Source organism: Vulpes vulpes, chromosome X, assembly GCF_048418805.1.
Source record: "Vulpes vulpes isolate BD-2025 chromosome X, VulVul3, whole genome shotgun sequence".
NCBI classification, from domain to species: domain Eukaryota; kingdom Metazoa; phylum Chordata; class Mammalia; order Carnivora; family Canidae; genus Vulpes; species Vulpes vulpes.
Window position 1 is genome coordinate 48,071,097 of NC_132796.1, and position 144,179 is coordinate 48,215,275.

Sequence of the window (144,179 nt, forward strand, 5' to 3'; positions counted from 1 at the left end):
TTCTTGGCTCCATGTTCTTCTCATTTAGGACCCTGAATATATCCTGCCAGCCTTTTCTGGACTGCCAGGTTTCTGTGGAGAGGTCTGCTGTTAATCTAATATTTCTCCCCATAAAAGTTAGAGATTTCTTGTCTCTTGCTGCTTTAAGGATCTTCTCTTTACCTTTGGAATTTGCAAGTTTCACTATTAAATGTCGAGGTGTTGAGTGGTTTTTATTGATTTTAGGGAGGAATCTCTCTATTTCCTGGATCTGAATGCCTGTTTCCCTCCCCAAATTAGGGAAGTTCTCAGCTATGTTTTGTCAAATACAGTTTCTGGACCTCTGTCCCTTTCGACGCCTCAAGAACCCCAAATAAATGTAGATTTTTTCCTTCTGAGGCTGTTCTTTATTCCCTTAACCTATACTTATGATCTTTTAATTGTTTTTCTCTTTTTTCCACAGCTTCTCTCCTTGCCATCAACTTGTCGTCTATGTCACTCGCTCCTTCTTCTACCTAGTTAACCCTCATCGTTAGGACCTCTAATTTGGATTGCATCTCATTTAATTTATTTTTAATTTCTGCCTGATTAGATCTAAATTCTACAGTCATAAAGTTTCTTGAGTCCTTTATATTTTTTTCTATAGCCACCAGTAGCTTTATAATAGTACTTCTGCATTGGCTTTCTGACAATGAATTGTAATCCAAATTTTGTAGCTCTGTGGGAGAGAGGACTGATTCTGATTCTTTCTTTTGTGGTGAGTTTTTCCTTCTACTCATTTTGCTCAGTGCAGAGTGGTCAAAAACAGGTTGTACTGGGAAAAGGAGAAAAAAAAGAGAAAAGAAAAAAGGGGGGAGCAAAAAAAGGGGGGGAGCATCCTCTGATTCTATGTACTGTATTTTTGTTTTTTTTATGATAGTCACAGAGAGAGAGAGAGAGGCAGAGTCATAGGTAGAGGGAGAAGCAGGCTCCACGCACTGGGAGCCCAATGTGGGATTTGATCCCAGGTCTCCAGGATCGCGTGCTGGGCCAAAGGCAGGCGCCAAACCACTGCGCCACCCAGGGATCCCTCTATGTACTGTAAATCCCTCGGCTTCCCCTGGAGCTTTCCAGGGCTGCTTGGTCAAACTCTGGGGAAGGGGCCTGCTGTGCTGATTCTCAGGTGTGGGCACCTGGGGGAGCTGCTCAGGCTCCTGCCTGGTGCAGGGCTCAGTGGGAGTTGTTTATCCTGTTTATCCTGAGGCCACTGTGAGGCTCAGTGTGGGTTGCTTTTCCTGTGAGGCCCCAGGAGGAACAACAACTGTGGCATCTGCCAGCTCTTCAGCTCTGGAGTCACCCCCCGCAGTAACTACCCCAGCTCCCAGACCGCAGGGGCCTGGATGCTTCAGGGGTGGGGGCGTTGATCTGCACAGCTTGGGGCCGCCCAGCGGGAGGAGTGTCCTTGCTGTCCTGTGCCCTCCCAGCCTCTGCCTTCCTGGGGGAACCCTGGATCCTGGGCTGTGTCCCTTGGCACCCTGGGCTCCAGGGCATGCACTGCTGCTGAATCGCGCTCCCAGGGCTGCTCAGCTCCCTCCGTGCGGAGCCGCCTCTGAGCTGCTCCCGGGCCCAGCTTGGTGCATGCTGTAGCCCTTTAGGGTGCTTGGCTACGGTGTGTGGCGGGCTCTCCCCGGGCGCAGGTCCTTTGTTAGTGCCCCTGGGAGCCTGAGGGCATCCTCCTGGGATCCTGCTCCAAATCCCTGGGAGCACCTTTCCGTCTGGGAAGATTGGTGAAGCTCCTGCTTCTCCAGGACGGGGCTTTTCTATCCTGGGGGCACTCACTGCGCAGCCTTAGCCCGGCTCATCGTGGGGCCCCTCCCCTTTGGATGCTTTTTATTTCTTTATTTTTTTTCTGTCTTCCTACCTTGATATAAGCGCGAACTCTTCTCACTGTAGCATTCCAGCTGTTCTCTCTCTCTTTTTAAAAATTTTTATTTATTTATGATAGTCATACACACAGAGAGAGAGAGAGAGAGAGAGAGAGGCAGAGACACAGGCAGAGGGAGAAGCAGGCTCCATGCACCGGGAGCCCGACGTGGGATTCGATTCCAGGTCTCCAGGATCGCGCCCTGGGCCAAAGGCAGGCGCCAAACCGCTGCGCCACCCAGGGATCCCTCCAGCTGTTCTCTCTTAAAATCTCAGGCCGAATTCGTAGGTTTTCAGGATGATTTGAAAATTATCTAGGTAAGTTGGTGGGGATAGGTGACGTGGGGACCCTACTCTTCAGCCATCTTGCTCCCTCATTTGCCTCCTTTTGAATACTTTCCCTCTTCAGATAAAAATTATTTCCCTGAAGTTTACATTTCAAAGAGATAGCTCAGGGTTCTTTTTTTTTTTATATATATATATATATAGGAGGTTTTTTTTTTTTTTTTTAGGACTTACTGTTAACATTTTTTTTTTTAAAGATTTTATTTATTCATTCATGAGAGACAGACAGAGAGAGAGAGAGAGAGGCAGAGACATAGGCAGAGGGAGAAACAGGCTCCATGCAAGGAGCCCAATGTGGGACTCGATCCGGGGAATCCAGGATCACCTGGAAGCAAAGGCAGGCGTTCAACCGCTGTGGCTCAGGGTTCTTAAAGAAGACAGGGTAGAACACCTCAAAGGCACAGAAAAATGATATATTTTTTCTCCAAGAAGGAGTTTTGTTTTCTATGTCCAGATGTTTTACAAAATCTGCAAGCATTTTGAAATAAATAGGGGAGGTTTCGGGATTGGTTAAAAGGATTGGAGGGCTTTGATTACCTTCTAGAGCTGCATTTCTGTTTTTGTAAATACCCGATTTGTAGGAGAAAGATAGTTTTTTTTTCAATTTATCAAAGAATTGGGTTGCAATCTGAATTGTAGTCAAGAGACTGACCCACCAATCCAATTATCCATCTTTCATTTCCTACTTTATATCAAGGAAAATAATTTTCAACCAAGATGGAAATCAAAAGATTCTTATGTTCTAGATTGAGAGCTGTGTGTTTTTGGAATGTTTTAGTAAATTATTTCGCAGTGGATTTGGGATATTCTCTTTCCCTCTGGGTACATAGTTCCTTTTAGTTGAGGGGAGAAGGCCCCCCAAAAGTTCCTTGTATTCTTGTATTCTCTGATTATCAGCTCCCTATTTGATCATAAAGCTTGAAAATACTTTCAAGTATCTTATCATCATATTTTATCCAGGACAAATGTAAATATTCCTGACAATATTGAACTTTTAAATATATATATTATTTACAATTCAGGTAGTAATGTCTCTGACATTGACCATAGCAAAATTTTTCTAGATATGTCTCCTGAGACAGGCAGATAAAAACAAAAATAAACTGTTGGGACTTCATCAAAATAAAAAGCTTCTGCACAGAGAAGGAAACAATCACAAAACTAAAAAGCAACCTATGGAATAGGAGAGTATATTTGTAAATGACATATCTGATAATAAGTTACTATTCAAGATATATAAAGAACATGTACAACTGAACACTCAAAAAAAACAATCCAATTTAGGCAGAAGACATGAAAAGACATTTCTCCAAAGAAGACATACAGATGGCCAACAGACATGAAAAGATGCTCAAATCACTTACCATTAGGGAAATGCAAATCAAAACTACAGTGATATATCACCTCACATCTGTGAGAATGGCAAAAATCAACGACACAAGAAACAACAGGTGTTGGTAAGGATGTGGAGAAAAATAAACCCCTTTTACACTATTCATAGAATTGCAGCCATTGTGGAAAACATTATGAAGATTCCTCAAAAAGTTAAAATTAGGAATATCCTATGATCCAGTAATTGCACTGCTGGATATTTATCCAAAATATGCAAGGACAAAGAATATGCAAGGACATTGATTCAAAGGGGTACATGTACCCCTATATTTATTGCAGCATTATTAACAATAGCCAAATTATGTTAAAAGCCCAAATGTCCATCAGCTGATGAATGGATAAATGTGATACATATTCACATTTTTTTTGGCAAACATAGAAGGAACTAGAGAGTATAATGTGGTTTTTTAAGATTTAATTTATTTATTCATGAGACACACACACACAGAGAGAGAGAGAGAGAGAGAGAGACAGGCAGAGGGAGAAGCAGGCTCCACACAGGGAGCCTGATGTGGGACTCGATCCCAGGACTCCAGGATCACGTCCTGGGCCAAAAGCAGGCGCTAAAACACTGGGCCACCCAGGCTGCCCAAGAGTATAATGTTAAGTGAAATACACCAGTCAGAGGAAGACAAATCCCATATGATTTCATTCATATGTGGAATTTAAGAAACAAAACAAAGAGGGAGAGGAAAAGGCAGACTCCCCACTGATCTGGGAGCCTGCTATGGGACTTGATCCCAGAACTCTGGGATCATGACCTGAGCTGAAGGCAAATGCTTAACCCACTGAGCCACTCAGAGAGCCTCCATTTTTTATTGCATCTTGTTAATCGTCTTTTTTATTTCAACTTGCTTAGATTTTAGTTCTTTTATTTCTCCAGAAAGCGATTCTCTAGTGTCTTCTATGCTTTTTAAAAGCCCCACAAACGGGACGCCTGGGTGGCTCAGTGATTGAGCCTCTATCTTTGGCTCAGCTCATGATCATGGGATCCAGGATCGAGTCCCATGTTGGGCTCTCGGCCAGAAACCTACTGCTCCCTCTGCCTGTGTCTCTGCCTCTCTGTATCTCTCATGAATAAAGAAATAAAATCTTTTAAAAATTAAATAAAAGACCCATTAGTATCTTTATAATCATTATTCAGAACTCTAATTCTGACTTCTTACTTATATCCATATTGATTATGTCCCTGGCAGTCACTACAGCATCTTGTTCTCTTTTTGGGGGTGAGTTTTTCTGTCTTGTCATTCTATCCGAAGAAGAATAGATGGATGAGGGAGTGAAATACTAAAATGGCAAGAACCCCAGAGACATATACACTAAACAAATCAGAAGATACTCGAATCTGAAAAAAAGGAAAAAACAATATAATTTGGCAGGTGAACATAATAGAGCAATATACTGGATCCTGTATATATTTTGGTACTTTTGTTAGAAAACTAGGTTCCAAAATTGTAATGAAAGAAAAACTTATATGTACAAAAAAACTACAATAAAAGGATAGAATGTAAGTGTAACAATGAAAATTAAAATACAAAAAAAAAGGATTGTAAACAGACAGGTGAACAGAATGGAGCAATACACTATATCCTGGGTGTATTTTGGCTGGTTTGTTAAAGAAACTACATCTCGAAATTGTAAATATACACATATATAGCCAAAATTAAATACATTGAAAGGATAGAATGTAAATGTAAAGATGAAAATTTAAAGACTTTAACAAAACAGAAAAAACCCAAAAGAACAAAAAAAGAAAAAAGTGAATATGATCAGACAGGTGAAGAGAATAGAGCCATACACTAGATTCTGGGTGTATTTTGGTCTGTTAGAAGAAACTGTATCCCAAAATTTTAAAGAAAAAAATATATGAGATAAAATTAAATATAATGAAAGGGTATAATATAACAGTAAAAATGAAAATTAATAAAGATTTTTCAAAACATTGATAAAATAAGAAATTGGTTGAAAACGGAAAGAAAAAAAATAAATTGAGACTAAAGAATTGTGGGGGAAAAAAACCCCATGAATTCTATATGCTATATTCCCCTAAGTGCTGGAGTTTTGCATTTCTCAGTGTTCAGTAAACTTGGTCCTGGCTGGATGTTCGTGCTGATCTTCTGGGGGAGGGGACTGCTGCATTGATTCTCAAGCATCTTTTTCCCTGGAAATTGTACCGCACTTGCCAGGGGGCCAGCCTAAGTAATCTTCTCTGGATTGCTTATGTGGCTCCTGTTCCCTGAAGTCTTTCCATTCACAAATTTAGAGGATGAAAGTGAAAATGGTGGCCTCCCAAATCTCCAGCCTCAGTGCCAAAAGCTTAGGGAAAAGCAGTAAGTAACTCCTGTTTCCCTGGTCTTTGTCTACACTTCAGTCACCTAGCCTTTAACTGAGTGTTTCTGTCTCAGGCATGCAACCCTGTTTTGAGTTCTCAAACCCTACAGATCCCTGAGGTGTGCTCCCATGCCACTCCTCCCTGGGGGAAAAAGGGATAGCTTACCTGTTCTGCCATTTGCTGGGCCCCTACTTGGAGAGCAGTCCATTAACTGTGCCATGGTTCGTGGTTTATGTCAACTCTGAGGTGAGAGCCCACTTCTGGGCTCGCTGATTCAGTTGGTTGCCCCAAATCTGATGCCTGGGAACACTGCTGTACTCAGGGTCCCGGGTCCTCCTGTGATCCTGAAGATCCTGAGACCAAGGATTCTTCCCCCACTTCACAGCCTGAGCACTTTTCAGGTAGGGGCGTCGTCACCAGAATAGACTTCCGGAAGTTCTTCTTTTGCGCTCTGCTGCTACATCACTTTCTAGTAGCCAGTTGATGGAGGCTCCCTATCCCTGTGGTTTATCTTCCCACATATCTCCTCAAATTCACTTCTCTGCACCTCCTACCTTGCAGAAAGTGGTTGCTTTTCTATTTGTAGAGTTACAGCTTTTTCTTTTCTTTTCTTTCTTTCTTTCTTTCTTTCTTTCTTTCTTTCTTTCTTTTCTTTCTTCTTTCTTTCTTCTTCTTTTTTTTTTTTAGAGCTGGTTGAGTTCACAGGTATTCAGAATGCTTTAATACCTATCTAGCTAAAATTCTGGCACCAGAAGAAATTAAAGTCTCTTACCCCTTGCCATCTTGGACTCTCCCAAGAATCTTTTTATCATGATGAAATCCCAATAGTTCATTTTTGCTTTTATTTCCCTTGCCTCAGGAGACATATCTAGTAAGAAGTTGGCACAACTGCTGTCAAAGAGGTTATTGCCTGTGTTCTCCTCTAGGATTTTGATGGTTTCCTGTCCTTTCTCACATTTATATCTCTCATCCTTTTGATTTATTATGTATTTTTTTATTGGAGTTCTATTTGCCAACATATAGAATTTATTTTTGTGTCTGGTGTAAGAAAGTGGTCTAGTTTCATTATTTTGCATGTTGCTGTCCAGTTTTTCTAACACCATTTGTTGAGGAGACTTTTTTTCCACTGGATATTCTTTCCTGCTTTGTCAAAGATTAATTGGCCACAGAGTTGTGGGTCCATTTCTGGGTTTTCTATTCTGTTCCATTGATCTATGTGCCTGTTTTTGTGTTAATACCATACTGTTTTGATCACTACAGCTTTGTAATATAACTTGAAGTCCAGAATTGTCATGCCTCCAGCTTTGGTTTTCTTTTTCAACATTCCTTTGTCTATTCAGGGTCTTTTGTGGTTCTATAGAAATTTTAATATGGTTTATTCTAGTTCTGTGAAATGTATTTTGATAGGATTGTGTTAAATGTGTAAATTACTTTGGGTAGTATGTGCATTTTAACAATATTTGTTCTAAAAATCCATGAGCATAGAATGCCTTTCCATTTTTTTGTGTCCTCTTCAAATTCTTTCATCAGAATTTTATAGCTTGAGAGTACAGAACTTTTGCCTCTTTGGTTAAGTTTATTCCTAGATATCTTATGGTTTTTGGTGCAATTGTAAATGGGATTGATTCTTTATTTCTATTTTTACTACTTCATTACTGGTGTATAGAAATTCAATAGATTTATGTACATTGATTTTGTATTCCTCAAATGTATTTAATTCTTATCAGTTCTAGAAATTTTTTGGTGGAGTCTTTTGGGTTTTTTATAGAGTGTATCATATCACCTGAAAATAGTGAACATTCTACTTCTTCCTTGCTTTTTGGGCAAGGACGTCTTTTCTTTCTTTCTTTCTTTCTTTCTTTCTTTCTTTCTTTCTTTCTTTCTTTCTTCTTTCCTTTCTTTCCTTTCTTTCTTTCTTATTTTTTCTGATTGCTGAAGCTAGGACTTTCAGTAACTATGTTGAACAACAATGATAAGAGTGGACATCCCTGTCGTGTTCCTGACTTTAGGGGGAAAGCTCTCAGTTTTTCCCCATTGAAGATTATATTAGCCATACGTTTTTCATCTATGGCATTTATTATATTGAGATATGTTCCTTCTATCCTTACTTTGTTGAGGGTTTTTATCAAGAATGGATGTTTTACTTTGCCAAATGCTTTTTCTGCATCTATTGAGAGGATCACATGGTTTTAATTATTTCTTTTCTTAATGTGGTGTATCCCATTGATTGACTTGTGAATATTGAACCACCCCTGAAGACCAGGAGTTACTCCCACTTGATCATGGTGAATGATTCTTTTAATGTAGTTTTGTATTGAGATTGTGAATTTTTGCATCCATATTCATTGGGGGTGTTGCCTATGTTGTCTTTTTTAGTGGAGTCTTTGTTTGGTTTTGGAATCAGGTGAATTCTGCCCTCATAGAATGAGTTTGGAAGTTCTCCTTCCATTTCTATTTTTTTAAAAATAGTTTGAGAAGAATAGGTATTAACTCTTTAAATGTTTTGTAGAGTTCCCCTGTGAAGTCATCTGGCCCTGGGCTTTTGTTTTTTGGGAGATATTTTTATTATTGATTCAATTTCTTTGCTGGTTATTAGTCTGTTCAAGTTTTTTATTTCTTCCTGTTTCAGTTTGGTACTTTTACATGTTTCTAGAAATTTGACCATTTCCTCCAGATTGTTCAATTTGTTGTCATGTAATTTATAATTGTTTGCATTTCTGTGGTGTTGGTTGTCATTTCTCCTCTCTCATTGTGATTTTATCTCAGTTTTTCCCTTTTTCTTTTTGAGAAGTCTGACTAGGGGTTTATCAATTTTGTCAAAGAACCAGCTCCTGGTTTCATTGATCTATTCTACTGGGTGTTTGTTTGTTTGTTTGTTTGTTTGTTTCAATGTCATTTATTTATGCTGTAATCTTTATTATTTCTTTTCCTCTACTGGCTTTGGGCTTCATTGTTCTTTTTCTAATTCCTTTAGGAATTAGTTTAGGTTGTTTATTGGAGTTTTATTTATTTTTTGAGGTAGGCCTCTATTGCTATATACTTCCCTCTTATGACCACTTTTGCTGCATCCCACTGGTTTTGAACCATTTTGTTTTCATTTTCATTTATTTTCAATGTACTTTTAAAAATCTTATTTAATTTCCTGATTGACCCATTCACTCATTAGCAGGCTATTCTTTAACCTCCATGTACTTGTGGTCTTTCCAAATTTTTTCTTGTAGTTGACTTCAGATTTCATAGCATTTTGGTCAGAAAATATGTATGGTATGATCTCAATCTTTCTGTAGTTGCTGAGGCCTGATTTGTGACCCAGTATGTCATATGGAGAATGTTCTGTGTGCACTTGAAAAGAATGTGTATTCTGCTGCTTCAGGATGAAATGTTCTGAATATATGTGTTAAGTCCATCTAGTCCAGTGTGTTATTCAAATCCATTGTTTTCTTGTTGATTTTCTGTTTAGATAATCTGTCCATTGCTGTGAGTGGGGTTTTTAAAGTCCTCTACTGTTATTGTAGTATTGTCAATGAGTTCTTTATATTTGTTATTAATTGTTTTATTTATTTGGGTGCTCCCAAATTATGAGCATAAATATTTACTGTTGTTAGGCTTTCTTGTTATATAGTCCCCTTTATTATGACATAGTGCCCTTCTTTATCTCTTCTTTCAGTTTTTGGCTTAAAAGTTTGTTTGATAGAATTATTGCTACACAGGCTTTGTTTTGACATCCATTTTCATGGTAAATATTTCTCCATTCCTTCCCTTTCAGTCTGCAGGTGTCTTTAGGTCTAAAGTGAGTCTCTTGTGGACAGCATATAGATAGATCTTGTTGTTGTTGTTTTAATCCATTCTGACAGCCTATGTCTTTTGATTGTAGTGTTTAGTTCATTTACATTCAGAATGCTTCTTGATAGATATGTTTTTAGTGCCATTTTATTACTTGATTTGTTGTTTCTGGAGAGACTCTCTGTTCCTTTTTAGTCTTTGTTGTTTTTGGCTTTTCCTCCCTACTCAAAGAGTCTCTCTTTCCCTACTATACTGAGTAGAGCTGAAAGGCATAGACACTACTTAATAGTATACTGTGGTAGGAAAAATGTAGCTTTTGGTGTTGGCTGGGCCTAGAGATGGATCCTATCTTTGCCACTCTTATGTAGCCTTTCAGAATCCTTGTCTATAAAAGCAAGATAGTAATAATACCTCCTTCAGAGAATTGCTGGGTGAGTAAATTTATAAATAATGTAATTAGCATAATACTTAGAATAAATGACCCATATTTGATTTTTCTCCTCCTCTCCTTTTCTTGTGCCTCTCTGATGCATTGCTTAAACTGACCCAGACCTGGGCACCCAGTAGGCACTCCAACAACACTGGCTTATTCACAATTTAATTTGAAGTCTGAAACTACTGTCAGGACTAGGAAGGAACCTAAACTGTTTTAAAATGGTAAGTTGGTATGTGAGTGGTTCAGAGTGTAAGTGTTCTTCCAGTACCAATACATCAATTTATCAAATTAATCAATTCATTGTGTAAACAAAGCATCTGCTGCTCATGGTTTAGAAGGGACTGAAGTCCTTGTTGATGGGGGAGGCATACTATCATAAAAACAATTAATTGAAATTCATTGAATCTGGAACTGAAAATATGATCCTTTCTTTCTTTTCTTTGTTTTTTGTTTTTTATAAATTTATTTTTTATTGGTGTTCAATTTGACAACATATAGAATAATACCCAGTGCTCATCCCGTCAAGTGCCCACCTCAGTGCCCGTCATCCAGTCACCCCCACCCCTGCCCATCTCCCCTTCCACCACCCCTAGTTCGTTTCCCAGAGTTAGGAGTCTTTCATGTTCTGTTTCCCTTTCTGATATTTCCCACTCATTTTTTCTCCTTTCCCCTTTATTCTCTTTCACTATTTTTTTTTAATTTATTTATGATAGTCACAGAGAGAGAGAGAGGCAGAGACACAGGCAGAGGGAGAAGCAGGCTCCATGCACCGGGAGCCTGATGTGGGATTCGATCCCGGGTCTCCAGGATCGCGCCCTGGGCCAAAGGCAGGCGCCAAACCGCTGCGCCACCCAGGGATCCCCTCTTTCACTATTTTTTTATATTCCCCAAATGAATGAGACCATATAATGTTTGTCCTTCTCCGATTGACTTATTTCACTCAGCATAATACCCCCCAGTTCCATCCATGTCAAAGCAAATGGTGGGTATTTGTCGTTTCTAATGGCCGAGTAATATTCCATTGTATACATAAACCACATCTTCTTTATCCATTCATCTTTCGATGGACACCAAGGGTCCTTCCACAGTTTAGCTATTGTGGACATTGTTGCAGGGTGCAGGTGTCCCAGCGTTTCATTGCATCTGTATCTTTGGGGTAAATCCCCAGCAGTACAATTGCTGGGTCATAGGGCAGATCTATTTTCTTAAATAATAGTAATCAGGGATCCCTGGGTGGCGCAGTGGTTTGGCGCCTGCCTTTGGCCCAGGGCGCGATCCTGGAGATCCGGGATCGAATCCCACGTCGGGCTTCCGGTGCATGGAGCCTGCTTCTCCCTCTGCCTGTGTCTCTGCCTCTCTCTCTCTGTGTGTGACTATCATAAATAAAAGGAAAAAATTAAAAAAAAACATAACTTAAATAATAGTAATCATTTCACACAATCAACATCACATTGAGAAGGAGGTCTCACCCCATGGCCATGTTTAGCTCCCTGAACTGCAACATTAACAAGAAAGTTGTGCTGAAAGAACAAATAGAAGGCAATAGTTCTTCTCTTTGAATGTAAATAGCTGGAAGGCTGAATTCATATGGCAGGCTGAAGAACTCGAGACATAGGTGAAGTGGATGGTGGGAGAGAATCCTGTGTAACAGAGATACTTATACTCACCCACATATATGCTTAATCCCATTCTCTACCCTAGCAGAGAAACATGTATGCATGTACATATGTACTGCTCCATGTTCAAAGGATCAAATGTGTACACAGATGTTGATGACAGAAAGTAGGGGCTTTGCCACTGCATAAGAAAGGGAAGCTGATAATCTTAAAGGTCCCTATCTTGTCACCAATGTGTACTGATGTTCCACTTGTTTCTGTTCATTATCTCTGACCCAGAATACAAGGCAGACTCAAAAGGGAAGGGTACCCAAAATGTTCACTCCATGTCTGTCATTGTACAAATGGAGCAACTGGGCCCCACAGAGGGGAAAGGACTTGGCCAAGGACACACAGAGAATTGGCAACAGGGCCAGAACAAGAATACAACTCTTAGCTTCAATATGCAGCCAGACAAATATTTCCCAAATTGCACAAGCACCACTGGTCTGTGGTATGCAAGACGATTTTAAATGGTACATATATGACTGGTTTTTTTTTTTTTATTTTAACAGTTATGTGTACATATCTATGTGTATTAGGGAAAAAGTACTTGCAGATCAGAACAATAATTTCATGGATAGTTATTCCTTAAGATATAGCAGAAATTGTGAAGGTGGTATAAAAATGGCTGATGCTTAAAAATTTTGGTATGAAAGATCTTGGAGCCAGCAAGTCCTGGGTTTGAATCCTGACTTGATGCTTTCTACTACCCTGGGGCCTTGGTCAAATTACCTTCCCTCCCTAAATTTCTGATTCCTTATCTATATGATAAGGATAGTGATAGCTACCTCCAAAGTAATTGTGAGCATTGACAATAAGCATGTATAAATATCTACTAGATCTAAAAATATGTGTGCTCTATGATCTAGGGATTCTCATCCTGGGGATGCACTCAGTAGAAATGAGTCTTTATAGCTTATTGTAATATGTTTCCAACATCTTTCAAGAAACTGGGACCTTCATTCCAGCAGCCTGCAAGTAACCAAATGCTGCCAATAACCATGTGTTTGGAAGTAAATATCTCCCCAATCAATCCCCAATTGAGACTATAAGCCCTAGCCAATATCTTGATTTCAGCTTTGTGAGATCTTGAATCAGAGGACCCAGTTAAGCCATACACAGACTCCTGGCCCATAGAAATTATGAGATAATAAATGTGTGTTATTTTAATTTGCTAACTGTAAGGTAATATAGTTACAGAGAAATATATGACTAATACAATGGGACAGTATAAAATAATTTCAAAAACACACTTAGTGAAAGAAGCCAGACACAAAAGTGTACATACTATGTGATTACATTTACAAAAAGTTCAGGCATTATATGTTTATATGTTATATAAATAATAGGCAAGATTAATCTATGGTGCTAGAACTCCGAATAAGATTTGCCCCTAGGGAGTTATATTGAATAGAAGAAACACCAAAGGAACATGTTCGGTATGTTGGACATGTTCTATAGCTTGATCTTAGTCACCCAGGTATGTATTTTTGTCAAAACCCACCAAATGTACACTGGAAATGAGTGCACATTACTACATATGTATTTTACTCAAGTACAAAATAATAAAATAAAATAAACAAAATACCCCTTTTTAGGGTTAGAATTCAAACAAAAATGGAAGCATGCATTGAAAGTGGCTATCAAACTATGGGCTTTTGACATTTGTCCTGATCCTTCCCTACCCAGGGCTCATTCCACTACAAGTGGTTTTCTACCTCTGCATGGAAGTAACCTCTGGAGGAGTAGGCTGGAGAGACCCTGCTATTTAGGTTTGGAGTTCCAGGATACTAGATATGTTCCAAACACCCTACCACTTCCTTTCCAGCTTAGAGGACTACCTGCAAACTCACTGTAGACAAATGGCTGAAGGATATTTTGAGCTTGGCAAAATAGATCCTCAGGCCACTGGAGCCAAATCCATCAACTTTTTCAAATCATCCATTGTATCTAGAACCACACTCAGTATAGAGGCAGAAACTTGTCACACTAGTGCCACACACATACACATATTCACCCAGTCAATACAGTATTCCTTTATAGCTGCATAAATCAACCAATTAGCAAATCTTTACTTTTAGGCCCTCCTGTGTTCAACTCTGCATAAGGATCAATGGACAACCTTAAGTTTCAGTTTTGTCACACTGAACTTTAAGTATAGTTGGGAAGATCCAGTGGTTTAATAAGTGAGAAAAATGGGAAAATTGTGATACCATACGGGAAAAAAAAAAACATGTGTAGCAACTCCTTGTGCATATTAATTGCTTAAGTAGTGTTTTTTCCAAATAAAAAATAACTGAGAAATAGTTAATAGGCCAACTTCTTTTTGAAGAATTTCTGTTAATTACGCCTTTTTTCTGTTCTGCCACTGCTATTCCAGGTATAGCCACAGCTGAGATCCCAGCCATCATTTAAGTTGAAGATGGTTTCATATTGATAGCTTCCACCTGTCATATTACTCCCAGTCCTAGTCTTCCCAATTCTCAAGATATTGTGAAGCAGTGACAAGTTATCTTCATGGTGCCCTATCTCAACTATGAACATAATAAGATGATTTCTTTATAAGTTTTGGGATGATTTGTTAAGGAGTAGCAAATACTAAAACATCTACCTTCCCCATTAAACTGAATGCTCTTTGAATTAAGTGACTGTCATATCTATAACTTCAGAGCCTAGCACAGAGCCTGACATGCATTCATGGTCAGTAAATATTTGATCAACTGCTTTTAGTTGAAGTGGTGGTTGAATGGATAAATAGAGGTAAGTAGCAGAATTTAGACAAAGCTGGAGATAGGCAGACACAAGAAGCATGAAAAGTGATGTGGGAAACAAAGGCATAAGGGAATGTAGATAAAATTAAATGTCCTTATAACCTGCAACCTATTGACAAATACTTGAGGCAGGCAGAGTATAATCTTCCTCTAGAAAGTTTCCAAGTGTCTTAATGTTAATGCCTTGTTCTAGGGAAAAATAACCTTGGTCTGACAATATCCTGTCCTAGTATCCTGTGAGTCTTTTTTAGCATATGAAAATCCTTTTGGAACTTCCCTTATCTTTTCTTCCCCCCACCGCAAAGTATATAATCAGTTGCCCCTCACAATCCTGGGGCAGCAGGGACCAGCAGGTAACAGCAGCTCTTTCTGCCAATGAGTCCTGTCCCTGTGCTTTTTTTCTTTAAAGATTTTATTTATTTATTCATGACACACACAGAGAGAGAAGCAGAGACACAGGCAGAGGGAGAAGCAGACTTCATGCAGGAAGCCCAATGTGGGCCTCGATTCCGGGACTCCAGGATCACGCCCGGGGCAAACACAGGCGCTAAACCGCTGAGCCACCCGGGCTGCCCCTGTCCCTGTGATTTTAATAAAACTACCACTTTGCACCTAAGACATCTCAAGGATTCCTTCTTGGTCATCAGCTCTGGACCCCACCAAATGTCACCTATATTCTAAAACTACATCAAAAAGAACTTGGAAGATCCCAGTTTTCTAGAGAAAGACTGAGAAAGGAAGGAGGGGTCAGACTGCCACCATCATTAAGAAGAGATGGGTTATATCTGAATGGGAACTTATGATGGGTTAGAATAATAGAGTGGCATTGTACATCCTGCTAGAACTGAAGTAAACTTCAGGCCAGAAAATTTCAGAAAGGCTGAGATGTGTGTGTGTGTGTGTGTGTGTGTGTGTGTGTGTGTGTGTGATTGAGGTGTTGGAACAGAAGGCTGGTCCTATTACTGAGACCTACGCTGAGACTCAGATGAAAACTACCACTGTTTGGAAAGAATTATATACATTTTTCCCCTTTCTTTTTCCCTTTCGCAGTAGTAGGGAAGGAGGAGAAAGGCCAAGCAGGGGAGTGAGGAAAATTTTCTCTAGGTAGTTACAAATTGCTTAGAGATCTCAGAGAAACTTATTATTATGCTTGTTGCTTAAAGAAAATGTTCCATGATATGGAAGATTATTGTAAAAGCATACATATTTGAGATTAAAACTAAATGATGAATTATGGCAATTAGTGATCTGTTTATTCTCTAAAGCAAGCATAATTACTTGTTACCTGATGCAAGGCATGATACCTTGATTATAGGGAATGTATTCAATTCCACTTGACAGATATCTCAAGAGTTATGGCTCCAGATCTGTTAATCCAGTTACTTCTCCTCTTTAGGTCTCAGTCTCCCCATGTATACTGTGAGATCCAGATCTTAGTTACCATTCCCTCTGAAATAAACATGCTGGAGATATATGTCAGAACTTTGCAGCCAGGGGTCTGAGCCACACTGAGGACTGTTGAAGGCTTTGAAATATGAGATGTAGAGGAGTTACAGGAGCACTGAATTTTGAGTTCTCAGTCTTAAATTACAGTAACAAGTTGGATGATTCTGAGCAAATCATTTGTTAGAGTTTCCTTTTCCTCATTTGTGGAACAAGGACTAGATAATACCTAAGGTGTCTTCCAACTTAGGAACCTTACACATGCCTAAGCTTTCAATCACAAAGTCCTTACTTCAGGTGCTATGGGGGAATAATTAGATAAGAAATTCTTGCTCCCAATAAACTTTTATCTAGGAGAAAAAATGAAGATTTTTGTAATTATCCCTTACCTCAGCTACAATCCTTGGCCCAATTCACAAATCCCTCTCTCCAATTAAAAAATCTCTTCAAATGACCCATTTTATACTGGACTGAGTGATTCACCAAACATGAATTGACATGATAAGTATATGAATAGCATTTATCCAAAGATGTACTCTCTGCCTTCATATTTATCTGGCATTCCAGCTGGCTCTAACTTAGCTTTCTCAGCCCTTTTCAGTCCTTTTGTGTATTTGTGTATCTCTATTATCATACAATACATACACAACCAATACGGTGTGATATATGCCATTCTCCAGATGCACACAGCTCTCAGAGGGCCACAACTAAGTGTTGTTCATTTCTGTGCTCTTTACATGGTACCTGGCATATAAGAAATGTTCAGTCAATATATGCTAAACTAAAGAATAAATGAGTAAGTGAATGAATGACACAAATCTAATTTAAGTGAAAAACATATAAATTCCAGAGAAGTCTCTGGCTTCTGGCAGTTTTTGTGACTAGTAGAATAAGGGGAGGTTCTATGGGAAAAAGTGTTATGCAACAGTGTCATTAAAGACTATTAGAGTTTCATCTTATGGAAGATTCCAATAGAGTGATCCAAGTTAAGCCAATAGAACTATGCAAGGAGCAGATATGTTCAGAGACTGGACAGCAGTCCAGCTTGGTTGTTCCATGGAAGTTGATAAAAAGGTGAGGAGGGAGGCAGACAAAGGTTCTTCATAAGCAGGTTATAGTAAACCATGAGTACCAGACTAAAAGGTTTTAACTTTGTTCTGTAGGCAAGGAAGAGCTACTGGTAGCTTCTGAGCAGGTAAGTACTGTAATTCAAGGTGTGATTAATAGAAATGATAGTGGGAATGGGGCCAAGGAGGGACTAAGTGTTTGGTCAGTGAAATGAGACAGCCCCAGAGACAGGAAGACAGACCTTGTACCCTGCTGTGAGATGGCAGAAGAGTAGCATTTTAGCATGCTTGTGAGAACTCAAACACATCATAATTTGGTGATACATACCAACAATCTCAACAAATGAATAGTGAATCATTCTTTCCAGCTATGAATACCAGTAAGCTGTGGCCCATTTATGTAGTGTCAATCGCCTGGTATGTAACATATCAAACTTAAGAGGGAACTCTAAGTTCTGACTGAGCCTGCAGCAGTCTGTGTTCCTATATGACTTCGTCCATTTTGCTGGACCTTTTCCGCATGCTATTAGGGAAATTTTCCTTGCCATAATATTGCCCTCTAGTGGTCTTTGTTCTTCCAACAACCAGGGTTACCTTTAACTCTGACCTTAAACTGTTTCTCTTCCTCACAAATTGCAGTTTTCCTTTATATCTCTCTCTGTTTCCTCTTTCATCTTTACCTTCTCTTTCTTTTCCCTCACTTATTCCATGTTGGAGTAAACTGAGTGAAGCAGAAAGGACTAGAGAGTATTAACTCAATATAAGAGATAAACTGAAGCTTAGAAAGGTGAAGTAATTTGTTCTACATCATTCAGTTACAAGTTGGCTGGATTGGAATTCAAACCTAACCAAGTGATTTTGAATTCTGGGTTCTTTCCTGGCAGCTTTCCTCCTCCCCTCCCCACCCTCTTTTCTTCCCTGTTCTTTTCTTCCACAAATGTCAAGTGACTACTGTGTGTAAGGGAAAATGTTAAGACCTGGGGATGAATAGATTCTGTTTTAGAGAAAGCTCCTAGTGTCTCTCTAAGTAAAGACAGACATATGATGATAAAACCCAGTGTAATTAGAGTACTAATAGAGTCATGTTGAATGTGCTGGGTCACCAAGGATGTAGGGTAATTTACCTATCAGTGAAGGAGGAAAAGGGGAGATGATTTCAGGCCAAGAGACAAGCAGGCATTAAAGTTCAGATTTGTGTGAGTTGGTATCTCATTGTGGTTTTGATTTGTATTTCCCTGATGGCCAGTGATGCAGAGCATTTTCTCATGTGCTTGTTGGCCATGTCTATGTCTTCCTCTGTGAGATTTCTCTTCATGTCTTTTGCCCATTTCATGATTGGATTGTTTGTTTCTTTGCTGTTGAGTTTAATAAGTTCTTTATACATCTTGGAAACTAGCCCTTTGTCTGATACGTCATTTGCACAGATCTTCTCCCATTCTGTAGGTTGTCCTTTAGTTTTGTTGACTGTATCCTTTGCTGTGCAAAAGCTTCTTATCTTGATGAAGTCCCAATAGGTCATTTTTGCTTTTGTTTCTCTTGTCTTCATGGATGTATCTTGCAAGAAGTTACTGTGGCCGAGTTCAAAAAGGGTGTTGCCTGTGTTATCCTCTAGGATTTTGATGGAATCTTGTCTCACATTTAGATCTTTCATCCATTTTGAGTTTATCTTTGTGTATGGTGCAAGAGAGTGGTCTAGTTTCATTCTTCTGCATGTGGATGTCCAATTTTCCTAGCACCATTTATTGAAGAGACTGTCTAAAGGATATCGCATTTTCAGAGAAAATGGTAAGGAATAGAAGAGACACTGGGACCTTGTGCCAGATTGTAAAAGCCTTTATATGCCAGGCAGAGTACTTTGGACTTTAACTTCTCGATTTATGTAATTCCTGAAACTTCTAAGCAACTACACTTTCTAGTCTATTATTACCACCACCACCACCCCACACACACCAAGCTGTGTAGTTAATTTGTCAGGCAGGCCAGAAGAATAACAAATTATTTTTAAGTTTGCTCAGAGATACAATGTAAGTCCAGGGATGATGGGGCCCAAACTCTGGTCTCCTGCCTTCTAGGTCTTCTGATATTGATCAAAATGGAGGATAGGAGGCAGATATGGAGAGAGTAATTCAAAAATAATAGGCAGATTCCAGACATCTGGACAAGCTTCAGGTTAACCAATATGCAGACTATGTCCTGTTTACTCTGGCTTTTACATTGTTTTAATGCCTAGGAATTGAATGGGAAGCAAATATTAGTTTGCCAAAGTATATTATATACCAAAGTATGTTATCCATTGACCTCCAGAATATTTTCAAGAATGGTTGCAACTCCATTGAAAACATGCAGGCCACACACATTAGCCTCAAACTACACAAGAATCCTCATGTAGTACTTCCTCTGTTTTCATGTTTTATCTGAGTGCACGTATTGATAATTATTAGCCTACTAATTTCACTTCTTAACATTTATGAAACTTCTTATGAATAAAGTCCTCTCACAACCAATGGAATCTTCAACAATTTCAGGAGAGATGTTAAGAGGTGAATTCAGCTCCTTATTTTGCAGAAGAAAAACTAAAGTTTCAGAGATGGAGTTGACCACACTAAGGGAAGGGGGCAGAGAGAGAAAAACTTCAAGTTCAGTACTGTTGTTACTCATCCAGTTCCTGTCAGGAAATGTAATCAAAGGAACACTAAAGCCTGAATCTATTTGAATACACTTTAATAATACTTTCATTAAAAATACCTCACAGTTAATTTTTATTTGCTGCACATTTTCTTCAGACTCAGGGTCCAAAAACCCAGAGGAGACACACTGAGCTTTTCGTCTGACCAATGTGATGCATTGATGCATTTACATTAAGAGCCAAAAACATCAATTAAGGTCCTTCTTACCTTTCAAAATAGGGCTCTTCAAGGGGAGAAAGGCCCCTAAGGAGAGCATGACCACTTGAACAGCATTTATGCTTATCACTCCAAGAATTAGAAATGTACCAGAGAATTGACTTATTTTTTCCCACCAGATAAAATAGCCCTGGAAAGCCTGAGTTGTTCAGTGACATTAAAGCATTTTCACCTTTAGCTGCTTTTCTTTGGTAACTGACTTTCTCTTCCTTTGCACATCCTGACCTCAGGGGATGGGCCTCAAGCGATCTTTCTCTAAACATTGTCTTTAAACATTCTTTCTCTCTGTGTCTTGTATCTTTATCACTCTGTGTGTGTGCTTCTAAGAGACCTCATCTCTTCTGTGCTGAGACTCTCACATGTCTTTATGTGGTACTAAGCCATATATACAATAACAAAGGTTAAGATATTTGTCCAAAGTCAACCAGTTTAAAAGTGCAAGATTTAAACCCAAGTAGTCTGGTTCTAAAGCCTGTATATTAAAGTATCATCCATTTTGTCTTTTTTTTCAATAAATTTATTTTTATTGGTCTTCAATTTGTCAACATACAGAATAACATCCAGTGCTCATCCCGTCAAGTGCCCACCTCAGTGCCTGTCACCCAGTCACCCCCACACCCTCCCACCTCCCCTTCCACCACCCCTAGTTCGTTTCCCAGAGTTAGGAGTCTTTCATGTTCTGTCTCCCTTTCTGATATTTCCCACTTATTTTTTCTCCTTTATTCCTTTTCATTATTTTTTATATTCCCCAAATGAATGAGACCATATAATGTTTGTCCTTCTCCGATTGACTTATTTCACTCAGCATAATACCCTCCAGTTCCATCCACGTCGAAGCAAATGGTGGGTTTTGTCATTTCTAGTGGCTGAGTAATATTCCATTGTATACATAGACCACATCTTCTTTATCCATTCATCTTTCGATGGACACCGAGGCTCCTTCCACAGTTTGGCTATTGTGGCCATTGCTGCTATAAACATCGAGGTGCAGGTGTCCCGGCGTTTCATTGCATCTGTATCTGGGGTAAATCCCCAGCAGTGCAATTGCTGGGTCGTAGGGCAGATCTATTTTTAACTCTTTGAGTGTCTTGATTTTAATTTCAGTATTCAGGGCCTCACATCCTTTGCCCCTTGTCCCAGTTGTATTAGGTTTATTCCAAACATTATATCTTTTTTTAAGATTTATTTGAGAGACAGAGTGAGAATGAGAGGGGAAGGGAGAAAGGGAATGGAAAAGGGAAAGGGAGAAAAAGAAAAAGAGAGAGAGAGACAGACAGAAGAGAGAAGAGAGAGAATCTCCAGCAGACTCCCCACTGAGCACAGAGTCCAACTTGGGCCTGAATTCCACAACCATGAGATTATAACCTGAGTTGAAATCAAGAGTAAGATGCTTAGCCCGCTGAGCCCCTCAGGTGCTCCTTCAAACCTTTTATCTTGAGTTTAAGCTGTTCTCCTGCCTCCCATTCTCTTTCCCTTTCTTTGTACCTGTTACAGGCATTTGGAGGCTTAATTCGAAGCCTCCTTTCTCTACAAAAAGAATCCTTTCCTAAATATGCCATCGTTAGGATATCTATCAATTTGATTGTAATTAGCATGGTATCTCAGAATCATCTCAGAATCTTTTCACTGATTTCTTATTATTCAAGGATAAATATCTTTTCGATTTTATTTTAACTTTTTTAAAGAGCAGAGACACTTCTTTGCTTGTACACACATAGCTTTAGCACAATACCTATGTACATACTTCTACTGAACCCATTTTCCAAATCTAAATAAATACTGATTTGACAAGAATTCAAATTACTCAAATCTAGAATGAATTATTCCAATCCACTGAAACCATGTTAAATAATCAATTACCTTATCAATTAATCACTTCATGCTCGGAATGTTATCAGACTAAGCTGAAATATTGAGAGCCAAGCCCTGTACTGGGTAATAATCATTTACTCTTTTCCATAACTCTCACAGTAGTCCTGAGAATGACTTCCCACTTACTAAATGAGCTAATCATTATGACTTGCATGAAAAATATTTTTATATGTCAGGGTACTTTTCATGAAGGATATTCTCACCAAAATCGATCTTTGATGATAGCAATTTAAAGCAGGGCAGAGTTGGATTCTCTCAGTGTAGAAGTGTAAGAGTTTTGTGTCCATCTCTTCTCAAAGGTTACAGACTAAGCCAGTGCTTTATTATAAATTAGAATAAAGATTTAAAAAAAGTTCCTTAGGATAATTCCTTTAATATGAAACCAGCAAAAGGGCTTAAGATTTTTTTAAGTGTTTTGTAGCAAGGTAACTAGCTGTATAGTTGCATATAAGGATATATGCTGTCTATCTCTCTGTCTACCTACTTGAATAAGAATCCTTAAGTAAGTCCACATCCTTTGACTCAACATTTCCATTTACTTCTAGAAATCTATTCTAAGGAAATAAAGATTCTGACAAAGACTTCTGCACAAAGGTATCCAGGACTTCAGAGGTTACATTTTTGTCATTATAGCAGGCTGGACACTGGAAAAAGAAATTAAATTGAGGGACGCCTGGGTGGCTCAGTGGTTGAGAGTCAGCCTTCACCTCTGGCAGTGATCCCAGAGTCCTGGGATCAAGTCCTACATCAGGCTCCCCAAGAGAAGCCTCCCTCACACTCTGCCTATGTCTCTGCTTCTCTCTCTCTCTTTCTCTCTCTCTCTGTGTCTCTCATGAATAAATAAATAAAATCTTTTTAAAAAGAGAAATTAAATTGAGTTATAAAAGACAAAATTATTTTGAATATATATATATATATATATATATATATATATATATATATATATACTAATTCTGGGATACGAACTAGGGGTGGTGGAAGGGGAGGTGGGTGGGGGGTGGGGGTGACTGGGTGGCGGGCACTGAGGTGGGCACTTGACGGGATGAGCACTGGGTGTTATTCTGTATGTTGACAAATTGAACACCAAAAAACTATAAATAACCCAGAAATAAATTTTGTTAAGATACCTTTAAAATATATATATATATATATATATATATATATATATATATATATATATATAACATAAAAAAAGAAATGGAGCCAGAGCAAAAAAAGAGATATATATACATATACATACACATTCACGTATACATATAGATTTATGGTGGACTGCATTAAATGTTCCAGGGAATGGCTAAATAAATGTGGTATAACTGTAAGAGATAATATAGAACCATTTCAAAGAATATTTACCAACAGGAGGAAATGTCAATTTTATGACATTAAGTGAGTAAAAGAGGACACAACAGAGTATAATGTCAAGGAAAACAAGTAATACACACACACATACACACACATTCAGAAAAAGGACTGGAAAGAAATGAACCAACAAAGTTAACTATAGTTACCTCTTGGTTGTAGAATGGAATTTTTGTTCCATTACGTGTATTTTGTTCTCTCTACATTTTTTTAATTTTCCTCATTGATCACTATTTTTTATTAATTGATTTCATTTGAGTTTAGCTGGCACACAATGTTATATTAGCTTCAGGTGTACAACATAGTGATTCAACAAGTTTATACATTATGCTTTACTCACCATGAGCATAGCTACTATCTGTCACCATATAATGCTATTACAATGCTGTCACCTACATTCTTTATTGGTAAAGAAGTTAAACTGTCACTATTTGCAACTGACATGATACTATACATAGAAAACCCTAAATACTGCACCAAAAATCTTCTAGAAGTAACAAATGAAATCAGTAAAGCTGTAGAATACAAAATTATTATCCTATACTCTATTAATGAAGTGGCAGAAGGATAAATTAAGAAAACAATTCCATTTATAATTGCACCAAGAAAGGGATCCCTGGGTGGCTCAGTGGTTTAGCACCTGCCTTTGGCCCAGGGCATGATCCTGGAGTCCTGGGATCGAGTCCCATGTCGGGGTCCCTGCATGGAGCCTGCTTCTCCCTCTGCCTGTGTCTTTGTCTCTCTGTCTCTGTCTCTTTCTCATGAATAATAGATAAAATCTTAAAAAAAATAATTGCACCAAAAATAATAAAATACCTCGGAATAAACTTAACCAAGGAGATTAAAGATCTGTACTCTGAAAACCATAAAACACTGATGAAAAAAATTGAAGATGACACAAACAAATGGAAAGATATTTCATTCTCATGGATTGGAAGAATTAACATTGTGAAAACCTCCATATTACCCATAGCAATCAACAGATTCAAAGCAATCCCTATACTACACGTTGTATGAAACTGCTAAAGACCCTGAATAGCCAAAACAATCTTGAAAGAAACAAAGCAAGAGGTATTACAATCCCAGATTTCAAGACATACTACAAAGCTCTAGTAATCAAAACAGTGTAGTATTGGCATGAAAATAGACACATAGATCAATGAAACAGAATAGAGTGCAGAAACAAACCCACATTTATATGGTCAATTAATGTATGACAGAGGGGACAAAAAATACAGTGGGGGGAAGGCTATCTTTTCAGTAACTGGTCTAAGGAAAACTGGATAACTATAATAAAAGAATGAAACTGAATCACTTTCTAACATCATACACAAAAACAAACTGAAAATAAATTAAAAACCTAAATGTGAGGCCTCATACCATAAAAATTCTAGAAGAGAACACAGGCAGCAATTTCTCTGATGTTGGCTATAGCAACATTTTTCTAGGTACGTCTCCTGAGGCAAGGAAAACAAAGCAAAAGTGTACTATTGGCATTAAATCAAAATAAAGAGCTTTTGTACAGTGAAGGAAACCATCAACAAAGCAAAAAGGCAAACCTACTGAAATATTTGCAAATGATATATCGAATAAGGGGTTATAACCCAAAATATATAAAAACAAACTTATACAACTCAACACCAAAAACAAACAACCTGTTCTCTGTACACTTAAAGTTTTCTATTTTTAGCATCTTTACTTCTATAATAGCAAGAGAAAAGAAAAAATACATAAAGGAAGGTGTGTGTGTGTGTGTGTGTGTGTGTGTGTGTTTGCGTGTGTGTGTGTTTGCTTGGGAATATGGGTGGAAAAACACCAATGAGATAAGGATATTATATGAGGATAATAAAATGGTTCTTAACATTAAGGGACTGGAAGAGAAGGAGTGCAAACAAGGTTAGAGCAGCTTATGGAAAGCTGAAGGTAGCTATTTAAAAGAATTGGAGGGCTTGGTTGCTTTTCAGAATGAATTCGGAACCTGAAATGAATATATTGAGAGTAAATTTTCTATGTTTGTATTCTCTGTAATGGTAGGGGTTGGAAAAGAGAGGGTTGGTGTCTGGACAAGGTGGTAGCAGTGGTAAGTATAGTGACAGAGCCTCAAGGTCAAGTTCAGCCTTAGGATAAAAATTTGGTTTTCATCCTACCACTCCCTCCATCCCACCACCTCACCCTCCATACTCTAAACAGGGCCTGACTGAATAAACTGCTCAGTGTTTCAGTGTTTGTTGATGGAACATTCAGTGGCAAGGAGATAGAGGCCCTTCTACCTAGAGGTTTCCTTCTAGGTTTTTCCTCTCCCTCATTGGCATTTTTTTCTTTTTTCTTTTTAAAATGGAGGCTGTTTTTAAATATAAACTCAATAACTATTACAGTTTATTTTTATCTTGCTTTTTTCTAGAAATATTACATACTTATAATAAAATGCAAAAATACAGGTTCACAAATACAACATAAACAAACAAAGAAATAAACAAAACTACCTGCAATTTCACCAACATTACTGCCTAAAGATAATCCTGTAAACATTTTGGTGTACATCCATTCAGACATCTTTATTTATTTTTGAAATATGATTATGTTGTTTTGTAACCTATTTCCTTTCACTTGGCAATTTAACATAAACATTTTTCCAGGTTATTAATTTTTAATTTTGGATCTTTTTGTTAAAGAAGGTACTTCTTTTTGTTAAGGTACTCAACATTTTTAATGTAAAAGTTAAAATACATAAAATGTACAGATAAGATCAATGCTGTCTTTATCCATTCATCTTTCAATGGACACCGAGGCTCCTTCCAGAGTTTGGCTATTGTGGACATTGCTGCTAGAAACATCGGGGTGCAGGTGATAAAGAAGATGTGGTTTATGTATACAATGGAATATTACTCAGCCATTAGAAACGACAAATACCCACCATTTGCTTCAACATGGATGGAACTGGAGGGTATTATGCTGAGTGAAGTAAGTCAATCGGAGAAGGACAGTGTATGTTCTCATTCATTTGGGGAATATAGATAATAGTGAAAGGGAATATAAGGGAAGGGAGAATAAATGTGTGGGAAATATCAGGAAGGGAGACAGAACATAAAGACTCCTAACTCTGGGAAATGAACTAGGGTGGTGGAAGGGGAGGAGGGCGGGGGGTGGGGGGGAATGGGTGACGGGCACTGAGGGGGACACTTGACGGGATGAGCACTGGGTGTTTTTCTGTATGTTGGTAAATTGATCACCAATAAAAATTAATTTATTAAAAAAAAATAAAAAGATCAATGCTGTCTTTAACCACCAGTTTTCCCTCTACACTAGTCCTGGTCCCTTTCCGCATCCCTTAGAAATAACACTATAATCATTAGTATGTATTCTTACAGGAGATTCTCTAAAGATTTCCATCTATCATCTACGTACCTATTTATCTATCATCTCTCTCTGTATCTCTCTCTGTGTGTGTATGTGTGTGTAATACACATGGCATTATTTTGAATGGTCTGCATGGTGTTTATTTTCTATAGAAATGGTATCTTGTTGAACATATTAGTCTACAACTTACTTTTCTCACTCAAAAGCATGACTTGGGTATCTAGATGCATTTCATTCTATTTAATTGATATGTGGTATTGTATGGTATATATGTACGATCATTTATCTGACTACATCATTACTGATGTAGGTTTAAATTATTTCTAATTTTTTACTATTTCCAACAGCACTGAGATAAATATCCTTGACATGCTTCCTTGTGCATATGTGTAGGAATATTTTTTTTAGGATAGATACCAGAAGAGAAATTAGTAGGTCATGGGATGCATAACACTTAGCTTCAACATTTATCAACACATGGCCAGCCTTGTTTCATCTATATTCCACCTCCATACACACAGAATTATTTAAAAGCAGGGCAGCCCTGGTGGCTCAGCGGTTTAGCACTGACATCAGCCCAGGGCATGATCCTGGAGACCTGGGATCTGGTCCCATGTCAGGCTCTCTGCATGGAGCCTGCTTCTCCCTCTGCCTGTGTCTCTGCCTCTCTCTCTCTTTCTCTCTCCCTCTCTCTTTCTCTCTCTCTGTATCTCTCATGAATAAATAAATAAAATCTTTAAAAATAATTATTTTAAAGCAAGAATATCACATGGATACTTATTTTAACATTTAGTTTATGCTGAAAAATTGCCTCTAAGATGTCTATACCAATTCAAATTCCCATTATTAATGTTTGAGGTTACCTATTTTCAGTATCTTTGCCAAATTTGAAATTATCAAACTTTAAAACTCTAATGAGAGATAATATTTTATTATTTTTTAATTTGCAATTACCTGATTAGTAGTGAAATTGTGCATCTTTTTATATATTTAACAACTATTTGTTTTTCCTCTTTTGTGAAATTCCTGTTCAAATCCTTTGCTTATTTTTCCATTTGGTTTTTTTATGAAACAAATTAGATGATTATGAATGATGAAACAAATTAGATGATTATGAATGATGACATAATAAATGTATACAATGTTAGCTTATGTTTAGCATTTTGAATCTTGAGAGACAAGTGGACTTTTCCTAGCATCCATTGATTCTTTTATTTATCTAATTGTTGGACACCTGCTATCTTCCACATTTTAGAAAATTCTTGCCCATGTGAAAATTATGATCAGCTAAGTGGGAGAGATTGACATAAATAGGTGATGGGCACTGAGGTGGGCACTTGACGGAATGAGCACTGGGTGTTATACTATATGTTAGCAAATCGAACTCCAATAAAATATATACATATAAAAATAGCCACGCATATAAATATATAGTTACAAATAATTATAATTACAAATAATTATGTAAAATAAAAGTACCTTGACTGATAGGTTTGAGGTAGCCAGGCTGGTGGACCATTGGATAGGCTGGAATAGAGAAAGGGTGAGTAGAAGTTGCTCCCATTCAAATGGCCAGAAGCAATAGGAAAGTGTATCTAATCTCCTGAATACATTCACCCCCTAAGGCTGTTTCTCACTAGCTTTAGTGTCACTATCTGCTTGGAAGTAGGGCCTTATGAAATAGGTATTGTGTGCAAGATATTAGCTGTAAAAACACTGGTTAAATGTGTGATCTAGTGCTTCAGTGTTAATCTTTGGCCAAAAATGAATCAGAAACTATCCTCTGTATCCCCAGGACTGGTCTACTGCTAGAAGTGGACTGCTAGTCATTGACTTGCCACTTTCTAGGGAAGCCAACAAAAACATGTGATGAATAACCTACATACCTTCTGAAAAAACTGGGGAAACTGTGACTTGGGGAAATCCAGTAGGACTATGGACTACTGAATTTATAGCACTATTGTTACCAGCAGAAGCAACAATATTAGCAACATGAGAATTCAGAGCAAGGATGCCTGGGTGGCTCAATGATTGAGGGTCTGCCTTCAGCTCAGGGAGTGGTCCCAGAGTCCTGGGGTCAAGTCCTGCATCAGGCTCCCTGCAGGGAGCCTGCTTCTCCCTCTGCCTATGTCTCTGCCTCTCTCTCTGTGTCTGTCATAAATAAAATCTTTAAAAAAGAAAGAAAATTCAGAGTAATAGGAACATTAATATCTTTAAGAACAAGAGCAACAAAATCAACTAGAGCAAGAACATCAACTACATCAACAGGCAGTGTAAGGACAGAGGATGATAAGGGCACCTCAGACATTTTTCTACCTACTCTTTCAAGAGTAACACCATGCTCAAAAATGCTTGTAACTGCACCATACTCTGCAGTGAGAAACCACCTCCAGTCAAGAGCCATGAAATGCAGAGTGATCCATCAAACTTCCGCAATCCATTGGATAGACACCATCTATAATGAGGAAAACCACTAAGCAAGAACTGCTCCAAACTGTTTATATGTGTGAAAGTTCAAAGAATTTGGGGAAAGTGGTCCATTTCATTTGTTCTGTACCCCCCACATTTCTACTTTTTTCATGCTTGGCTGTGAGATATCTACATAGGCTTGGGATCTAAGAAAGTCTTCCTAAAGCAGAAAATAGTTTGGCCAATAATGGGTGGTAGTGGCCTGAATGGCTATTATTTATGATGCTTTATAGCAAAATAGAATGCCTCTAACTTGAGTTGACTCATGATTTTAAGCCCCTAATGCTTGAGAGGCAGAAAAATATAAGACCTCAAATTCTTCAGGACTCATGGCTTTCTGGCTGATGGGAGTTTCCTGATATGCTTTGAGGCTAGGCTGCAAGCAGGGGTGTGTTGTGGTGAGCTTGCAGGATAAGGTTGCTCTGGTGGAAGTAAGAACCCACAACAATATTTAGGGAAATGTGGGGCCTGAGGCTGTCCCATTTGTGAATGTTCCTCTCAGAGTATGGTGTCCATAAGGGAAAATATTCTGTGGTCTGACTAGTGTTAAGTTGAATAAGACTGTCACTTTCCTGGTTTTAGACAATACAGCTGCATTTTTGTCAATGCAAAGATAACATTAACTTTTGGCCACCACATCTCACAACCAACACATATTGAGCTCACTACCAAAATCCTTAAATTGGATTACACATGTTAATTTTAGGCCATATCTCCTCCATTTGTGTGTGTGTGTGTGTGTGTGTGTGTGTGTGTGTGTGTTTTAAGGAAGTTTGGGGAGATGAGACAAAGAAGACAAAAGAATTAAGAACTGAGTAATAACTTCTGATCCAAAGAAGGCCCCTCCAATTAGTTATATGTTATTACAAAGAAATGACCCCTGGTAGAGAGTGGGACTCAGAAAGGGATCATCATAGTTTCAAGGTCTGGATTTAGCTTGGTGAGACCAGAAACCTCACCCACAGTTGATCAGACACAGAAGCACTAATTCCTATTATCCATAATCAAAGCTGAGTTACCCAGATCTGCCATTCATCCAAGATATGACCTAGGAGGAGTCCACTCATTAGAGTAGACTTTAGTGCAAAAGAGAGTTTGAAGAATAGAGGAATAAGGCAAAAGGGCTTAGACTTGCTTCTGGGATATTAACCCAGAGTCAGGGTAGCTGTATGAATTGGTCTCTCAAACTTTTGGGAGACTTCTGCTTCTGTGGCACAGGTTGAGCCATAGACTCAGTGGCCTCTCTTCTTGGATAGTGTCAGTGCCACACTGACACATTCTATTTTTGTTTCCCTTTCCTCTAACCTCTATAGATACCCTTCCCCCACCAACCTCCCCTCTGTTATGAAAACACAACAGTAACTTCTGCTAAGTTACAACATAATTGAGTAGGTTACTGTTTTCTTTATATATATATATATATACACACACACACACACATTATTGGAGTTTGATTTGCCAACATTTTCTTTATATATATATATAAATATAAATATATATATATATTATTGGAGTTTGATTTGCCAACATATGGTATAACACCCAGTGCTCATCCCATCAAGTGCCCCTCTCAGTGCCCATCACCCAGTCAAATTGTCAAATTCCATTCCTGTTATGTCTTCCTAAAGATTAGACTTAGGTACCTTGATGGAGACTTGGTTTACATTCAATTCCCATTAAATCAGTACAGATTCTTTTTTCAGGTTCAACTCTTTCTACAAAGAGTCCAGCTCATATGCTTCTTGTTGATTCTGTTTGGGACAGTTTCCAAACAAGATCAACTGTGGTCTAACTTGGCCTTTTCATGAACAAGTAGAAGAGCTAGGATTGGATGGAATGTATGCCCCTTGTGGGATTTGGCACGCCTTCATAGTGACTGTCCAAGTTCTAACTCCTCCAGAATTTATAATAATCAACTCTTACATTCATTTAGCCACTATAAGAGACCAGAGAGATACATATTATCACTAGTTTATTTATGAGAAAGCCAAGGTTTAGAGACACTAAGGGCTTACAGTTACACAACTAGTTAAGAGCAGAGCTGAACACAGAAGGTTTCTTGATCCATATCCAGGGATTTTCTGCTTTTCCATTTGACTTTACCCAAAAGTTGGTGGGATCTCCCACGTATGTTACTCCTAACAAATCTTTCCTGTCTCTGACCACTTCTGGGGACCTCACAGAGGGAACAAAATATTCCAATGACAAAATCACTTGGTACCTTGTCAAGACTTGATATAAAAGCTGCAAGAAACTGGACTTAGTGCCTAGGTTCTGTTGCTCATGAGGTACCCTAGTCATAATGGTTAAAGAGAAGGAGAGAGACCTTACCAGACTATTAATAAGGCTGCCCCTGACCCAGGGGCTCTTGATGCTTTGAGAGAGACATCAGTGGAAAGTAGACTAAAAAAAGGTCCCTGCCTGCATTAGTTTTCTAAGGCGACCATAACAAAATATTACAGACTGAATTGCTTTAAAAAAACCCAGAAATTTATTCTCTCATAGTTTTGGAAGCTAGAACTCCAAGATTAAGGTGTTGCCATGTTTGGTTTCTCCTGCAGCTTCTTTTCTGGCAACCTTCTCACTGTATCCTCACATGGTCTTTTCTCTGTATACACATATCCAAGGTGTCTTTTTTGTGCCCAGATTTCCTCTTCTTAGAAGGACACTAGTCAGATCGGATTATGGCCCATCCTAATGGCCATATATTGAGTTAATCAACTCTTTAAAGGCCCTATCTCCTAATACAATTACATTCTGAGATTCTGGAGACTTCAGTATAGGAATTTTGGTGGGAAGACACAATTCAGCCAATAACATTTTACTCTGTTCTTTAGAGGCTGGGCTTAAACTAGTCCACCTCACAGGTTTAAATAAATAGAGAATAGATGCGTTAAAATGCATGAATAAGATATTATGAGATAAAGGATATGGAGTGCGAAGGATCAAGGATATTTATTGCAATTACTAATTACAACTCTTCCCCTAGAATTTCACGGTTGCCTGGCAACCACCCATTGTTCTCTTGCTAGCATAATCTTGTTTTTCTTTCCTGAGGAACATTCATTTTCCATTTTGGTCAGTACTTGATCACTTGCGAAACCTTTGGGCTCTTGACTTCCTTTCTAGGAATAAGCAAAATGAGAATTTGGTTTATATTTATAGATCTTTAAAGACTTTTATTTTTTATTTTATTTGTGAGAGAGAAAGAAGGACCAAGGGGGAAGAGCAGAAGAGAGGGAGAATCAGACTCCCTAATGAGCAGGGAGCCCATGCAGGGCTTGATGCCAGGACCCTGAGATCATGACCTGAGCTGAAGGCATATGCCTTACTGATTGAGCTACCCAAGCCCCTCAGTATAGATCTTTAATTCAGAAATAGAAATGAACAGTTCTATCTTTAGGCAATATTAATCATAAATATTGTAGACATAGATTTCAGATTTCCCAGGATAACTTCAGGTCGAAAAATTTGATCCTATTGCTCCCATAACAACATGCACATTTTTCAGACTGGTTGTTGAAATCTAGGTTCATAAGATATACTTTGGGGAGGTGCTAAATGGATTTTAGCATTCTCTTAAATTACTTTCCATTGTTTTGGAGATGAATTCTAAACTCAGCATGACATTCAAGGTCTTCAGCAATGTGGACCTATACATCTATTCAGTTTTATCTCCTGTCACTCCTCAACCTAAATCTTGCATTCAAATCATATAGAATTTTAATCATCCAAATGTACCTGTTTTATATATCCACATATTTGCACATGCTGGCATAGGATACTCTTTTAGAGTGCATATGATGCCTTTTTCTTCAGCCCTACGTGTAAACTGCTTTCTATCCTCTTATTTGTCTTTCACATCTCAGTTAAAATCTTCTTTGTGAAACTATTCCTACTCTCCTCAGTAAGTTAATAACTCCTGTTTTGCCACTGTAGCTTAAACATAACATATTACATATTACCCTTGAACATATCATAGTAATGAGTACATTGGGCTAGTTGGAAGTTGGTTTATTTGGCTATCTTCCCCATTAGACAGGGTCTTAGCTCAAAGTAAATACTCATATGTCTGTTAAATGAATAAATTAAAGAATTGGAAAAGGACTTGCTAAGTATGAGTGTCTTCCCCTTCCCATCCAAAATGATTCCTGTGATTAAGATGACAAGAGAGGAGTGAGGTAGAGCTAAGTACAACTCAGCCTAAACTTCTAGCCTGTTTTACCAGTTATGGGATTCTGAACTGATCTAAGCCACATTTCCAACACGGAGCCCTAAAAAGACCAATGCAGGTTGTCAAATTAACCTAACCCCCCCCAAAATGTTAGTAGTTGAAGGGAACATAGGATGGCCTCATAGACATGTTCCCAGTTAGATCAGGTCTAATGTTGAGGAGTACAAAAAACCTGGTTCCTCTCACCCCCATAACCACTCTAGGGTTCCTGAGACTTTGGAAGATCAGAACATTGCCACAGTGGTGGGGAAATGCCAGGCTGTAAATTGCCACACAGATTTTGGGGAGGTAGTATGGAGGGGGGTGAGGTTGGGGGCAGAATGGTACAGAGGGACTGATGCAAAAGCCAACTGTCATTCTTGAGCAACTGCAGAGGTATGGGCTACAAGTCCAGACTGTTGCTGCTGGGACTTCCCTTTTACAATGACTCTGCAATTTAAAGGCTGGGGACATGGTTACATAAGCTACATTAGGCCAAGCCTGGGCTAGGGGTGGTGGCAGATAAGCCACCCACTCATGGGTTCCCTCCCCATCCTACTTTCTTCCTTCACATCTATTACATCAGATCTGACAATAGTTCAGTAATTTAGGCAGGTCAAAGATTATGACTTCTGTTTTACACTTGAGGATGTCAAAGGCCTAGAGATATGGGCCATGAGCCATCTTCTTTCCCTACTCTACTGATCAATTGCCCTTACCTAATGGTCCTTCCATGGCCAGAACCTGAGCACTGCTATTACTAGAGCTTGATGTCCATTCAACTTAACCTTATTATTATTTGGCCTTTCCATGTCTTCAGATTCTGTTTCAGCATAATCATAAAATTGAAGCCAGTAACATCATCTCTTCTCATCCTGATTTATTTTGTATCAGGGCACTAGTCATTTACTCACTAAAATTATTTAATATCTCCTATCATGTGCCAGGTACTATGCTAGGCTAATATATCTATGAATGAAACACAGTACTTGTTTATCTTACAGAGCTCTCAATCACAAAATGTAGTGTCCAGAACTAGGGAGATGACCAGCAATAAGCATGTAAATTGACCAAAACATAAATTACTCCAAATGGTAGGAAGTATTATGAAGGAAATCAGTAGGGTTCTAACTGTGTAAGGGAAAATAGGTAAGGAGAGATACTTTAGCTGGGATTGAAAGGGAAGCCATTCCACAAAGAGGATATTTTAAGCTAAGTTCTGAGTGATAAGAAGGGGTCAGTCATAAGTTGTAGGGAAGTTCACAGGCTTGGAGGTAGGGTGGGGGGATGGGTGAAATAGGTGATGTGGATTAAGGAGGGCACCTGTAGTGATGAGTACTGGGTGATGCATGGAATTGTTGAATCACTATGTTGTATACCTGAAATTAATATAACACTGTATGTTAACTATGCTAGAATTTAAAACAAAATTCTTTTAAAAAGGCTTGGAAGTAAAAAAAAAATCAGAAGGAGTGTGAACAGTTCAGTCATCTGGAAGGTTGATAGTCATCTAGAGGTAGTGTAGTATGCAGGAAGGGCACTTGTTGCAACCTTAGAAATCTCCTGCTAAAAGTTCACTTTTTTGTTATTTTCTTTTAATTCCAGTATACTTAACATACAGAATTATTAGTTTCAGGTGGACAACATGGTGATTCAACAATTCCATAATCACCCAGTGCTCATCACAAGTGCCCTCCTTAAAAACAAAAACAAAAACAAGTGCCCTCCTTAATCCCCTCCTCCTGTTTCACCCATCCCCTCACCACTTCCCCTCTGATAACCATCAGTTTGTTTTCTATAGTTAAGAGTCTGTTTCTTGCCTTGTATTTCTATTCTTTCTCTCTTTTTCTTTGCTTGTTTTGTTTCTTAAAGTCCACATGTGAGTGAAATTATATGATATTTGTCATTCTATGACTTCTCACTTAGCATTATACTCTGTAGCTCCATCCATGTTTTTGTAAATAAAATTTCTTATTTATCCTGAGTGATATTCATATATATATATATATAAATATATATATGTGATATATATATATCACATACTCTTTATCTATTCATCAATCAATGGACACCTCACTGCTTCCCTATCTTGGCTAATGTAAATAATGCTGCTATAGATATATGGATGCATGTGTCCCTTTGAATTAATATTCTTGTATTCATTATTTATTTATTTATTTATTTACTTTTTTAATTTCCATTTTTTTGGATTTATTTATTTATTTATATATTTATTTTTATTGGTGTTCAATTTGCCCACATATAGAATAACACCTAGTGCTCATGCCATCAAGTGCTGCCCTCAGTGCCCATCACCCAGTCACTCCCACCCCCCGCCCACCTCCCTTTCTACAACCCCTTGTTTGGTTTCCAGGGTTAGGAGTCTCTCATGTTCTGTCTCCCTTTCTGATATTTCCCACTCATTTTTTCTCTTTTCCCCTTTATTCCATTGCACTATTGTTTATATGCCCCAAATGAATGAGACCACTTAATGTTTGTCCTTCGACTGACTTATTTCACTCAGCATAATTCCCTCCAGTTCCATCCACGTCGAAGCAAATGGTGGGTATTTGTTGTTTCTAATGGCTGAGGAATATTCCATTGTATACATAAACCACATCTTCTTTATCCATTCATCTTTCAGTGGACACCGAGGCTCCTTCCAGAGTTTGGCTATTGTGGACTTTGCTGCTATGAACATCGGGGTGCAGGTGTCCCGGCATTTCATTGCATCTGTATCTTTGGGGTAAATCCCCAGCAGTGCAATTGCTCGGTGGTAGGGCGGGTCTATTTTTAACTCTTTGAGGAACCTCCACACAGTTTTCCAGAGTGGCTGCACCAGTTCACATTCCCACCAACAGTGCAAGAGGGTTCCCCTTTCTCCACATCCTCTCCAACATTTGTTGTTTCCTGCCTTGTTAATTTTCCCCATTCTCACGGGGGGGGGGGTAGTATCTCATTGTGGTTTTAATTTGTATTTCCCTGTTGGCCAGTAATGTGGAGCATTTTCTCATGTGCTTGTTGGCCATGTCTCTGTCTTCCTCCATGAGATTTCTGTTCATGTCTTTTGCCCATTTCAGGATTGGATTGTTTGTTTCTTTGCTGTTGAGTTTAATAAGTTCTTTATAGATCTTGGATACTAGCCCTTTATCTGATAGGTCATTTGCAAATATCTTCTCCCATTCTGTAGGTTGTCTTTTAGTTTTGTTGACTGTTTCTTTTACTGTGCAGAAGCTTTTGTTCTTGATGAAGTCCCAATAGTTCATTTTTACTTTTGTTTCTCTTGTCTTCATGGATGTATCTTGCAAGAAGTTACTGTGGCCGAGTTCAAAAAGGGTGTTGCCTGTGTTCTCCTCTAGGATTTTGATGGAATCTTGTCTCACATTTAGATCTCTCATCCATTTTGAGTTTCTCTTTGTGTATGGTGCAAGAGAGTGGTCTAGTTTCATTCTTCTGCATGGGGATGTCCAATTTTCCCAGCACCATTTATTGAAGAGACTGTCTTTCTTCCAGTGGATAGTCTTTCCTCCTTTATCAAATATTAGTTGACCAAAAAGTTGAGGGTCCACTTCTGGATTCTCTATTCTGTTCCGTTGATCCATGTGTCTGTTTTTGTGCCAGTACCACACTGTATTGATGACCACAGCTTTGTAGTGCAACCTGAAATCTCGCATTGTGATGCCCCCAGCTATGGTTTTCTTTTGTAAATTTCCCTGGCTATTCGGGGTCTTTTCTGATTCCACACAAATCTTAAAATAATTTGTTCTAACTCTCTGAAGAAAGTCCATGGTATTTTGATAGGGATTGCATTAAACGTGTAAATTGCCCTGCGTAACATTGACATTTTCACAATACTAATTCTGCCAATCCATAAGCATGGAATATTTCTCCTTCTCTTTGTGTCTTCCTCAATGTCTTTCAGAAGGGTTCTATAGTTTTTAGGGTATAGATCCTTTACCTCTTTGGTTAGGTTTATTCCTAGGTATCTTATGCTTTTGGATGCCATTGTAAATGGGATTGACTCCTTAATTTCTCTTTCTTCAGTCTCATTGTTAGTGTATAGAAATGCCACTGACTTCTGGGCATTGATTTTGTATCCTGCCACACTGCCAAATTGCTGTATGAGTTCTAGCAATCTTGGGGTGGAGGCTTTTGGGTTTTCTATGTAGAGTATCATGTCATCGGCGAAGAGGGAGAGTTTGACTTCTTCTTTGCCAATTTGAATGCCTTTAATGTCTTTTTGTTGTCTGATTGTGAGGCTAGGACTTCCAGAACTATGTTGAACAGCAGTGGTGAGAGTGGACATCCCTGTCTTGTTCCTGATCTTAGGGGAAAGGCTCCCAGTGCTTCCCCATTGAGAATGATATTTGCTGTGGGCTTTTCTTAAATGGCTTTTAACATGTTGAGGAATGTTCCCCCTATCCCTACACTCTGAAGTGTTTTGATCAGGAATGGATGCTGTATTTTGTCAAATGCTTTCTCTGCATCTAATGAGAGGATCATATGGTTCTTGGTTATTCTCTTGCTGATATGATGAATCACATTGATGGTTTTACAAGTGTTGAACCAGCCTTGTGTCCCGGGGATAAATCCTACTTGGTCATGGTGAATAATTTTCTTATTGTACTGTTGGATCCTATTGGCTAGTATCTTGTTGAGAATTTTTACATCTGTCTTCATCAGGGATTTTGGTCTGCAGTTCTTCTTTTTGGTGGAGTCTTTTTCAGTGGTTGAGCATCTGTCTTTGGCTCAGGGTGTGATCCTGGAGTCCCGGGATCGAGTCCCATATTGGGCTCCCTGCATGCAGCCTCCCTTTCCCTCTGCCTATGTCTCTGCTTCTCTCTGTGTGTGTCTCATGAATAAATAAATAAAATCTTTAAAAAAATAAATACCATCTAGAGCAAAGAAGGGACTTTCCCAATGCCATACAACAAGGCATGGCACAGCTGGGCCTGAAACTCAGGTCTCCTGATACTCTTTGTTAGGTCTTTTTTCAATGAGTCTTTAATTCTAGTTCATTTCAGGTTCCAGGTCATCAGGAACCAGGGTGAAAGGAGGACTATGGCATTCAGTATTTAGTTGTCACCTCATTTTCAGGCCTGTGCAACAGGAGGAATTATATTTCATCAATAAAGTTTTATTGAGTACCTACTATAAACAAGGCATATTTCTAGTCATTAGGAATATTGCAAATAAATTAAAATCGCTGCCCTTAAAGAGCTTGGTAGAAGACACTGGCAATAAACAAAAATATAATATTCTAGAAGCAAAGTCAAAAGGCAAATGAACTAGTGGAAATATTTGCAATTCTTATAATATACAAAGGGAAATTGCACTGTTGGGGATTTACCCCAAAGATACAGATGCAGTGAGAAGCCGGAACACCTGCACCCCGATGTTTATAGCAGCAATGTTCAGAATAGCCAAACTCTGGAAGGAGCCTCGGTGTCCATCAAAAGATGAATGGATAAAGAAGATGTGGTTTATGTATACAATGGAATATTACTTAGCCATTAGAAATGACAAATACCCACCATTTGCTTCGACGTGGATGGAACTGGAGGGTATTATGCTGAGTGAAATAAGTCAATCAGAGAAGGACAGACATTATATGGTCTCATTCATTTGGGGAATATGAAAGGGAAAGGGAATAGTGAAAGGGAATAGAGGGGAAGGTAGAAGAAATGGGTAGGAAATATCAGAAAGTGAGCAGAACATGGAAGACTCCTAACTCTGGGAAAGGAACTAGTGGTGGTGGAAGGGGAGGAGGGCCGGGGTTGGGGGTGAATGGGTAATGGGCACTGAGGGGGTCATTTGACGGGATGAGCACTAGGTGTTATTCTGTGTGTTGACAAATTGAACACCAATAAAAAATAAATTTATTATTAAAAAAATAAATAAAAATTTCTCTAATATGTAAAGAACTCCCAAAATCAAGTTAGAAAAAAATAGCAACTTAATAAAAAATTGGGCATAACAGACATTGTTGTTGCTCTCATAGAGCTTGTAATCTCATGGAATGACTCCTTTTTCTATAAGGCTGAGGGAGTGGCTGGCCTGTAAGTTTTTAAGGAGCCAAAGGAAATGTTGAGTTCTTGAGTAGCCCCTCTCATGCCTTTTAGGGGTATAGCCAATAAAAGTCTGAATCTCAGTAAATATGGGACTTTGGGGGAAATTACTTAATGTCTTTGAATTTCTGTGCCCTAATTTTTGACATGGGAATGATTCCTATTCTATAGGGTTATTGAGAAGAATAAGTGATATAATGGATATGAGAATATTTAGTATAATAAACACTAAAAAAAACCCTTTTCACTTCCATTTTTTTTTTGCTTCTTATTCTTCCTAGAACTGAGAATAGAGGAGCAGTGTCCCTTATTGTGAAATCTGTAGTCTTTGGGGTTCTTAACTTGTATTATTTAGTTTTGACAAAAGTTCTCAGGTATATCCCTTTCCTAAAATCCCATGAGGTACCTATTTCTTGCCTCAATTTTGAAATAGGGAAATGGATAGTCAAAAATATTAGTAATTTACCTAAGCCCCTACAGCTGGAAAGTGGTAAATTGTAAAGTCAGGTCTTTGAATTGCAAGCTCAATCCTTTGTCACAAGGTCTCACAGGATGACCTGAAATACTTGTAACCAGGCAAGAGCCCATTTTGAGCATTTTTGATATTTTTATTTCCCACTTAACATAGTTGTGACATTCTTTAACAGTAAGAGATATTTAACCATCTACATCATAGTATCTGCTTTTCGGTTAGAGAAGTTCAGGTTATAAATTGGGGATTCTAAACTACTTATTGCCATACAAATTATGGTGGTTGACACTCTTTAGATGAGCCTATAGAAACAGATATATGCAAATATAGGACAAGAACATTAAGGAAAAGTGTCATGGTAACTAACCCTAGAGAGAAGTATGTAGGAATTAACTGTCTTCTAAATCAATGCTAAACCAAGTTCTAGCATTCTAGTTCTAGTTTCTATTTTCTTATCTTAGAGATGAAAGAACACTGCATCATCTGTACCTTCTCTGGCTATCCATGACTCATTGGATACATTTCAAACCCTCAACGTAGTTTATAAGATGTTTCCCACTTTGGCCCCCTGCTTACCTCTCTACTACTGTTCTTTTGAGTTATTCTTTCCTTTGCTCACTTAATTCTAGGCCACTTGAGTCTCCTTGTATTCCTGGAATATAACACATTCTTTGCCATCACAGAGTCTTTACATATTCTGCTTCTTCTGCTTGGAATGATAGTTCACCAATTATTCACGTGGTTCACTTCTTCTCATTCTGCAGACAGCCATCAAAGATTACTTCTTTTGAGAGGTTTACTTGACCTATCCAAGCCTGGTGGATTATGTTTTTCTTGTCACATGTTTTCCCAGCTCTCTGTTCTTCTCATTTTCTTGTCATATTTACTCACAACTGTTTGTTTAATAACTACTTTCAACTACATTGCAAATATCAAGAAAGCAAGCATTGTTATGTGCCTTGTTCATCTCTGTATCCTGAGTGCCTTGTGCCATGCCTTGATACTTAGAAAACATTCAACATATATTTGTTCAATGAAAAAAATCTAGTCCAGTCTCATTGGATAGATGGAAATATGGAGGCCCATAGAAAGAGGGGGATTTACTCAACATAACACAAAGAACCAGTGACAGAGGAAAGACTGTAGCCCAGACTCTTAACTTCCGGTGAAGTTCTTTTTTCCATACGTGCACCTTCACTATAGTAGCTGTTACTTGTACATACTTATTTATTATTCTGGCTCCTAGACTAGGCTGTAAATTCCTTGAGGGAAGGGACCATATTTTATACATGTGCTGTCCAATTAGCTACTAGCTACATGTGGCAATTGGACTGGAAACATGGCTAGTCCAAATTGTGATGTACTGTAAGTATAAAATGCACATTACATTTCAAAGAATGTAAAATATCTCTTTAATACATTTTTACATTGCTTATAGGTTAAGATAATATTTTGGATGCATTGGGTTAAATAAAATCTATTATCAAAATTACTTTCACCTATTTATTTTTCAAATTTTAATGTAGCTATTAGAAAATTTATAGCTCACATCATATTCTATTAGTTGTATATTACTGGCCTTTTGTATATTTATTTTCCCCTTGGTGCCAAGCACAGAGCTTTGCAGCCAGTAAGTGCTCCACACATCCTTGTTGAATAAAGTTGAACTGTAGTTGGTAGGTCAATTGCTGTCACTTTTCTTGTCAATGTCACTGGACTTGTGGGGAACATCACGGTAAATATCCTGTCTCCAGGCCCAAGTATATATGAAGTTTTTCCATCCTGGCAGGTGGTTCCCTATAGATTGCATCAACCTTTGATTTCTTTTCAGAGGAAGCTCCAGTGCAATCATATGTACAAGGAACCACCGGGGTTAAGGTGGAGTGTGTATATACTGGCCTCTTGCACAAGAAGTGGCTTCAGCTTTGCAATTGTTCTTGGAGCCTTTCTTGACAGGCTTCCAATAAGAGGTGGGATTAAATGAGCAGGGAAATAAACTTGAAGTTAAAGGGAGGCCTTCATGGAGATAAGGTAAGCTAAGGAATGTGGGTAACTTGGGCTATAAGGATTCTTTCTTTGCTAAATGCACTTTCACATTCATTTATTCAACTTGCAGTTCTGGGGTAACTATCTCATGTCTGGCACTGTAAAGAAAGGAAGGGGTCAGACATGATTCCTACTTTTGGCAGCTTTGGTCTCCTGGGAGATATAGACACATAAGTTATGGTATGAACAGGTTTTGAACACTAGAGACAAGCACTGCAGGGAGCAATTATTTTCACTGGGAGAAGGGTCGTCAGAGAAAGCTTTTCAGAGACAATGAGAATAATTATTTTCTCTATCTTTTAAAATCTAGCTAAAATCCTACTTTTCCAAGAACTACCTCCTTACCCCCTGCCCTGGAACAGTCACACTCTTTTGACATCACTTTGTACTTCTGTCAAATTACTTATCTCACACTGAAGAAAAACACAATTCCTTGGGTACGTGCCTGCCCAGGAATACCTAAATATGATGTAGTGACTGAGGTTCCAGAAGGCTGTGCATGATTTTTCAAAGACATATAATTAATGATTTATAGAGGTCGGTCTATAACTCACAGACTAAAACCTACAGTCCAAGACACAATGACTCTGACTCAAAATTCCGTTGTTCTTTCTATTCCAGTACTGAGTAAATAAATGAATGTGTCTATAGTGTGAGACTCCAGTACTGACTAACAGATCTCCTCACCCAACTCTCTTCTTCCTCTTCCCCCTTAATAGGTTTAGCCAAGTCAAAAAACATCCAAAATGAGAGAATTGTGTGTCTTTTGGTTGGACAACAGACTTAGAAGAAAGTTCCCTGTGTGCTGTTGCTGTACAGTGGGCCCTTCCCAGCATGCTTTGTGCTTGTGAGGTGAAGAGTAATTTGGAGGATCCTAATGTTTTTACTCTAATTCAGGTCTTCTGCATAGATGGCATGATTTTCAGGTCCTCCTGGGTCCTAATGCTCTCTTTCATGGACATACTATATGGTTCAAAGCGACCACTATCAATTAGTACTTTAGGTAAAAACATTGTCTCCAGAAGGCCTCTGTTAAAAAGCCAGTAGATTACTGATAGGTGAGGGGAAGAAAAGAGTGGGCAGATGAATTTATTCAATCTCTGTGGAGTTAGTAGAAAGAAGGGAGTCCCTCCCTAGGAAAATGCCCACAGGGCAATCCTGGCTCCACCCCAAGCTTTAGTCAGAAACCAAATATAAAAAGGAACTGAATCTTTCTAGAAGCCATATCTGGGGAAACCGGTCTTAAGGACTAAACCAATAAATTATTCTGGTAGAAGAAAGTTTCTGCAGAGTAGTGTGACTGCAATTGAATCTCTATCCCAATCTGTCCCTACAGTCTCTGGACCCTGTGACCACAAGGAAGCCCACAGTGAGGGAGAAGCAGGGATAGAGAGGTTTATAAAGAAGCCACCAGGGAATATTTAAGTTGGAGAGGCCACTAAGATCATCTAGTCCAGTTTCTGTTGATTAAATGGAAAACCAAAGCTAAGGGAGGAAACAGAGCTAACGTATTAGGACTGGAGCACAAGACTCCTGGCTCCCTGCACATAGTCTTTTCTCTTAAACTTGAATTTGTAAGACTGTATGTAGCTTGGATAGATTATTCACCAGGGCTTGAGCACTGCCCAGGGTCTTACTTATGCTATGTAGAATAAGGACTGGAACTTGAAAACTGCAATCTTTGAAAGCAATCACAAGTATATCCTAAAAGCACTGAAAAATTGCCACTCCTTTCTGCCATGTCATCAGGATTCATGATGTAGAACACTGCATAATGGTAATCCAATGTCTCCCAGGCTGCAAATGGGAACTTCCCAAGGATTGCAAACACATGGTGCTAGGAAGTCACTCATTTTCTTCTTACACTTTTAATGAAGTCTGAAAGTCACAATTGCATTTAAGGGTCTGGCATCATATTTTCCTTTCAAGGTCAACTACTTTCTTCTCTCCTTGTAGCCAGTATGGGAGGGTGGAAAATGCTTAACATTTGGAGTAAAAAAGACTTGAGTGCAAATTCTGTTTTCTCCATTTTTTTTCTTAGTTTTGTGTTTATAGGCAAGTCATTTTACTTCTGTGAGCCTCAGTTTCTTCATCCTCTCATAGGGATGGGAATATGCCAGAGAGTTGATGATTAAATGAGATAACACATGTAAAGCATGTAATCTTATTAATAGATGTGACTTTCCTCCTTTCTTTCTTTTTGTAAGCTGCTGGATGCCAAAATATGATCTGTGGTCAGAGCTGTGCCAGTAGAGCCAGCTTTGTAGCCATGTGATCTATAAAATTTCCCAGGTCTCCATGCTTAGGAAGACCCCACACAGGATGTCTGAGTGGCTAGCAGCTGAGCATCTGCCTTCGGCCCACAGCGTGATCCTGGAGTCCCAGGATTGAGTCTCACGTCAGGCTTCCTGCGTGGAGACTGCTACTCTCTCTGCCTATGTCTCTGCCTCTCTCTCTGTGTCTCTCATGAATAAATAAATAAAATCTTAAAAAAAGACCCCACACAAGGAGGGGTTAAAGTTCTGCTGTCACCATTCTTAAATTCTATATTTTTTAATAGGAGGCCCCTCACTTTCATTTTTCACTAGGCCTTGCAAATTATGTAGCTGTCCCAGGTGAGAAGATGTGTCAAGGGGGAAGTACAAAGGATATTTCAGGACCGGGGGTATACTGACAGAGAATCCATGCTTTGGAGTTGATAGAAGTGGATTTAAATTTCATCTATGCCACTAATTCACTTTTTGATATCAGCCTTTTTCTTTCATCTCTCAGAGGATCTGTTTCTCAATTTTGACAATGTGGCATTTCATTTGATAATGTCTCAACAGCGACATATCAGGATTCCATCATTAACATCAGAGACATCTCCCTGGCCCATAGGTAGAACCTGAGACAGTGAGAGGCTTTCTATTTCAACTCTTTGCAGCTTGGAGAACCAGAAGGTTAGCTACAAGTTGGCAGGGTTGGAGGGAACATGACCGTGAGGACTGTTGCTGCAGTAGTGGACCCTTTCACAACACTGTTTTGTCATTTTGTACCCAGATTTCCGTTGGCTAACCTCAGCCTTATCTTCCTCATTTCTGTTTCCTCTTGAAGACACTAAAAGCCCTTTAAAACACACAGCCTTCCTGTTCCAGGCAAAAAGCCCAGTCACCTCTGGCCTCTGCAGTTTGGCTTATCACCATGGAACCTTTGCCTCCTCTGAGACCAAGGCATCACTCCAGTAACAGGTATACTATCCATTTGTCCTCTCTATTTGGATTTACAAACTTCGACAGTGTCTCTGGCTACCAAAGGTGGCTTAGACCTGCCTTCCCCATTCTTCTTGTACTTTCCTCAGGGATCCTGGGTCAAGGGTGGGTGGGAAGAAGGTTCCCATTGGTTTTTTATCTCAATATTTCTAAAAGTAAGCAGGGAGGATGACATGTCTTCCTCAAACAGGCTATTTAGGAGATAGTCACATGGAAGTGGCATGTGCTCTGGACTCAGGGGTCAGGAAGTTTGAGTAGCAGTCCTGATTTTGCCATTTACCCACTATGTATCTTTGAGCAAGTCATCTTTCCATACTAAGTCTCACTTTTTGGCCTCTTCTGCAAAGAAGAGGAGGGGAAATATTGGATGGATAGCACATAGAGACTCTTTTAGTTTTTATATCCCTTATTTTGATAGTTGTCACACACACCCCCTGTTGAGACAGGACATAAGAGTGATGCTGAGTAAATATCTCTGGGTGGGGATGAATGCAGGCATGAACCATGCCTACAAACAATTCCAGACTTCCTCCTGTATGTATGAGGAGGCCCAACTGGATCAGATGCAGGGCAAGTCCTGCCGCTTGCTGTGTTAACCCTGCCAGGATAGATCAGGGGACAAATAATGTTTTGTGTAGTATGACAGACCAAGAGAAGAGCTTTCAGAATTCCTTAATATCTCTCTGTAGATATTTACATCTTCTTCCTATGGGGTCTGACCAGTCTTTTTCAGCTGAACCTATTTTTCTTATATACACTCTTTAAAGACACATGGACTAGAACATCAAGAGTGGAAATAAAACCTATCTGGTTTCATCTCAGCACTAACTTCCTTCTATTAATATTGAGGTGACACGGTCTATAAGGCTCTTCAACTTTGAGTGTACTAAGAAGGAATCTTAAGCTACTTCATATTTTTCTCTCTTTTTAATTAAGTTAGAAAGGGCTTTCAGGAGGCTGCGGACATCTCCAGTTTATCCAGGTCTTCTCACTGGAGCTGGTAGCCAATGAAGATGATGAAATAAAAGGCATCAGTCCAGTTCTCTCTGTCTTGCCTTCCTGAACTCAAACTCTATTAATCAGCTTTCTTGGCTGGCCTCCACCCATAGCTCCAGGGACTGAGCCATATGGGAAGCTCTGGAGAGCTCACTGAACACTTGCCTAACAATTCTGCCAGGTAAGTCTTTTTTGTCCCCATTTCCAGAGAAGACAACTGAAGCTCAAAGAAAGGCTTACCCAAAGCTACGATTGGGTAGTTGGTACTCAAGGCATCATTAGAATCCAAGTTTGTCTGATTTTTCCCACTATACCATATATGGTGACTAAGATTGTTGCTTTGGCCAAAAGAACCACACATATAGTTGACTTGAGGTGGACTGAATAGGTAAGGGAAATGAGGGGATGGGAAAAACTGTTTGCAACCTTATAGTCAAAGTCACTCCTACATATCAAATTGGAGAAGCATGTCACTCCCTCATCAGCTAAAAGAGTTAAGTTTTTTAAATTCTTTTTTTCCTAAAAGACAAGTCTCTCTGCCTTGTCTTAGCTGAGACAGGGCATTCTGGCCTCATGGTGTGGTTTTCTATTCCTGACAATCTTATAATGTTTGACACTTGTCATGCCAGAATTTAATATAGGTCACCTACTTTGTCACAGATCAGTTGCCACAGTAGGGAGGGTGAAGCATTTGCACAGATAACCTGGAATTTTTATCAGCAGGATATGGGTGTTACCAAGGGAACTCCTCTAGAAATTCAAGATGTAACCATGCTGCTGGCAGCTTCCTTATTTCCCTAATGGCTGTGGGTGGAAAGATCCCAGTGCCTCACTGTCAAGTCTACCATTTGTCTTTTTCCATCCTTATAGATGTGTCTCCCTTTTATCAGAGAGATATATAGGATAGAGAGGTAAAAGAACCAATGAGGAAAGCTGAAAGGCACAATGGGGTGATATAGACCACAGCCCAAACTGTGAACAACTTGTATAACTGTTAGCAACTCTCTTCCTCAATATGAACCTTCATTTTCTCATTTATGATATGAGTGGGTAAGAATAGATGATAGTCATTTTATAGCTGTCATTCTTTAGTCCTTATAGTACAAGGGAGACCAAGTTAGGCAGGGCTGAGGCCATGAAGTATTACTGTTTCATCAGTTCTGACTCTGTTAAATCAATTGTCAATGGCCCTTGCTTTCCTTTTTGTAGCACAACTTAAATTTTTTGAACATTTGTTATGTATCAAATACTGAACTAAAGGCTTTACATATATTACCTCATGCTATTTTCACAATAACTTATTAGGTAGGTACTCATACCCATTTTGTGGATGTGGAAAACTGGAGCTCAGAGACATGAAATAATTTACTGAGGTTTCCTAGCTACTTAATGGTAGAATCAAAGTCAAGTCCATGTTTAACCTCAAAGTCTATGTTTATAGCCACAAGACTGTGGGAGGGTTGGGAAGGGGGGCCATGGACACTGACTCTGGGGCCTGGTGCTTTCCTGAGGTCAGAGAGGCAGGACAATAACCAAATTCTCTCCCTACTGCATATAGGAACACACTGAAGCTTGGAACCCCAAGAAATGCCACAGCTATCAGGCCTGAGGACCCCTGTCTGGGCACTGGGGCCTCATATACAGTCCCAACTGGGCCTTCTCTTAGGATTCATCTTCTGGTTGGGAGCCTTATGCTTATTTTGCTCACTTCCCTATTATATTTAGGCTAGTCCCTTGCCTCTGCAGTTTCTCTGGGGCTCAAGGTGTGACTCCTTTTTCTTTCTTTCCCTCCAGGGCCACATCTCCCAGGAAGATCTTGCATTCCTACTGAAACCCCTGGCCTGGCCTCCTGCAGTGCCACACTCCGTGTATTTGACAAGCTGAGTTAGACACTCCATGTGGAAGAGTGTCAGTTTGTCAAATACCCTAAGTGCGGCACATGCCTAACAGCTCCAGGCCAGAAGAGTTGGGATACAACAAATAAACTGCCAGCTGGATAAAAGATCACTCGCCAAACATGAACTAAGCTCTCATAAGTTATTTTAAGTGACTTTGAGGAAACTGAAGTACCCTGATGTTGCCAGGGGAAAAATAAGGCAACTCTTGAAGCTATAGCCCTGGACTGTTTCTACATTGTCAGAGCCTGAGGGGGATATAATGGTCTTGAAAAGGTATATAGGGCCCAGGGATGGAAGTACTCTTTGATATATATATATTTTCTTTATTCACATTCCTCTTACAGAGTCTCCCAATAAGAACACCAAAATTTTTACACAAGCTTCATGACAGAGCTTAGAAACCCACTTTCCTGAAACTCAGCCTGGGCTTTTTTTTTTTAATTTTAAAAAATTATTTATGAGAGAGAGAGAGAGAGAGAGAGAGAGATATTGATGCAGAGACACAGGCAGAGGGAGAAGCAGGCTCCATGCAGGGAGCCCGACGTGGGACTCAATCCCGGGACTCCAGGATCATGCCTGGGCTGAACACAGGCGCTAAACCGATGAGCCACCCAGGGATCCCCCTCAGCCTGGGCTTCTAAACACATTTTGAACTTATCTATCTTTTACCTTGTCCTCATGTCTTTTTTTCCTTCTGGTAATACTTTCTCCATTGTTTTCTGCCTATTCAATTATTTCTCATTATTCTGGCCTAGCCAAAGTCCAGCCTCCCCAAGGACCTTTATTAATCTATATTTTAACCTATATTTTCTTCTTTTTCATTCAAACACTCCTTGCCTTGGTCCTTTTCTTTTCTTTTCTTTTCTTTTCTTTTCTTCTTTTCGTTTCTTTTCTTTTCTTTTCTTTTTTATTGGAGTTCAATTTGCCAACATATAACATAACACCCAGTGCTCATCCCATCAAGTGCCCCCCTCAGTGCCCATTACCCAGTCACCCCAACCCCCTTTCCACCACACCTTGTTCTTTTTCCAGAGTTAGGTGTCTCTCATGTTCTGTCACCCTCACTGATATTTCCCACTCATTTTCTCTCCTTTCCCCTTTATTCCATTTCACTATTTTTTATATTCCCAAATAAATGAGACAGACCATATAATGTTTGTCCTTCACTGATTGACTTGCTTCACTCAGCACAATACTTACCAGTTCCATCCATGTTGAAGCAAATGGTGGGTATTTGTCATTTCTAATGGCTGAGTAATATTCCATTGTATACATATACCACATCTTCCTTATCCATTCATCTTTTGATGGACACCGAGGCTCCTTCAACAGTTTGGCTATTGTGGACATTGCTGCTATAAACATTGGGGTGCAGGTGTCCTGGTGTTTCACTGCATCTGTATCTTTGGGGTAAATCCCCAGCAGTCCAATTGCTGGGTTGTAGGGCAGTTCTATTTTTAACTATTTGAGGAACCTTCTCCTATTGCCCAATAGCACCTCTTGAAATGTTAGCAGACTTTTCCAGGGGTTATTTTTGAAGTTCCCACTAAATTGTGAAGACAACACTATGTTTCCTTGATTGCTATCTTCCCTTTCAATCTCCACTCCAGCATGTAGCTCAATATTCTGGGTACAGAAAATAATAAATGTTTACTGATTGATTGACTTCATACTAGATCATTATTCTTGGTTTTGGGTCAAAATGCTGTCCAGGAATTTTGTGAAGAAAATTAAACTGTAGTCATCATAATTCTGTAGGATATGTGAGGTAAGAATCAAGATTGAGGGGTTTCCTCCTGAGAAATAGGGTCAAGGGCTGGAGAAGAAGGGCAAAAAAAAAGTAGACACAGAGGGCAAATATGTTTTGGAATTATTTGATAACTCAAAGTAATACAGGTGCTTTATTGCAGGATTTTCAGAGCTTTTAATATTCTATATTGTATTAGAAATATCCAATAGAAATCTGTAGAAGGTAGCATTTCTCATGCCTATCTCATCATGGAATTTTTTTTCCCTATAGGCCATCTCTTTTTTATGGTCTTAATGTTTATTTTATTAGGTTTCATTTCAGTGCAAAGCAACTATGTTGAATATTTAAAAAATTAACAATTACAAACATCTTGGAAAGGATTCTTCTTCCCCTATATCCTAGATTAAATTGTATCTTCCAAAAGAAAATACCTTATACTTGTAGAACTCAGAACTTAAGAAAGTGACCTTATTTGGGAATGGGGTGCTAAGATGTAATTAGTAAAGATGAGATGATGACAGTGTGGGGTGGCCTCCTAATTCAATTGACTAGTGTGTTTGTAATAAGACACTCAGATGGAGACATGGAGGGCTTCGTGAGAGGGTGGAGGCAGAGACGGTGGTTCTGCAGCTGCAACCAAGGAACCTCAAATTTTGTCCTCAAATTTCTCACAGTTATGGAGAAGCAAGGATTCCTCTGCAGGTTCCAGACAGAACGTGGCAAGGCCCTAGAAATGTTGGAAATGTGTATGAACAGGAGAAATTCATTTCTATTGTTTTAAGCCACCTAATTTGTGGTGCTTTGTATGGCAGCCCTAGAAAAATAATATACCCAAAAATCAATAAATAGATTCAGGAAAAGTCACTAATAAGTGGAATGTGGCTGAACAATGAAATTATTTCTCAATTATAAAATTGTTAGATATGAAGTTTGATTTTACCCACTGTACTATGTCTGCTGAAAGAGGAAATCTCCTACATTGCTGGTGAGAATATAAATTGTTAAACAAATTTTGGAACATCAATTTTAAATTCTATCAATATATATATATATATATATATATATATATATATATATATATATATATATAATTTGCATCAGCATTACAAATTTTTGAAATCAGTTCTACTGAAAATTATCTAGCTAATACACTCCAAGATAAATACACAGGTGCATCTAGTTAAGACATGTTACATAACAAATAATTGAAAGCAACATGAATATTTCTCTGTGGAAAAGTGGTGAAATCTCTTGGCCAATACTTGGGAAACTGCCACACAGGGACATCATATCTTCTCTCTCTTTTGAGGATCTCCTATTCCAGCTTTCACTCACTAGCCATCTGCTGTTTTCCTCTCATGTTTGTTTAGCCAACACTGTAGCTTTTGGCTAGTCCTATACCTAGGACTCTCTTCCTGGCTTGTCTTATATGGAAAAGAGTATTCGTTTTTGGTCAAAGATGATACCCAGAAGTTTTCTGCTGCAATGAATATGCTCCTAGGAATTCACAGACCTGTTTTCTGGTCTCTGTTCTACCACTGACTTGATGTGTGTGATGTTTGACTGTTACTGCTCCTCTCTAGGCTTTATTTCCTCAAGTGTAATATGGAAGGATTAAAATCAATAATCTCTAAGCCTTTGGAGACAAGAGAATCCATGGAGGTCCATAGGTTCTATGGGGTTGTCAAGGGAATATCCCTGGGATTAGGGCTCCTTTTACCAGTGGACATGTAATTAGGATTCTCTTTCTAACCCCAGTCATTCCTTTCTTTAAGGGTAGTGGGAAGAGATAATTTTTTTCCCTGAGGGTGTGGGGTCTGGACACAGCTGTTTCATGAAGGAAGCTGAAGTTTCCACTCGGTGGGTCCCTGTTTCAGAGGCTTGTAAGCATGATGGGTGGGGAAAAACAAGTTGCTCCTTTCACCAACAATGTGAATCTGGCATATGGGCATGAGAAAAACATTGAGGTTTAGACCATGGACTTGGCAGGTTGGTGGTGTTGAATTAGAGGATTCCTTCTTGTTCATTTCTTTGTACTGTTTTGATTTCTGTAATCATACCAAAGGAGAGAAGTTCCTGGTGAAACTGAGCTGACATGGGGACCGCACTGGAACCCAAAGTGGCAAAAACAGCTTCCGTGAAGAGCAAAGAGGTTGATTTGACATGAATTATATGAGGGAAAGGAAGTAGTCATGAGCCACCCTAAATAAGGTTTTTATAGAAGAGACTGAAATAAAGCTGTATGCATGCATGCACACACACAAGTGGACACACACACACACACACACACCCCTACACTCCTATTTCCCATTTACGCTTGAGGAAAAAGACTTCCTTGCTTTGACCTCCTACTCAAAATTGTAATAAGAGGCCAGGGCATAGAGATAAATTATGATGAATACAACTACTGCAAAGATTTTACAATTCTAGGAGGTAGAAATTTTGAGGGTGATATATTCATGCTTTGGAAGGAAAGGGAGCCCTTTATCTCTTCATCCACAGTCTCCTGAAACATAAGAATGGTTCCTTCATTTTCAGCTTCATAACTGATTTAAGAGAGTCATCCAGGTGTAGTTGGCTGGGTAACAAGGGAGGGAATGGAAGGCAGCTGGGTACTAATTTGCCAAACATTCATTATGTCCCAGATGAGCCCATCTCTGAAGTAACTTAAAGTGGCATGGGTGGGAAAGAAAAAGACCAAGAATGAAAAGGTTTTATTTATAATTCCAAACATCTCAACTAGTCTCACTTTAATCACTTAGTAGGTACTTGAGAGAAGACCAATACAATCAAGAATGATATGATTAGATATTTATTGAGCACTAAAAGAATATCAGAGCACTAGACTAACAGTTCAGGAGCAAAACTGAACCCTGGCCTGTTACATAAAAATCTTAAAAGCTATCTGGCCTTGAAAAAAGGGAAGTGATGTTGGACACAACTAGTCCCTTGAGCTGGCAAAGTTGTTTCCTTATGGTCTTCTGGTGGCAAGAGGCCAAAGTTGAGTGACATCTGGAGGCATGGTGACTATGTCTTAGTGCTATGGGAACTTCCTGCTGGTGTTTAAAGAGAAGCAGCAGAAGAAGAGATAGCAGAAGGGCCTAAGGCCTGACCCAGAAGGCTTGTTTAAAAGTGCATATGGTAACTTTTTAAGCAAAGCCAGCCACTCTTAGAAACCTCAGTGTTGGCAGGGAAGACACAATAGGTTATCCAGGGAGAGATGCAGCAGGGAAGGCAGCTATGCAGAAGACAGGGACTGAATAGGCAATTATGGCAGCAGACCCTGGCTTAGTAGGGCATTTTTAGCAGACACTCTTATCCTTGGTTGCCAAAAGCTCATAATCTGGAGAAACTGTGTGCAGCAGATGAGTGTAGTCACTGTTGATCTGGGTGATGATCTGGTACTCTTGGCCCAGGCAGGAATCGTCAGAGTAGTCATTCCCTGGAGTTTGGGAAGATGGCTCTTCGCTGGAGCAGCCACTTGTGAAAATGGCCACTCTCCAGTTTTCACCAGAATTTCTGGCCTGCCTGGTATGTATCCTGTGGTTCAAGATCCCACAACCCATAAAAAGAGACTTCAGGCTGGGACTTTAGTTTCCCACACTTCTGTCCCAATTCTTGCCAACTGACCCTTAGGCTCTTGTTATCAAGGGATTCTGGGAAAAGGAGGCTGATGGACATGCATTATCCTGTGTGATCAGGGAGCCAAGAAAGAATCTCAGAGGTGCTTCAGAGAGGGAAGAAAGCAGTGCCCCAGCCCTGAAGGCCTCTGGGCTTAGAAATGGGTTTGAACCACCTCTTCTTCCTCCGTGCCAGTGACAAACAGAATGAGGGCAGGGAAATGTTCAGAAAATGGAAGAGACAGAACATGAGAGATGAATAACTCTGGGAAACAAACAAGGTGTGGTGGAAGGGGAGGTGCGTGGGGGGTTGGGGTGACTGGGTGACAGGCACTGAGGGGGATACTTGATGGGTTGAGCACTGGGTGTTATACTATATGTTGGCAAATCAAACTCCAATAAAAATACAAAAAATTAATTAAAAACATCAAAATAAAACAAAAAAGAAAATGGAAGAGCAGAGGGAGTCTTACCTGGCCACTTCATAGACATGCTCTAAAAAAGAAGGAGGAATCAAGTCAGAATTCTCCATGGGGAGTGGACAAGGGCCAAATGTGGACAAATGAGGGAATGGGAGACAGAGAAGAGGGCCACAATTGGAAGGTATTGGGAAGGTAAATTAAAGCACAGGAATACAGATTTCTCAGAGTAAAGAAGAGGAAGCACACTTGGTTACTACCCTCTCTGACATACTTTGACTCAGAACATTGGGCTGAAACAGTTGCTTCATGTGGTAGGGTAAAGGACACTGGAACTGGACTCACTCCCCCAACCAGGAGTCTCTTGCCAAAGGTTCTTCAGGAGTTTTTGTCTAAACTTGGTGGCCAGGCCAGAGCCCAGGCAGAATGGGCTGAGATAATCTGTCAGGGACCATGACCAAAGCCATTTCCTTTATTTATTTATTTATTTATTTATTTATTTATTTATTTATTTTTTAATTAATTTTTATTGGTGTTCAATTTACCAACATACAGAAAAACACCCAGTGCTCATCCCGTCAAGTGTCCACCTCAGTGCCCATCACCCATTCCCCTCCAACACCCGCCCTCCTCCCCCCTTCCACCACCCCTAGTTCGTTTCCCCGAGTTAGGAGTCTTTATGTTCTGTCTCCCTTCCTGATATTTCCCAACATTTCTTCTCCCTTCCTTTATATTCCCTTTCACTATTATTTATATTCCCCAAATGAATGAGAACATACACTGCCAAAGCCATTTCCAAATGCACTCATCCACCATGCGCCCAGGAAAGGTCCTGGAGTAGATCACCATTGCTCCCTAGTGTCTGTGAAGGAGAACTATCTACATTCCGTGAAGGTTTAAAGGCTCTATAACCTGGTACTAGATGGATGTCTCTTGGTACTGCCCTCCAATAGTTTATAATTTTACACGAATACAACTGGTAATGTGTGCATTAAACCAGAACAAAGCAAACAGAGCATGTTACACATCCTCTACTTTGTGATACTGCCCTGTGTTTCCATGTCTTACCTCCCCTATTGGCCTGGTAGCTCTTCATAATACACGTGTTGTCTTTTTCATTTTTATATGCCCAATGCCTGGCACATAGTAAGCAATTAGTAACTACATGTTAAACTGAATTGATGGCTCAAGGCTATCTCTTATAGATAGGTAAATAATAGAAATACTGGAAAGGCAATCCAGAAGGGAAAAAGCATAAAGTCATGAGGTGTATAGCCTATTTGCCTGTTTGACTCCAGTAACTGAAAATGAAAGTAAGGAGTGGTGAGGGTCAAGAAGATAGGGTACATAAGAGAGGACCTTTAATGGAATGCAACACTTTGACTTCTATAATCTGGGCCCAGAGCAACCTTGGAAGGTTTTTGAGAGAAAAACAATTAAATATGGTAACAGTTTATACCTAGTCTCACTGAGACTATGAAGAAGGTTTTCCTTTAGTATTCATTGGATTTGTGGCTACTTGAGATATCTCTACTTTCAAGTTCAGCCTCATGGGTCATAGCCATGCTTACTGGCCAAAACCAGAGCTTATACTTAAGACCAAGGAGAAAGAAATATTCATGGCTCCCTTCTTGCCTTTGGCTGGAGAAAGCCAGGATGTAAACCAGGTTATTTGGGAATAGGAGCTTCTGCAGAGAAAAAGACACTACTGTTAGGCAAAATGGCCAGTGCAGAAGGCATTGAGGTGTAGCTAGGTTTTACGTAGAAATCAACATCCAAACTCTTTTTCCTCCTCTGTTGGCTCACAGGTGTTAAATGGCCCTGATAACTGTACCTTCATAATGCCACTCATTTGCTTAAAAAAAACCAAACTGGTGACTTTTAGTTCTTTGCAATGCCTAGAGAAAATTTTCCAAGTTACTTAGCCTGTTATTTAAGACACTCTATAATCAGGAGTAAACTTTCCTTTTCCTCTGCATTTACCCATGAATTTTCTACATTGATGACCCCACTCACAGTCATCTTTTAAGCCTTTGCACTTTTACTCATGTAGTTCCTCCTTCCTGATATTGCCTTCTAATTTGTTTTCATCCTCCAAGACCTGGTCTAACTCCCATCTCCTCATAAAAGCCCTTGTTAATCACTTCAGCCCTAAGTAGCTCTCTTCTCCTCTGGAAACCTTTGACATTGATTGTTTTCTCAAGGTTTTGAGTCTATAGAATTTATTGTTATGTGTGGATATTGAAAAGCTTCATGTTTCTACTTGAATTTTCTAAATAAATTATAGGCAAATTGAGGCCAAGGATTGTGACTTTTGTTTCTCTTGCATCCTTGTTAGACAACCCATTACAGGGATGGTTTTGTACTGAGCTGGATACCAAAAATTTGTGAGTTAACTTCCATATTTGCAAATGGCATATCAGATAAAGGGCTAGTATGCAAGATCTATAAAGAACGTATTAAACTCAACAGCAAAGAAACAAACAATCCAATCATGAAATGGGAAAAGACATGAACAGAAATTTCACCCAAGAAGACATAGACATGGCCAACAAGCACATGAGAAAATGCTCCGCATCACTTGCCATCAGGGAAATACAAATCAAAACTATAATGAAATACCACCTCACACCAGTGAGAATGGTGAAAATTAACAAGTCAGGAAACAAATGTTGGAGAGGATGTGGAGAAAGGGGAACCCTCTTGCACTGTTGGTGGGAATGTGAACTGGGGCAGCCACTCTGGAAAACTGTGTGGAGGTTCCTTAGAGAGTTAAAAATAGAACTACCCTATGACCCAGCAATTGCACTGCTGGGATTTACTCCAAAGATACAGATGCAGTGAAGCAACAGGACACCTGCACCCCAATGTTTGTAGCAGCAATGTCTACAATAGCCAAACTGTGGAAGGAGCCCCAGTATCCACCAAAAGATGAATCGATAAAGAAGATGTGGTATATATATATATATATATATATATATATATATATATATATGAATATTACTCAGCCATTAGAAATGATGAATACCCACCATTTGCTTCAACGTGGATGGAACTGAAGGGTACTATGGTGAGTGAAGTAAATTAATCAGAGAAGGACAATCATTATATGGTTTCACTCATACAAGGAATATAAAACATAGTGAAAGGGATTACAAGGGGAAAGGAGAGACAATGAGTGGGAAAAATCAGAGAGGGTGACAAAACATGAGAGACTCCTAACATGGGAAACAAAAAAGGGGTAGTGGAAGGAGAGGTGGGCAGGAGGAATGAGGTGACTGGGTGACAGGCACTGAGTGAGGCACTTGATGGGATGAGGCCTGGGTGTTATGTTATATGTTGGCAAATTGAACTCCAATAAAAAAAATATACAAAAAAACTTCCATAAATCATATTGTCATTGTTGGCTTGCATGTCTGTCTCCATGCACACCTACCCTCAATCCCAAACTAGGCTGGGAGCCCTTTGAAATTATGCCTTACTATATTGTCAGAATGAATTAATAAGCAAAAGCCACTCAATAGTACTCATCACTCACCTTGTTGAGATGTCTTCCGGCAGACCATGACATAAGCCATGATGAAGACCACAATACAGCATAGGGAAATGATGAGAACAATAGAAAACACAGGCAGGCCCTTTCCTAGGAGGTAAAACAAGACCAAGAGGTATATGGTTGAAAATGAATTCAGAAACAGAGATTCCAAGGACCAGCCCAGACCAGCCCATAACTCTTTCTTTTCTACTTTTAACTTTCTCCTACCTTTATTAGCTAACCAGAGAGACAAACAAGACCCTAAACCTATGAGAAAGACTTCCAGAGGCTACAGACTCCATGTATAAACATATTCTTCCAAATCCTCTAATTGATGGCTAATTGGCCTGGGCATTTGAACTAGTCCTCCATGCTTTCCTTGGGGCCATGAATAGAGCTTTTCACCTACTCTTAAGAGAAAGTAGTCCCTTGACTTCCCGCTTCACAAAAATGCTACCTTATTGATATTCTGGTCAATTGCTTCTAGGAAAAACATTTATTTCCCCTTGGGGAAGCATCTTACACTGGTGTTGAGAATGGAAACTGGTGCAACCACTCTGGAAAACATGGAGGTTCCTCAAAGGTTAAAGATAAAATACCCTTGACCCAGCAATTGCACTTCTAGGTATTTATCCAAAGGATACAAACATAGTGATTCAAAGGGGCACATTCTCCCTAATGTTTATAGTAGCAATGTCCACAATAGCCAAAATGTGGAAATATCTCAGATGTTCATTGACAGATGAATGGATATATATATATATATATATATATATATATATATATCACTCCTTTTTTTAAATTTTTATTTATTTATGATAGGCACACAGGGAGAGAGAGAGAGAGGCAGAGACACAGGCAGAGGGAGAAGCAGGCTCCATGCACCGGGAGCCCGATGTGGGATTCGATCCCGGGTCTCCAGGATCACGCCCTGGGCCAAAGGCAGGCACTAAACCGCCGCACCACCCAGGGATCCCTTTTTTTCTTTTTTTTAATGCAAAACCAATTTATTTCCATGTTCAACAATGAAGATTGGGATACTATTAAAAGTAAAGCAGTCTTCTGTCAAATAGAGATCCAGATTTTTAAGTAGCTGCTTTTGGGAACTACTACGATGGAAGACTTGCTGTGTTGCCTTCAGATGTTAAGCCTGTCTGCCTGATGCTTCACCAAACTGTTCCGAGATGCCTTCCTTCGAAGTCAGCCTTTCTAATTCCTTCTGATAGCTATGCTGGTATTCCAGATATTTTATGTTCCTCTTCTGTTTACCCACGAACTTTTTCAGGAATTATATATATATAATATCTCATAATATTAGTCATCCAAAAGAATGAAATATTACCATCTGCAATGACATGGATGGAACTAGAAGGTATTATGCTAGGCGAAATAAGTCAGAGAAAGAAATACCATATGATTTCACTCATGTGGAATTTAAGAAACAAAAAAGATGAGCATAGGGGAAGGGAAGGAAAAATAAGATAAAAACAGAGGGAGGCAAACCATAAGAGACTCTTTTTTTTTCTTTAAGATTTTATTTATTTATTCATGAGAGGAGAGAGAGAGAGAGAGAGAGAGAGAGAGAGAGAGAGAGGCAAAGACACAGTTAGAGGGAGAAGCAGGCTCCATGCAGGGAGCCCAACGTGGGACTCAATCCCATGTTGGAGTCCAGGGACTCTAGGATCATGCCCGGGGCTGAACACAGGACCTAAACCACTAAGCCACCCAGGCTGCTCCCCCATAAGACTCTTAACTCTAGAAAACAAACTGAAGGTTGCTGAAGGGGAGGTGGGTGGGGAATTGCATAATTGGGTGGTGATCATTAAGAAGGACACTTGATGTAATGAGCACTGGGTGTTATATGCAACTGATGAATCACTAAACTCTACCCTGACACTAATAACACACTATATGCTAACTAAATTGAATTTAAAATTAACAATTAAAAAAAATAATTCTTTTCTTCACACTCTCTGGACAAGTGCTCAGTTTTCTTTTTCCTCAAAACATATTTCCACTGGGTCCCATGAGTTAACTATCCCAACTATGCCTGCAATCTGAAGGAAACCATTGGACTAGGCTTCCAGTCCTAGATCTGTTATTTACTTGTATTACTGTGGTAGGCAGAACAATGGTTATCCAAAGATGTTCACATACAAATCCCCATAACCCATGAGTATTTTAGTTTAAATTATAAGGAGGAATTAAGGTTTCAGATATTCTTAAGGTTGCTAATTAGCTGACCATGAGATGGGGAGATTATCTTGATTACCTGAGCAGGCTCAATGTAATCACAAGGGTCATTTAAAAGTGGAAAAGGGAAACAAAGGAGATCAAAGTTAGACAGAGATTTGAGGATGTTACATTGCTAGCTTTGAAAATGATGGAAGGGGGCCAAGAACCAAGAAAGATTAGTAGCTTCTAGAAGCCAGAAAAAACAAAGAAACTGATTCTTCCCCCAAAGTCTCCAGCAAAAAACACTGCCCTGCTAATACCTTGATCTTAGCCCAGTGTGTCAGATGATCTCTAGGAGTATATGATAATACATTTGTGTTATTTTAAGGCACTAAGTTTGATGTACTAATTTTTACAGCCATCAGAGAAAAATAAATACAGTGGCTTTACTCAAATTATTGAGTAGGCCTTAGTTTTCCCACAAGTTCAATGAAAAGATTACATAATATCACAGGGAATCTGGGAGGTTCAGTCAGTTTGGCATCTGCCTTGAGCTCAGGTCATGATCCCAGGGTCCTGGGATCAAACCCCACGTCAGGCACCCTTCTTAGCAGGGAGTCTGCTTCTCCCTCTCCCCTGCCGTCACTCATGCTCTTTCTCAAATAAAGAAATAAAATCTTAAATGAAGAGAAAAGATTATATAATGTCTAATATACTTGTAGCTACAGTATTCTGAATTTAGGGGGTGAGACCAGGGGATAGAGATAGGGAAAGGAATTTCACTGTCCTTAGGATTTGTTGTTGCAACTGGCTTTATTTTCACCAGACCCTAAAATATTTTGTCTTAGAAATCTGGAATATTACTTAATCATAAAAAAGAATAATACTTTGTGGTTTGCAAAATCATGGATGGATCTAGAAGGTATCATGCTAAATGAAATAAGTCAGTCAAAGAAAAACAAATACCATATGACTTTACTCATATGTAGAATTTAAGAAATAAAACAAATGTACAAAGAAAATAAGCAACAAGACTCTTAAATATAGAGAAAAACTGATGACTATCATTGGGGATGTGGGTGGGGGAATGGGTGAAATAAGTGAAGGGGATTAAGAGTACACTTATGATGAGTGCTGAGCATGTATAGAATTGTTGAATCATTACATTGTACACCTGAAACTAATATAGCACTGTGTATTACTTATACTTGAATTTAAAAAATAAATTTAAAACACCTGGTATTTGTGGTCCTCAGAACTGTGGTTGGAGATAACCCAAACTACATCTCTTCTTTGATTTCCTCTTTGACCCATTCATTGTTTAGTATCATGTTACTTAATATCAAATTATTTGTGTTTTTTCCACATTTTTTTGTGTGTGGTTGATTTCAAATTTCATAGTGTTGTGGTTAGAAAATATGCCTGGTATGATTTCATTCTTTTTGTACTTGCTAAGTTCTGATTTGTGACCTAGTATGTGATCTATTCTGGAGAGTGTCCTATGTGCACTTGAAAATCATGTGTATTCTGCTTCTTTAGGATGGAATGAGAGAATGCAAGCTATAAACTGATAAAGATTGAAGAAAAAATTCTTTGTACATGGATCCAAGTAGTAAAAACAAACAAACAAAAAAACAAATAAACAAACAAACAAAAAACACTGATGGGGGATATAGGGCACACAGCCAAGATTCTGAGAATTTTTATTCCCCCAGGTTATTTTCTCATTTTATCAAACCAACTTTCCAAAAATTATCTTCTAATCTCCCTTGTCTCATTGGATGCTGCCCTGCAAGAGGTATGGAATTATAGAAGATGGCAATATAAAGGTAGCCCACAAAACAAATTTGGGCTATGCCTAAAGATAGACAAAAAGCTGTGCAATAAGAAGGGGAGAAGTACATGGACATTAAGAAATCCACCATTATTGATACACAATCAGAGGATGAAACCATTAGTGATAGTCATCATTATTTAGCATCAAAAAATTAAAACAGATACTGACTGTAAACATAGAGTCTCAGAGACCCCCTGCTATACCAGGCATCAACACTTTTGTTGCAGGACCATGTGTAGTCTGGAGAGTTCTAAGAAATAAGGCAGAGCAGATCAGGTGATAGTAGGTTGCTCAGTGATTAATGAAAGCATATAATTATCAACTACCATAAAAGTTTTTCATTATTTTAACAATCAATGTTGCCCTAGATTGTGCATACAAGCTGACTATAAGTTCCAGATAAGACACAAAAAAAGCTTTTCTTTGAGGTTTGGATCTTAGAGATCATGACTTAAGAATCCATGAAACCTTGGAGAAATAAAAAATCAGCTGCAAGGTGCTTGGTGAACCCTGGTTAAGAGCTTACATAATAATGAGGCCCTGAAATTACCCTTACATGGTCCAATGCCCATCTTCCCAGGAGAGTTGGCTGAGGTCATGGTCCCATTCCTATTATTGTTCAGAGTGTTTGGGAGGTGAGGTGTATTACTGTGGCAATAGAGAACCAGCTAAGAACACATCTAACACTTAAATCCACTCTGGCTTTGCTCATTAATTAATTTGTATCTCTCCCTCTCAATCCCATGCACTATGCTCATCTCCAGGGCTTTTGACAATTGTGTCAAAAAGCCACAGAATAGTGTTTATTGTGCAAAGTTTCAATTGCAAAGTTCGGAGCCAAGAGGGAAGGATAGAAATCCTGGCTTTCCCTTACCTGGCTCTGCACTGGCCTCCCCAAGGTAGACATCCACTTCAGTGGTCCACTTCCAAATCAATTTCACTGTAGATGTTTCTATGAAAACAAAGTATTAGGATCCGAGTCCTCTGTTCTAGCCAAGAACTATAAGGTATAAGGTGACTGCAAAGTTTGAGTACTTTCATTGGGCATCTATGCTGAGCTTTCCAGAAATCCTGGGCATCTATTTACCATTAGTACTATGAGATGAGGTATCTTGGTTTCTTACTGTTAGTGGTGGGAAGAGGCCATGGAGGAGGCAGTGCAACATATCCAAAGTCCCATAGCAAATCAGATTAAGAGCTAAATAGAAGTCAGAATTTTCTCTTTTCCAACATGAGTATTCTAACTTTCTTACTTTTGGTTCAGAAATTTTCACAAAGAAGAGTATACATATTTATTATTTCATTTTTCACAACTTTTTAATCATTGCTACCTTTCTTTTATTTCCATTCTGTTATTGCCGTGTTTTCTCCGAGGAACTCAGTGACCTCTTACTACCTATATAATGGCATAGAATCTCCTCCTTTGCCTTCCATGGCATCATTTCAGGACTCTATTGCATCCACAGAGCCACAATAAAACTCACCTTCCAAGGGAGATTGCATGGTTGTTGGTGCTTCAGTCTTAGTCTTGAGTGGCTTTGAGGAGTCTGCAAGGAAAAGCGAGGTTAGTCAAGGGCTGTGGCAGCCTTGAGTGAACAGTTGAATGCTCTGCAGAAGTTAGCAAGTAAGAAAGCCAACTAAAAATAAGTAAGTTAATGCCAGTCAAGTCCACACCTGGACCTCTCTCAACACTTTTCTCATGATGCCGTAAAGTTAGGCATCCTTCACATCATTATAAAGTAGGATTCTTAAACCAGAGTTCATAGACTCCCAAGGAATGTGTAACTAGAGTCCAGAGGGTCTTTCAATATGGATTAGAAAGACATATTTTGTTTTTACTAACTTTTGAAATTTAGCTATTAATTTTCTTGAGAGAGACTTAGAAAATACTACAAAGATGGTGGCTGTGGGTAATGTCAATGGAAATGGTAGAGTTATGACCTCTGGATATTTGTTTCCTCACAAAAGCAATACAATAACTGGCAAAATTTTTCAAATCAACTTTTTCCCCCAAATTAAAACAATAGCCAAGGGTTTGCATCAATTCATGGAACATTTTTAGAAGAAAAATACCTTAATGTTAATAATGGCAATTTTGTGCCATTTTAAGTTTCCCTAACCCCATTACTCCTCCCCAGGCCAAGAGTAACCTTGAATGAGTAGAGCAATTTAATTCCCAAACAACTCTCATTATTTGACCTGTGCAGTGATTTTCTGACTCAAAAGACTTGTCTTTACTGGTTACTCGGTGCTAAGACTCTCCCTTGGGGAGAGATATATGTGTCACACAGCTGTCTGAGACAATGGATAACAGTTGAGGGAAACAAGATACTGATCAAAAAACTTAAAAAGAAAAACTGAAGAATGAAATGTCAATGGGAGCTTTGAAAATCTTTGACACATTCCTAAGAATCTAGAAGATCACTGACAAGCATAGCACTGTGTGCATGTTCAGTTAAGACATGAGAAGGTCATAGGCTTTTACCTCTGGCTAGCCTTGAGACTCTGTGTAAGTAGGGAGTGAAAGTTATGACACAAAGTCTGCCTGTGTAAAGATATATTTCAACAGGCAACAGAGCCCTGTAGGAAAGACTGGGAAATTTATTGGTTTCAGGTATTTAAGGAAATCTCTATTCAATCATTAGCTGACCACCAAGCTAATATAGTAGAGACTTCAGTGGCCATCTATGACAAAGAATATAAAAAACTATACTGGTTTAATTCAGAAAAGTCACTAAACAAATAAACAGAAACTAGCACACAAGCAATGCCAACAATAAGCCCTGGAGAAAGAGTGAGAATCAGACTTCCAGAATTGTCACATTATATTATTTAAAAAACTCTAGTTTTCAATAAAAATGTGAGATATTCAAGAAAACTAGAAATCTCATAAACAGGTAAGAAAATCAATAAATAGAAACTGTTTCTGAGGAAGCACAGGTATTAGACTTACTAAACAAAGATTTCATTTATTTATTTATTAGATTTTATTTATTCATGAGACACATACAGAAAGAGAGTCCGAGACACAGGCAGAGGGAAAAGCAGGCTCCCTGTGGGGGACCCCAATGTGGGACTCGATCCTGGATCCCAGGGTCATGACCTGAGCCAAAGGCAGATGCTCAACTGCTGAGCCACCCAGACATCCCACTAAACAAAGATTTAAAATAAATTATTTTAAGTATGTTCAAAAGCCTAAAGGAAGCCATGTTTGAAGAACTGAAGAAATGAAGCTGATTCAAACCAAATAGAGAATGTTGATAAAGAGACACAAATAATAAAAATGGAAACCATCTACAAATACTGGAGTTGAAAGGGAAAATCACCAAAAGAAAAAAATCACTAGGGAGAAAAATTTACTAGAGCTGATTAAAGTGGCAAAAGAAAGACTCAGTAAATTTGAAAAGATGACAGTTGAAATTCGCCACTAAAACATAAAAGAAAAAGAATGAGGAAAAATGAGCAGCACCTCACAGACCTGTGGGACACCATCAAGTGTACCAATTTACACATAATAAAAGTCCTAGAAATAGAGGATGGAAAAAGACAAAATATTATTTTTAAATAACATAAAAAACTCGAATTTGATGAAAGCATTATTCTGGAAATATGAGAAGTTCAAGGAACTCCAAGTAGGAAAATAAGGGGAAAAATTATACCAAGACACATAATTAAAAGCAAAAGCCATGAAACAATATTGAAAGCAGCAAGGGAGAAGCAAGTCATCATGTATAAGAGATTCTCAATAAGATTTATGACTGATTTCTCACTCTGGAAAACAGTATGGGGATTTCTCAAAAAGTTAAAGATAGAATTTCCTTTGACCCAGCAATTAAACTACGAGGTAATTATCTAAAAGCCAAAAAAATAATAATGATTTGAAAAAGTACATGCACTCCAATGTTTATAGCAGCACTACCTGGTTAAAGAAGATACGGTGTACAACACAAGGTTGTGCCTGTGGGGAAGGAGGGCAAAAGCCCAGGAGCAGACAACGTGGTCTGAGGATCCCCTGGGTTGCACGGGGAGAAAGAGTTCCCCTTCCTGGAGTGCATTTGGGAGAGGTGACACTGACTCTCAGGGGACAAAAGAGAAGGTGGGTGCTATTGAGCAGCCCCATTAATTAGCATAGTAGCAGAGGCAGTTGCTGAAGGCTGCTAACCTGGAAGCGAGCTTTAGGTTATGCTTTAACATAAACTCCTAGCCCCACATGGTCATGTGACTGCATTTCTAGCACAAAATAGCACCAGCCAAAGCATGGTGACACCTTCCCCCAGAGGATCAGTGCAGGTCTGTACTGTGCCAGGTCCCCAAAACTTGGAGCTTTGAAACCCAGCCACATGCCTGAAATAAAACACAGGAATACAGTGCTGCCAGGTAACAGGTGGCTCAGACATAGACAGAGTGAAGTCACAAGACGGGAAACAAGAAGGAAGATTGTTCACTCTTCTCTGAGAGCTTCCTGAACAGAAACAGATGTGAACTCCCTTCTCTGTGGATGAAAGAGTGAGGTGACACCATTTTTTCCATGCCCATTAGAAAAGACAGACTTCAGTGAGCAACATGGTGATCCCAGTGGAGGCTGGAACAGCTTACACTGAGCGCTGCCCTACTGCACCCTGCAGGTGCATCTATACAAGGACATATAGGCCGAGAACCAGCGCAGCAGTTCCCTTATCTAGAAGACCAGCAGCAAGTCTACTGATCATAGAGTGCTACAAAGTTCAGTTCTAGGGGAAATAAGATCTAGCCTTTCCTAATAAGCACAACAAAACATAACTAGATAAAAGTTGCCACACACCAGACCATGTCCAAACACTCCACACTGCAAGCAAGAAGAAACTGCAAGAAAACTGATCAGAAAGAAAGAGTAGCCAACAGAAGAGTGGAGCACAGAATCTAAAAATAAAAATAAAAATAAAAAACCTTCCTAAAGCACCATGCTCTGAACAGTATATGACCACTTCTTAATATAATCATTATTTTCAAGAGCAGGAAACATAACAGCTTTTCCTAACACACAGTAAACAGAGGTTTAAACAAAATGCCAAGATGGAGGAACTCATTCCAAAATAATAATAATAATAATAACTGGAAGAGATAATGGCCAGGGATCTAATCAAAATAAATGTAAGTTGAGGTGTGGGTAAAGTTAAGATAGTGGAAGAATAGTCCTAAAATTCTCTAGTCCCTGGAATTCAGCTAGATAGTTATAAAATCATTCTGAACACCTGAGAAATCTATCAGAGATCTGAGATAAGAAATGTTGCAATTCTTCCAAAAGGAAAGTGACCACTTTTTGGAAGGTAGGGGGTGCAGAGATTTGAATCCAGGGTAATATATCTGAGGATATGATGGAGGGAAGGAAGCTGGCTTAAGGAGGCTACTTCAAAGTACTATTAGCAGTGGAACACAAAATCAGAACTTTTAGAATTCTGATACAGTGGGGGATGTCCCTGGCTTAAAGCTGCTTAGGTGGTGAAGCAGGATGGAATTCCAGGTGGGAAAGCATTGTCTCAGGATTTCCAGGATTATAATAAGAACAGGGGTGCCTGAGTACAGCAAAGTTCCCAGGTATAAGAGTGGGGAAGCCAGCTAAAAACATGTCGATGTGCTGGCTTTCTGTGAGGTGTTGCCATAAACTGCAAACTGTTGCACAGTAAATCCACTACTCTCCTGGCAGGGGTCCAGCAAAAGGCATAGATGTGGAAAGATCCCCTTCCCTCCACCAGGAGGAACAGCATGAGTCCACACTGCAGGAGTCTATAAAATTCAGTCTTGAAACTGAGTCATGTGCTTCAGATAAAAACACTCAGTCACAGGCTGGGTGAATACAGAATTCAGACAGAAGCCAGAGAGACAGGGGTGATAGACTGCTTCTCTGTTAGGGCTTACTGAATATCAGGATCCTTGAATTTTCAGCTTCTGGGTTAGAGAGTGGGGTACCATCATTTTCATCCCTCCTATCTGTGATGAAAGCATTCAGGGAGCAAAACAGTACCACATAGTGGAAATTGGAACTACTGACTCTGAGCCCAGCCTCCTGGGAATGAAGGGATGTTTCCAAAACAACTGCAAAGGCACCTGAGGATCAGCTCAACAGGTGCCTCCCACAGAAGACCAGCAGGAACAACTGGCTAGCAACAAGCTTATGAATCATGGACAACTGCAAAACTTCAGCTCTTGATGAAAACAGAATATAGCATTCATGAGTTACTTAAAACTGTTTAGTCTTTCAGTGTTATTTTCAGCTATTTTCTTATTCTTTCTATTTTTTATTATTTTAAAATTATATATGTTTTATATATAATAATTTTGTTTCCTTTCTTTGATTTTATTTTATTTTTGTGTATATATGTTTTTCTTTCTTTCCTACATTGGGACCTAGTTTCTCTTAACAAGCAGACCAAAACACACCCAGGATCTAGTTTTTTGTTTTCTTCTGTTTTGTTTCTGGTTTGATTTTTTAAAATTTTGTTTTGTTTTGTTTTCTGTTTTTTTTTTCCTATTGTTCTTATTGCTGTCTTTTCTCCCTTTTCTTCTATTCTTTTCTGGACAAAATGATGAGATGAAGAAATTCATCCCAAAAGAAAGAACAGAATTCAGTACTCACTGGCAGGGACTTAATCCATATGGATATGAGCAAGATATCTGAACTAGAATTTATTTATGTTTTTAAACATTGTATTTATTTATTCATGAGAGAAAGAGAGAGAGGGGCAGAGACATAGGTAGAGGGAAAAGCAGGCTCCCTGCAAGGAGCCCAGTGCGGGACTCAATCCTGGACTCTGGGATCACGCCCTGAGCGGAAGGCAGAGGCTCAACTGCTGAGCTACCCAGGCATCCCTGAACTAGAATTTAAAACAGTGATTATAGGGATGCCTGGGTGGCTCACTCAGTGGTTAAGTGTCTGCCTTTGGCTCAGGGCTTGATCCTGGAGTCCGGGGGGGGGGGGAGGTGTCAAGTCCCACATTGGGCTCCTTGCATGGAGCCTGCTTCTCCATCTGCCTGTGTTTCTGCCTCTCTCCTCTCTCTCTCTCTCTCTCTCTCTGTACAGTCGCTCATGAATAAATAAATAAAATCTTAAAAAATAAAACAATGATTATAAATATAATAGCCGAGCTTGAAAAAAAAAACATAGAAGACACTAAAGAATCCCTAACAGAAGAAATAAAAGAATTAAAACCTAGTCAAGCTGAAATTAAAAATGCTATTACTGAAATGAAGTCACAAATGGAGGCTCTAACAGCAAGGATAAACAAGGCCAGAGAGTCAGTATTATAGAAGATAGAATGATGGAAAATAATGAACCTGGAAAGAAGAGAGAAAGACAAATACTGGATCATGAAGAGAGACTTAGAGAACTCAGTGATTCCATAAAGTGAAATAGGGGTCATAGAAGATGAAGAGACAGAGAGAGGGACAGAAGGCTTATTTAAACAAATTATAGCTGGGAATTTACCTAATCTGGGGAAGGAAACAAGCATTCAAGTCCCAAAGGCAAAAAGAATCTACCCAAAATTAGTAAAAATAGGCTAACACCTTGACTTATTATCATAAGCTTATTATCATAAGCTATCATTATCATGAAGCTTGCAAATTTCAAAGATAAAGATCAAATCCTGAAAGCAGCTTGGAACAAGAGGTCTTTAATCTACCAGGGCAGAAACACAAGGGTGGCAGCAGAACTGTCCACAGAGATGTGGCAGGCCAGAAAGAGCCAGCATGATAAATTCAAGGGACTAAATGGAAAAAAATATGCAACCAAGGATACTTTATCCAGAAAGGCTGTCATTCAGAATAGAAAGAGAGATAAAAAGTTTCCAGGACAGGGATCCCTGGGTGGCGCAGCAGTTTAGCGCCTGCCTTTGGCCCAGGGCGCGATCCTGGAGACCCGGGATCGAATCCCACGTCGGGCTCCCAGTGCATGGAGCCTGCTTCTCCCTCTGCCTGTGTCTCTGCCTCTCTCTCTCTCTCTCTGTGACTATCATTAAAAAAAAAAAAGTTTCCAGGACAAAGAGGAAACTAAAGAAATTCTGAACACTAGAGGGGCGGGGCAAGATGGCGGAAGAGTAGGGTCCCCAAATCACCTGTCCCCAACAAATTACCTAGATAACCTTCAAATCATCCTGAAAATCTACGAATTCGGCCTGAGACTTAAAGAGAGAACAGCTAGAATGCTACAGTGAGAAGAGTTCACGCTATCAAGGTAGGAAGACGGGGAGGGGGGGAACAAAAGGCCTCCAAGGGGGAGGGGCCCCGCGAAGAGCCGGGCTGAGGCCGGGGCGAGTGTCCCCAGGACAGGAGAGCCCCGTCCCGGAGGAGCAGGAGCTGCACCAACCTTCCCGGGCGGAAAGGGGCCCGCAGGGAGTTAGAGCAGGACCCAGGAGGGCGGGGATGCCCTCGGGCTCCCGGGGACACTAACAGAGGAACTGCGCCCCAGGGAGAGCATGCCACACCCCGCGGCCTAGCTCCCTAAGGGCTGCAGCCTGCGCACGGCTAGACCCGGGAGCAGCTCTGAGGGGCTCAGGCAGAGTCGTCCCGCGGAGGGGGCTGCGCGGCCCCGGGAGCAGCTTGGTGGTGGCTTGGTGGAGGCTCCACGCAGAGGAGGCTGCGCTGCCAGGAGCGCAATTCCAGCAGCGCAGGCCCGGAAGCACAGGACACTGGGGACACAGCCCAAGATCCGGTGCTCCCCCGGGACAGGCAGAAGCCAGGAGGGCCCAGGACAGCAACGACACTCCTGCCCCAAGCTGAGCAGATCAGTGGCCCCACCCCCGGAGCATCTAGCCCCCCTGCAGACTGAGAGCTCCATAGTTACTGCAGGAGCTGAATCTAGGGCTGGAGAGCTGACCGCCGCCACTGTTGTTCCTCCTGGGGCCTCACAGGATAAAATACCCACACTGAGCCTCCCAGTGGCCTCACAGGATAAACAGCTTAAACATCTTTCACTGAGCCCTGCACAGGCAGAGGGCTGAGGAGCTCCCTCAAATGCTAACACCTGAAAATCAGCACAGCAGGCCCCTCCCCCAGAAGACCAGCTAGACAGACAGGAAAAACCAAATTATTCACCAAGCAGTACTGGAAAGTTCCAGGGGAAGTAGAAAGATTTACAGTATACAGAATCAGAGGATACTCCCCCCCGTTTTTTTTGTTTGTTTGTTTTTTTATTTCTGTTTGCCCCCCCTTTTTTTCCTTTTTTTTCTTCTTTTTCTTTTTTTTCTCTTCCTAGTCTTCTTTTTTCTTTTTTCTTTTTTACTTTCCTACTTTCTCTTCTCTCTTTTATTCCTTTTCCCAATACAACTTGTCTTTTGCCACTATGCATTGAGCAAAATGACTAGAAGGAAAACCTCACCTCGAAAGAATCAGAAACAGTCCTCTCTCCCACAGAGTTACAAAATTTGGAATACAACTCAATGTCAGAAAGCCAATTCAGAAGCACTAGTATAAAGCTACTGGTGGCTATAGAAAAAAGCATGGAGGACCCAAGAGACTTCATGACTGCAGAATTTAGATCTAATCAGGCAGAAATTAAAAATCAATTAAATGAGATGCAACCCAAACTGGAGGTCCTAACGACGAGGGTAAACGAGGTGGAAGAACGAGTGAGTGACATAGAAGACAAGTGGATGGCAAAGAGGGAAACTGAGGAAAAAAGAGACAAACAATTAGAAGATCATGAGGATAGATTAAGGGAAATAAGTGACAGCAGGAGGAAGAAAAATCTACGTTTAATCAGGGTTCCCGAGGGCGCCCAATGGGACAGAGGTCCAGAATATGAATTTGAACAAATCATAGCTGAAAACTTTCCTAATCTGGGAAGGGAAACAGGCATTCAGATCCAGGAAACAGAGAGATCCCCCCCCCCAAAATCAATACAAACCATTCAACACATCGACATTTAATAGTGAAGCTTGCAAATTCCAAAGATAAAGAGAAAATCCTTAAAGCAGCAAGAGACAAGAGATCACTAACTTATATGGGGAGAAATATCAGATTAACAGCAGACTTCTCCATAGAGACCTGGCAGGCCAGAAAGGGCTGGCAGGATATATTCAGGTTCCTAAATGAGAAAAACATGCAACCAAGAATACTTTATCCAGCAAGGCTCTCATTCAGAATGGAAAGAGAGATAAAGAGCTTCCAAGACAGGAAGGAACTGAAAGAATATGTGACCTCCAAACCAGCTCTGCAAGAAATTGTAAGGGGGACTCTTAAAGTTCCCCTTTAAGAAGAAGTCCAATGGAACAATCCACAAAAACAGGGACTGAATAGATATTATGATGACACTAAACTCATATCTTTCTATAGTAACTCTGAACGTGAACGGGCTTAAGGACCCCATCAAAAGGCTCAGGGTTTCAGACTGGATAAAAAAAAACAGGACCCATCTATTTTCTGTCTACAAGAGACTCATTTTAGACAAAAGGACACCTACCGCCTGAAAATAAAAGGTTGGAGAACCATTTACCATTCAAATGATCCTCAAAAGAAAGCAGGGGTAGCCATCCTTATATCAGATAAACTAAAATTTATCCCGAAAACTGTAGTGAGAGATGACGAGGGACACTATATCATACTTAAAGGATCTATCCAACAAGAGGACCTAATAATCATCAATATATATGCCCCGAATATGGGAGCTGCAAAATATATCAATCAATTAAGAAGCAAAGTTAAGGCATACTTAGATAATAATACACTTATACTTGGTGACTTCAATCTAGTGCTTTCTACACTCGATAGGTCTTCTAAACACAACATCTCTAAAGAAACAAGAGATTTATTTTTATTTTTTTAATTTTTTAAAATTTATTTATGATAGTGAGAGAGAGAGAGAGAGAGAGAGAGAGAGAGGCGATGACACAGGCAGAGGGAGAAGCAGACTCCATGCACCGGGAGCCCGATGTGGGATTTGAATCCGGGTCTCCAGGATTGTGCCCCGGGCCAAAGGCAGGCGCCAAACTGCTGCGCCACCCAGGGATCCCAAGAAACAAGAGATTTAAATGATACAATGGACCAGATGGATTTCATAAATATCTACAGAACATTACGTCCAAACTCAACTGAATACACATTCTTCTCAAGTGCACATGGAACTTTCTCCCGAATAGACCACATACTGGGTCACAAGTCAGGCTTGAACAGATACCAAAAGACTGGGATCATCCCCTGCGTATTCTCAGACCATAATGACTTGAAATTAGAACTAAATCACAACAAGAAGTTTGGAAGGACCTCAAACACATGGAAGTTAAGGACCATCCTACTAAAAGATGAAAGGGTCAACCAGGAAATTAAGGAAGAATTAAAAAGATTCATGGAAACTACTGAGAATAAAGATACAACTGTTCAAAACCTTTGGGATGCAGCAAAAGCAGTCCTGAGGGGAAAATACATCACAATACAAGCATCCATCCAAAAACTGGAAAAAACTCAAATACAAAAGCTAACCTTACACCTAAAGGAGCTAGAGAAAAAAACAGCAAATAGATCCTACACCGAGCAGAAGAAGAAAGTTAATAAAGATTTGAGCAGAACTCAATGAAATAGAGACCAGAAGAACTGTGGAAGAGATCAACAAAACCAGGAGTTGGTTCCTTGAAAGAATTAATACTATAGATAAACCATTAGCCAGCCTTATTAAAAACAAAAGACAAAAGACTCAAATTAATAAAATCATGAATGAGAAAGGAGAGATCACTACCAACACCAAGTAAATACAAATGATTTTAAAAACATATTATGAACAGCTATATGCCAATAAATTAGGCAATTTAGAAGAAATGTATGCATTTCTGGAAAACCACAAACTACCAAAACTGGAATTGGAAGAAAAAGAAAAGCAGAACAGGCCAATAACCAGGGAGGAAATTGAAGTAGTCATCAAAAACCTCCTAAGACACAAAAGTGCAGGGTCAGATGGCTTCCCTGGGGAATTCTATCAAAAGTTTAAAGAAGAAACCATACCTATTCTACTAATGCTGTTTGGAAAGATAGAAAGAGATGGAGTACTTCCAAACTCGTTCTATGAGGCCAGCATCACCTTAATTCCAAAACCAGACAAAGACCCCAGCAAAACGGAGAAATATAGACCAATATCGCTGATGAACATGGATGCAAAAATTCTTAACAAGAAACTAGCCAACAGGATACAAGAGTATATTAAGAAGATTATTCACCATGACCAAGTGGGACTTATCCCCTGGATGCAAGGCTGGTTCAACACTCGTAAAACAAACAATGTGATTCATCATATCAGCAAGAGAAAAACCAAGAACCTTATGATCCTCTCAATAGATGCAGAGAAAGCATTTGACAAAAGACAGCATCCATTCCTGATCAAAACTCTTCAGAGTGTAGGGATAGAGGGAACCATCCTCAACATCTTAAAAGCCATCTACGAAAAGGCCACAGCAAATATCATTCTCAATGGGGAAGCACTTGGAGCCTTTCCCCTAAGATCAGGAACAAGACAGGGATGTCCGCTCTCACCCCTGCTATTCAACATAGTACTAGAAGTCCTAGCCTCAGCAATCAGACAACAAAAATAAGTAAAAGGCATTCAAATTGGCAAAGAAGTAGTCAAACTCTCCCTCTTTGCCAATGACATGACACTCTACATAGAAAACCGAAAAGTGTCCACCCCAAGATGGCAAGAATTCATACAGCAATTTGGCAGTGTGGCAGGATACAAAATCAATGCCGAGATGTCAGTGGCATTTCTATACACTAACAATAAGACTGAAGAAAGAGAAATGAAGGAGTCAATCCCATTTACAATGGCACCCAAAAGCATAAGATACCTAGGAAAAAACCTAACCAAAGAGGTAAAGGATCTATACCCTAAAAACTATAGAACACTTCTGAATGAAACTGAGGAAGACACAAAGAGATGGAAAAATATTCCATGCTCGTGGTATAGCAGAATTAATATTGTGAAAATGTCAATGTTACCCAGGGCAATTTACACGTTTAATGCAATCCCGATCCAAATACCATGGACTTTCTTCAGAGAGTTAGAACAAATTATTTTACGATTTGTGTGGAATCACAAAAGACCCGAAGAGCCAGGGGGATTTTAAAAAAGAAAACCATTGCTGGGGGCATCACCATGCCAGATTTCAGGTTGTACTACAAAGCTGTGGTCATCAGGACAGCGTGGTACTGGCAGAAAAATGGACACATAGATCAATGGAACATAATAGAGAATGTAGAAATGGACCCTCAACTTTATGGTGAACTAATATTCGATAAAGAAGGAAAGACTATACACTGGAAGAAAGTCTCTTCAATAAATGGTGCTGGGAAAATTAGACATCCACATGCAGAAGAATGAAACTAGACCACTCTCTTGCACCATACACAAAGATAAACTCAAATTGGATGAAAGATCCAAATGTGAGACAAGATTCCATCAAAATCCTAGAGGAGAACACAGGCAACACCCTTTTTGATCTCAGCCACAGTAACTTCTTGCAAGATATATCCACGAAGGCAAAAGAAACAAAAGCAAAAATGAACTATTGGGACTTCATCAAGTTAAGAAGCTTTTGCACAGCAAAGTATACAGTCAACAAAAATAAAAGACAACCTACAGAATGGGAGAAGATATTTATTTGCACATGAGGTATCAGATAAAGGGCTAGTTTCCAAGATCTATAAATAACTTTTTAAACTCAACAGCAAAGAAACAAAAAATCCAATCATGAAATTGGCAAAAGACATGAACAGAAATCTCACAGAGGAAGGCAGAGACATGGCCAACAAGCACATGAGAAAATGCTCTGCATCACTTGCCATCAGGGAAATACACATCAAAACCACAATGAATTACCACCTTACACCCATGAGAATGGGGAAAATGAAGAAGGCAGGAAACCACAAATGTTGGAGAGGATGCGGAGAAAGGGGAACTGTCTTGCACTGTTGGTGGGAATGTGAATTGGTGCAGCCACTCTGGAAAACTTTGTGGAGGTTCCTCAAAGAGTTAAAAATATAACTTCTCCTCCACCGAGCAATTGCACTGCTGGGGATTTACCCCAAAGATACAGATGCAATTAAACGCCGGGACACCTGCACCCCGATGTTTCTATCAGAAATGTCCACAATAGCCAAACTGTGGAAGGAGCCTTGGTGTCCAACGAAAGATGAATGGATAAATATGTGGTCTATTTTTACAATGGAATATTACTCAGCCATTAGAAACGACAAATACCCACCGTTTGCTTCGACGTGGATGGAACCGGAGGGTATTATGCTGAGTGAAATAAGTCAATCGGAGAAGGACAAATATTATATGGTCTCATTCATTTGGGGAATATGAAAAAATCGTGAAAGGTAATAAAGGGGAAAGGCGAAACAATGAGATGGAAATATCAGAAAGGGAGACAGAACATGAAAGACTCCTCACTCTGAGAAACGAACTAGGGGTGGTGGAAGGGGAGGAGGGCGGGGGGTGGGGGTGACTGGGTGGCGGGCACTGAGGTGGGCACTTGACAGGATGCGCACTGGGTGTTATTCTGTATGTTGGCAAATTGAATACCAATAGAAAATAAATTTACTAAAAAAATAAATTCTGAACGCTAAACCACCCTTGCAAGAAATATTAAAGGGGATCCTTTTAGTAAAGTGAGAGCCCAAAGGTAACAACTACTAGAAAGGAACAGAGACAATCTACAGAATCAGCAATTTTACAGGTAATAAAATGGCACTAAATTGATATCTATAATCACTCTGAATGTAAATGGACTGAATGTTCCAATAAAAAAAATATGGAGGGATCCCTTGGTCTCTCAGCAATTTGACGCCTGCCTTCAGCCCAGGGCATGATCCTGGAGTCCCAGGATCGAGTACCATCTCTGGCTCCCTGTGTGGAGCCAGCTTCTCCCTCTGCCTGTGTCTCTGCCTCTGTCTGTCTGCATGTCTCATGAAGAACTAAATAAAAATCTTTAAAAATATGGTATCATATTGGATAAAGAAAAGAATACTCATCGATGTGCAATGAAACACTGGGACACCTGCACCCCGATGTTTATAGCAGCAATGTTCACCATAGCCAAACTGTGGAAGGAGCCTCGGTGTCCATCGAAGGATGAATGGATAAAGAAGATGTGGTTTATGTATACAATGGAATATTACTCAGCCATTAGAAATGATAAATACCCACCCTTTGCTTCAGCGTGGATGGAACTGGAGGGTAGTATGCTGAGTGAAGTAAGTCAATCGGAGAAGGACAAACATTATATGTTCTCATTCATTTGGGGAATGTAATTAATAGTGAAAGGGAATATAAGGGAAGGGAGAAGAATGTGTGGGAAATATCAGAAAGGGAGACTGATCATAAAGACTCCTAACTCTGGGAAACGAACTAGGGGTGCTAGAAGGGGAGGAGGGTGGGGGGTGGGGGTGAATGGGTGATGGGAACTAAGGGGGACACTTGACGGGATGAGCACTGGGTGTTATTCTGTATGTTGGTATTTTGAACACCATTAAAAAATAAATGTATTATAAAAAATAGCATTTAACGAAAATACATCATCCTTTCATGATGAAAACTCTACACAGTGTAAGGATAGATGGAACATATCTCTATGTCATAAAAGCTATGTATGAAAAATCCACAGTGAATATCATTCTTAACAGTGAATACTAAGAACTTTTCCCTAAGGTCAGGAACACAACAATGATGTCCACTTTCACCACTGTTATTCAATATAGTACTGGACGTCCTTAGCCTCAGCAATCAGACAACAAAAAGAAATAAAAAGAATCCAAATCAGCAAGGACGTATTCAAACTTTAAAAAAAAAGATTTTTTTAAATTTATTTATTAATGAGAGACACAGAGAGAGAGAGACAGAGACACAAGCAGAGAGAGAAGCATGCTCCAAGCAGGGAGCCCGATATGGGACTCGATACCAGGACCCCAGGATCATATCCTGGGCAGAAGACAGGAGCCAAACCGCTGAGCCACCCAGGGATCCCCCAGAAAAAGAAATCAAGGAATCTATCCCATTTACCATTGCGCCAAAAACCATAAGATACCTAGGAATAAACCTAACCAAAGAGGTAAAAGATCTGTACTCTGAAACTTCTAAAACACTGATGAATGAATATGAATAGGACACAAAGAAATGGAAAAACATTCCATACTCATGGATTGGAAGGGTAAACATTTTAAATGTCTGTACTACTCAATGAAATCTACACATTTAATGTAATACCTATCAAAATAGCAACAGCATTTTTCACAGACTACAGTTTCCCTAAAATTTGTATGGAACCACAAAGACCTGGAATAACCAAAGCATTATTTTTTTTTCAATCCTGAAAAATAAGAACAATGCTTGAGGCACCATAATTCCAGACATTAAGCTATATTACAAAGCTATAGTCATCAAGGCAATATGACACATATTGTCACACAGACACATAGATCAATGGAATAAGATAGAAAATCCAAAAATGAACCCAGAACAATATAGTCAATCAATTTTTGAGGAAGCGGGAAAGAATATCAAATGGAAAGGACAATCTCTTCAACAAATGGTGTTGGAAAACTGGACAGCAACATGCAGAAAAATGAAAGTGAACCAATTTCTTACACCACACGCAACCATAAATTCAAAATAGATGGAAGACCTAAATGTGAGACAGGAAAGCATCAAAATCCTAGAGAACACAGGCAGCAACCTCTTTTACTTCGGCCATAGCAACTTAGTACACGTGTCTCTGGAGGCAAAGAAAACAAGGAAAAATGAGCTATTAGGATTTCATAAAGATAAAAACCTTCTGTATCACAAAGGAAATGATCCACAAGACTAAAAGGCTGCCTATGAAATGGGAGCATATATTTACCAATGATAAAGGGTTAGTATCCAGAATCTCTAAAGAACTTATTACTCAACACCCAAAAACAAATAATCCAGTTAAGAAATGGGCAGAAGACATGAATAAACATTTTTCCAAAGAAGACATTCAGATGGTAACTCACACAAGAGAAGATACTAATATCACTCATCATGAGGAAAATATAAATCAAAACCATGTTGAGATACCAGCTTATACTTGTCAGAATGGCTAAAATTAACAACACAAGAAACAGCATATGTTGGCAAGGATGAAAGGTGTTAGACTGGTAATGGCGATGCAAACTGGTGCAGCCACTCTTGTAAAGGAGTACGGAGCTTTTTATATAGGTTAAAAATATAAGTACCCTATGATCCAGTAATTGCACTACTAGGTATCTACCCAAAGGATACAAGAATACAGATTTGAAGGAGTACATCAATCCTAATGTTTATAGCAGCATTATCAACAACAGCCAAATGTTTATAATGGAAAGAGCTCAACTGTCCATTGACTGATGAATGGATAAAGAATATATATATATATATATATATGATATAGATATAAATATCTATATATATAGATATAAATATAAATATATATATATATGATATAGATATAAATATCTATATATATAGATATAAATATAAATATATATATTTTTATATATATATATATATATATATATATATATATATATATATCTCACCGGAATATTACTTAGCCTTCAAAAGAATGAAATCTTGCCATTTTCAATGACGTGGATGAAGCCATAATGTATTATGCTGAGTGAAATAAGTCAGTCATACAAAGACAAATACCATATGATTTCACTCATATGTGGATTTTAATAAACAAAACAGATGAACATATGGGATGTACAAAAAAAGAGAGAGAGAAGAAAACCATAAGAGAGTCTTAACTATAGAGAACAAACTGAGGGTTGATTGAAGGAGTTTTGTGGGGGATTGGCTAAATAGGTGATAGTATTAAGGAGAGCACTTGTGCTCAGAACTCAGTCTTATATGTAAGTGATGAATCACTAAATTCTACACCTGAAACCAAACCAATTTTACCATATTATAGATTAACTAGAATTTTTTTTTAATTTTTTTTTATTTATTTATCTATGATAGGCACACAGTGAGAGAGAGAGGCAGAGACACAGGCAGAGGGAGAAGCAGGCTCCATGCACCGGGAGCCCGACGTGGGATTCGATCCCGGGTCTCCAGGATCGCGCCCTGGGCCAAAGGCAGGCGCCAAACCGCTGCGCCACCCAGGGATCCCGATTAACTAGAATTTAAGTTAAAAATTGAAAGGAAAAAAATAAATGACAACTACATAAAGCAGTAATGTTGATGTGATTATACTATATAAAGATAAAATTTGTTACAATAACAGCATAAAGGATGGGAGATGAAGTTATATAAAAGCAAATTTTTTATATATTATTGAAATTAAGATGATATGAATACAAAGTAGATTGTTGCAAATTAAGAATTAATGGTAACCACCTAGAAATATAAATATATTGTAGAAAAAACATGGGAATTACAGGGTGCATTAAATAATATCTATTTAACATCAAAGATATTAGTAATAGAGCAAGAGAGGAATAAGATAAAGAAGATATATATAAAATAAACTTAACCATAGAGAGCTAACCAGAAGGGAAGTGGATGGGGGTGTGGATTAAATAGGTGATGGGGATTAATGAGTTCACTTGTGATGGGCACCAGGTGTTTTGTGGAGGTGTTGAATCACTATTTTGTATACCTGAAACTAATATTATACTGTATGTTAACTGACTGGAATTCAAATTAAAACTTTAAAAAATAAAATAAAAAGAATATATATATATATATATATATATATATATATATATATATATATGAAATAAATGGGCAGACATAAATCCTATTTTATCAGCAATTATATTAAATATGAACAGATTAAATTATCAAATTTAAAAGCAGAGATTGTCAGAGTGAATAAGAAACAGAATGATGTGGAATCTAAAAAATAAATGAACAAGTAAAAGGTAGAATCAGACCTATACATACAGAGAACAAACTGATGGTTGCCAAAGGGAAAGGGAGTTGGGGGAAGGACAAAGTGGGTGAAAGGGAGTGGGAGATAGAGGCTTCTAATTATGGAAAGAATAACTCATGATAATAAAAGATACAAGGTAGGGAATATAGTTAATAATATTTCAATGGCATTGTGTGTTGGAATATGGGAGCTACACTTGTGGTGAGCATAGCATAACATATAGAGGTGTTAGATCACTATGTTGTACACCTGAAGCTAATGTAATATTGCGTGCCAACTGTACTCAAATTTTAAAAAATTAAAAAGGTGAACTTGCATGAAAGGAAAACAATCTAACTCATTACCATTGTATTTAGGATTCAAACACCTAAATGGTTTGAAAGTAAAAGGATGGAAAAAGATATGCCATGGAAACAGTACCTAAAAAAAAAAAAAAAAAAAAAAGCTGGGGTAGCTTTAAGAATATCCAACAAAATAAACTTAATGACAAAAATTGTTATCAGAGATAAAGGACATTTATAAAGTCAATCCATCAAGAAGATGTTACAATTATAATCATATATGCTTCTACAAAAAGAGCCCCAAAATACATGAAGTAAAAACTGACAGAATTTTGGAGAGAAATAAAAAATTCAACAATAATAGTTTGAGATTTCAGTACTTTAGTTTCAATTATGGATTTAAAAAATATACTAAAGACCAACAAGGAAATTGAAGACTTGAACAATACTGTTAACTAAATAGACCTAACTGACATACACAGAACACTTCACACAACAGCAGAATACACATGCTTCTCAAGTACATATGGAACATTATCTGGAATAGATCATGTTAAGCCACAAATTAAGGCTGAGTAAATCTAAAACAATTAAGATAATGAAAAGTATTTTCTCCAACCATAATGAAATGAAATTTAAAAAATACTTAACAAATGAAAATTAGAGAAAATCACAAATATGTAGAAATTAAATGACACATTCCCAATTAACCAGTGGATTAAATTTTAAAAACCATTAGGAAATTAGAAAACACTTTGAGATGATAAAAAATGAAAACACCATATGTTGAAACTTATTGAAAGCAGTGAAAGCATTAATCAAAGAAAAAATAATATATGTAAATACCTACATCAAAAAATAAGAAAGCTCTCAAGTCAATAATATGATCTTCCAACTTAAAAAGAAAACTATATTTCACTCAGCATAATACCCTCCAAATAAGTCAATCAGAAAAGGACAAGCATTATATGGTCTCATTCATTTGAGGAATATAAAAATTAGTGAAAGGAAATAAAGGGAAAGGAGAGAAAATGAGTGAAATATCAGTGAGGGTGACAAAACATGAGAGACACCTAACTCTGGGAAATGGACAAGGGGTAGTGGAAAGGGAGGTGGGTGGGGGGTTGGGGTGACTGGGTGATGGGCACTGAGGGGGGCACTTGGCGGGATGAGCACTGGGTGTTATGTTAAATGTTGGCAAATTGAACTCCAATAAAAAATTTAAAAAAGAAGGAAAATTATAAAGAAGAAAGCAAACTAAACAGGGAACAATCAGAAGGAAAAAATACAGATTTAGTAGAGATAAATGAAACAGTAAATATAAATTAATAGAGAAAAATCAACAAAATCAAAATTTGGTTATTAGAAATGATCAACACAATCGACAAGCCTTTGGCCAGACCAACCTAGAAAAGAGAGAGACGACTTAAATTGCTAAAATCTTTAATAAAAAAAAGAGACATTACTACTTACTTTATAGAAGTAAAAAATAATTATAAGGGGATACTATGAACAACTGTAAGACAATGAATTAGTTAAGACGTAATACACAAATGACTAGAAACTTACAAACTACTGAAACAGACTAAAGAAGAGATAGATAACCTGAATAGGCAGAATTTTAACAAGTAAAAAGATTGGACCTCTAATCAAATACCTTCCCATAAAGTAAAAGCTAGGCCCAGGTGGCTTCGCTGGTGAATTCTACCAAAGATTTAAAGATGCTCATTCTTAACCAATTCTTTAAAAAAATAGGTGAGGTAGCACTTCTCAACTTCATATATGAGACCAGTATTACCTTGATACAAAAGCAGAAAAAAACATGGAAAAAAAACCTAAGAACCAATATTTCTAGGGAACATTGGTGGCTCAGTGGTTGAGCATCTGCTTTTGGGTCAGGTCCTGATCCTGGGGTCCTGGGATGGAGTCCTGCATCAGGCTCCCCTCAGAATGCCTGCCTCTACCTCTGCCTATGTCCCTGCCTCTGTGTGTGTGTCTTTCATGAATAAACAAATAAAATCTTAAAAAAGAATCAATATTTCTTATGAATATAAATGTAAAACTACTTAGTAAAATACAAGCATATCAAATCCAGCAGCATATTAAAAGGATTATGCAACATGACCACTAGGGTTTATCCAAGGAAGGAAAGATTTGTTTAACATAAGAATATAAGTTAATGCAATACATTCTGTTAATTGAATAGAGGATATACAATCATCTTAATAGACACAGAAAATGCACTTGACATAATCCAATGTTCTTTAATTATTAAGAAAATCAATAAACTAGTAATAGAAACAACTATCTCAACTTGATAAGAATATTTACAAAAAAACCCACACAATGTCCACAATACCCAAACTGTGGAAGGAGCCTTGGTGTCCATCGAAAGATGAATGGATAAAAAAGATGTGGTCTGGGGATCCCTGGGTGGTGCAGAGGTTTGGCGCCTGCCTTTGGCCCAGGGCGCGATCCTGGAGACCTGGGATCGAATCCCACATCAGGCTCCTGGTGCATGGAGCCTGCTTCTCCCTCTGCCTGTGTCTCTGCCTCTCTCTCTCTCTCTGTGACTATCATAAATAAATAAATAAAGCAGTGCTCTTTAAAAAAAAAATGTGGTCTATGTATACAATGGAATATTACTCAGCCATTAGAAACGACAAATACCATTTGCTTCAACGTGGATGGAACTGGAGGGTATTATGCTGGTGGTGGAAAGGGAGGTGGGCGGGGGGTGGGGGTGACTGGGTGATGGGCACTGGGGGGGGCACTTGATGGGATGAGCACTGGGTGTTATTCTATATGTTGGCAAATTGAACACCAATAAAAAATAAATTAAAAAAACACACAGTTAGTACCATACTTAATGGTAAAAGACTGAATGCTTTTCCTGTAAGATCAAAAACAAGACAATAATGTCCAATCTCACCATGCTTATTTACCATTGTATTGTAGGTGCTGTCCAGTGAAATTATACCAGAAAAGAAAAGCATCCATATTGGAAAGAAAGAATACAATTATTTACATTTTCAAATAACATAATCATATATAGAAAATCCTAAAGAATTCATAACACAATTATTAGAGCTAACAAAGTAGTTTATCAAAGTTTTGGGATTTAGGGACAACATACATACATTAGTTGTATTTCTGTACACTAGCAACAAACTATCCAAGAAAAATGAAATTAAGAAAACAATTCTATTATACTGGCATCAAGAATAGTAAGTTACTCAGAAACAAATTTAACTAGAGGAGTACAAGACTTGTGTACTGAAAACTACAAGACACTGTTGAGTGAAGATTTGAATAACTGGTAAAACATCTCATGAATTGAAAGATTTAATATTGTTAAAGTGGTAATACTGTCCAAATCTGTAGAATCAATTCAATCATAACAAAATCTCAATTAACTATTTACAGAAATGGAAAAGTTGATCCTAAATGGATCAATATAGATCCATATGGAATTGCCACAGATTCTCAACAGCCAAAAAATTCTTGAAAAAGAAAAACAAAATTGGAAGACTCACTTATCAATTTCAAAACTTACTACAAAGTTATGGAAATCAAATAATGTGCTACTGGTATAAATATAGATATATAGACCATATAATACAATTGAGAGTCCAGAAATAAATCTGTATATCTTTGGTCATTAATATTTGACAAGACCACTAAGACCATTCAGTGGAAAAGCACAGTTTATTCAACTAATAATGCTGGGACAACCAGTTAATAAAATAATGAAAGTGGGCCCCTATCTCATGCTATATACAAAAAATTAGTTCAAAATTGATCAAAGACCTAAATATTAGCTAAAACTATAAACTTATTTAAAGAAAGCATAGTAGTAAATATTTATGACCTTGGGTTTGGTAGTAGATTCTTAGATATGACACTAAAATCACAAACATCAAATTAAAAAAATATATAAGTTGGACTTCATCAAAATTGAAAACTTTTGCACATCAAAGGACACTGTCAAGAAAGTGAAAAGCGACCTACAGAAGGGGATAAAATATTTTCAAACAATACTCTGAAAATAATCTAGTATTCAGATTATATTAAAAAACTCTTAAACTCAACAATTACAAAGGCAAATAGTCAGATTTTAAAATATGCAAACTTCCAATTATAAAATGAGATACAGGGATACAATGTATAGCATGGGAACTATAGTTAATAATATGTAACAACTTTATATGGTAACAGATGGTAGCTAGATTTATCATGGGGATCACTGCATAATGTTGAATTACCATGTTGCCATTTGCTTCAACATGGATGGAACTGGAGGGTATTATGCTGAGTGAAATAAGTCAACCGGAGAAGGACAAACATTATATGGTCTCATTCATTTGGGGAATACAAATAATAGTGAAAGGGAATAGAAGGGAAGGGAGAAGAAATGGGTAGGAAATATCAGAAAGGGAGACAGAACATGAAGACTCCTAACTCTGGGAAAAGAACTAGGGGTGGTGGAAGGGGAGGAGAGTGGGGGGTGGGGGTGAATGGGTGACAGGAACTGAGGGGGCACTTGACGGGATGAGCACTGGGTGTTATTCTGTATGTTGGCAATTGAACACCAATAAAAAAATAAATTTATTATTTAAAAAAATGAAGATAAAAAAAAGAATTACCATGTTGTACATCTGAAATTAATATAATATTGTATGTCAAATACACTTCAACAAAAACAATGTGCAAAGTATTTGAATAAGCTGTTTTCTGAAGAAGGCATATAAATGACCAATAAGCAAAGGATAAGATACTCAGCATCGTTAGTGATTAGGGACATGGAAACTGCAACCATGATGTGATACTATTTCACACTCATGTAGTTTGCTATAATTTCAAATACAATAGAAACTAAGTTTATGGAAATGTGGAGAAATTGCAACCCTCATATATTGCTGATAAGAATGTAAAATAGTGCAGCCACTTTGGAGAAGAGTTTGGCAGTTACTCAAAAAGTTAAACATAGAGTGACTGTATGACCCAGCAATTCCATTCTTAGTCATATACTTAAGGGAATTGGAAAAAAAAATCACATGAATATTTTTACATGATTGCTAATAATAATGTTATTCATAATAGCTAAAAAGTAGAAATAATACAAATTCCCATCAACTGATGAATGAATGATAACACATGCTATATCCATGCAATGAAATATTATTTAGCAATAAAAAGAATGCATACTACAATATGGATGAAGTTTGAAAACATTTTGCTAAGTAAAAGAAACCAGACACAAAAAGTCACATGTCGTATGGTTCTATCAATTCAAACACTCATCATAGATAAATCTGTAGAGACAGAAAGTAGATTAGTGATTTCTAGGGGTTGGAGGAATGGGAGATGAGAAGGACTCTTTAATGGGCATAGGGTTTATTTTGGGAGTGATTAATGTACTTTGGAAGTAGATAATGGTGATGTTTGCACGACCATCTGAACCACTGAATTGTATTCATTAATATATATATATATATAATATAATATATATATTTGCAATATATATATATATATATTCAGCATACATTGAACGTTGTAGTATGCAAAGTATATCTAATTTTAAAAAGATGTCAATGAAAGGCTTATAGAATTTCTTTAGGCTAAGAAAGAAGAACATTGCAGACAAGAAGAACAGCATGTTATGTTACAGATGTGGAGAGCGAAGCCTGGATGGGTAGCCTGGGGACAGACTAAGGGAGTTTAGGCTTTGTTTTTTGGTAGAAGGATCCATGGGGAGTAACAGAAGGTTTCTGAGGAAAGAATAAAAATTGCCCAACGTAAGTTTGGGGAAAATAATTCTGACAACAGTGTGGTGAGGATTTTGAAGGTGAGGGAGTGGCCTATTTTGTTCATTCATTTACAAATATTCATTAAGTGCATCCTGTGCTCCAAGTACTTTGCTAGACCATCAAGAACCAGTCATGGATTTTATATCTTGTGACATAAAATAGATACTCAATAAATGTTGAATAAGTGGATGGTTTGGTGAGGATGAATGGACATAGAGAAGTTATTTAAAAGGCTATTTAAATTGCTCAGGAAAAAAAGATGATGAAACTATGAGAATATGGGAAAAGAAAGACAGAGCTTAATAAGAGAGCTGATTTAGTAGTTAAATTCACAGCACTTGTTGATATTGATGATTATATGAAAGGTAAAGGAGAGGAGAGAGTCATAGATATTGCCAAAACTTCAAAATAAGTCTATGACAACACTTATGGTCAAAGAGATAAAGTAAGGAAAAGCCAGCAAAGGGGCCTGAGAAGGATAAGTCAGATAGGTTTTAGGAGAACCAAGATGGAATGGTGATATTGATAGTATAGGTTGAAAGATCCTTGAGGAGTAAGAAATGTCAACTGCTACCTTGATGTTGAGGAGAATGGGGGTGAATGAAGAAATCTTGAGCTTTGGTGATTTAGAGACCAGTGATGACTCCAGTTTGCAAAGTTGTTGTAGTGAATTAAGAGGGACATCACATGGAAACCTTTTCAGAACATTGGTAGTGATCATCGGAGAGAAATGCAGTGGCAGATGTTATTTACACATATGTATATTAGACTTAAATACATAAATATTATAATACCTACCTACCTACATACATACATACATATTAGGCTTAAGTATAGACTACTAAGTGGGGCAGGGAGTTAGATTAGCTGAGGTGAAAAGCACAGGTGGAGGGTTTGCTGTGGAGAGAAGAAAGTCATATCTTAACTCTGAGCCAAGAAGGAATAGGTAGGGAAATGTCAAGGCAGAGAGGGTAGTTGATAATATTCACTACTGTGATCAACAAAACCATGAGTTGGTTCTTTGAAAGAATTAATAAGATAGATAAACCATTAGCCAGCCTTATTAAAAACAAAAGAGAAAAGACTGTAATTAAAAAAATCACGAATGAAAAAGGAGAGATCACAACCAATACCAAGGAAACACAAATGATTTTAAAAACATATTATGAAAAAAAAACATATTATGAGCAGCCATATGCCAATAAATTAGGCAATCTAGAAAAAATTGACACATTTCTGGAAAACCACAAACTACAAAAAATGGAAAAGGAAGAAATAGAAAACATGAATAGGCCAATAACCAGGCAGGAAATGGAAGCAGTCATCAAAAAGATCCCAAGACACAAAAGTCCAGGGCCAGAAGGCTTCTCAGGGGAATTCTATCAAACGTTTAAAGAAAAAACAATACCTGTTCTACTAAAGCTGTTCCGAAGGTTACAAAGGGGTAGAACACTTCCAAACATGTTTTATGAGGCCAGCATCACCTTGAGTCCAAAACCAAAGACCCAACCAAAAAGGAGAATTATAGAGCAACATCCCTGATGAACACAGATGCAAAAACTCTCAACAAGACACTAGCCAATAGGATCCAACAGTACATTAAGAAGATTATTCACCATAACAAAGTGGGATTTATCCCCGGGATGCAAAGCTGGTTCCACACTCGTGGAATAAATCATATCAACAGGAGAAAAAACAAGAACCATATGATCCTCTGCATAGATGCAGAGAAAGCTTTTGACAAAACACAGCATCTATTCCTGATCAAAACTCTTCAGAGTGTAGGGATAGAGGGAACATTCCTCAACATCTAAAAAGCCATCTACGGAAAGCCCACAGCAAATATCATTCTCAATGGAGAAACACTGAGAGCCTTTCCCCTAAGATCAGGAACAAGACAGGGATGTCAACTCTCACCACTGCTATTCAACATAGTACTAGAAGTCCTAGCCTCAGCAATCAAGCAACTAAAAGAAATAAAAGGCATTCAAATTGGCAAAGAAGAAGTCAAATTCTCCCTCTTTGCAGATGACATGATACTGTGCATAGAAAACCCAAAAGACTCCACCCCAAGATTGCTAGAACTCATACAGCAATTCGGCAGTGTGGCAGGATACAAAACCAATGCTCAAAAATCAGTGGTATTTCTATACATTAACAATGAGACTGAAGAAGGAGAAATGAAGGAGTCAATCCCATTGACAATTGCCCCCAATAGCATAAGATACCTAGGAATAAACCTAACCAAAGAGGTTAAGCATCTATACCCTAAAAACTACAGAACACTTCTGAAAGAAATTGAGGAAGACACAAGGAGATGGAAAAATATTCCATGCTCATGGATTGGAAGAATTAATATTGTGAAAATGTCAATGTTACCCAGGGAAATTTACACATTTAATGCGATCCCAATCAAAACACCATGGGCTTTCTTCAGAGAGCTGGAACTAATCATCTTAAGATTTGTGTGGAATCAGAAAGGCCCTGAATAGCCAGGGGAATATTGAAAAAGAAAACCAGAGCTGGGGGCATCACAATGTTGGATTTCAAGTTGTACTACAAAGCTCTGATAATCAAGGCAGTATGGTACTGCACAAAAACAGATGCATAGATTAATGGAATAGAATAGAGAACCCAGAAATGGGCCCTCAACTCCATGGTCAACTAATATTCGATAAAGTAGGAAAGACTATCCACTGGAAAAAGGACAGTCTCGTCAATAAATGGTGCTGGGAAAATTGGACAGCCACGTGTAGCAGAATGAAACTAGGCCATTCCCTTACAACATACACAAAGATAAACTCAAAATGGACGAAAGATCTAAATGTGAGACAAGAATCCAATCCATCAAAATCCTAGAGGAGAACACAGGCAATACCCTTTTTGAACTTGGCCACAGCAACTTATTGCAAGATACATCTATGAAGGCATGGGAAACAAAAACAAAAATGAATTATTGGGACTTCATCAAGATAAAAAGCTGCTGCACAGCAAAAGAAATAGTCAACAAAACTAAAAGACAACCTACAGAATGGGAGAAGATATTTGCAAATGAGAGATAAACAGCTAGTATCCAAGATCTATAAAGAACTTATTAAACTCAACAGCAAAGAATCAAACAATGCAATCATGAAATGGGCAAAAGACATGAACAGAAATTTCACAGAGGAAGGCATAGACATGGCCAACAGGCACATGAGAAAATGTTCCACATCACTTGCCATCAGGGAAATACAAATCAAAACCACAATGAGATACCACTTCACACCAGTGATAATGGGGAAAATTAACAAGGCAGGAAACCACAAATGTTGGAGAGGATGTGGAGAAAGGGGAACCCTCTTACACTGTTGGTGGGAATGTGAACTGGTGCAGCCACTCTGGAAAACTGTGGAGGTTCCTCAAAGAGTGAAATATAGAACTACTCTATGACCCAGCAATTGCACTGCAGGGGATTTACCCCAAAGATACAGATGCAGTGAAACCGCTGGACACCTGCACCCCAATGTTTATAGCAGCCATGTCCACAATAGCCAAACTGTGGAAGGAGCCTCGGTGTCCATCAAAAGATGAATGGATAAAGAAGATGTGGTTTATGCATACAATGGAATATTACTCAGCCATTAGAAATGACAAATGCTCACCATTTGCTTCGACGTGGATGGATCTGGAGGGTATTATGCTGAGTGAAATAAGTCAATCGGAGAAGGACAAACAGTGTATGTTCTCATTCATTTGCAGAATATAAATAATAGTGAAAGGGAATAGAAGGGATGGGAGAAGAAATGGGTAGGAAATATCAGAAAGGAAACAGAGCATAAAGACTCCTAACTCTGGGAAATGAGCTAGGGGTGGTGGAAGGGGAAGAGGGCGGAGGGTGGGGTGAATGGGTGATGGGCACTGAGGGGGGCACTTGATGGGATGAGCACTGAGTGTTATTCTGTATGTTGGCAAATTGAACACCAATAAAAAATAAATTTATTATAAAAAAGATGTGAGATCTATCTATCTATCTATCTATCTATGCTCTATCTATCTTACATATCGTTAGATACCTATATCATCTATATCTATCTATATATCTATTTATATCATCTATATATCTTTCTATAGATAGATATATAGATGATAGATAAATAGATGATTATGATGATGATAGATGATAGATAGATGATAGATAGATAGATAGATACAATGGAATATTACTCAACCATTAGAAGCCATTAGAAATCGCAAATACCCACCATTTGCTTCAATGTGGATAGAAGTGGAGGGTATTATGCTGAGTGAAGTAAGTCAATCAGTGAAGGACAAACATTATATGGTCTCATTCATTTGGGGAATATAAAAAATAGTGATAGGGAATAAAGGGGAAAGGAGAGAAAATGAGTGGAAAATATCAGTAAGGGTGACAGAAGATGAGAGATTCCTAACTCTGGGAAATGAACAAGGGGTAGTGCAAAAGGAGGTGGAAAGGCGGATGGGGTGACTAGGTGATGGGCAGTGATGGGGGCACTTGATGAGATGAGCACTCGGTGTTATGCTATATGTTGGCAAATCGAACTCCAATAAAAAAAAATACAAAAAAAAGTCACAACTCATGTGTCTCTGGATATTCTCAAAGAAGGAGGACGTAACTTCATGTTCTGAGAGTAGGTCTGGAGGCCCAAAATAAAGTGAAAATGTTCTGAACTCCTGCTATCAGGAATGGGACAAAAATAAGAAAACTGGTAAATAGCACAAGGATGGGCAATTCACATTATACAGCATGAAATTAAAGTGGTATCAGTTTCATCTCTGCTATTTTGTGTGTTTGTTTTATCAGGAATGCTTAGCAGTGCATGAGTGTGAAAAAGGGCAAAGCATACAGGGCCTTCCCAGAACTGAGGCACTGCGTAAAGGATGAGACAAAGGGATGACAGCTCAGAGCTACATAGTCAGAGATGATACAGGGAACCAGAATCATGGAGCCAGTTTGAGGTATAGAAGAAAGAAGTCTTGGAGAGCAGGGAAGTGTACAAGGCCTTCTTTGAGCCTGTTTCCTTTTTCATCAGTAGGGGGCATTGTTAAGCACTGCCTAACAGCTATGTTGTCTGTAAGCATAAACTTTGATAAGGAATAGGCAAGTTGATTGGTTGTAAGCAAGGTCTTTCCCAAATGGGCTAGGAACTAATTCACAGAAAGGTGAGAATTTTCAACTTATCTCTATGAAGTATAAAGTTCTTGGACTTTCTGGCCATGCAATGTTCTCTCTGCTTGACCATATTGTCAACTCTCAGAGAATTGGACCATATAATTCCTTAACAGTGAGATTGCCCTTGTTCCTCCAATTAGTAGACCAAACCGTACAGCACACACATATGCATTACAACTCAACTTCGGGAAAGAAATCCTTCTAGATAAACTTAGAAGTCTCAAACTAACATTAGTTTCCTATTCTAAATACAGCCAGCATGGTAATTTTCCTTAAACAGTGCTATATTCTGAGGATAGCAATTTTCAGGTGGCTCTTAGGATAAGTACTTAAAAGCAGTTAGTTCCCAACGTATTTTGGGAAATGGCAGCCTTGTTGGAATAAATGTCTTCCCTTCCAGGGTGATCTCTTGGAAGGCAACAAAATTCATTTAGTTATATCACTGCTGGGCTGTTCAATTAAACCTCAGCCTGCAGCCTTTATGTACATAGTTTGTAGTAATCCCAGGATAATGCTGTATGAAATAGCCAGATTGATTTACCAAAGCCAATGTTCATTGCGACTTCAACCAGAACTTTCATTTGACTTTAAGAAGAAGATGGGGGGGTGGTATTAAGGAAACTATGTAGATATCTGGGTTTTTATTTCACGAAGCAAAACTAAACACAAACAATAAAATAACAATAAGAAATCCTCACTGAACAAAACAAACAAAAAGCAATGACATATCACCTTATACCTGTCAGAATGGTTAAAATAAAAAATACAAGCCATAACAAGTATTGGTGAAGATGTGGAGAAATCACTTCATACACTATTGGTGAGAATGCAAACTGGTAGAGCTACTATGTAAAACAATATGGAAGTTTTCAAAAAAATTAAAAATATAAATACTATATGATCCAATAATTCTGACTTTAGGAATTTACTCACAGAAAATGAAAACACTAAGTTGAAAAGATATGTATACCTCTATGTTTATTGCAGCATTATTTACATTAGCCATGATATAAAAGCAACTTAAGTGTCCATCGATAGACAAAAGGATAAGGAAGGTGTGATATATATTACGTTGATATAATATCTGTATATTACACAGCCATAAAAGAGGATAAATTTATGTCATTTGAGACAAAATGGATGAACCTAGAGGGTATTAAGCTAAGTGAAATATGTCAAACTAAGAAAGGCAAATACTGGGGTGCCTAGATGGCTCAGTTGGTTGAATGTCTGACTTCATCTCAGGTCATAGTCTTGGGATCCTGGAATCAATCCCTGGATCAGGCTCTCTACTCAGCGAGGAGTCTCCTTGTCCCTCTCCCTCAGCCTCTGTCCTCCTGCTAGTGCTTTCTCTGTCTCTCTCATACATACATACATACATACATACATACATACATACATACATACATAAAAAGACCATATCGGGCCAAAGAAATGAATAAACAAAAAGTAGAATCAGACCCATTAATGCAGAGAACAAACTGATTTTTGCCAGAGTGGATGTGTGAGGAGACATGAGAGATACAGGCTTCCAGTTAGGGAATAAAAGAAGTTTAAAAGGCACAGTAAAAGGAACATAGTCAATGACATTGTAATAGTGATATAATTGCAGCTACACTTGTGGTGAACACAGAATAATGTATAAACTTGTCAAATCACTATGTTGTCTACCTGAAACTAATATAACACTGTGTGTCAACTATATTAAAAAAAAAAGACAACAAACAAATAAATAAGATTCAACCATAAGAGACAATCAGACATAATGGAAAGAGTATGTTATCTGTGTGCAAGTTCCAACTTGAACTTCCTAACTGTGAGCTCCTGGGCAAATAAATGTCCCTTTCTGATTTTCAGCTTCTTCTGTAGATTGAGAGTAATTATAGCTATCTCATGAGATAGATACGGGATTCAATTACAAAATGCGTGTTAAATTCTTGTGAACTGTATCTGGCAAATATGATTTAATTAGTGAATGTCACTTTCCCCTTTACTGTCTTTATCTTCTTAACCTACAACATGACAGGCATTGTCTCCAGCCTTATTATCATCAGTCCAGAATTTTTCTTTCTTTGTGATTGTGCAACCCAGGACACCCTCTATCTCCACACATACAAACTCTCTTCTCTGTACAAGGTATCTTCAGTACAAGATGGTCCATTGCAAGGATCACCAAAAGAAAGGGTTGCTCACCTTTGACCACAAACTTCACAATGTTGCTGCGCTGCTCAGAGCCTACCCGGCCTTTGGCAGCACAGAAATAGGAGCCAGAGTCAGCCACCATAGCATGCTTGAAGAGTAGAGTACTCAACACTGCTACTTTGATAGGTTCTTGATTGTTGGTCTGTTCCTTGTACCAAACATAACTGATGGGAGGAGAACCCCAAGCCTGGCATTGAAGGCTAATCCTCATTCCCCGGGGCACTGTGAAGCCATAGCCACTGCCAGTCGTCACTGTGGGTTTGGAAACAGAGACTGCAAATGGAAGACAAAAGCAGAGGCTCTGGGAAGTTATAAGGATATGTGAAGACAAGGCTGAGTCATCCTTGCTAGGTATAGAGATAATTATATATCTGCAAAGGACAATAAAAAGGGCTACTTATTTAGGAGGGGAGTAAGAAATAGGATAATGTAAATAAAAATAGCTTCCTTTGGAATATTAGGTACTGTTTTGTGTTATCAACATTTTGGATAATCCAGAGTTAAAAATCAATTGATATATATATATATATATATATATATATATATAGAGAGAGAGAGAGAGAGAGAGAGAGAGAGAGAGGTTTCTTTAGGCTTTAGTAGACAGAGATTTTGGGTTGTTGGCAGTAGTTTTGGATTATCAGGGATTACCAGGACCAGGATTTTCACAAAATTGTCAAATCAGCAAAATGTATCTTGGCTAAACCCAGTATCCCTTTCCCCAGAGCTTCTTTGTCAGTATCTATTTACCCTCTAATATCCTGATTAGATAGATATACTCATTTTTATGACTTTCAAGAACCAGAGCCCAAGGAGGGCAACCAGGGTGTGGATGCTAAAATTTCTGGGACACTTGAAGGGGTAGAGATTTAAAAGCCAGAAACCCTTCCCAACATTTCTTAAATTATACTATGAGAGTGATGATCCTGAGGACCCTCTGCCTTTCCACATTTCCTGATTAACACATATGACTGGAAAAAGCCTGTGTAAAAGTGAACAAAATTATCTGGGTTTCTAGAGGTTTTCTAGGATTATAGTCTTCTATTTGGTCTTTGTCTATCAGTGCTTTCCTACTCTCACAGTGACTTACCTTTCTGGATGCGTAGAGCGATGATCTTATCTCTCACCACTTGGTTGCCACTAGGGGTCTGCCAAGTGACTTCACACGTGTAGTGGCTCCGGTCATCCATTTCCAGGGTATTCAGTTGGAGGGACACATCTCCTGGAACCTCGTGATTCACTTGCAGGCGGCCTCGGTACTTTGCTAGCTGGATATGGTCTCCAGAGGAATCACGTAGGAAGATGGTGACTGGGTCCCAGCCACGTTGTACTAGCCACTTTACCATGACTTGAGAGTAGCCTTGCAGAGGACCATAGGTGCAGGGAATATTCACATCCCCCTTCCAAGGCCCTGTCACACTTTCAGGTGCTTCCAGGATGGGATGGCCTGAAGAGGAGGAAGAAAGCAGACATAGATGGCACACCCACCTGGGACCTAGGATGGCAGTGGAGGACTTCAAGAGGCTTCTGAGACACCTCTCAAATTTCCTTCCATCATATTTTCAGATTCCATGTTCCCTTTTGTTCTCTGCCAGCCTTCCCATCAATCAGAAACAGTCCTCAGAAGGAAATCTCCCAGCACTGTTTGGCTCTTGACAGTTTCAAGTTCCTTTCCTGTCACTGCCTTGCTTTGAGATGACCCTGGATAAGTCACTTTCCACCATGAGGACCCATTTTATTAATCTATAATGTAGAGAGTATGAATGGAATGATCTCTAAGCTTTCTTCAAACTCTGAAATTCTGTAAGTCTATAAAAAAGAACTTCTTTCAATGTTTTTCAAAGGAAGCATAGGAGCAAATGTTGAATAGTTGTATCTGGGATATTTTACTATGTAATTATATACCTGGAGAAATGTGGGGACTGCAGAGCTAAGAAAGAAAGGGCCATATTCCCTGCTCATTTCCTATTGCTCCCTCAGAAAGTCTCAGTATTTTGATCCCTAACGCTAAGCTCTTCTTTGGAAGGAAGGAAGGACACAGACAAAGGGCAATTCTGAGGGTGGAAATTTGTGTGAAATGTTTAACAAAAATCATTAGTTATTGTTGAATTTGAAATCTGCACTTTGTAAACTTGACCTTTTTTTCTGACATCTCTTTCTGTATTTCACTTTTGGTTTCTTTTAGGTTTCACCAAATGTATATTGGAAAATTCCATCCTGAGGAAGAATGGAGAGGAAAATGTCTGAAGAGGAAAAAGGTCTGAATAAAATCCTAGAGCTGGCTGTGGTAAGGATGGTAGTAGGACCAATAGGAGATTGCTCATTAGTGTGCTGGGGAGGGAAGAATAGGGGAGAGGAATTGGGGGGGGTGACAGAGCCATCATTTCCTACTAGAAATTTTCATTCATAAGCTCTTATTTTGAGGATTTTGTGTTTTATTTAACTTTAACCAGGAGTGAGGGATTGTATGTAGACAATTTCTTTATATCTGTCCTAGAAGAAGGAGGTTCAAAATGTAAGATGTTACTGAATAAATGCCGGTTATGTAGCCCAATATTCCCAGGCTTCAGTCAAACAGATAATAGGATGGGAGGATTCTTGCTCTTGGAATTTATTGCCAAATACTAAGTACCACTGATGTGGCCGCACTAGCCTGTGTCCTCATCAGAGATTCTTAAAACATTACCAGCATATTTTGGCCAAGGTAAAAGTGTTGAGTAAAAAGAGTAAATAAACATGAGACCATGTTGTTAAATCCACCACATAGTTTCTGGAGTGTTTCAAATTGAGCAGGGAGCAGAACTCTGACCCACAAATGGGAGTGCGATAGGGGAAGATTTTGGTTTGCCCTAACAATGAACTTTATAATTAATCAGAACTGTTTATTGATAGACTAAGTGGTCTGGAAGAAGTAGTGGGCTTTGTTTAGGTCTTGGACAGCATTACTCTTTAAGGTCCCTTCCACTTCTAGATGGTTCAGTGCTTATAGACTACAATGGAAATGGAAGTTAAATAATTTTATTTTCTAGGTGGTGGTGAACTTTCACCAGATGGTAGTGAGTTTTATTGTTCTATTGCTGGTCCAGACCACCATATGCATACAGACATGGATTATCATCATCATGAACACATACGTGTCACTTGCAAGCACACACATACCGGCCTTAAGCCCCATGAAAACCATTTAAGCCTTTTGGTTTAATGTGCTCTTTTTTTTTTAATGTGCTCTTTCTTACTAATCTTCTTCCAGCTCTCCCAAATCTGCTGCCCCTCCTCTGAAAAGCATTCTCACACTCTTTTCCCGACAAAAAGGCAGCAATCTGTTGTGAGGACATCTGGAACAGCTGAAAATGCCTTTGTTATGTGTTTGTATGTCTTCTCTCTGACCTTGGGGGAACTGCTTGTATAACCCTCTCTGGAAACTTCCTGGGGATTCTTATATAGTCCACTCTGGTCTGTCAAGATTGTAAATAGCCAGTCTCAATTTTTCAGTCTTGAAAGTCACTTCTAAAAGTAGGTCAGGGTTGACTCTTTCCCCTACATTCCAGAATAGGGGTATGGGACAGGGTTAGTAACCAGATTTCTAAGAATTACCTGTTTTTTCCCCTTTTATTTTTTTCTTCCCCTCTCCTACCTTCTTTCCTTCCTTCAACCCTTTCTTCCATCTAGCTTCTATTCTTCCTCCTTCTTTTTCTTGTTTTCTCTTCTTCCTCCTCTTGCTTCATTGGTATCACAAAGAGGAAGTGTAGGGTAGGCACAGGGCATCACACACACAAAGACCTTGTACTCTGATCTCCAAAGTGAAGGTAACCTCAGTATAATTGACTTACACCTTCCAACTATCCTTGCGGTTCTCAGAGAGACTAGGGAAACACTGAAGAGTAGCACCTAGCGAGATCAGGAAAATAGCAAAAGACTACATGATGTAGTAAGAAGAATAACACCAATAAAAGTCCAAGGTTTGTCTTAACATGTGACCTGTGTCACCACATCTCTGTGCAACCTTGAGTAAATTGCTAAACCTATCTGAGCTTCAGGTCATCAATAAAATGGAGGTAATAATAAGCCTTCCATGGAGGGTTATTTTGATGATCAAATGAGCTTATAGCTGTGAAAGCACATAGAATAATGGCTGGCATTCAGTAAGTGCTGGATAAATGCCAGTTCTGTTTCATACCTTCAAAAGAAACTTGTATTGATTCTTCTTATATTATAGAAGTCCCCTATATGTCTTCCCCAGAGTGGACAGATTGATTAGATTGGATTAGATCTTTGTCAGCTCTAATGATGACATGAAGGAGAAGTTAGCACATGAGAAGGTAAACAGCTACCCTCACCGACCTGAGGGAACCTCTGAAGTTATGGGGAGGAAATAGGCCATCGTTGGATTATAAGGCAGTTAAAAAGGACAGAGTAGCCTGTATCTACAGCAACAGGGCTGGCTTGAAAGCCAATATGAAATGTTGGTGAAATTAAGCAATACACCTATCTTTCCTGGAAGACTGGGTAGGGAAAATCTATTTCAGGAAAACCTCACCTCCTGGGGGAATATTCTGCCCATTATAGATCCAAGAAAACCACTAAATTTTGAGATATTTGGTGTAACAGGGCTTGAGGTACCAGGAAATACAGAATTTCAAGACTTCTAGAATGGCAGAGCTGCAAAAGCTTTTAGTTGCTTTCCTCCATAATACATATAGACAAGCTGAGAGAGAAACATGATTATCCAAAGTCATAGAAAGCAGGAGCTGAGCTTGGCCTAGAGGCCTAGAATAAAGATGCTACACTGCCTTCTTACCTTATTCATCTAATAGCCACAACTGAAACTAGTAACCCCTTACTTGGGCCTACTTGACATGGCTTAAAGGATGTTATTCTAGGATAATATCCACCTAACTTCCTAGGAAAAAATCCCTATCTGCTGGCTACTTTCTGAAAAGCCTTTCCCAGACTTTGCTCTCCTTTCTCAGGGAAAAATTGATTTTCTTCAAATTGATTTCCTCCACAGGAGGAAAACCAGGGCTAGGCATCGACTCAAGGGGCTTTACTGAAAAATAATTTAATTTGAGAAAGAGGTGACAGTACTGAAGCCCATTCTGGTTATAGGAACTGGACTTGGAAAAGCAAAATCTGGGGCCTATGTAACAGTTATAAAGAAAGGAAAGGCTTTCTGGGCAAAGGCCCATTTATAGAGCCAATTCTGGGTCCCTTTTTAAATCTTCCTCTTCTCACCATAACATAAAGTGAGCTCTTCCCAGAATCCCACATCTCCATGTCTGGCCTCTCTCCCTCTCTTGGGTTGACTCCTGGATAGAATATTAGCTTAGATAATAGATGTTAATAAAATATTTACAATGTTTATAAAATAAAAATTTATTTTTTATTATGATTTATGTTTATATTTTTAAAATAATTTATTTTTATTATGATTATTTCAACATGTGTCTTTGACCTAGCAGCTGATTCTGGCCCTTAGAAGCTTTGTAGAAGTGAATCTACAGTTCTAAAGTGCTGCTCAGCTGGCAGGATCCTTTGAGGCCAGCCAAGCTGACCTCCTCACTGTAAAAATAGCCTAGAAACACTGAGATCCAAGGAGAGGGAATGTGTTAATGGTCATTCAGTTTGTCCAGAGCTTCAGGTCTATAGTGTTGAACACTCCACACAAAAGGAAGACCTGCTTCCAGGTCTAGAGGACTTCACAGGCTGAGGAGGGAACAATATACATGAGAGCACTCACATGTAACCACACACGATTTACCTTTAACATGTACAGGATGTTACCCTGAGTCCCAGTCCTGTCTCTGTATGCATTAGCTCAAGCTAACAGATTTGGAGAAAATAGAAAGGGGCACTCTAAACATGTTAGAGAATGAAAATATTTTATCTGTTAAAGAAAGCACTATTATTTAGTAGTAGTAGCTCTGCCACTAATTCTCTGTGGCCTGGAGCCCAGTTTTTCCCTCCCAGGAGACTTAATTTAATATCCCTTTTACCTTTAGGTTCTAGAATTTGATTGGTCACAGATAGAGTAGCACAATTTGAGTCAGCTATGAAAAGCTGAGTTCTTATCACATAGGAGACACCAAGCTAACATACATCTGGCCTCTCCCTTTAAAGATATGGAACAAGCAGAGATTCAGCAAGAACATCTTTGGGTGTTCTTGGGTCTCACTTAGCTATTACTTAGGCTTAGCTACCTAAAAATCTATCTCAATTCTCATGGATATAAAAGAAGATGGAGAAATACCCAAGGACATAATGTTTCTATAGGATAGTCAGACCTCTTTTAGGATATATATCCAGCATTAATTTCTCAAAGGTAGCCTGGAAAAACTGGTCCATATTCACACGGAAGTGAGTTTCCCCAGGAGGTAGTAAGAAACAAGCCTTGTGAAGACCAGTTGAAGGAGTTAGGGCTTGTTTATCTTGGAGAAGAGATGAATCAAGGGGACATGATGTCTGCCCTCAGAACTCTAAAGGGTTGTCACAGCATCGAGGGAGTAGATATGTTCTATGTGTCTCCAAGGAACACAGCTGCAGACTTAGGATAGAAGCCACAAGGAAATGAACTTAGTTAAATACAAGGAAGAACTTCTTAACATTTGGAACTGCCCTTGTATAGACTACATAGTCTGGAAAAGTGGCCAATTCTCAGTCACTGGACATATGTGAACAGATATTTTGAGCACTGTTCATAGGAGTGAAGAGTGGGTTTAGGTCAATTTTAAGGTCCAATCTAGCTATTAGATAACATTCCTTCTTTGAAGGTTATGCATCTTAACAAGCATCAAGACCTGGAGACAGAGGGGTTAAGGTATAACTATAGAATTTCAGGTGAAAGAAAATGGAGGAGGGATTTGGGTGGCATTGGGCACCTTCTTAATGTCCCAGAGATATGGCAAGTACTAGAAAATCATGTGGATGTTTTTCAAGAGAGGATCCTTTTCATTTTTTCCCAAACTTACCTCCTGGCTTCTTCAGCAGTCTTCACCTACTCAAAGCTGAAAGAATCTGCAGCACTATGTGAGAACACTCGCCTATTCAGCAGAAATAGACTTTCCTCAGTAGCCATTCAGTTCCAACCCCCCAGCCTTTTTCCCATGCCAGCAGTGGTAACCAGTCCCCTTCTGCTGCCTTACCATAGGTAACCACTGTTAGGTGGCCCAGGAACAGGAGGCCCAGTAAGAGCCCCATCACAGCCAGAATCCCTTTTGTCCTTTCTTCTAGACTCCTGATATCAAAGTTGCTTAGACTTCTGATGGCTGCCAGTGTCTGTGCCTACTCAGTTCCCTTCCTCCTCTATATCTCTCACTTGGACTCCCAGCCCCATCTCACATTCTCCTTCCTTCCCTATTTCAGCACAAGTCACATGAGCACCTCTTCCCTCCCCTGCCTGGGATTGGAGGTTCAGGGTGAGTGAAGCAATTCTTCCCCCTGCTAGGATATTGACTTGACTTTCCATGGAACCAATAGGTCTCTCTGGTCTTTGGTCTCCCAGGCTGTGTTTATTTTGAGTTTCTTCCACAAGACTCAGAGGTTTGAGGGGGGTGACCTTTGGGATGAGTTTTCTCTCTCCAATATAGGGCTATTTTCCTTTTTGGTGGGCCTGGGAGGAGAGATCAACATTGCTGACCTGTACAATATTCAGCAGTCAACTTCTGCGTGATACACCTATGCAAATGAACAGTCTTGGGAGTTGGTGCCTGTGGGCTTCAGATTTTAAGAGATTAAGTGTATGAAACAGCTTTCTACAAATTAAGGCTTAAATAATTGGCAAGCCCGTGGGTAAAGTTGCATGAGGGATATATACTCCCATATCTCATATTCAGAAAGCTCTTTGAATCACTTTCTCCAATAGCTCTACCTCTTTGGTGGTAAGGGTGCTCATTAGGATTCTATTATTTATTTCTTTAAATATTTTATTTATTTGAGAGAGAGAAGCAGGCTCCATGCAGGGAGCCTGATGTGGGACTCGATCCCGGGACTCCAGGATCATGCCCTGGGAGGGAGGCAGGCACTAAACCGTTGAGCCACCCAGGGATCCTGTTTATTTTTTAAAGGGAAAGCTAAGCTTAATATCTAGTGTACTCAACCATTCACCTGGTAGTGGTATGCTCTATTAGGTTGAACTTTTCAATGACTTTCAATTGGTACATATTCGTGATCAGCAAGAGAGAGGCATTAGGCTTACTAAGGAGCTTAATTGCTTCTCTTCACAGGCCCCAAAGTGACTGTAAGTTCACCAGCAGTCTATTTCTAGGTTTGGCAATGCTCACAGTCTACTAAACATTGAGTATATAAACACTTCCTAAAGGAGAAATACATCCAACAAATTTATAACAAACTATAAGAAAAGTCTAAGCTTGGCTTCTTTTTAAGGGACACCTGAGTGGCTTAGCGGTTAAGCATCTGCCTTCAGCTCAGGGGGTGATTCTGGAGTTCCAGGATCAAGTTCCAGGATCGGGCTCCCTGCATGGAGCCTGCTTCTTCCTCTGCCTGTGTCTCTGGCGCTCTCTCTCTCTCTCTCAATCTCTCTCTCTCTCTCTCTCTCTCTCTGTGTGTGCGTGTGTGTGTGATGAATTAATACATAAAATCTTTAAAAAATAAGCTTGGTTTCTTTTTTTTACATTGGAAGGATAAGACAAGCCTTGGTCAGGGGAGGGGTGAGCTTTGCAGAAAGGGGTAGTGAGACCTCAAGAACAGACATTACCTCCTCCACATGCTTGCCAGGGGGTAGTCATATACATATGGTTTGGGACTGGGAAAGGGCTAAGAGACTCCAGAATTTCAGGCAAGGCACTTCTGTCAAGCACCTCTGTTTCTCAAATTCAAACTCTCTTGCCTGGTTGTTCCTTGATTTTTGTTTATTTCATTCAATCCACCTCATTTGAACTTCTAGTCATTGTTTTCCATTGGGCCTTCACACAGAAAACCCTGAGCTTTGGAGAGCCCTTCTTTTGCATTTTACAGTTAACATCCTACCACACACCCTAACACACACACACACACACACACACACACACACACACACACACCTCCCCTTTCCTAATGGAAAACTGAACACCTGTGCTTCATTCAACTAGTGTCAATTTCTGTCTGGCCTGGTGATTGTATTTTGAACTACCTCTGGCCTCTTATTAGGACTTTCTAGATATGAAGGTAAAGAAATGTCCTAGGAAACATGCACAGCATTTATTTGGGGAAGAATTTCAATCATACAGTGGGATCAGTAGCCCTGAGAAGAACATTGAAGAGGAAGTCAGGAAACATAGAGAAGAGCCTGGCTCTGCATCTACTTCATTCTGAGAATTTGAGCAAGTTAAATCTGAACGTCAGCTTCCTCAATTGCAACCAATGCACTATTAGATTTGAAGTTAATAGCATTTCAGATTTTTTAAAATCAAACTACACAATACATACAATAACAACAATAGAAATGATAGCCACTATCTTTTTTTTTTTGGAGTTCAATTTGCCAACATATACCATAACACCCAGTGCTCATCCAGCCAAGTCCCCCCCTCAGTGCCCATCACCTAGTCACCGCAACCCCCCGCTCACTTTCCCTTCCACTGCCCCTTGTTCATTTCCCAGAGTTAAGTCTCTCATGTTTTCTCACACTCACTGATATTTTCACTCATTTTCTCTCCTTTCCCTTCATTACCTTTCACTAATTTTTATATTCCCCAAATGAATGAGACCATATAATGTTTGTCGTTTTCTGACTGACTTATTTCATTCAGCATAATACCCGCCAGGTCCCTCCACATCGAAGCAAATGGTAGGTATTTGTCGTTTCTAATGGCTGAGTAATATTCCATTGTATACATAGACCACATCTTCTTTATCCATTCATCTTTTGATGGACACCAAGTCTCCTTCCACAGTTTGGCTATTGTGGACATTGCTGCTATAAACACTGGGGTGCAGGTGTCACGGCGTTACACTGCATCTGTAACTTTGGGGTAAATCCCAAGCAGTGCAATTGCCGGGTCATAAGGCAGATCTATTTTTGACTCTTTGAGGAACCTCCACACAGTTTTCCAGAGTGGCTGCACCAGTTCACATTCCAACCAACAATGCAAGACAGTTCCCCTTTCTCCACATCCCCTCCAACATTTGTTGTTTCCTGTTTTGTTAATTTTCCCCATTCTCACTCGTGTGAGATAGTATCTCATTGTGGTTTTGATTTGTGTTTCCTGGATGGCCGTTGATGCAGAGCATTTTTTCATTTGCTTGTTGGCCATGTCTATGTCTTCCTCTGTGAGATTTCTGTTCATGTCTTTTGCCCATTTCAGGATTGGATTTTTTGTTTCTTTTCTACTGAGTTGAATAAGTTCTTTATAGATCTTGGATACTAATCCTTTATCTGATACGTTATTTGCAAATATCTTCTCCCATTCTGTAGGTTGTCTTTTAGTTTTGTTGACTGTTTCTTTTGCTGTGCAGAAGCTTCTTATCTTGATGAAGTCCCAATAATTCATTTTCGCTTTAGTTTCTCTTGCCTTCAGGGATGTATCTTGCAAGAAGTTGCTGTGGCCAAGTTCAAAAAGGGTGTTGCCTGTGCTCTCTTCTAGGATTTTGATGAAATCTTGTCTCACATTTAGATTTTTTTTAATTTTTACTTATATATGATAGTCACAGAGAGAGAGAGAGAGAGAGGCAGAGACATAGGCAGAGGGAGAAGCAGGCTCCATGCACCGGGAGCCTGATGTGGGATTCGATCCGGGGTCTCCAGGATCGCGCCCTGGGCCAAAGGCAAGCGCCAAACCACTGCGCCACCCAGGGATCTCTTGTCTCACATTTAGATCTTTCATCCATTTTGAGCTTATCTTTGTGTATGGTGTAAGAGAATGGTCTAGTTTCATTCTTCTGCATATGCATGTCCAATTTTCCCAGCACCATTTATTGAAGAGACTGTCCTTTTTCCAGTGGATAGTCTTTCCTTCTTTTTTGAATATTAGTAGACCAGAGAGTTGGGGGACCATTTCTGGGTTCTCTATTCTATTCCATTGATTTATGTGTCTGTTTTTGTGCCAGTTCCACACTGTCTTGATGAACACAGCTTTGTAGCACAACCTGAAATCTGGCATTGTGATGCCCCCAGCTATGGTTTTCTTTTTTAATATACCCCTGGCTATTCAGGGTCTTTTCTGATTCCACACAAATCTTAAGATGATTTGTTCCAACTCTCTGAAGGAAGTCCATGGTATTTTGATAGGGATTGAATTAAATGTGAAAATTGCCCTGGGTATCATTGATATTTTCACAATATCAGTTCTTCCAATTCATGAGCATGGAATATTTTTCCATCTCTTTGTGTCTTCCTCAATGTCTTTCAGAAGTGTTGTGTGGTATTTAGGGTACAGATCCTTTACATCTTTGGTTAGGTTTATTCCTAGGTATCTTGTGCTTTGGGGGGCAATTGTCAATGGGATTGACTCCTTAATTTCTCTTTCTTCAATCTCATTGTTAGTGTATAGAAATGCCACTGACTTTGGGGCATTGATTTTGTATCCTGCCACACTGCCGAATTGCTGTATGAGTTCTAGCAATCTTGGGGTGGAGTCTTTTGGGTTTTCTATGTACAGTGTCATGTCATCTGCAAAGAGGGAGAGTTTGATTTCTTCTTTTCCAATTTGAATGCCTTTTATTTATTTTTGTGGCCTGATTGCTGAGGCTAGGACTTCTAGTACTATGTTGAATAGCAGTGGTGAGAGTTGACATCCCTGTCTTGTTCCTGATTTTCGGGGAAAGGCTCCCAGTGTTTCCCCATTGAGAATTATATTTGCTGTGGGCTTTTCATAGATGTCTTTTAAGATGCTGAGGAATGTTCCCTCTATCCCTACACTCTCAAGAGTTTTGATGAGGAATGGATGCTGTGTTTTGTCAAAAGCTTTCTCTGCATCTATGGAGAGGATCATATGGTTCTTGTTTTTTCTCTTGCTGATATGATCTATCACATTGATTGCTTTTGAGTGCTGAAGCAGCCCTGCATCCCACTCAATGTAGCCCATTTATCCAAGTGGATAAATCCCACTTGGTCATGGTGAATAATCTTCTTTGTATTGTTGGATCCTATTGGCTAGTATCTTGTTGAGAATTTTTGCATCTATGTTCAACAGGGATATTGGTCTATAATTCTCCTTTTGGTGGGGTCTTTGTCTGGTTTTGGAAAAAAGGTGATGCTGGCTTCAATTAACAAGTTTGGAAGTATTCCATCTCTTTCTATCTTTCTGAACAGCTTTAGTAGAATAGGTATGGTTTCTTCTTTAAACGTTTGATAGAATTCCCCTGGGAAGCCATCTGGCCCTGGACTTTTGTGTCTTGGGAGGTTTTTGATGACTGCTTCAAATTCCACCCTGGTTATCAGCCTGTTCAGGTTTTCTGTTTCTTCCTGTTCCAGTTTTGGTAGTTTGTGGTCTTCCAGAAATGCATCCATTTCTCCTAGATTGCCTAATTTATTGGCGTGTAGCTGCTCATAATAAGTTTATAAAATCGTTTGTATTTCCTTGGTATTGGTAGTGATCTCTCCTTTCTCATTCATGATTTTATTCATTTATGTCTTTTCTCTCTTCTTTTTAATAAGGCGGGCCAATGGTTTATCTATCTTATTAATTCTTTCAAAGAACCAACTCCTGTTTTTTTTTTTTTTTTTTATCTCTTTCACAATTCTTCTGGTCTCTATTTCATTGAGTTCTGCTCAAATCTTTATTAACTCTTCTTCTGCTGGGTGTAGGATCTATTTGTTGGTTTTTCTCCAGCTCCTTTAGGGAAAGTTAGCTTTTGTTTTTTTTGTTTTTTTTTTAATATATTTTTTTTAAATTTTATTATTTATGATAGTCACAGAGAGAGAGAGAGAGGCAGAGACACAGGCGGAGGAAGAAGCAGGCCCCATGCACCGGGAGCCTGATGTGGGATTCGATCCTGGGTCTCCAGGATCGCGCCCCGGGCCAAAGGCAGGCGCCAAACCGCTGCGCCACCCAGGGATCCCGAAAGTTAGCTTTTGTTACTTGAGTTCTTTCCAGTTTTTGGATGGATGCTTGTATTGCGATGTATCTCCCCCTCAACTCTGCTTTTGCTGTATTCCAAAGGTTTTGAACAGTTGTATCTTCATTCTCAGTAGTTTCCATGAATCTTTTTAATTCTTCCTTAATTTCCTGGTTAACACTTTCATTGTTTAGCAGGATGGTCCTTAATGTCCACGTGTTTGAAATCCTTCCAAACTTTTTCTTGTGATTTAGTTCTAGTTTCAAAGCATTATAGTCTGAAAATATACAGGGACGATCCCAACCTTTTGGTTTCAGTTAAGACCTGATTTGTGACCCAGTATGTGGTCTATTCTGGAGAAAGTTCCATGTGCACTTGAGAAGAATGTGTATTCAGTTGAGTTTGGATGAAAAGTTCTGTAGATATCTGTGAAATCCATCTGGTCCAGTGTATCATTTAAAGCTCTCGTTTCTTTTTTTTTTTTTTAAGATTTTATTTATTTATCCATGAGAGACACAGAGAGGCAGAGAAGCAGGCTCCACATAGGGCGCCCGATGTGGGACTCGATCCTGGGTCCCCAGGATCTCAACCTGGGCCAAAGGAAGTGCTAAACCGCTGAGCCACCAGGGCTGCCCAGATTCGTCATTGTTCTTTTTTTTAAAAAAATAAATTTATTTTTTATTGGTGTTCAATTTGCCAACATACAGAATAACAACAAGTGCTCATCCCGTCAAGTGCCCCCCTCAGTGCCCGTCACCCATTCACCCCCACCCACCGCCCTCCTCTCCTTCCACCACCCTTAGTTTGTTTCCCAGAGTCAGGAGTCTTTATGTTCTGTCTCTCTTTCTGATATTTCCCACACATTTCTTCTCCCTTCCCTTCTATTCCCTTTCACTATTATTTATATTCCCCAAATGAATGAGACCATATAATGTTTGTCCTTCTCCAATTGACTTATTTCACTCAGCATAATACCCTCCAGTTCCATCCACATTGAAGCAAAAGGTGGGTATTTGTCGTTTCTAATGGCTGAGTAATATTCCATTGTATACATAAACCACATCTTCTTTATCCATTCATCTTTCGATGGACACCGAGGCTCCTTCCACAGTTTGGCTATTGTGGACATTGCTGCTATAAACATTGGGATGCAGGTGTCCCGGCGTTTAATTGCATCTGTATCTTTGAGGTAAATCCCCAACAGTGCAATTGCTGGGTCATAGGGCAGGTCTATTTTTAACTCTTTGAGGAACCTCCACACACTTTTCCAGAGTGGCTGCACCAGTTCACATTCCCACCAACAGTGTAAGAGGGTTCCCTTTTCTCTGCATCCTCTCCAACATTTGTGGTTTCCTGCCTTGTTAATTTTCCCCATTCTCACTGGTGTGAGGTGGTATCTCATTGTGGTTTTGATTTGTATTTCCCTGATGGCAAGTGATGCAGAGCATTTTCTCATGTGCATGTTGGCTATGTCTGTGTCTTCCTCTGTGAGATTTCTCTTCATGTCTTTTGCCCATTTCATGATTGGATTGTTTGTTTCTTTGGTGTTGAGTTTAATAAGTTCTTTATAGATTTTGGAAACTAGCCCTTTATCTGATACGTCATTTGCAAATGTCTTCTCCCATTCTGTAGGTTGTCTTTTAGTTTTGTTGACTGTATCCTTTGCTGTGCAAAAGCTTCTTATCTTGATGAAGTCCCAATAGTTCATTTTTTGCTTTTGTTTCTTTTGCCTTCGTGGATGCATCTTGCAAGAAGTTGCTGTGGCCGAGTTCAAAAAGGGTGTTACCTGTTCTCCTCTAGGATTTTGATGGAATCTTGTCTCACATTTAGATCTTTCATCCATTTTGAGTTTATCTTTGTGTATGGTGCAAGAGAGTGGTCTAGTTTCATTCTTCTGCATGTGGATGTTCAATTTTCCCAGCACCATTTATTGAAGAGACTTTCTTCCAATGGATAGTCTTTCCTCCTTTATCAAATATTAGTTGACCATAAAGTTCAGGGTCCACTTCTGGGTTCTCTATTCTGTTCCATTGATCTACGTGTCTTTTTTTGTGCCAGTACCACACTGTTTTGATGACCACAGCTTTGTAGCACAACCTGAAATCTTGCATTGTGATGCCCCCAGATATGGTTTTCTTTTTTAAAATTCCCCTGGCTAGTCGGGGTCTTTTCTGATTCCACACAAATCTTAAAATAATTTGTTCTAACTCTCTGAAGAAAGTCCATGGTATTTTGATAGGGATTGCATTAAACGTGTAAATTGCCCTGCGTAACATTGACATTTTCACAATACTAATTCTGCCAATCCATAAGCATGGAATATTTCTCCTTCTCTTTGTGTCTTCCTCAATGTCTTTCAGAAGGGTTCTATAGTTTTTAGGGTATAGATCCTTTACCTCTTTGGTTAGGTTTTTTCCTAGGTATCTTATGCTTTTTGGTGCAACTGTCAATGGGATTGACTCCTTAATTTCTCTTTCTTCAGTCTCATTGTTAGTGTATAGAAATGCCACTGAGTTCTCGGCTTGATAATTTACTTTGCAGAAACTTTTTATTTGGATGAAGTCCTTGTAATTTATTTTTGCTTTTGTTTCCCTAGCCTCAGGACACATATCTCAAAAGAAGTTGCTACAGCCAATGTCACAAAGATTAATGCCTGTTTTCTTCTTTAGGATTTTGATGGTTTCCTGTTTTAATCTATTTTGAATTCATTCTTGTGTATGGTGTTAAGGGAATGGTCAAGATTCATTCTTTTGATTGTAGCCGTCCAGTTTCCCAACATCATTTGTTTTAAAGACTGTCTTTTTTCCATTGGATATTCTTTCCTGCTTTTTGAAGGTTATCTAACCATATAGTTTTAGATTCATTCCTGGGTTTTATATTCTATTCCATTAATGTATGTGTCTATTTTTGTGCAAGTACCATAGTGTTTGATCACTACAGCTTTGAAATATAACCTGAAAAAGGAATTGGAATGTGTCCAGCTTTTCTTTTCTTTTTCATAATTGCTTAGTTTATTAAGGGTCTTTTGTTGTTCCATACAAATTTTAGGACTATTTGTTCTAGCTCTGTGAAGAATGCTGTTGGTACTTTGATAGGGATTACATTAAATATAGGTTGCTTTGGGTAGTATAGGTTGCTTTGGGTAGTGAAGACATTTTAATAATGTTTAGTCTTCCAATCCATGACATGGAATGTCTTTCCATTTCTGTATTTGATCATAAATTTCCTTCATTAGTATTTTATAGTTTTCACAGTACCTATATTTTCATTTTTGGTTAGGTTTATTCCCAGGTATCTTATTGTTTTTGGACAATTGTAAACGGGTAGGATATCTTAATTTCTATTTCTGTTGCTTCATTATTGGTGCATAGAAATGCAACATATTTTTGTATGTTGTCTCTATATCCTTCATCATTATTGATTTTATGGATCAGTTCTAGAATTTTTTGGTGGAATCTTCCCCATTTTCTATATAAAGTACCATGCCATTTGCAAATAGTGAAAGTTTTACATCTTCTTTATTGATTTCAATGTCTTTTACTTATTTTTGTTGTCTGATTACTAGTTTAGGACTTCAAGTACTATGTTAAATATCAATGCTAAGAGTAAATATCCCTGTCTCATTCCTGATGGTAGAGAAAAGGCTCTTATTTTTTCCCCATTGAGAATGATATTAACTTCATATTTTTCAAAAATGGCTTTTATTAAGAAATGTCCCCTCTAAATCAACTTTGTTGAGGGTTTTTATCGTGAATGTGTATTTTTTCAAATATTTTCTCCATCTATTGAAATGATCACATGTTTTCTATTCTTTCTTTTATTGTAATACAGCATGTTGATTGATTTGTGCATTTTGAACTGCCCTTGCAACCAGGGAATAAATTCCACTTGATTGTGGTGAATTTTTTAAAATGTATTGTTGGATTTGATTTGCTAGTATTTTATTGAGAATTTTTACAACCATATGCATCAGAGATATTGGCCTGTAGTTCTCTCTTATCATGGTATCTTTATCTGGTTTTGGTATCAGGGTAACGCTGAACTCTTAGAATGAAATTAAAGTTTTCCTTCCTTTTCTATTTTTTAGAAGAGTTTGGAAGAATAGGTATTAACTCTTTTCAAAAGTCTGATAGAATTAGCCTGTGATGTCATGTATCCTGGACTTCTATGCTTTTTGGATTTTTTTTAATTATGACTCAATTTCTTTGCTTGTTATCAGTCTGGTCAAGTTTTCTATTTCTTCATGTTTCATTTTTGGTAGTTAATACATTCCTAGGAATTTATCCATTTTGTTTACGTTGTCCAATTTGTTGGCAAATAGTTTTTCGTAATATTCTCTTATTAGTGTTTGTATTTCCCTGGTTTTAATTATTTCTTCTCTCTCGTTTGTGATTTTACTTATTTGGGTCCTTCTTGTTTTATTCTTCATATATCTGGTTAGATGTTTATCAATGTTATTAATTTTTTCAAAGAGCCAGCTCCTGGTTTCATAGATCTGTTCATTTTTTTTAAAGTTTCTATATGATTTATTCTGCTCTAATCTTTATTATTTTCTTCTTTCTCCTGACTTTAGGCTTCATTTGTGGTTCTTTTTCTAGGTCCTTTAGGTGCAAAGTCAGTTAATTTATTTGAAACTTTTCTTGTTTCTTGAGGTAGACCTGTATTGCTATATACTTTCCTTTTAGGACCACTTTTGCTCTATCCCAGAGGTTTGGGTCATTGTGTTTTCATTTGTTTCTCTGCATTTTTATAATTTCTTCTCTGCTTTCCTTGTTGACTGATTCATTGCTTAGTAGCATATTGTTTAACCTCCATGTATTTGTGATCTTTCTAGATTTTTTTCTTGTGGTTGACTTTTAGTTTCATAGCATTGTGGTCAGAAAATGTGCATGGTATGACTTCAGTCTTTTTGTAATTGTTGAGTCCTGATTTGTGTCCTAATATGTGATCTATCCTGAAGAACTTCTCATGCCCATTTAAAAATAATGTGTATTCTACCCCTTTAGGATGTAATGTTCTGGATATATTCGTTAAGTCCATCTGATCCAGGGTGTTGTTCAAAGCCAGTGTTTACCTTGTTGTTTTTTTCTTAAGATAATCTGCCCATTGATGTAAGTGTGGTGTTAAAGTCCCCTGCTCTTATTGTATTGTTAGTAGTGAGTTCTTTTATGTTTGGTATTAATTGTTTCATATATTTAGGTGGTCTCATGTTTGATGCACAAATATTTATGATTGTTAGATCTTCCTGTTGGATTGTCCCCTTAATGATTTTATACTGTCCTGGGGCACCTGGGTGGCTCAGTCAGTTAAGCATCTGCATTCAGCTCAGGTCACAATCTCAGGGTCCTAGGTTTGAGCCCCAAGTTGAGCTCACTATTCAGTGGGAGCCTGATTCTTCCTCTCCCTCTCTCTCCTCCATTTGTGTGCTTTCTCTTTCTCTGTCAAATAAATAAAATCTTTAAAACATGATTTTATACTGTCTTTTTTTGTCTCTTGTTATAGTCTGTGTTTTTCTTTTTTTTTCAGTAAACCATACTATATATTGTGGTATAGAAATGAATTATTGATACAGGCTTCAGAAACAGTCTTTGTTTTAAAGTCTAGTTTTTCCAGTATAAGCATCACTACTTTGGCTTTCTTTGACATCCATTAGCATGATAAGTGTTTCTCAGTCCCCTCATTTAAAATCTGCAGGTGTCTTTAGATCTAAAATGAGTCTCTTATAGACAGCATATAAATGGGTCTTGTTTCTTATTCATTCTAACACCCTATGTTTTGATTAGAGTGTTTAATTCATTTATAGTCTAAGTAATTATTGATAGATGTGTATTTATTGTCATTTTATTACTTGCAATTTTCATTTTTTTCTTTCTTTTGTTACTTTTGGTCTTTCCTTTGTACTCAAAGAATCCCTTTTAATATTACTTGCAGGTCAGTTTAGTGGTCATGAAGTCCTTTAGATTTTGTTTGCCTGGGAAATTATTTCTCCTTTTATTCTGAATGATCATCTTGCTGAATAGACTATTCTTGGGTCCATATTTTTCCTTTTCAGCACTTTGAATATATTATGCCATTCTCTTCCAGTTGCCAAATTTCTGTTGAGAGATCTGCAGTTAGCATTATGGGTCTTCCTTTGTAAGTTAGGGACTCCTTTTTTCTTGCTGCTTTTAATATTTTTTCTTTATCACGATATTTAGTAAATGTAATTATAATATGTCTTGGTGTTGGCCTGCATTTGTTGATTTTCGATTGACACCCTATATCTTTTGATCGAAGCACTTAGTCCATTTAAATTTTTTTTAAAGATTTTATTTAGTTATTTATTCATGAAAGACAGAGAGAGAGAGAGGCAGAGACACAGGCAGAGGGAGAAGTAGGCTCCATGCAGGAAACCCAACACGGACTCAATCCCGGGACTCCAGGATCCTGCCCTGGGCCAAAGGCAGGCGCCAAACCGCTGAGCCAACCAGGGTCCGAAGTCCATTTAAATTTAAAGTAATTATTGATAGATATGTATTTATTGCCATTTTATTACTTGTTTTGTCACTGTTTCTGGAAATCTTCCCTGGTCCTTTCTTTTCTTTCTCTCTCTCATGTTTTGCTGATTTTCTTTAATGACATATTTTTCTTTCTCTTTATTCTTTGCAAACTCATTAGTGGTTTTGATATATAATTACCATTGTGTTTGTATATAACCTCTTCTGTAAAGAACAGTCAATGGTAAATTGATGATTGCAAGTTTGACCATTCCTTTTCCCTTTCCTCTCTACATTTTAGATAGATGTTATTATATTTTATAGCCTTTTCATGTGAGTTCTTTAAACAATATTTTATAGAAAAATTCGTTTTTACTGATTTTGTGTTTCCTACCTTTATACTGTCACTTTTGGTCTCTCCTCTACACTCAAAAATTCCCTTTTAACATTTATTGCAGAACTGTTTTAGTGGTCATGTACTTTTTAGTTTTTGTTTGTTTGGGGGAACTCTATCTCTCCTACTATTCTGAATCATAGCCATGCTGGATTGTGTTCTGGGGTGCAGATTTTTCCCATTCAACACTTTAAATATATCATGTCACTACCTTCTGGCTTGCAAAGTTCTACCAAAAAGTCACTTCCCAGCCTTATGGGTTTTCTCTTGTAAGTTACTGTCTTCTTTTTTATTAATACTTTTCAATTTTTTATCACTATATTTTGCCAATTTAATTATAGTATGCCTTGATATGGATCTGCTTTTGTTGATTTTGATAGAGATTCTTTGTGCCTCCTGGATCTGGATATCTTTTCCTTACCCACATAAGGAAGTTATCATCTATTTTTCTTCTTAAAATAAATTTTCTGCCCCCTTTTCTCTCTTTTTGTCTTCTGGGACTCCTATATTATGAATCTTATTATATTTGATGTCATAGATTTCCCTACATCTATTTTCTTCTTGAGTAATTCCCTTTTCTCTCTTTTGTTCAGTTTGATTAATTTCCATTACTCTGTCTTCTAGGTAACTAATTCATCCCTCTTCTGTACTGCTGTTCATCTATTATTTGTTTTATTCTTTTCATTTATTTAACCCTTTATCTCTGCTATGCTATTCTGTATCTCTGTGTTAAGGGTTTCATTCATGTCTTTCATTATTTTCTCAAGTCCAGTGAGTATCTTTATGATTATTGCCTTAAATTTTCCGTGATGCATGTTAGTTATATCTGTTTTTCTTAGATCTCTGGCCACAGTCTTGTCCTGCTCTTCAATCTGGAATAAATTTCTCTGTCTCCTCATTTTGTCTGCTTCTCTGTGTTAAGAAAGTCAGCTATGTGTTCTGATCTTGAAAGTAGTGATTTTATGAAGAAGAGGTCCTGGAGTGCCCTGCTCTGCCATGTCCCTTGTTTTCCAGAACCTGGCACTTCGGGAGAGTATTCTATGTGTATTGCCTACTCTCTGCTGTCGAGTCTGGGTCACTTTTCCTTTTAGTGCTTTCCTTTCTGTTAATCTTACTCTCTTACGTTGTTTTTCTTTTTCTTCATAAAATTCACCACTACTTGGCATATTGTATATTTCCCAGTTTACTCGTTGGTTGTCTGTTTCCTACTGTAGACTATAAGTCTCATGAAAGGAAGAAACTTTGTATTTCATGCTCACTGCTATATCTCCAGTGCCTAGAACAGTGTCTGACATATAATAGATAGTCATAGACACTATTTTTAATGAGTAAGTTGAATAAATCACCATTTTACAAATGAGACTGAGGCCCAGAATCATGACATCACTTACTTGAATAGAAGCTGCCTAGACAAAATGTCAACTCATCTCTTTGTGTCTCCCAAAGTGATACCGTTAAGCATCAACATATTGTGTTCCTTTTATGCCTTTAGTGACCACATATGAAGTATTTCCAGACCTTCTTTAGATATTATAAGGGAGAGAAAAGAAATTTTAGACATTAACCCCGTCTTATGAGATTTTGTTGTAGATAGAGTCAAGATATACATTGTGGACTCACTAATGGATGTGCATACACATGTACACAGTGATACATGATGGATTATTAATTTGGATAATTAATTAATGTGGCTTAGACAGCATCTAGTAAATAGTGTGGAAAGACTTCCCAGAGGAATATGACAACCATTTTTAGCACTTCTGTTCTGGGTTGGGCACATTATCTGTGGCTGTACCTTGCAAGAAAGACATTATTAATCCCTTTTTTTAGTTAAGGTAATTGAGGTCTAGAGACACAAAGGGACATTCCCACAGTAACATAGTTGCTAAGTGTCAGAAAGGAGATTTTCAATTCATGTTATTTTCAAAGTCTGTGCCTTCCTCTTCCATTCCCTAGGGCTATAGTTGAACTGAGCCAGAAATGATGAGGTGGTTGAAAAGAAGCATCATGGAAGATGCATAGTTACCTTAATCTAAGGAGTTCACCTTTTTCTTATCTTCAAATCCAGTGCTTCCTAAGATGATGATATGTATGGGATAATAGCTCAGATACTGTGGGTGAATAGCAGGTAAAATGACCCATATCCTTTAAGGACCAGTATTCAGAGGTCATTATGACTTTGCCTACTTGCACCTCCACAGCTTACTTTCCTGGAAAAAGTTTGAAAAGACATATTGGTAATTCATCATTAATTCATCAGTATGCAAATATTAGTTGAGACCCCTCCTGTATGTGTATGCACATATAAACAGAGAAGTAGGGGCACCTGGGTAGCTCAGTGTTTGAGCACTGCCTTTGGCTCAGGTCATGATCTGGGGTTGAGTCCCACATCACACTCCCTGCCGGGAGCCTGCTTCTCCCTCTTCCTATGTTTCTGCCTCTCTCTCTCTGTGTCTCTCATAAATAAATAAATAAATAAATAAATAAATAAATAAATAAAATCACTAAAAAATAAAATAAACAGATGCACAGAAATACACACATATATGTACACACAAAATGGCCATAGACATAAAATATTAGCACATTTACACACAGCACACAAAATATAAATGCAGAGATACATAGAACACAGACACAAATATACACAGCCATGCATAGGCACCCAAAAAAGCATTGAAACACAGATCGATACACTCAAGCAGGACATAATCAGAGAACACATGCATGTAAGCATATAAACACGCATGCAAACATGCAGATACACACATATAAACATTAGACCAAAGATACATAAAAAGATAGGCAGATTTGTTTAAAAGCAAACCAACCAGAACAGATTTCATACTAAGGAATAGGGGAATAGGGGATCCCTGGGTGGCGCAGCGGTTTGGCGCCTGCCTTTGGCCCAGGGCGCGATCCTGGAGACCCGGGATCGAATCCCATGTTGGGCTCCCGGTGCATGGAGCCTGCTTCTCCCTCTGCCTGTGTCTCTGCCTCTCTCTCTCTCTCTCTCTGTGACTATCATAAATAAATAAAAATTAAAAAAAAAAAAAGGAATAGGGGAATAAGAGAATCTCATTTGCATAATGGGAATACAGAGGTGATAACAAACCCCATGGACTTCAATGATCTAAGAAGTCTCTCCAAATAAGATATAATATGGGTGGAGACCTGAAATTTAATTAGCATTAATGAGGCAAAGAGAAGGGGAAGGAATTCCAGGCAAGAAGTAAGGTGAGAAAGGGCCAAAGACCAGAGGCAGCAAGGGTAAGAAGAATCCTGGTAAAGAAGGAGAAAATTTGACTTAAGCTTTCTGTATATATAGAAATGTAGGGACAGGAAAAGCTTGGCTGGATTTAGGCAGATCCTGAAAATCAAGCCAAGATGCCTCTACTTGATTTAATAGGCTTCTATGGCAGTGATAGAAGGTTTTAGAGTACAACTGGCACCTGCTGTTGCTGCTTCTGCTGAAAGAGGTATTTCAGGGCCAAATCTGCTGGCAGAATACCAATGGAATAAAGTGGAAAAATTGGAAGCAAGGTAATGGGAAACTATTAGGCTATTGGCAGCATAATAATGGAAAGAGCATTTTAACAGGCATTGGGAGGCCTGGATTCATCTTTTCTGTGCCTCAGTGTTCCCATCTGTACCATAGCAATGTCATCTTAACCCATGGATTTTTAAGCTACGTTATGGGGGATCTCTAGGGGTCCTGTAAGAGTATCACTTTAGGGGGGAATTGGGAGATTTAGATGACTCTTTTAACCGATGGGTACTGGAGCCAACTTGAATCCAAAGAGCTAATTATGCATATTTCATCCCAAATCCATGTTCAGTAACATCATGTTGTTAGTTTGAAATCCACCATGGTGGAAAAATTTACATCACAAAAACCATGGAATGCCATAATACAGGGCTACTTATTTTTTCCCCGTCAGAGAACTGATTTTAAACATTTACCCATATACTGCTGGTTTCAATTCTCTAAAGCCACATTAACCAGAACAACTCTGATATTTTCTACTACATCTATTGGGGTTCTAACATGTCATTTTTCTGAAAGGGGTCTATAGATTGCATAGTTTGGATATCACAGACCTGTTTGTCTGTTAAGGCTTTGCTAGGTCTGGCTTTACAAGGTCAGTAGAATGAGCACTGGGTGTTATACTATATGTTGGTAAATTGAAAAAAATATATATATAGTAGGCACATCATATATATATATATATATATATATATGATGTGCCTACTATATATATTTTTTTATTAAGCACATAGTAGGTACTGAACATATGCTTATTGTGTACATTTAATGCTTCTGATTCTATACCAGGGACTGGGAATATAACAGTGAACCAAACAGAAATAGAGCTTAATGTGGTTTTGATTTGTATTTGCCTGATGACAAGTGATGTGGATCATGTTTTTCATGTGCCTGTTGGCCATTTGTAGGTCTTCTTTGGGGAAATGTCTGTTCGTGTCTTCTGCATAGGGCACCTGCACCCCAATGTTCATTTCAGCAATGTACACAATAGCCAAACTGTGGAAGAGGCTGAGATGTCTTTCAACAGATGAGTGGATAAAGATTTGGTATACATATGAATATATATATGTATATATGTGTATATATATATATATGTTACACACACACTAGAATATTAGTCATGGAAAAGATGAATATCTACCATTTACACTGACGTGGATGGAACTGAAGATTATTATGCTAAGTGAAATAAGTCAATCAGAGAAAGATAATTATCATATGGTTTCACTCATTATGTGGAATATAAGAAATAGTGAAAGGGACCATACATAAGGGAAGGAAGGGAAACTGAATGGGTTAAGATCAGAAAAGAAGACAAATCATGAAATATTCTTCACTCTGGGAAATAAACTGAAGGTTGCTGAAGGTGAGGTGCGTGGGTAAATGGGCTAAATAGGGTCAATGGGTGGCGGGCATTAAGGAGGGCATGTGGGGGATCCCTGGGTGGCGCAGCGGTTTGGCGCCTGCCTTTGGCCCAGGGCGCAATCCTGGAGACCCGGGATCGAATCCCACGTCGGGCTCCCGGTGCATGGGGCCTGCTTCTCCCTCTGCCTATGTCTCTGCCTCTCTCTCTCTCTCTCTGTGTGACTATCATAAATAAAAATAAAAAAAAAATTTAAAAAAGGAGGGCATGTGATGTGATGAGCACTGGGTATTATACTATCTGTTGGCAAATTGAATTTAAATTTAAAAAAGAAATAGAGGGGAATCTCTGGGTGGCTCAGTGGTTTAGCACCTGCCTTTGGCCCAGGGTGTGATCCTAGGGTCCTGGGATCAAGTCCCATGTCAGACTCCCTGCATGGAGCCTGCTTCTCCCTCTGCCTGTGTCTCTGCCTCTCTCTCTCTCTCTCTGTGTGTGTGTTTCTATGAATAAATAAATAAAATATTTTTAAAAAAAGAAATAGAGCTTAGTTTCTAATGGAAAGAAATCAATATTAAACAAACAACCAAAAATATGGAAATTAAAAGTAAAATATGCAATATGACTAAGCCATGAAGTCCCAGTAACATATATGCTGAAAGTTGTTTTCACCACCAAAATTATCTATGAATTTACTGGGAGAATGGGAAAACTGGAAATATGTATGAGTGTGTATGTACAGGATTTGGGTAAATGGAAGTAAGAGAGTGAATGAGGGCTAGATTCTCATGTCTGTAAAAGATGACAAAAGAAATAGCAATATAAGAACATTATTTAGAGTTACAAAGTCAAAATATCAGAATATCAGTTAGAAGAGTTGAAAGTAACTGTCTCTGAAGAAGGGGAAATGCTTTAGAAAGCATTGAATAACTATTTGACTGTTTTGATTATATGCATGTTTAACTAGAAAATATGAATATAGACTATAATGTGACAAGTGGTGATGAATACCATAAAGTTAAAGAAGTGCTGTGGGACAAAGGGTGTGGTAGGGAGAATCCTGGACCCCCCAAAATGTCCACTAATTCCCAGAATCTGTGCATATGTTACATTACATGGCAAGAAAGAATTACATTTACAGAAGGAGTTAAGGTTGTTAATCAACTTCTCAATCAACATTGCAATTATTTTGGATTATTCAGGTGGTGTCAATGTAATCACTAAGGTCTTTAAAAGTGGAAGAAGGAGGCAAAAGAGTCAGAGGAAAATGTTACTATGGATAAAAAACACAAGGAGTTACCACATGGCTGGCTTTGAAGATGGAGGAAAGAAGTCATTAGCTAAATAATGTGGGTGGCCTCTAAAAGCTGAGAAAGACAACGCTAAAATAGGTTATCCCCTAAAGTCTCCAGAAAGGAATGTGGCCCTGGTGACACCTTGATTTTAGCTCAATAATATCCATGGCAGAATTATGGCCTCACAGTTCTGTGAGATAGTAAATTTGTGTTGTTTTAAGCCACTGAGTTTATAGTAACTTGCTATGGCAATAATGAAAACTAATACAGAGATTAATAAGATGGCATGTATTTCCTGAGAAGTGGCAATTGATAAGGTATTTGATAAAGTGAGGGATCAGGCTTGGCAGATATCTGGAGAAAAATAATTTCAGGAATGGAAGACTGTAAATGGAAAGATGCTAAGCAGGAAGCATGCCTAGCATGCTCAAGTAAGAGTGGTTAGAGCAGACTGAGTGAAGGAGAAAACTGGTAGAGGATGTGTGGGAAAGGGGATGGTTGAGGGAGAATAGATCATGCAGGGCCCCATATATCGTTTAAAGGGTCTTAGCTTTGGTTCTAATATAAGGAATGATTGGAGGTATCTGAACATGGAAATCACATGATCTGATTTGTGTTTTGAAAGGATTTTCCTGGCTTTTCCATGATAGACTCCTGAGGGGTAAGAGTAGAAACAGTGACACCAGCCTGGATGATTATGCAACAACTGAGCAAATGTAGGATGGTGGCAATGAAATCAGATTAGAAGTGGATACCAGAGCCTGGGAAAAGAAGAGTAGCTAAGATTCTGCTGTGCCAGAGTGAATAATGGTTAAATGGAAAGCACAGATACTGCTATGTGGTAGATCTGGATGTCCTGGGCAACAATAAGACCACAAATAGAACTCTGCTATTTTTAACAGAATATAGTTTGAGATCAGTCATGTGGAAACAGAGTGATGTGACTCCTGCATAGAGATGTCCTCCCAGAGAGAATATGGCAGGATGAGTGGTCATAGCCAGAGGGAGTTCTTTGAAAATCATTTAGAGAGAGATGATGGGGAAGCCATGGGAGGTGAAGCCTTTCCCTTTGAGGAAAGGAGAGTAGAGAAAGGAACAGAAACCTAAAGATGGTGAACCAAGAGTTCCTATAATACATTCAACTCCCTTCTTTGCCACCAAACTCCAGGCCTATACTTAGAATCACAGAAAGTCAGAGCCTAGAGAATACCATGAGATCACCATGAGTTCTACTTTGCGTCAACTGTCAACTGTACAGGTGGGAAAATTTGAAGCCAAGAAAGATAATGGAATTTGTTCAGAGCTACACAGTGAAATCAGTGTCAGAACCAGGATTACAACTTAGACCGCTTGTTTTAAGAAGGCCACTCATACTGCAACATCCATTAATTCTGAAGGTTTTGCTAAATCACCACCAGAAATGTATTCGGGAGAAGCCCCTTCTATACTGGTCAGAGTAAAACTACTTTTTTTATTTGGCTCCAGTTTCTAAAGTATAAAGCCAATGGGGGCTTAAGATGGTGAGTAGTAGGGGGACTCTGAGCTTGCCTCATCCTTTAAAGCCAATAGAATTGATAAATCTGGAATAACCAAGACTGCACTTGAAAATCAAGTTTGGATCCATTGGTTACATGCATGTACACATAATGGGAAACAACAGCAACAACAAAAAAAAAATGAAACAAGCATATGCCACCAGCTCTTTTTTTGACTGAACAATAAAACTCAAAATTTCTTGAGCTCCAGTTCTTAAGGTGACAAAAAAGGAAGTGAAACAATTGTGGTGACTCTGAGTGGGTGGATGTGATATAAACACACTGTCTAAATTTCATGAGTTTCCTACACCCACCCACTTTAGCCACTGACATGGAGATTTGAGCAAGAAACACTCATATCCCAATGCCTAGGAAGATCACAGACAGGCTGTGCCTGCCAGTCTTTCCTGTAGACCTCTTTTGAGTAGACTTTCAGTTTAATTCCAATTTATTTCACCGAAAATTTTTTTAATAATAAATTTATTTTTTATTGGTGTTCAATTTGCCAACATACAGAATAACACCCAGTGCTCATCCTGTCAAGTGCCCCCCTCAGTGCCAAAAATTTTGATTGATGACTTGTTGTCAGGCTTGTGTTAGGTATCTTACAGGGATTGTCTCCTTTATTTAACCCTTATAGCAATGCTATGATGAAGGTACTAATTTTATTCACATTTTACAGATGACAAGGTAAAGCTGTGGGAATGTAGACAACTTTCGTGAGGCTCCATTGCTAATTTGAAGCAGAGTTCAGAATTGAACCTATACAGTTTGTAGCCAAAACTCATATTCTGGTTACCATTATTCAATATTGTGTCTTGTACTATGACTTTCACTTCTGTAATTCTGGACGCAGCCAAGGGCCAGGTACTTAGTATCTGTTAAGTTTAACCAAACTGAATATGAATGATGTTATAACTAGTAGTTTAAAGTGCTATAAAACTAAAGGGTAATGAATGACTAAATCTTCAAAGAGTCAGGAAAGGGTTTGAGGTAGCATTTGAAATGGATTTTGAAGATTTGGTAGGTCTTCTAGAGGAATAATTGGAGGAAAATAAGGAGGTTCAAAGTGAAGTTCAAGGTGAAGTAGGACCACTTCTTGTGTGGATGGGTGACTTTCTCTTCAGCACCTCTATCCTTGACCAATATACTATACTAGACTGATTTAACCTAGGGGATACCCAAAGCTATGTAATTGCATACCATGAAATAAAATTCCCACTGTATTAAGTAGAAGTTTACATTACCTGACACATTCCATTTTAAGAAGGTGTCTGTGACCATATTGGCAGGTAGACACAAATAAGCCAACATTAAAACTTCATTTAAAAATAGGCAAATCTATAGAATCAGAAAATGGATTAATCATTACCTTGGCCTAGGAGACAGAGGGTACTGAGAAGTGACTGTTAATGGGTACAAAGTTATTTTTGGATATTATTAAAATAATCTAAAATCAATTATGATGATTGTTGCACTGCTCTGTGAATATAATAAATATCATTGAGTTGTACATTTTAAATACGTGAACTTTATGTTCTGCAAATTATATCTCAATAAAATTATTGAAAATTTCATCATAGTTTTGGAAAAAATTGTAATGGCCTGGGAAAATGTTTACAAGGTAATAGGAAACAATAAAGCAGACTATGAAACTCTATATAGGTCATAATCTGAAAAAATATGATGGACTTGCATATTGCGTTTGATTTTTTCTTTTAAGTTTTCATCTTTCCCAATGATCATATTTTTAAAATATTTTTTAATAATTATACATGTGGAAAATAATCATCAAATACTTGTTTTTAATTTGTGGGCTTAAAATAAATTTTTACCCTTGTTGCTTTTCATTAGTTTCCATTTTTTAAAAGATTTTATTTATTTATTCATGAGAGACACAGAGAAAGAGAGAGGCAGAGACACAGGAGAGGGAGAAGCAGGCTCCATGCAGAGAGCCCAATGTGGGACTCAATCTCGGGACTCCAGGATCACGCCCTGGGCAGAAGCCAGGCGCTAAACTGCTGAGCCACCCAGGGGTTCCAGTTTCAAATTTTTTATAGCTATAATTTATTACTTTAATAGACAAGACCAAAGCATTGAAAATCTCATAAATTATCCATTGTATATTATAGCATCTACAAATAAATAAAAATAATTTAAATAAACCAATAAAAATTGAGCAATCGTTAGGAGATAACTTGCACAAGAAGTAATACATTTAGCTAATAAACACATGGGAATATGCTAAAACTCACTTGCAATAGACAAAAATATAAAAACAGTTGATACTGCTCAGTGTTGGAGATATGGGGAAGAGGCACTCTACCATGGAGATGGCCAAAGTGTAAACTGTTGCTACCATTTTCAAGACAATTTGGCAATATCTATCAAGATTTAGAAAAAGCATGTTTACTGAGGTATTGAAGTTTTAGGATATTATTCTATATAAATCTTTAGACAAGTGTAAAGTGAAATACAGACAAGGGTCCTTATTAAACCGTTGATTATAATAGGTAAAAATTAGAAGCAACCTAAATATCTATCAATATGTCCATAGAAATGAACTATAATTTAGAATTGTTTAAATAAATTATAGTTTATCAATATAATAAAGAATACCATGAAGTTGTTAAAAAGTGGTATAAATCTATACACTATGTTCAGAAACAAAGAGTTGTCTACAACATATTCTTAATTGAAGAAAAAAATTTAAAAAGAGAATGTATAATGAATCTATTTAAATAATAGGTTAATATATACATAGGTCAATTCTGTGCAGGGAAAATGACAAACTTTGATCTATGGAGTGGATTAATGAGGGCCTTTCACGTTCTACAAAGAAGGAGGGTTGAATTTTAATCCTAGACCTGCTATTTATTAAGGTATGGGAACTTACGTAAGTTATTTCATCTCTCTACTAAGTGTTCTCATATGCAACAGAGAACTTAAAATGTACATGTTATAAAATATAGAGATATTGAAGATAAAATGGAAAATGTGTATAAATGCTCAATAAATATCAGTTATTCTGCTTTGTGGTGTTCTCATTGTTAATAATTTTCATGCATTGTTTCTGAAATCAGGAAAAATGGTAAAGAAAAAATAGACGATCCACATTTAGATAATGGTTTGACAACAGTCAGAGTAGAAAGCAAGGTCAGAAGAAATTGTCTAAAACTTTCCTATGGAGAGCAGAGTATTTGGTAACCTGCAAAGGAGCTCCCTGGATAGGAAAAACTTTAGATCTCTGATCTTAAAGATTATTGAAAACTAAGTGTGTGTGTGTGTGTGTGTGTGTGTGTGTAATCCCAACTTTGTCAGTTATCACTTTATAGATAAAACAGAGACTCTGAATTTAAGTAACTTGCCCAGAAACCAGTGAACCACAAATCTTACCCTCTTCTGTGTGATTCAAAGTTTGTGTTCCTTCATATTGCACAATAATGTCCAGATTAATTCAAGTAGAGAAGAAGTAGACTTTCCCTGGTATATTCCCTTAGTCCCTTATACAGCCATCACCTTTCACACCCAAACTGCTATTTTCTCTAGGGACTGGAAAGTGGAAGTAGAACTCCTCATGTTCTGTACTGGGATATTTCTGGACTGAGCCAAGAGTAGCTATGTGTCCTGCTAGTTCATGGGCTTTCACTCACCACAGAGGTTGAGAACACTTGAGTAAACCAAATTCTTCTATCTCACTGGTCTGGGAGCAAAGCAGAAGTGGCAAAAGCTGACGAAGCCCAGCTGTAGCAGGAATGTTGAAATGGAGACAATAATATGCCCTTGTGAACACAGCCAATATAAATGTTCTAAACTTAATTCTGCTCCTTATGCTTATACATTTTTCTATCTTATCCCTAATCTTAGAAATACTAGATACTCTTCCTATTCTCCCTTCTTTTAGGTGCCTCATTGTGCTGCTCTCTCTTCTTATTCTTTTTTTTTTTAATTAACTTTTATTGGTGTTCAATTTACCAACATACAGAAAAACACCCAGTGCTCATCCCGTCAAGTGTTCTTATTCTTATAGTAAATTTTCTCATTAAATTTCTGTGTAGTTCATAACTGGACTATTAAAAACTTTTCTTCATGGATCTAGCTATATCAGATTTAGCTTTAAATTTTCACCAAACACACTATGTTAGCCAACTTTTCTCAGTTCTCAAAACTTCATCAACTCCTCCTCTGAACTTAAACATCCTAAATATTCTAGCAGCAGGCAAGTAGAAGTGAGGAACACAAATATAGCTTACTTCTAATTTATTATCTGCTAGAATGTAAGCTCCATGAGGGAGGGATTTTGCGTATTGTTTGCTGATATGTTTCAAGTGCCTAGAATAGTGCTTGAAAACTATTGAGGCTTAATAAAATTTGTTGAATGAATGAATGAGGGAATGAATGAATAAACATTCTAAGATGTTATAGTTTATTGTCTTCCTTTCTAGTGCTCAAATAGAAAATTAAACCTACCCTTAAAGCTTATAAGTCATATATCCTAAGGAATAAGAATCTACAATTTTTCTCAAAAAACTACCACAGCTTATAAAGCTTCTTACTGCTAGAGTTTGCTCTTTTGTTCACATACTCAATAAGTTGTTGAGAATCTACTATGTGCCTGAACCTTAGCTACCAAGGTACAAAAATTAGTGCAAAATTGTCCTGCTTTCAGGAAATCTAGAATCCAGAGTGGGGCATAGATAAAAAAACTAATTAGACTTCTGGGTTGCATATAATAAGTGCCATCTTATACATATCAAATAATCCAGAAGTGGAAAAGAAACAGATCACTTTTAATTCTGTTCTTTAGGGATCCCTGGGTGGCTCAGCGGTTTAGTGCCTGCCTTCGGGTCAGGGCATGATCCTGGAGTCCCCAGGATCAAGTCCCACATCAGGCTCCCTGCATGGAGCCTGTTTCTCCCTCTGCCTGTGTCTCTGTGTCTCTCACGAATAAATAAATAAAATCTAAAAGAAAAAAAAGAAAAAATAATTCTGTTCTTTAATACTACCTATAATATTGCCCTTTTAAAAAAGATTTTATTTATTTATTTATTTATTCATTCATGAGAGACAGAGAGAGAGAGAGAGAGAGAGAGAGAGAGAGAGAGAGAGAGAAGGCAGAGACACAGGCAGAGGGAGAAGCAGACTCCATGCAGGGAGCCAGACATGGGACTCAGTCCAGGGTCTCCAGGATCACACCCTGAGCTGAAGGCAGCGCTAAACCACTGAGCCACCCGGACTGCCCTAATATTGCCTTTAAAGCCCTATATAGAATACCTATCTTTTGGCAGCTTATGTCCATTAAAGTATTAGTAAAAAACATTTAGAAGCTGTTTAACATGCTTCCATGAGTGTTAGCAAGGATATCTCCTTCCCTTACTAATCCTCTAAGCCTTTTCTTCCCTATAGTATATAGTTTCAGTTCCATTAATCTTGCTTCACAAGGAATGGTCTTATGACCTTGAACAATTTTTGAGAGTCATTGCTAGGTTTTCTTCCTAGTGACTATTCTACTAAGCCATGACAGTCAACCCCATGACTGGAAAGTTGGGAAATTAAAGGGTTTTCAGAGGATGTGCTGACTGAAATGGAAAAATGCTGTTGATGATCTAAAAGTATAAGCAGCAGTCCACTCCCCTAGAGCATGGAGCAACTAGGATGATGTAGCAATAGGATAAAGTTGGGGAATGGAGAGCGGGTGAGGGAAACAACCAAGATAGACTTAAAAGAAGTTACCAGAATTCTTAAAGTTTCAGAGGTGATCACCACTTTTACTTCCTTTATTGGTTTGGTCACAGTCACCTAGATGAAGAGTGGTGATATTAAATTTATTACCATGCTACTTTGTAAAGCTGCTCCTGGCTGGCACTATTTAAGATGAGTCATGAACAGATAAATCTGAAGGCCCAGCTATCTCTAAGAAAACTGGCTCAACGGAACTGTACTGGTCTGTGTCATAGAAGGGGGCACAAATTTTTAAACAGTACATGCTCCTTACATGGACCATATAACAATTCAAACACAACTGTTGCCTATCTCCACTTTGGAAGCTATTGCAAAGACATATCTCAGAGTCTTTCAGTTAAAGATATGTTTAGTATTATCGAATCATCTCCCTTTAATTCTTATAATCTTTCAAAGTGAGAGTTATACATCACTGAAAATGTAAAAAAAATAAAATAAAAAAGGTATTTTCAAGAGAGTTTTCTTTTTTTTCCAAAGGCTTGATAGTATGAGGGTGAAATGTATACTTCTCATACTATCTTGGGGGACATATACCCATGTTTCTGGTTGGAAGTACTTCAAATGTTAGTTTGGTTCCAATTACTTCAGGGGAAGTTATCAACTTTATGGATTCAGAAAGTTCCTATTATCACATCTGTGGATGGTGTCAAATTAATAAAATATATAAAGCAGTATTTCTCACTATTGCTTAAACTTTAGAATCATCTGGAAGAATTTTTAAAGTCCTAATGCCCAGATATCACTTCAAACAAATTAAACCAGAATCTTTAGGAATAGATCCCAGACATCAGTGTTTTGTAAACATCACAGCAGATTCCAATATGCAGCCAAGGTTAAGAACCACTGCGTTTAGAAAATGCTCCGCATCACTTGCCATCAGGGAAATACAAATCAAAACCACAATGAGATACCACCTGACACCAGTGAGAATGGGGAAAATTAACAAGGCAGGAAACCACAAATGTTGGGGAGGATGTGGAGAAAGGGGAACCCTCCTGCACTGTTGGTGGGAATGTGAACTGGTGCAGCCACTCTGGAAAACTGTGTGGAGATTCCTCAAAGAGTTAACAATAGACCTGCCCTACACCCAGCAATTGCACTGCTGGGGATTTACCCCAAAGATACAGATGCAATGAAACGCCAGGACACCTGCACCCCGATGTTTATAGCAACAATGTCTACAATAGCCAAACTGTGGAAGGAGCCTCGGTGTACATCAAAAGATGAATGGATAAAGATGTGGTCTATGTATACAATGGAATATTAGCCATTAGAAACGACAAATACCCACCATTTGCTTTGACGTGGATGGAACTGGAGGGTATTATGCTGAGTGAAATAAGTCAATCGGAGAAGGACAAACATTATATGGTCTCATTCACTTGGGGAATATAAAAAATAGTGAAAGGGAATAAAGGGGAAAGGAGAAAAAAATGAGTGGGAAATATCAGAAAGGGGGACAGAACACAGAAGACTCCTAACTCTGGGAAACGAACTAGGGGTGGTGGAAGGGGAAGTGGGTGGGGGGTGAGGGTGACTGGGTGACGGGCACTGAGGGAGGCACTTGACGGGATGAGCACTGGGTGTTATTCTGTATGTTGACAAATTGAACACCAATAAAAAATAAATTTATAAAAAAAGAACCACTGCATTATTCATATATAAACCCAAGTGTCATTTTAATTACTGTGATGACAGATACAATTAACAAGATTTCCAGGAATTACAACTTCATACTTTCTCCTTTTTGGTAGGAACATGCATAAGAAATATCATCCTGGGAAATCAAACTAAACATTACCCTTGGTGAACATGAGTCAGTTGCTCACCAAGCATGGGAGGAATTCTTATGATTTGGGAAAGTGCATAAATAGAATAAAGGTAAGAGGAGATCCTGGAATTAAATAGCAGAAGCCAAATACTCTCCCATCCTATGAGGCCCTAGTATTATTATTATGTAATACTCTCCTGTATGCAAAAGGATGCAGCCATATTGATCAATTCTTTGGTAAGTTTCCTACTCTATGATCTGCCTGTGATTTCTGTCTCTTTTCTGTCTCTGGAAACCAATGTTACTTAAAATTTTATTTCAAGAAATTCACTTCCTAGTCAACTTAGGGGGGGCATATATATGTAATAAAACATGCAATAACTGTACTTATCATGCTAAGATAAAAACCATTAGAATAGGAACCTTCTGGGAGTATGAAGATTGAACTCTCATTTTTACAGGTCATCACAATAGTGTGAGATAAATAGAAACAAATATTTAAAAACATAAATGAGGGGGAGGGGCAAGATGGCGAAAGAGTAGGGTCTCCAAATCACCTGTCCCCAACAAATTACCTAGAAAACCTTCAAATCATCCTGAAAATCTATGAATTCGGCCTGAGATTTAAAGAGAGACCAGCTGGAATGCTACAGTGAGAAGAGTTCGCGCTTCTATCAAGGTAGGAAGACGGGAAAAAAGAAATAAAGAAACAAAAGGCCTCCAAGGGGGAGGGGCCCCGCAAGGAGCCGGGCTGAGGCCGGGGCAAGTGTCCCCAGGACAGGAGAGCCCCGTCCCGGAGGAGCAGGAGCTGCACCAACCTTCCCGGGCGGAAAGGCCTCCCGGGGAATTGGAGCAGGATCCCCAGAAAGGCGGGGATGCCCTCGGGCTCCCTGGGACAGTAACAGAGGAACTGCGCCCCAGGGAGATGCGCCAAGCTCCCTAAGGGCTGCAGCGCGCACGGCGGGACCCTGAGCAGCTCGGAGAGGCTCAGCCGGCGGCTCCGCGGAGGGGGCTGCGGGGCTCCGAGAGCAGCTCAGCGGCGGCGGCTCGGGCAGAGGAAGAAGCTCCGCGCGGAGGGGGCGGCACGGCTCTGGGAGCAGCTCGGAGGGGCTCGGGCGGCGGCTCTGCGGAGGGGGCTGCGGGGCGGGAGCGCGAATCCAACAGCGCAGGCCCCGGAGCACAGGGCGCCGGGACACAGCCCAGGATCCGGCCTCCCCCCGGGACAGGCAGAGGCGGGGAGGGCCCAGGACAGCAAGGACGCTCCTGCCTGGAACGGAGCAGATCAGCGGCCCCGCCCCGAAGCCCCCAGGCCCTGCAGACGGAGAGCCCCGGAGCTACTGCGGGGCCTGACTCCAGGGTCCCAGAGCTGCCCCGGCCACTGTGGCTTCCTCCCAGGGCCTCACGGGGTAAACACCCCCCAATGAGCCCTGCACCAGGCAGGGGCAGAGCAGCTCCCCAAGTGCTAACACCTGAAAATCAGCACAGCAGGCCCCTCCCCCAGAAGACCAGCGAGACGGACAAGTTCCAGAGGAAGTGAGGGACTTAAAGTATACAGAATTGGAAGATACCCCCCGTGTTTTTTTGTTTTTGTTTTTTGTTTTTTTTGGTTTCTGTTTTGTTTTGTGCTTTTTTTTTTCTTTCTTTCTTCTTGATTTCTGATTGCTACCCCATCCCACCCCCTTTTTTTCTCCTTTCTTTCTCTTTTTCTTCTTCCCCCCCCCTTTTTTTTCTTCTTCTCTTTTTTCTTTTTCTCTTTTCTTTCCTTCTCTCTCTTTTTCTCCTTTTCCCAATACAACTTGTTTTTGGCCACTCTGCACTGAGCAAAATGACTAGAAGGAAAACCTCACCTCAAAAAAAAGAATCAGAAACAGCCCTCTCTCCCACAGAGTTACAAAATCTGGATTACAATTCAATGTCAGAAAGCCAATTCAGAAGCACTATTATACAGCTACTGGTGACTCTAGAAAAAACCATAAAGGACTCAAGAGACTTCATGACTGCAGAATTGAGATCCAATCAGGCAGAAATTAAAAATCAATGAAATGAGATGCAATCCAAGCTAGAAGTCCTAACGACGAGGCTTAACGAGGTGGAAGAACGAGTGAGTGACATAGAAGACAAGTTGATGGCAAAGAGGGAAACTGCGGAAAAAAGAGACAGGCAATTAAAACACCATGAGGATAGATTAAGGGAAATAAATGACAGCCTGAGGAAGAAAAACCTACGTTTAATTGGAGTTCCCGAGGGCGCCGAAAGGGCCAGAGGGCCAGAATATGTATTTGAACAAATCCTAGCTGAAAACTTTCCTAATCTGGGAAGGGAAACAGGCATTCAGATCCAGGAAATAGAGAGATCCCCCCCTAAAATCAACAAAAACCGTTCAACACCTCAACATTTAATAGTGAAGCTTGCAAATTCCAAAGATAAGGAGAAGATCCTTAAAGCAGCAAGAGACAAAAAGTCCCTGACTTTTATGGGGAGGAATATTAGGGTAACAGCAGACCTCTCCACAGAGACCTGGCAGGCCAGAAAGGGCTGGCAGGATATATTCAGGGTCCTAAATGAGAAGAACATGCAACCAAGAATACTTTATCCAGCAAGGCTCTCATTCAAAATGGAAGGAAAGATAAAGAGCTTCCAAGACAGGCAGGAACTGAAAGAATATGTAACCTCCAAACCAGCTCTGCAAGAAATTGTAAGGGGGACCCTTAAAATTCCCCTTTAAGAAGAAGTTCAGTGGAACAATCCACAAAAACAAGGACTGAATAGACATGATGACACTAAATTCATATCTGTCAATAGTAACTCTGAACATGAACGGACTTAATGACCCCATCAAAAGGCGCAGGGTTTCAGACTGGATAAAAAAGCAGGACCCATCTAGTTGCTGTCTACAAGAGACTCATTTTAGACAGAAGGACACCTACAACCTGAAAATAAAAGGTTGGAGAACCATTTACCATTCAAATGGTCCTCAAAAGAAAGCAGGGGTAGCCATCCTTATATCAGATAAATTAAAATTTACCCCGAAGACTGTAGTGAGAGATGAAGAGGGACACTATCTCATACTCAGAGGATCTCTCCAACAAGAGGACTTAACAATCCTCAATATATATGCCCCGAATGTGGCAGCTGCCAAATATATCAGTCAATTAATAACCAAAGTGAAGACATACTTAGATATTAATACACTTATACTTGGTGACTTCAAACTAGCTCTTTCTATACTCGATAGGTCTTCTAAGCACAACATACCCAAAGAAACAAGAGCTTTAAATGATACACTGGACCAGATGGATTTCACAGATATCTACAGAACTTTACATCCAAACTCAACTGAATACACATTCTTCTCAAGCGCACATGGAACTTTCTCCAGAATAGACCACATACTGGGTCACAAATCGGGTCTGAACCCATACCAAAAGATTGGGATAGTCCCCTGTATATTCTCAGACCATAATGCCTTGAAATTAGAACTCAATCACAACAAGAAGTTTGGAAGGACCACAAACACGTGGAGGTTAAGGACCATCATGCTAAAAGATGAAAAGGTCAACCAGGAAATTAAGGAAGAATTAAAAAGATTCATGGAAACTAATGAGAATGAAGATACAACTGTTCAAAATCTTTGGGATGCAGCAAAAGCAGTCCTGAGGGGGAAATACATCGCAATACAAGCATCCATTCAAAAACTGGAAAGAACTCAAATTCAAAAGCTCACCTTACACATAAAGGAACTAGAGAAAAAGCAACAAATGGACCCCACCGCCAGCAGAAGAAGACAGTTAATTAAAATTCGAGCAGAACTAAATGAAATCGAGACCAAAAGAACTGTGGAACAGATCAACAGAAACAGGAGTTGGTTCTTTGAAAGAATTAGTAAGATAGATAAACCATTAGCCAACCTTATTAAAAAGAAGAGAGAGAAGACTCAAATTAATAAAATCATGAAGAGAAAGGAGAGATCACTACCAACACCAAGGAAATACAAACTATTTTAAAAACATATTATGAACAGCTGTACGCCAATAAATTAGGAAATCTAGAAGAAATGGACGCATTCCTGGAAAGCCACAAACTACCAAAACTGGAGCAGGAAGAAATAGAAAACCTGAACAGGCCAATAACCAGGGAGGAAATTGAAGCAGTCATCAAAAACCTCCCAAGACACAAGAGTCCAGGGCCAGATGGCTTCCCAGGGGAATTCTATCAAACGTTTAAAGAAGAAATCATACCTATTCTGCTAAAGCTGTCTGGAATGATAGAAAGAGATGGAGTACTTCCAAATTCGTTCTATGAGTCCAGCATCACCTTAATTCCGAAACCAGACAAAGCTCCCACCAAAAAGGAGAATTACAGACCAATATCCCTGATGAACATGGATGCAAAAATTCTCAACAAGATACTAGCCAATAGGATCCAACAAAACATTAAGAAAATTATTCACCATGACCAAGTAGGATTTATCTCTGGGACACAAGGCTGGTTCAACACTCGTAAAACCATCAATGTGATTCATCATATCAGCAAGAGAAAAACCAAGAACCATATGATACTCTCATTAGATGCAGAGAAAGCATTTGACAAAAGACAGCATCCATTCCTGATCAAAACCCTTCAGAGTGTTGGGATAGAGGGAACTTTCCTCGACATCTTAAAGGCCATTTACGAAAAGCCCACAGCAAATATCATTCTCAATGGGGAAGCACTGGGAGCCTTTCCCCTAAGATCAGGAACAAGACAGGGATGTCCACTCTCACCACTGCTGTTCAACATAGTTCTGGAAGTCCTCGCCTTAGCATCAGACAACAAAAAGACATTAAAGGCATTCAAATTGGAAAAGAAGAAGTCAAACTCTCCCTCTTCGCCGATGACATGATACTCTACATAGAAAACCCAAAAGCCTCCACCCCAAGATTGCTAGAACTCATACAGAAATTCAGCAGTGTCGCAGGATACAAAATCAATGCCCAGAAATCAATGGCATTCCTATACACTAACAATGAGACTGAAGAAAGAGAAATGAAGGAGTCAATCCCATTTACAATGGCACCCAAAAGCATAAGATACCTAGGAATAAACCTAACCAAAGAGGTAAAAGATCTATACCCTAAAAACTATAGAACACTTCTGAAAGAAATTGAGGAAGACACAAAGAGATGGAAAAATATTCCATGCTCATGGATTGGCAGAATTAATCTTGTAAAAATGTCAATGTTACCCAGGGCAATTTACACGTTTAATGCAATCCCTATCAAAATACCATGGAGTTTCTTCAGAGAGTTAGAACAAATTATTTTAAGATTTGTGTGGAATCAGAAAAGACCCTGAATAGCCAGGGGAATTTTAAAAAAGAAAACCATATCTGGGGGCATCACAATGCCAGATTTCAGGTTGTACTACAAAGCTGTGGTCATCAAGACAGTGTGGTACTGGCACAAAAACAAACACATAGATCATTGGAACAGAACAGAGAACCCAGAAGTGGACCCTGAACTGTACGGTCATCTAATATTCGATAAAGGAGGAAAGACTATCCATTGGAAGAAAGACAGTCTCTTCAATAAATGGTGCTGGGAAAATTGGACATCCCCATGCAGAAGAATGAAACTGGACCACTCTCTTTCACCATACACAAAGATAAACTCAAAATGGATGAGAGATCTAAATGTGAGACAAGATTCCATCAAAATCCTAGAGGAGAACACAGGCAACACCCTTTTTGAACTTGGCCACAGTAACTTCTTGCAAGATACATCCACGAAGGCAAAAGAAACAAAAGCAAAAATGAACTATTGGGACTTCATCAAGATAAGAAGCTTTTGCACAGCAAAGGATACAGTCAACAAAACTACAAGACAACCTACAGAATGGGAGAAGATATTTGCAAATGACATATCAGATAAAGGGCTAGTTTCCAAAATCTATAAAGAACTTATTAAACTCAACACCAAAGAAACAAACAATCCAATCATGAAATGGGCAAAATACATGAAGAGAAATCTCACAGAGGAAGACATGGACATGGCCAACATGCACATGAGAAAATGCTTTGCATCATTTGCCATCAGGGAAATACAAATGAAAACCAGAATGAGATACCACCTCACACCAGTGAGAATGGGGAAAATTAACAAGGCAGGAAACCACAAATGTTGGAGAGGATGCAGAGAAAAGGGAACCCTCTTACACTGTTGGTGGGAATGTGAACTGGTGCAGCCACTCTGGAAAAGTGTGTGGAGGTTCCTCAAAGAGTTAAAAATAGACCTGCCCTATGACCCAGCAATTGCACTGTTGGGGATTTACCTCAAAGATACAGATGCAATTAAATGCTGGGACACCTGCATCCCAATGTTTATAGCAGCAATGTCCACAATAGCCAAACTGTGGAAGGAGCCTCGGTGTCCATCGAAAGATGAATGGATAAAGAAGATGTGGTTTATGTATACAATGGAATATTACTCAGCCATTAGAAACGACAAATACCCACCATTTGCTTCAATGTGGATGGAACTGGAGGGTATTATGCTGAGTGAAGTAAGTCAATCGGAAAAGGACAAACAGTGTATGTTCTCATTCATTTGGGGAATATAAATAATAGTGAAAGGGAATATAAAGGAAGGGAAAAGAAATGTTGGGAAATATCAGGAAGGGAGACAGAACATAAATACTCCTAACTCTGGGAAACGAACTAGGGGTGGTGGAAGGGGAGGAGGGCGGGTGTTGGAGGGGAATGGGTGACGGGCACTGAGGCGGACACTTGACGGGATGAGCACTGGGTGTTTTTCTGTATGTTGGTAAATTGAACACCCATAAAAATTAATTAAAAAAAATAAAATAAATAAAGAAAAATAAAAAAAATAAATGAGTATTGGGGGCTGAAAAAAGGGGAAGAAACATGAAATGTTTAATAGCATTTCAATCACAAAAACTAAGGCAGACTTTTTTGCCCCATTTGTGGACAGCTTCCACAATGAAACAGAATTCGTTCAGGCTCTCCACAGAATGTCATCTTGCTTCATTTCAAGCAGATTCCCAGGCACATTTCTTGGCTGTAAGTGAAATGATCCAGACTAGAATCCTCTTTAGAAATTTCACTGTGTTTAGAAAGTTCTTTGTCCCAAGATCTTGTATTTCTGCCCAAGTATCCCAAAAGAACCCTCTAACAGAGAGTTTATCTGATGGTTTATCCATTTAGTCTCTCAATTAATACATACTAAGATGCTACTCTGTACTCAGTACTGGGAATACAGGGAGAAAAAAGATTAAATCCCTCCTCTTTAACCTTACAGTATAATTAGGAGGAATGGACAATATATATGTAAACAAAGTTTCCTTTTCCACTTTTACTCTTTGCCTTTATTTTTTTAAGATTTTATTTATCTATTCATGAGGGACACAGGGAGAGGCAGAGCCATAGGCAAAGGGAGAAGCAGACTCCCTGTGGGGAGCTCAATTCAGTGCTGGATCTCAAGACCCCAGGGATCATGCCCTGAACTGAAGGCAGATACTCAACCACTGAGCCACCCAGGCATCCCTACTCTTTGCATTTAATATCATTACATTTGTATGATTAATATGACTCCCCTAAAATAGACTAGGCTCCATGAGGGCTGGGTCCCTCTCTTACTGACCTTTGTATTTCCAGTTCTTGAAACAGAGTAGACAGTCAATAAACATTTGTTAAATGCAAGGAGTAATAACAATAGAAAAGCAGGTGTTACTTTACCACCATTTTTATTAAGAAGTTTCATAATTTGTTCATTCTTCTCTTTGTCAATAACACAATAGTTAGTCAGCAAAGATTCATCTTTGCCTGAAGATCTTGTGTCTTGAGAAGGCACTTGAAAATAGGGAACTGAGATCTTTCTCCAATGTTCTAAAATCAGATCTACCAGTTCTGAATGCCAAAGGACAATGCCCTAAGCATAGGGATTGAAAAATGAGCTAAATCATTTGACTGAAACCTTTCTCATTGTATGACATGAAGTTTTTCATATTTTGAATTTCCAGGGGCAACTGCTAGTAGCTTCTAAGCCTTCATGAAGCAGTTAATACCAAAATATATTTCTTTATACATTTCAGAATACACGATTTTACTAATTTTGAAAGAAGTAACAGCCTCTCCATGATGGAGATTTAATACAATGGGAAATTTTAAGCTTTTTCAGGCATGTGACCTTATAGGAGTGTCCATAAAAGCAGTTGGGCACTTGCCTGGCATGGTAAAGAGACCATGATTCTTCAGGGAAGAAGAGAAGCAAATCTCACATTCTTAAATTTACTTGGTGATCTGATACCAAAAGAATTTTTAGATTACTTTGAGGTGGTCATTCTGTTCAGCATAGTGATTTCTTTTCTTCTATAGGCTGTGTAAAGAAAGGCAATGATAGGTTTAGAAAAAACAAATCTTAAACCACATCTTCTTTATCCATTCATCTTTCGATGGACATCAATGCTCTTTCCACAGTTTGGCTATTGTGGACATTGCTGCTAGAAACATCGGGGTGCAGGAGTCCTGGTGTTTCATTGTGGTTTATGTATACAATGGAATATTACTCAGCCATTAGAAATGACAAATACCCACCATTTGCTTCAACATGGATGGAACTAGAGGGTATTATGCTGAGAGAAGTAAGTCAATCAGAGAAGGACAAACATTATATGTTCTCATTCATTTGGGGAATATAAATAATAGTGAAAGGGAATATAAGGGAAGGGAGAAGAAGTGTGTGGGAAATATCAGAAAGGGAGACAGAACATAAAGACTCCTAACTCTGGGAAATGAACTAGGAGTGGTGGAGGGGGAGGAGGGCAGGGTTGGGGGTGACTGGGTGATGGGCAATGAGGGGGGCACTTGACGGGATGAGCACTGGGTGTTATTCTGTAAGTTGGCAAATTGAACACCAATAAAAAATAAATTTATTATTAAAAAAAGAAAAGAAAAAACAAATCTTACCAAAACAAAAAAGCCCAAGCTAAGTATTCACTTGGTAAACATTAAGACCTCTCAGTCATTTGGTCTTTTGTTTGAAGCTAATAGCTAAGTATGTTGACTATTTTATTACTTATTTAGTGCGAACTGTGGACTTTGGGAAAACATTTTCTAGATTTATAAATGTTTGATTCTTAAAGCTTTCCATACTACAGCCAGATTATTTATACAGCATACCAATTTAATCTCATTTTATTACTTGGGTATTCTCAGTAGCTTCTTATTGCTTATCATTTTAAAATATAAACTTCTGGGGGATCCCTGGGTGGCTCAGCGGTTTAGTGCCTGCCTTCGGCCCAGGGTGTGATCCTGGAGTCCCAGGATCGAGTCCCACATCGGGCTTCCTGCATGGAGCCTGCTTTTCCCTCTACCTTTGTCTCTGCCTCTCTCTCTCTCTCTCTCTCATGAATAAATAAAATCTTTAAAAAATTACTTAAAAAATAAAATATAAACTTCTGAACTTTGGACTTGGAGATACTGCCTTACTTTGTCTAACTTACTCATTTCTTTGTAGACTCTGTTTCAGCTACATCATCTTCAGTTCCAATTCTTCTATTCTTTTTATTAACCTAACAGTCTTTAACAGTAGCCTGAAGTCTAATCATCTGGTTAGCATAGAAGTGCCAATAAATCTAGATTACTTTTGCTCATGCTGCTTTGTGATACATATGATGCTGTGATGTTCTTACCTTGCATAAAACTACATAATTAAAGGGCACTCAGTCCAGACATTATTTTGCAGCAGAAAAAAAATGGTTCAAACACAAATTCATATATACACATATTTTACACAAGATTTCATACCTACGTACATACATGTCTAGAAGCTATATTGCTTTTTGTTATAGGTCCCAGTCTACCTTAAAGAAGAGGACAATATGAAATGCATCCTAAATTCTTTACTTTTATGTAGTATGTGGAAAACCTTATAGTGATGACACACTTTTTTTCAGTTCTTTAAAAGATTAATTAATTAATTTATTTATTTATTCATGAGAGACACACACAGAGAGAGGTAGAGACACAGGCAGAGGGAGAGGCAGGCTTCATGTAGGGAGCCCAATGTGGGACTCGATCCCGGATCCCAGGATCATGCCCTAAGCTGAAGGCAGACGCCCAACCGCTGAGCCACCCAGGTGTCCCTTTCAGTTCATGAGGTATTTTAAATGTACTCCTACATATCAAATGCCGTCCTGAGGTAAATGAAGTCTGGCCTTCATTCAGAATTTTAGATTCTGTAAACCATTGTATTTAAATTAAATGAACAAGCTCTAAGATATAATGACTGAAAAAAGTGACAAAATAATTCATTTCCTTTGAGATTGACTTCATTTAAGAGTCTATTGAAGCTCATACATAACTTTATAAAATAAAAGGAAATATAATAAGTATATATATATAAGGGGAGTATAGATTATTGGAATAAAGGAGTTAGAAAGTAGTACTGAAGTATGTCTTAAAAAATTAGCTTGAAGTTTTCATATTAATGTTGTAAACCTAAAAGATTTTAAATGCTCCATTTACCAAATAGATGATCTAAATTCTAAGTGTGGTAGTGCCCATTGATTAGGCAAATATGAATACTGCTGCAAGAAAAGCTTATATAACTACTGTTTCAGGTTAATAAACACCACAACATTTCTGAAACATAATTAATTCTGAAAAAATTGCACATATCTCAGAATGTACTTGAAGCAACTAGAAAGACTATGGAGATGGGAGCTATAGTTGAGAAATGATTATGTGTCATTTCTCTTTCTAATAAGTCACTTGTTCTTGAATTTCTTTATATTTTAAGGAAGAAGTTAGCTAGAGTATGATTCTTGTGATTTTCCATAAAGCATTAAGTGGGATTTAAGGCATTGAGTAAAGACAAAACATTGACTGGAGTAACAGATGGCCTTTGGTATATAAAAGTAACATTATAGGAAGAGTTAAGATGGTGGATAAGTAGGGGGATCCTAGGCTTCCTTTTCTCTTGATAAGAACTGTGTTGAGGTCATATCACTTGGAACACCCAGAAAATCGATCTGAGGACTGGGAGAAGTATCTCCATGTTGGAGAGAGACAGTGTGGTGTGTGTGAGATACGTAGAACTGAATTAGGGGAGAGAAAAACTGCAGTGCCACAGAGGGGAGGGATCCCCTTCTGTGAGGAAAGAAAAGAGAGAGAAAGAGAGGGGTAGAGAGAGTGGAGCTTCAGGTTTGCACAAGAAGAAAACCTCTCCAGACCATGGTCTGGGGAGCAAGGGGGTACTGAGTATCACAGATATTTTGTAAACAATGTCTAGAGCTCAAATTCCAAGGTTTTGGAAGTGTGCAACTTTTGCTAGAGTAGAGCTGTGGTGTGAGCCCCTGGGGAGGAGGGTGCTGGCTGGGGAGTACATAACATGGTGTAGGGATTTCCTGTGTCACAGTGGAGCAGAATGTTCCCCTTCCTGGGGTACCATTGCCTTTCTAATGATAAAAGACCCTTCAGGGACCAGCAAATGACCTTTCATTGGCAGGAGACAGAAAAAAAAAAGGTGGATAACCTGGTTGTTGGTTTTCCCTGTGCTACACCATAGATTCTACACACTGCACAAGTGTGGGACTATTTTTCTGGGAAAGAAGACATCAGACATAGCAGGGTAAGGCTCTAGCCAGAGGAGGGGAACAGTCCACATGGTCCTGGGTCGTTTAAAATTTGGAGTTTTGAATCCCAGCCCCACACCAAATATAAAATGCAGGACAGCTGTGGCACTGGGTGTGCTGATGTCGCTTGCTATTCCATGAGAGGTTCCTGAATAGCAGGAGATGTGAGATCTCCTGCCTGGGATTCAAGATAATGGGATGGTGCCATTTTCCCTCTTGCCACCAACACAGTCAGATGTCAGAGAGCAACACAGTGCCCCCCTTCCCCCAGTGGAGGTAGGATTAGATTACAACAAAACTCATTCCTAGGGCCTGGCAAGTGCATATTTGCTTCACAGGTCTCACTGTGAGCCACTGCAGTGGGCCTCTCCTCTAGAAGACCAGCACAGGCAGCACGTTGCATGCACCACCAGGCTTTACTTTTTTTTCCCTTTGAAATAAAACTTATAGTTTTCTGCTTATTACTTTGTTTTTTTCATTTCCTCCTCCTCCTCCTCCTCCTTCTTCTCTCTCTCTCTCTCTCTCTCTCTCTCTCTCTTTTTCTGTCTCTCTTCAAGATAAGAAGCTTTTGCACAGCAAAGGATACAGTCAACAAAACTAAAAGACAACCTACAGAATGGGAGAAGATATTTGCAAATGACGCATCAGATAAAGGTCTAGTTTCCAAGATCTATAAAGAAGTTATTAAACTCAACACCATAGAAACAAACAATAAAATCATAAAATGAATCAGCCTTATTTTAATAAACAAACCAAAGCACACCTAGTTAAATGTACAAGCACTCCCCACTGCAAGGAAAGAGGAACTTTACAGATGATGGACCAGTGGGAAAGAACAGCCAAAAAGCAACAGCAGAGTGCACATAGCATATACCAGAAAGTGCTAGGCCCTTGACAATGTATGATTCTTTTTTAATACAGCACTACTTTCAGATGCAGGAAACATAACAAACTTTCAGAATACACAGAAAACAGAAAGTTAGCCAAAATGACAATATGGAAGAATTCTCCCCAAAAGAAAGGTCAGGAAGGTATTAGAACCAGGGACTTGCTGAAAACAGATATAAGCAATATATCTGAACAATAGAACAATATTCATAGGACTACTAGCTGGACTTGAAAACAACAAAACAACAACAACAACAACAACAACAACAACAACAACAACAACAACATAGAAGACACCAGAGAAACCCTGACTGTACAGATAAAAGATTTAAAAACTAGTCAGGCTGAAAATAGCAAAATGCTAGAACTGAGATGCAAAATTGATGGGATATAAACATAATGAGAATTGAAGAAGCAGAGACAATAGGTGATAAAGAAGATAAAGTTATGGAAAATAATGAAGTTGTAAAGAAGAGGAAAAGAAAGCTATTAGATCACAAAGGTAGACTTAGGGAACTCGATGATTCCATAAAGTTAAATAATATCTATATCATAGGAGTCCCATAAGAAGAAGAGAGGGAAAAGGGGGCAGAAGGTTTATTTGAACAAATTACAGCTGAGAACTTCCCTAATATGGGGAAGGAAACATTCATTCAAATCCAAGAGGTACAGAGAACTCCCCCCCAAAAAATCAAAAACATATCAACACCATGACATAGCATAGTGAAACTTACAAAATGCAAAGATAAAGAGAGAATTAAAAGCATCTAGGGACAAATGTTCCTTAACTTACAAGGGTAGACACATAAGGTTAGCAGCAGACCTATCCACTGAAAACTGGCAGGCCAGAAGAGAGCGGCATGGAATATTCATCATGCTAAATGGGAAAAATATGCAGCTAAGAATATGTTATCCAGCAAGGCTGTAATTCAGAATAAGAGATATAAAGAGTTTCCCAGACAACAAAAATAAAGGAGTTCATGAACACTAAACTGCCTCTGCAAGAAATATTAAAAGGGACCCTTTGAGTGGGAAAGAGAGACCAAAAGCAACAAAGAATAGAAAGGAACAGAGGCAATCTACAGGAACAGTAACTTTACAGGTAATACAATGGCACTAAACTGATATTTATAAATAATCACTCTGATTGTAAGTGAACTAAATAGTCCAATCAAAAGGCATAGGGTCTCAGAGGGGTGCCTGGTTGGCTCAGGTGGTTAAGCATCCAAATCTAGATTTTGGCTCAGGTCATGATCTCAGGGTTGTAAGATCAACCCCCATGTTGGGCTCTGTGCTCTGTGGAGAGTCTGCTGAAGATTATTTCTCTCTCACTCTACCCCTTCCCTTTCTCATGCAATCTCTCTCTCTCTAAAATAATTAAACAAATATTTTAAAAAGGCATAGGGTATCAGAATGGATAAAAGAGCAAGATCTATCGATATACTGCTTAAAAGAGACTCATTTTAGACTCAAATATACTACTGGATTGTAAGTGAGGGGGTGGAGAAACATTCATCGTGCTAATGGACATTAAAAAAATGGAGTAGTCATCATTATATCAGACAAACTAGATTTTATACCAAAGACTTTTATAAGAGATGAAGAAGAACACTATATCATAATAAAGGGGTCTACCAACAAGGAGTTTTAAAATTTATAAATACTTATGCCCCTGGCTTGGGAGAAGCCAAATATGTAAATCAATTAATAACAAATTTAAATAAACTCATTGATAATAACAGAGTAAGAGCAGAGGATGTTAACACCCACTCACAACAATAGGTAAATCATCTAAGCAGAAGATCAATAAGGAAACAAGGGCTTTGAATGACATACTGGACCAGATGGACTTAACAGATATATTTATTCTAAGGCAGAGAAATACACTTTATTTTTTAGTGCACATGGAATATTCTCCAGAATAGATCAAATACTGGGTCACAAATCAGGCTTCAATTGCTACAAAAAGATTAAAAACTACAATGCATAATTTCAGACCATAATACTATGAAATTTGAAGTCTACCACAAGAAAAAATTTGGAAGGACCAAAAATACATTGAGGTTAAAGAACATCCCACTAAAGAATGCATGGGTTAACCAGAAAATTAAAAATGAAATAAAAAAAGTATATGGAAGCAGATGAAAATGAAAACATGACAGTCCAAAATCTTTGGGATGTAGCAAAGGCAGTCCCAAAAGGGAAGAATAAGGAATTCAGGCTTTCCTAAAGAAATAAAAGAGGTCTCAAATACACAAACTAGCCTCACACCTAAAAGAGCTGGAAAAAGAATAACCAATAAAGCCTAAATTCAGCAAAGATGGGAAGTCATAAAAAAGAAGAAATCATAGAAATTAAAAAAAATAGAACAGATCAATGAAACTAGGAGCTGATTCTTTGAAAGAAAATTGGTAAACTTCTAGTCAGACTTATCAAAAAGAAAAAAGAAAATATGCAAATAAATAAAATCATGAATGAAAGAGATCACAAACAATACTGAATAAACACAAACATTTATAAGAGAATATTATGAACAATTATGTGCCACAATTTAGACAACCTGGAAGAAATGAATGCAGTCCCAGTAACATATAAACTACCAAAACTAAAACAGGAAGAAATGAAAAATTAGAACAGACCCATAACCAGCCAAGAAGTTGAATCAGTAATAAAAAAAAAAACCTTCCAAAATCAAGATTCCAGGGCCAATGGATTCCCAGGGGAATTTACCAAACATTTGAAGAACAATTAAAAAATATACTAAAGAACAATTCATACCTATTCTTCTGAAACTGTTCCAAAAAGCAGAAATGGGA

General features: G+C 38.7%; 1 protein-coding gene across 11 annotated transcripts; it reads right to left on the reverse strand.

Moving 5' to 3' along the window:
* Positions 1-32,055: 32,055 nt before the first annotated feature.
* On the reverse strand, positions 32,056-101,101 carry VSIG4 (V-set and immunoglobulin domain containing 4). Of its 11 annotated transcripts, none has more exons than XM_072744868.1 (8): positions 100,874-101,101; positions 94,825-95,181; positions 93,729-93,989; positions 62,836-62,898; positions 62,226-62,303; positions 57,343-57,447; positions 53,859-53,880; positions 52,562-53,305 (listed from the first exon to the last, which is right to left on the reverse strand). In XM_072744868.1, the coding sequence occupies exons 1-8, from the start codon at positions 100,926-100,928 to the stop codon at positions 53,068-53,070; spliced, it is 1,179 nt and encodes a 392-aa protein (XP_072600969.1). In that variant the 5' UTR covers positions 100,929-101,101; the 3' UTR covers positions 52,562-53,067. The 11 variants fall into 11 exon arrangements, with proteins under 11 accessions (XP_072600971.1, XP_025843436.1, XP_072600972.1 ...); XM_025987648.2 differs by having other exon boundaries at positions 93,729-94,010; XM_072744870.1 differs by lacking the exons at positions 52,562-53,305; positions 53,859-53,880 and adding an exon at positions 32,056-32,196 and having other exon boundaries at positions 93,729-94,010; positions 100,874-101,052.
* Between the last annotated feature and the right edge of the window lie 43,078 nt (positions 101,102-144,179).

What these genes read in the sequence shown, in the direction of transcription:
- VSIG4 (XM_025987646.2), bottom strand. Translation starts at nt 100,928, where the DNA reads ATGGGGCTCTTACTGGGCCTCCTGTTCCTGGGCCACCTAACAGTGGTT. An exon ending in CCTAACAGTGGTTACCTATG is followed by an intron (nt 95,182 to 100,873) that starts GTAAGGCAGCAG and finishes CCTCCTCTTCAG; the next exon opens with GCCATCCCATCCTGGAAGCA. An exon ending in CATGCAATCTCCCTTGGAAG is followed by an intron (nt 62,304 to 62,835) that starts GTGAGTTTTATT and finishes TTGTTTTCATAG; the next exon opens with AAACATCTACAGTGAAATTG.